Here is a 124,386-nt window from a genome sequence, read left to right on the forward strand (position 1 = left end):
CAGCCCAGTCACAGGGCTCTAGACTCTTCTAGTCCCTGTGGACACACTGACACAGCCCAGTCACAGGGCTCTAGACTCTTCTAGTCCCTGTGGACACACTGACACAGCCCAGTCACAGGGCTCTAGACTCTTCTAGTCCCTGTGGACACACTGACACAGCCCAGTCACAGGCTCTAGACTCTTCTAGTCCCTGTGGACACACTGACACAGCCCAGTCACAGGGCTCTAGACTCTTCTAGTCCCTGTGGACACTGACACAGCCCAGTCACAGGGCTCTAGACTCTTCTAGTCCCTGTGGACACTGACACAGCCCAGTCACAGGGCTCATGACTCTTCTAGTCCCTGTGGACACACTGACACAGCCCAGTCACAGACTCTTCTACTCCCTATGGACATTGTTGCAGTGAATGACATTTTTTCTCAATAATTTAAACTGGTTTTATAAACTTTGCAAAAATGAAAGTACATGTCCCAAAAGGAAGACTATGTCATCTGAATGAAGAGAAAGAGGAAAACCAAGAAGAAGTATCTGAGACACAATCCCCACAGTCTGACTGACCAAGCGCAGCTCTGACTGACCATCCACAGCTCTGTCTGACCAAGCACAGCTCTGTCTGACCAAGCGCAGCTCTGTCTGACCATCCACAGCTCTGACTGACCATCCACAGCTCTGACTGACCATCCACAGCTCTGACTGACCAAGCGCAGATCTGACTGACCATCCACAGCTCTGTCTGACCAAGCGCAGCTCTGACTGACCAAGCACAGTCTGACTGACCATCCACAGCTCTGACTGACCATCCACAGCTCTGACTGACCAAGCGCAGATCTGACTGACCATCCACAGCTCTGTCTGACCAAGCGCAGCTCTGACTGACCATCCACAGCTCTGACTGACCAAGCACAGTCTGACTGACCATCCACAGCTCTGACTGACCAAGCGCAGATCTGTCTGACCAAGCGTAGCTCTGACTGACTAAGCGCAGCTCTGTCTGACCAAGTGCAGCTCTGTCTGACCATCCACAGCTCTGACTGACCATCCACAGCTCTGTCTGACCAAGCGCACCTCTGACTGACCAAGCGCAGCTCTGGCTGACCATCCACAGCTCTGTCTGACCAAGCACACCTCTGACTGACCAAGCGCACCTCTGACTGACCAAGCGCAGCTCTGGCTGACCATCCACAGCCCTGACTGACCAAGTGCAGCTCTGTCTGACCATCCACAGCTCTGACTGACCATCCACAGCTCTGTCTGACCAAGCACACCTCTGACTGACCAAGCGGAGCTCTGACTGACCAAGCGGACCTCTGACTGACCAAGCGCAGCTCTGGCTGACCATCCACAGCTCTGTCTGACCAAGCACACCTCTGACTGACCAAGCGCACCTCTGACTGACCAAGCGCAGCTCTGGCTGACCATCCACAGCTCTGACTGACCAAGCGCAGTCTGACTGACCATCCACAGCTCTGACTGACCAAGCGCAGCTGTGTCTGACCAAGCGGAGCTCTGACCATCCACAGCTCTGTCTGACCAAGCAGAGCTCTGACTGACCATCCACAGCTCTGACTGACCAAGCACAGTCTGACTGACCATCCACAGCTCTGTCTGATCAAGCACAGCTCTGACTGATCATCCACAGCCCTGACTGACCATCCACAGCTCTGACTGACCATCCATAGCTCTGTCTGACCAAGCGCAGCTCTGTCTGACCATCCACAGCTCTGTCTGACCAAGCGCAGTCTGACTGACCATCCACAGCTCTGTCTGACCAAGCGCAGTCTGACTGACCATCCACAGCTCTGTCTGACCAAGCACAGCTCTGACTGACCAAGCACAGCTCTGGCTGACCATCCACAGCTCTGACTGACCAAGCGCAGCTCTGGCTGACCATCCACAGCTCTGTCTGACCAAGCACAGCTCTGGCTGACCATCCACAGCTCTGGCTGACCAAGTGCAGCTCTGGCTGACCATCCACAGCTCTGACTGACCATCCACAGCTCTGACTGACCAAGCACAGCTCTGACTGACCAAGTGCAGCTCTGGCTGACCATCCACAGCTCTGACTGACCATCCACAGCTCTGACTGACCATTCACAGCTCTGACTGACCAAGCACAGCTCTGGCTGACCATCCACAGCTCTGTCTGACCAAGCACAGCTCTGGCTGACCATCCACAGCTCTGGCTGACCAAGTGCAGCTCTGGCTGACCATCCACAGCTCTGACTGACCATCCACAGCTCTGACTGACCAAGCACAGCTCTGACTGACCAAGTGCAGCTCTGGCTGACCATCCACAGCTCTGACTGACCATCCACAGCTCTGACTGACCATCCACAGCTCTGTCTGACCAAGCGCAGCTCTGACTGACCAAGCACAGTCTGACTGACCATCCACAGCTCTGACTGACCATCCACAGCTCTGACTGACCAAGCGCAGATCTGACTGACCATCCACAGCTCTGTCTGACCAAGCGCAGCTCTGACTGACCATCCACAGCTCTGACTGACCAAGCACAGTCTGACTGACCATCCACAGCTCTGACTGACCAAGCGCAGATCTGTCTGACCAAGCGTAGCTCTGACTGACTAAGCGCAGCTCTGTCTGACCAAGTGCAGCTCTGTCTGACCATCCACAGCTCTGACTGACCATCCACAGCTCTGTCTGACCAAGCGCACCTCTGACTGACCAAGCGCAGCTCTGGCTGACCATCCACAGCTCTGTCTGACCAAGCACACCTCTGACTGACCAAGCGCACCTCTGACTGACCAAGCGCAGCTCTGGCTGACCATCCACAGCCCTGACTGACCAAGTGCAGCTCTGTCTGACCATCCACAGCTCTGACTGACCATCCACAGCTCTGTCTGACCAAGCACACCTCTGACTGACCAAGCGGAGCTCTGACTGACCAAGCGCACCTCTGACTGACCAAGCGCAGCTCTGGCTGACCATCCACAGCTCTGTCTGACCAAGCACACCTCTGACTGACCAAGCGCACCTCTGACTGACCAAGCGCAGCTCTGGCTGACCATCCACAGCTCTGACTGACCAAGCGCAGTCTGACTGACCATCCACAGCTCTGACTGACCAAGCGCAGCTGTGTCTGACCAAGCGGAGCTCTGACCATCCACAGCTCTGTCTGACCAAGCAGAGCTCTGACTGACCATCCACAGCTCTGACTGACCAAGCACAGTCTGACTGACCATCCACAGCTCTGTCTGATCAAGCACAGCTCTGACTGATCATCCACAGCCCTGACTGACCATCCACAGCTCTGACTGACCATCCATAGCTCTGTCTGACCAAGCGCAGCTCTGTCTGACCATCCACAGCTCTGTCTGACCAAGCGCAGTCTGACTGACCATCCACAGCTCTGTCTGACCAAGCGCAGTCTGACTGACCATCCACAGCTCTGTCTGACCAAGCACAGCTCTGACTGACCAAGCACAGCTCTGGCTGACCATCCACAGCTCTGACTGACCAAGCGCAGCTCTGGCTGACCATCCACAGCTCTGTCTGACCAAGCACAGCTCTGACTGACCAAGTGCAGCTCTGGCTGACCAAGTGCAGCTCTGGCTGACCATCCACAGCTCTGACTGACCATCCACAGCTCTGACTGACCAAGCACAGCTCTGACTGACCAAGTGCAGCTCTGGCTGACCATCCACAGCTCTGACTGACCATCCACAGCTCTGACTGACCATTCACAGCTCTGACTGACCATCCACAGCTCTGTCTGACCAAGCACAGCTCTGACTGACCAAGCACAGCTCTGGCTGACCATCCACAGCTCTGACTGACCAAGCGCAGCTCTGGCTGACCATCCACAGCTCTGTCTGACAAAGCACAGTCTGACTGACCATCCACAGCTCTGTCTGACCAAGCACAGCTCTGACTGACCAAGCGCAGCTCTGACTGACCAAGCGCAGCTCTGTCTGAAAAAGCACAGTCTGACTGACCATCCACAGCTCTGACTGACCATCCACAGCCCTGACTGACCATCCACAGCCCTGACTGACCAAGCGCAGCTCTGTCTGACCATCCACAGCTCTGACTGACCAAGCGCAGCTCTGGCTGACCATCCACAGCTCTGGCTGACCATCCACAGCTCTGTCTGACCAAGCGCAGCTCTGTCTGACCATCCACAGCTCTGACTGACCATCCACAGCTCTGACTGACCATCCACAGCCCTGACTGACCAAGCGCAGCTCTGTCTGACCAAGCGCAGCTCTGGCTGACCATCCACAGCTCTGGCTGACCATCCACAGCTCTGACTGACCATCCACAGCCCTGACTGACCAAGCGCAGCTCTGGCTGACCATCCACAGCTCTGACTGACCAAGCACAGTCTGACTGACCATCCACAGCTCTGACTGACCAAGCGCAGATCTGACTGACCATCCACAGCTCTGACTGACCATCCACAGCCCTGACTGACCAAGCGCAGCTCTGGCTGACCATCCATAGCTCTGTCTGACCATCCACAGCTCTGACTGACCATCCACAGCCCTGACTGACCAAGCGCAGCTCTGGCTGACCATCCACAGCCCTGTCTGACCAAGCGCAGCTCTGGCTGACCATCCACAGCTCTGACTGACCATCCACAGCTCTGTTTGACCATCCACAGCTCTGACTGACCATCCACAGCCCTGACTGACCAAGCGCAGCTCTGTCTGACCATCCACAGCCCTGACTGACCAAGCGCAGCTCTGACTGACCAAGCGCAGCTCTGGCTGACCATCCACAGCCCTGACTGACCATCCACAGCCCTGGCTGACCATCCACAGCTCTGACTGACCAAGCGCAGCTCTGGCTGACCAAGCGCAGCTCTGGCTGACCATCCACAGCCCTGACTGACCAAGCGCAGCTCTGGCTGACCAAGCGCAGCTCTGGCTGACCATCCACAGCTCTGACTGACCAAGCGCAGCTCTGGCTGACCAAGCGCAGCTCTGGCTGACCATCCACAGCTCTGACTGACCAAGCGCAGCTCTGGCTGACCAAGCGCAGCTCTGGCTGACCATCCACAGCTCTGACTGACCAAGCGCAGCTCTGACTGACCAAGCGCAGCTCTGGCTGACCATCCACAGCCCTGACTGACCAAGCGCAGCCCTGTCTGACCATCCATAGCTCTGACTGACCAAGCGCAGCTCTGGCTGACCATCCACAGCTCTGGCTGACCATCCACAGCTCTGGCTGACCAAGCGCAGCTCTGGCTGACCATCCACAGCTCTGACTGACCATCCACAGCCCTGACTGACCATCCACAGCCCTGACTGACCATCCACAGCTCTGGCTGACCATCCACAGCTCTGTCTGACCATCCACAGCTCTGACTGACCATCCACAGCCCTGACTGACCAAGCGCAGCTCTGGCTGACCATCCACAGCTCTGTCTGACCAAGCGCAGCTCTGACTGACCATCCACAGCTCTGACTGACCATCCACAGCTCTGTCTGACCAAGCGCAGCTCTGTCTGACCAAGCGCAGCTCTGTCTGACCATCCACAGCTCTGACTGACCATCCACAGCCCTGACTGACCAAGCGCAGCTCTGGCTGACCATCCATAGCTCTGTCTGACCATCCACAGCTCTGACTGACCATCCACAGCCCTGACTGACCAAGCGCAGCTCTGGCTGACCATCCACAGCCCTGACTGACCAAGCGCAGCTCTGTTTGACCATCCACAGCTCTGACTGACCATCCACAGCCCTGACTGACCAAGCGCAGCTCTGTCTGACCATCCACAGCCCTGACTGACCAAGCGCAGCTCTGACTGACCAAGCGCAGCTCTGGCTGACCATCCACAGCCCTGACTGACCATCCACAGCTCTGGCTGACCATCCACAGCTCTGACTGACCAAGCGCAGCTCTGACTGACCAAGCGCAGCTCTGACTGACCATCCACAGCCCTGACTGACCAAGCGCAGCTCTGACTGACCAAGCGCAGCTCTGGCTGACCATCCACAGCTCTGACTGACCAAGCGCAGCTCTGGCTGACCAAGCGCAGCTCTGGCTGACCATCCACAGCTCTGACTGACCAAGCGCAGCTCTGACTGACCAAGCGCAGCTCTGGCTGACCATCCACAGCCCTGACTGACCATCCACAGCTCTGACTGACCAAGCGCAGCTCTGACTGACCAAGCGCAGCTCTGGCTGACCATCCACAGCCCTGACTGACCAAGCGCAGCTCTGACTGACCATCCACAGCTCTGGCTGACCAAGCGCAGCTCTGACTGACCATCCACAGCCCTGACTGACCATCCACAGCTCTGACTGACCAAGCGCAGCTCTGGCTGACCGCGCACAGTGCTGTAACCCCAGTACTCCAGTACTGTGCTGCAGACCTCTGTCAGCTCTGTTTACAGCTGGGCAGCTGTGATTGAGCCTCATCGGTGCGAGGAGGCCACTGTGGGTTCCAGACAAGCCTGGCCGTCTGCTCTGACAGCCCTGCTGTTCCTCTACTTCAAACGCTGCGATGAGCGCTCAGTTTCTGACGCCCCAGCGTCCTCCTGAGGGAGCGGCTGAGCCCTGATGCAGGCGAAGGCCCAGCAGGATTCGAGCACAAGTTTCGACGAAGAGGAGGAGAGGAGGAACATACCTCACTGGCCAGCTCAGGGGAACATCTAACGCTGCGGGCACCCTGACCAAATCTGCCATCGCTTTAATGATTATCTCTATTTCTGACCTCCTCGCCGTTCCCAGCTGTTCTCGGCGTGCGCCTGGACCGCTGCGAGGAGGAGTCCAACGGCGCTGGGCGAGATCTCCAGCTTCAGAGCTGCCCAGCCAGGGCACTGTCTGCCTGCTACTGCACAATTCTCGCCGCCCAGACCGCCAGACGCGTAGCGCTGTGTACAAGCGCTGTACAGACCCCGGGCCGCTCGAGCCACTGGTGGCTTTGTGAAAGTCAGCTCACGAATCCCAGAAACAAAATAAACAATGACAAATGCAATCAGTTTGGGGTGGGTTTTCTACGAAACACAATTCTGGCACTACAGCAGCAGGGCCGAGACCCCTGCAGGCGACTCTGGAAAGGCTCGTTCTCCTCCTGCAGGGCTGTTTGTCTCTGGGGCCCCTCGAGCACCAGGAGTCGCTCAGATGGAAGGAGGCGTGCTGTGGAAGAGGATGTTTCATTCTGTCGGACGCCTCTGCGGTCTGCCCAGCTGGGTGCGGGTTCTGCCTCTGTGTTGATAGTTTGGCGCGTGAGGGGTGTGATTTCGGAAGGCATGCGTAAATGGTTGCGAGAAGCGGTCATCTATCTGCGGCGATGGGACCCTCGCTCTCTGTGCGTGCGTGGAAACTCAGGGCTGAGTTCTTGGCAATGCAAATGTGCAGGAGCCAGTGACCCGTGATGCCTCTCCGGGCTGTGATGTCTCACTGCTCGGCAGCCGGGCGAAAGCAGAAGTTCTCAGTTTCAGTTCGCAGCAGCACAGGCAGCGTGGCCTCGACTCGCCTCGACTCGCCTCACTGCTGGAAACTCCGCCAAGCAGCCGCTACAACTGCTGTCAGCCCTCAGCTGTCCAGTAGACAACATCCAGCCATCAGCCAACGAGCACGCTCCAATCAACCCCCAGTCAGGCATCAGCCAACGAGCACGCTCCAATCAACCCCCAGTCAGGCATCAGCCAACGAGCACGCTCCAATCAACCCCCAGTCAGGCATCAGCCAACGAGCACACTGCAATCAACCCCCAGTCAGGCATCAGCCAACGAGCATGCTCCAATCCACCCCCAGTCAGGCATCAGCCAACGAGCACGCTCCAATCAACCCCCAGTCAGGCATCAGCCAACGAGCACACTGCAATCAACCCCCAGTCAGGCATCAGCCAACGAGCACGCTCCAATCAACCCCCAGTCAGGCATCAGCCAACGAGCACGCTCCAATCAACCCCCAGTCAGGCATCAGCCAACGAGCACACTCCAATCAACCCCCAGTCAGGCATCAGCCAACGAGCACACTGCAATCAACCCCCAGTCAGGCATCAGCCAACGAGCACACTGCAATCAACCCCCAGTCAGGCATCAGCCAACGAGCACACTGCAATCAACCCCCAGTCAGGCATCAGCCAACGAGCACGCTCCAATCAACCCCCAGTCAGGCATCAGCCAACGAGCACACTGCAATCCACCCCCAGTCAGGCATCAGCCAACGAGCACGCTGCAATCCACCCCCAGTCAGGCATCAGCCAACGAGCACGCTGCAATCCACCCCCAGTCAGGCATCAGCCAACGAGCACACAGTCATCAACCCCCAGGCAGGCATCAGCCAACGAGCACGCTGCAATCCACCCCCAGTCAGGCATCAGCCAACGAGCACACAGTCATCAACCCCCAGGCAGGCATCAGCCAACGAGCACACAGTCATCAACGCCCAGGCAGGCATCAGCCAACGAGCACGTAGTCATCAACCCCCAGGCAGGCATCAGCCAACGAGCACGCTTCAATCAACCCCCAGTCAGGCATCAGCCAACGAGCACGCTCCAATCAACCCTCAGTCAAGCATCAGTTAATGAGCATGCTCCCATCAACCATCAGATGACAAGCACGTTTCCAGAGAGCACTTCCCAAGGAGGCAGCAGCAAGGGGTGAAGAGGGGGTACAACCAGAGGAATGGAGGTACAGCAGGGTTGAAGGGCTCTGCTCTGAACAGATGGGACAGTCTCTCCTGCTCATCCCGGGACAGGAGATGAAGAGGAAGCAGAGGAACACGCCAGCTGGAGAGAACAGCAGTTTATTTGGTGCTCAGATACACTTGGTGAGTGTGGGGTTCAGACCCATGGTGGAGAACCCCAGGAACACCCTTGAGAACACACAGGGAGAGCACATGTCAGTACAGAGGGGTACACAGGACTGGAGTGAGCTCCAGCATTACAGAGCTACAGAATGGCACTGACAGCGTGTCCAGTCACAGACCAGATCATGGTGTCCAGTCACAGACCAGGGTGTCCAGTCACAGACCAGATCATGGTGTCCAGTCACAGATCATGGAGTCCAGTCACAGACCAGGGTGTCCAGTCACAGACCAGGGTGTCCAGCCAGAGATCAGCAAGTCCCATCACAGATCACTGTGTCCAGTCACAGATTATGCAGTCCAGTCTCAGACATGTGTTTCCACTCACAGATCAGCGTGTCCAGTCATGAGAAGGACACAGAGATGAATGAAAGAGCACAGAGTGCAGAACTGAGAGAGGAGTGAAAGAGCACAGAGTACAGAACTGAGAGAGAGAAGGGAAAGAGCACAGAGTACAGAACTGAGAGAGGAGTGAAAGAGCACAGAGTACAGAACTGAGAGAGAGCACAGAGTACAGAACTGAGAGAGGAGTGAAAGAGCACAGAGTACAGAACTGAGAGAGAGAAGGGAAAGAGCACAGAGTACAGAACTGAGAGAGGAGTGAAAGAGCACAGAGTACAGAACTGAGAGAGAGAAGGGAAAGAGCACAGAGTACAGAACTGAGAGAGAGAAGGGAAAGAGCACAGAGTGCAGAACTGAGAGAGAGGAGTGAAAGAGCACAGAGTACAGAACTGAGAGAGAGAAAGAGCACAGAGTACAGAACTGAGAGAGGAGGGAAAGAGCACAGAGTGCAGAACTGAGAGAGATGAGTGAAAGAGCACAGAGTGCAGAATATGCTGAGAAAGATCAAGTAGAGGAGAGCACAGAGCAATGAGAAAAAGAACAGAATCAAAACAAAGAAGCAAAGAGCACAGAGTTTGGAATTAGGAGAGAAAGTGAAAGATCACAGATTGCAGAACGAGAAATAGTGCAGAATTGGGAAATAAAGCAAAGAGCACACAACAAAGAGATAGAGGGAACAGGGTGTAGAATTAAGATTGAGAAAAAAGAGCACAGTGCGCAGAACCTGGTGAAAAGGGGAAAAGGCAGAAAAAGTTTCGAAAGGTTAGAAAGGTTAGAGCACAGAGTACAGAATTGGTAAAGATAGGCACAGAGCGCAGAGCAAGAGAATTAAGCCAGAGAAGCAAAGAGCAGAGTGCAGAAATGGGAGAGAAATATTGAGAGCTCAGAGTACAGAAGTGAGAGAGAGGCACAGAGAACAGAGCAATTGGAGAAAAACACAGAATGCACAATTAAAACTGATAAGGAAAGAGCAGAGAGTTCACAATTCAGAGAGAAAGGTCAAGAGCACAGAGTACAGAACTGAGAGAGAGGAGTGAAAGAGCACAGAGTGCAGAACTGAGAGAGAAGGGAAACAGCACAGACTACAGAACTGAGAGAGAGGAGCGAAAGAGCACAGAGTACAGAACTGAGAGAGAGAAAGAGCACAGAGTACAGAACTGAGAGAGGAGTGAAAGAGCACAGAGTACAGAACTGAGAGAAAGGTCAAGAGCACAGAGTGCAGAACTGAGAGAGAGGAGCGAAAGAGCACAGAGTACAGAACTGAGAGAGAGAAGGGAAAGAGCACAGAGTACAGAACTGAGAGAGGAGTGAAAGAGCACAGAGTACAGAACTGAGAGAGAGAAGGGAAAGAGCACAGAGTGCAGAACTGAGAGAGAGGAGTGAAAGAGCACAGAGTGCAGAACTGAGAGACGAGTGAAAGAGCACAGAGTGCAGAACCGAGAGAGGGGAGTGAAAGAGCACAGAGTACAGAACTGAGAGAGAGAAAGAGCACAGAGTACAGAACTGAGAGAGGAGGGAAAGAGCACAGAGTGCAGAACTGAGAGAGATGAGTGAAAGAGCACAGAGTGCAGAATTTGCTGAGAAAGATCAAGTAGTGGAGAGCACAGAGCTGGGAGAGAGTGGCGCAGTGAGCCAAGCGAAAAGAGAAAGAGAAGAGAATGGAGAATGAAGACAGAGAAGTAAAGAGCACAGAGTTCAGAACTAGGAGACAAGGGTCTAGAGCACAGGGCTGGAAGAAAAATGTTAAGAGCAAAGACTGTGGAGCAGTGAGAGAAAGGAAAAGAGCACATAGTGCACATCTGGGAAATTAAGACAAAAGGCAGAGAACAAAGAGAGAAACAGAGTGCAGAATTAAAACTGAGAAGCAAAGAGCACAGAGTGCAGACCTGAGAGAGAGGAGTGAAAGAGCACAGAGTACAGAACTGAGAGAGAGGAGTGAAAGAGCACAGAGTGCAGAACTGAGAGAGGAGTGAAAGAGCACCTTGTTCAGACCCAGCAGGTAAAGGTCAAGAGCACAGAGTGCAGAACTGAGAGAGAAGTGAAAGAGCACCTTGTTCAGACCCAGCAGGTAAAGGTCAAGAGCACAGAGTGCAGAACTGAGAGAGAGAAGGGAAAGAGCACAGAGTACAGAACTGAGAGAGGAGTGAAAGAGCACCTTGTTCAGACCCAGAAGGTAAAGGTCAAGAGCACAGAGTACAGAACTGAGAGAGGAGTGAAAGAGCACCTTGTTCAGACCCAGAAGGTAAAGGTCAAGAGCACAGAGTACAGAACTGAGAGAGGAGTGAAAGAGCACAAAGCACAGAATTCAGAGAGAAATGTCAAGAGCACAGAGCGCAGAATACAGAGAGAAAGGTCAAGAGCACAGAGTGCAGAACTGAGAGAGGAGTGAAAGAGCACAAAGCACAGAATTCAGAGAGAAAGGTCAAGAGCACAGAGCGCAGAATACACAGAGAAAGGTCAAGAGCACAGAGTGCAGAACTGAGAGAGGAGTGAAAGAGCACAAAGCACAGAATTCAGAGAGAAAGGTCAAGAGCACAGAGCGCAGAATACACAGACAGAAAGGCCAAGAGCACAGAGTGCAGAACTGAGAGAGGAGTGAAAGAGCACCTTAATCAGATCCAGCAGGTAAAGGTCAAGAGCACAGACTACAGAACTGAGAGAGAAGTGAAAGAGCACCTTGCTCAGACCCAGGAGGTAAAGGTCAAGAGCACAGGGAGCTGAAGAAGGAGAGAAAGACAAAGGGCACAGACTGTAGCACCAGGAAAGACGGGCACAGAGCACAGAACACTGAGAGAAGAGAGTGCAGAATTAAGACAGAGAAGAAAACAGTACAGAGTGCAGAACTGGAAGAGCACAGAGTGCATTATCTGGAGAGAAAGTTCAAGAACACAGACTACAGAATTGATCAAGTGTAAAGAAGACAGAACAGTACAGGTGCATAGTGCTGGACTGGGAGATTAAGACAAAGAGCAGAGAGCAAGGAGAGGAAGAACAGAGTGCAGAATTAAGACCAAGAAGCAAAGAGCACAGAGTGCAGGACTGGGAAACCAATGTCAAGAGTACAAAATACAGAACTGGAAAATAGAGGCAAACAGTACAGAGTTGAAAACTATGAGAGAAAGGTGAAGAGTTCAGATTGCAGAACTGAGAGAGAAGGGAAAGAGCACAGAGTACAGAACTGAGAGAGGAATGAAAGAGCACAGAGTACAGAACTGAGAGCAGAGAGTACAGAACTCAGAGAGGAGTGAAAGAGCACAGAGTGCAGAACCAAGAGAGAGAAGGGAAAGAGCACAGAGTACAGAACTGAGAGAGAGGAGTGAAAGAGCACAGAGTGCAGAACTGAGAGAGGAGTGAAAGAGCACCTTGTTCAGACCCAGCAGGTAAAGGTCAAGAGCACAGAGTGCAGAACTGAGAGAGAAGTGAAAGAGCACCTTGTTCAGACCCAGCAGGTAAAGGTCAAGAGCACAGAGTGCAGAACTGAGAGAGAGAAGGGAAAGAGCACAGAGTACAGAACTGAGAGAGGAGTGAAAGAGCACCTTGTTCAGACCCAGAAGGTAAAGGTCAAGAGCACAGAGTACAGAACTGAGAGAGGAGTGAAAGAGCACCTTGTTCAGACCCAGAAGGTAAAGGTCAAGAGCACAGAGTACAGAACTGAGAGAGGAGTGAAAGAGCACAAAGCACAGAATTCAGAGAGAAATGTCAAGAGCACAGAGCGCAGAATACAGAGAGAAAGGTCAAGAGCACAGAGTGCAGAACTGAGAGAGGAGTGAAAGAGCACAAAGCACAGAATTCAGAGAGAAAGGTCAAGAGCACAGAGCGCAGAATACACAGAGAAAGGTCAAGAGCACAGAGTGCAGAACTGAGAGAGGAGTGAAAGAGCACAAAGCACAGAATTCAGAGAGAAAGGTCAAGAGCACAGAGCGCAGAATACACAGACAGAAAGGCCAAGAGCACAGAGTGCAGAACTGAGAGAGGAGTGAAAGAGCACCTTAATCAGATCCAGCAGGTAAAGGTCAAGAGCACAGACTACAGAACTGAGAGAGAAGTGAAAGAGCACCTTGCTCAGACCCAGGAGGTAAAGGTCAAGAGCACAGGGAGCTGAAGAAGGAGAGAAAGACAAAGGGCACAGACTGTAGCACCAGGAAAGACGGGCACAGAGCACAGAACACTGAGAGAAGAGAGTGCAGAATTAAGACAGAGAAGAAAACAGTACAGAGTGCAGAACTGGAAGAGCACAGAGTGCATTATCTGGAGAGAAAGTTCAAGAACACAGACTACAGAATTGATCAAGAGTAAAGAAGACAGAACAGTACAGGTGCATAGTGCTGGACTGGGAGATTAAGACAAAGAGCAGAGAGCAAGGAGAGGAAGAACAGAGTGCAGAATTAAGACCAAGAAGCAAAGAGCACAGAGTGCAGGACTGGGAAACCAATGTCAAGAGTACAAAATACAGAACTGGAAAATAGAGGCAAACAGTACAGAGTTGAAAACTATGAGAGAAAGGTGAAGAGTTCAGATTGCAGAACTGAGAGAGAAGGGAAAGAGCACAGAGTACAGAACTGAGAGAGGAATGAAAGAGCACAGAGTACAGAACTGAGAGCAGAGAGTACAGAACTCAGAGAGGAGTGAAAGAGCACAGAGTGCAGAACCAAGAGAGAGAAGGGAAAGAGCACAGAGTACAGAACTGAGAGAGGAGTGAAAGAGCACAGAGTGCAGACCTGAGAGCAGAGAGTACAGAACTGAGAGAGGAGTGAAAGAGCACAGAGTGCAATACCGAGAGAGAGAAGGGAAAGAGCACAGAGTACAGAACTGAGAGAGGAGTGAAAGAGCACAGAGTACAGAACTGAGAGACGAGTGAAAGAGCACAGAGTGCAGAACTGAGAGAGAGAAGAGAAAGAGCACAGAGTGCAGAACTGAGAGAAAGGAGTGAAAGAGCACAGAGTGCAGAATTTGCTGAGAAAGATCAAGTAGAGGAGAGCACAGAGCTGGGAGAGAGTGGCGCAGAGAGCCGAGCGAAGAGAGAAAGAGAAGAGAATGGAGAATGAAGACAGAGAAGTAAAGAGCACAGAGTTCAGAACTAGGCGACAAGGGTCTAGAGCACAGGGCTGGAAGAAAAATGTTAAGAGCAAAGACTGTGGAGCAGTGAGAGAAAGTAAAAGAGCACATAGTGCACACCTGGGAAATTAAGGCAAAAGGCAGAGAACAAAGAGAGAAACAGAGTGCAGAATTAAGACTGAGAAGCAAAGAGCACAGAGTGCAGACCTGAGAGAGAGGAGTGAAAGAGCACAGAGTGCAGAACTGAGAGAGGAGTGAAAGAGCACAGAGTGCAGAACTCAGAGAGCAGTGAAAGAGCACAGAGTGCAGAACTGAGAAGAATGAAAGAGCACAGAGAGCAGAACTGAGAGAGGGGTGAAAGAGCACAGAGTGCAGAACTGGAAGAGCACAGAGTGCATTATCTGGAGAGAAAGTTCAAGAACACAGACTACAGAATTGACCAAGAGTAAAGAAGACAGAACAGTACAGGTGCATAGTGCTGGACTGGGAGATTAAGACAAAGAGCAGAGAGCAAGGAGAGGAAGAACAGAGTGCAGAATTAAGACCAAGAAGCAAAGAGCACAGAGTGCAGGACTGGGAAACCAATGTCAAGAGCACAAAATACAGAACTGGAAAATAGAGGCAAACAGTACAGAGTTAACAACTATGAGAGAAAGGTGAAGAGTTCAGATTGCAGAACTGGGAGATAACGGCACAGAGCAATGAGAAAAAGAACAGAATCAAAACAAAGAAGCAAAGAGCACAGAGTTCAGAATTAGGAGAGAAAGTGAAAGATCACAGATTGCAGAATGAGAAATAGTGCAGAATTGGGAAATAAAGCAAAGAGCACACAACAAAGAGATAGAGGGAACAGGGTGTAGAATTAAGATTGAGAAAAAAGAGCACAGTGCGCAGAACCTGGTGAAAAGGGGAAAAGGCAGAAAAAGTTTCGAAAGGTTAGAGCACAGAGTGCAGAATTGGTAAAGATAGGCACAGAGCGCAGAGCAAGAGAATTAAGCCAGAGAAGCAAAGAGCACAGAGTACAGAACTGAGAGAGAGGAATTAAAGAGCACAGAGTACAGAACTGAGAGAGGAGTGAAAGAGCACAGAGTACAGAACTGAGAGAGAGAAGGGAAAGAGCACAGAGTACAGAACTGAGAGAGAAGGGAAACAGCACAGACTACAGAACTGAGAGAGAGGAGCGAAAGAGCACAGAGTACAGAACTGAGAGAGAGAAAGAGCACAGAGTGCAGAACTCAGAGAGAGAAGGGAAAGAGCACAGAGTGCAAAACTGAGAGCAAAGAGTACAGAACTGAGAGAGGAGTGAAAGAGCACAGAGTGCAGAACCGAGAGAGAGAAGGGAAAGAGCACAGAGTACAGAACTGAGAGGAGTGAAAGAGCACAGAGTACAGAACTGAGAGAGAGAAGTGAAAGAGCACAGAGTGCAGAACTGAGAGAGAAGGGAAACAGCACAGACTACAGAACTGAGAGAGAGGAGCGAAAGAGCACAGAGTACAGAACTGAGAGAGAGAAAGAGCACAGAGTGCAGAACTCAGAGAGAGAAGGGAAAGAGAACAGAGTACAGAACTGAGAGAGAGAAAGTGCACAGAGTACAGAACTGAGAGGAGTGAAAGAGCACAGAGTACAGAACTGAGAGAGAGAAGTGAAAGAGCACAGAGTGCAGAACTGAGAGAGGAGTGAAAGAGCACAGAGTGTAGCATACAGAGAGAAAGGTCAAGAGCACAGAGTGCAGAACTGAGAGAGAAGGGAAAGAGCACAGAGTACAGAACTGAGAGAGAGAAGAGAAAGAGCACAGAGTACAGAACTGAGAGAGAAGGGAAAGAGCACAGAGTATAGAACTGAGAGAGGAGTGAAAGAGCACAGAGTGCAGAATTTCCTGAGAAAGATCAAGTAGAGGAGAGCACAGAGCTGGGAGAGAGTGGCGCAGAGAGCCGAGCGAAGAGAGAAAGAGAAGAGAATGGAGAATGAAGACAGAGAAGTAAAGAGCACAGAGTTCAGAACTAGGAGACAAGGGTCTAGAGCACAGGGCTGGAAGAAAAATGTTAAGAGCAAAGACTGTGGAGCAGTGAGAGAAAGGAAAAGAGCACATAGTGCACACCTGGGAAATTAAGACAAAAGGCAGAGAACAAAGAGAGAAACAGAGTGCAGAATTAAGACTGAGAAGCAAAGAGCACAGAGTGCAGACCTGAGAGAGAGGAGTGAAAGAGCACAGAGTGCAGAATTAAGACTGAGAAGCAAAGAGCAAAAAAGAGAAGGTCCAGAGCACAGAGTACAGAACTGGTAAAGATGGGCACAGAGCACAGAACAATAAGAGAAAGAACAGAGTACAGCATTAAGACCGAGAAGCAAAGAGCACAGAGTGTAGAACTGAGAGAGAGAAGAGAAAGAGCACAGAGTGTAGAACTGAGAGAGGAGTGAAAGAGCACAGAGTACAGAACTAAGAGAGAAGAGAAAGAGCACAGAGTGCAGAACTGAGAGAGAAGGGAAAGAGCACAGAGTACAGAACTGAGAGAGAGGAGTAAAAGAGCACAGAGTACAGAACTGAGAGAGAAAGGAAACAGCACAGACTACAGAACTGAGAGAGGAGTGAAAGAGCACAGAGTGCAGAACTCAGAGAGAGAAGGGAAAGAGCACAGAGTACAGAACTGAGAGCACAGAGTACAGAACTGAGAGAGGAGTGAAAGAGCACAGAGTGCAGAACCGAGAGAGAGAAGGGAAAGAGCACAGAGTACAGAACTGAGAGAGGAGTGAAAGAGCACAGAGTACAGAACTGAGAGAGAGAAGGGAAAGAGCACAGAGTACAGAACTGAGAGAGGAGTGAAAGAGCACAGAGTACAGAACTGAGAGAGAGAAGGGAAAGAGCACAGAGTACAGAACTGAGAGAGGAGTGAAACAGCACAGAGTACAGAACTGAGAGAGAGAAGGGAAAGAGCACAGAGTACAGAACTGAGAGAGGAGTGAAAGAGCACAGAGTACAGAACTGAGAGAGAGAAGGGAAAGAGCACAGAGTACAGAACTGAGAGAGGAGTGAAAGAGCACAGAGTACAGAACTGATAGAGAGAAGGGAAAGAGCACAGAGTGCAGAACTGAGAGAGAGGAGTGAAAGAGCACAGAGTGCAGAACTGAGAGAGGAGTGAAAGAGCACAGAGTGCAGAACCGAGAGAGGGGAGTGAAAGAGCACAGAGTACAGAACTGAGAGAGAGAAAGAGCACAGAGTACAGAACTGAGAGAGGAGGGAAAGAGCACAGAGTGCAGAACTGAGAGAGATGAGTGAAAGAGCACAGAGTGCAGAATTTGCTGAGAAAGATCAAGTAGAGGAGAGCACAGAGCTGGGAGAGAGTGGCGCAGTGAGCCAAGCGAAGAGAGAAAGAGAAGAGAATGGAGAATGAAGACAGAGAAGTAAAGAGCACAGAGTTCAGAACTAGGAGACAAGGGTCTAGAGCACAGGGCTGGAAGAAAAATGTTAAGAGCAAAGACTGTGGAGCAGTGAGAGAAAGGAAAAGAGCACATAGTGCACACCTGGGAAATTAAGACAAAAGGTAGAGAACAAAGAGAGAAACAGAGTGCAGAATTAAGACTGAGAAGCAAAGAGCACAGAGTGCAGACCTGAGAGAGAGGAGTGAAAGAGCACAGAGTACAGAACTGAGAGAGAGGAGTGAAAGAGCACAGAGTGCAGAACTGAGAGAGGAGTGAAAGAGCACCTTGTTCAGACCCAGCAGGTAAAGGTCAAGAGCACAGAGTGCAGAACTGAGAGAGAAGTGAAAGAGCACCTTGTTCAGACCCAGCAGGTAAAGGTCAAGAGCACAGAGTGCAGAACTGAGAGAGAGAAGGGAAAGAGCACAGAGTACAGAACTGAGAGAGGAGTGAAAGAGCACCTTGTTCAGACCCAGAAGGTAAAGGTCAAGAGCACAGAGTGCAGAACTGAGAGAGAGAAGGGAAAGAGCACAGAGTACAGAACTGAGAGAGGAGTGAAAGAGCACCTTGTTCAGACCCAGAAGGTAAAGGTCAAGAGCACAGAGTGCAGAACTGAGAGAGAGAAGGGAAAGAGCACAGAGTACAGAACTGAGAGAGGAGTGAAAGAGCACAAAGCACAGAATTCAGAGAGAAATGTCAAGAGCACAGAGCGCAGAATATAGAGAGAAAGGTCAAGAGCACAGAGTGCAGAACTGAGAGAAGAATGAAAGAGCACAGAGTACAGAACAGAGAGGAGTGATAGAGCACCTTGTTCAGACCCAGCAGGTAAAGATCAAGAGCACAGACTACAGAACTGAGAGAGAAGTGAAAGAGCACCTTGTTCAGACCCAGAAGGTAAAGGTCAAGAGCACAGAGTACAGAACAGAGAGGAGTGAAAGAGCACCTTGCTCAGACCCAGGAGGTAAAGGTCAAGAGCAGAGGGAGCTGAAGAAGGAGAGAAAGACAAAGGGCACAGACTGTAGCACCAGGAAAGACGGGCACAGAGCACAGAACACTGAGAGAAGAGAGTGCAGAATTAAGACAGAGAAGAAAACAGTACAGAGTGCAGAACTGGAAGAGCACAGAGTGCATTATCTGGAGAGAAAGTTCAAGAACACAGACTACAGAATTGATCAAGAGTAAAGAAGACAGAACAGTACAGGTGCATAGTGCTGGACTGGGAAATTAAGACAAAGAGCAGAGAGCAAGGAGAGGAAGAACAGAGTGCAGAATTAAGACCAAGAAGCAAAGAGCACAGAGTGCAGGACTGGGAAACCAATGTCAAGAGTACAAAATACAGAACTGGAAAATAGAGGCAAACAGTACAGAGTTAACAACTATGAGAGAAAGGTGAAGAGTTCAGATTGCAGAACTGGGAGATAACGGCACAGAGCAATGAGAAAAAGAACAGAATCAAAACAAAGAAGCAAAGAGCACAGAGTTCAGAATTAGGAGAGAAAGTGAAAGATCACAGATTGCAGAACGAGAAATAGTGCAGAATTGGGAAATAAAGCAAAGAGCACACAACAAAGAGATAGAGGGAACAGGGTGTAGAATTAAGATTGAGAAAAAAGAGCACAGTGCGCAGAACCTGGTGAAAAGGGGAAAAGGCAGAAAAAGTTTCGAAAGGTTAGAAAGGTTAGAGCACAGAGTACAGAATTGGTAAAGATAGGCACAGAGCGCAGAGCAAGAGAATTAAGCCAGAGAAGCAAAGAGCAGAGTGCAGAAATGGGAGAGAAATATTGAGAGCTCAGAGTACAGAAGTGAGAGAGAGGCACAGAGAACAGAGCAATTGGAGAAAAACACAGAATGCACAATTAAAACTGATAAGGAAAGAGCAGAGAGTTCACAATTCAGAGAGAAAGGTCAAGAGCACAGAGTACAGAACTGAGAGAGAGGAGTGAAAGAGCACAGAGTGCAGAACTGAGAGAGAAGGGAAACAGCACAGAGTACAGAACTGAGAGAGGAGTGAAAGAGCACAGAGTACAGAACTGAGAGAGAAGGGAAACAGCACAGAGTACAGAACTGAGAGAAAGGTCAAGAGCACAGAGTGCAGAACTGAGAGAGAGGAGCGAAAGAGCACAGAGTACAGAACTGAGAGAGAGGAGCAAAAGAGCAGAGAGTACAGAACTGAGAGAGAGAAGAGAAAGAGCACAGAGTGCAGAACTGAGAGAGAGAAAGAGCACAGAGTACAGAACAGAGAGGAGTGAAAGAGCACAGAGTACAGAACTGAGAGAGAGAAGGGAAAGAGCACAGAGTGCAGAACTGAGAGAGAGGAATGAAAGAGCACAGAGTGTAGCATACAGAGAGAAAGGTCAAGAGCACAGAGTGCAGAACTGAGAGAGGAGTGAAAGAGCACAGAGTGCAGAACTGAGAGCACAGAGTACAGAACTGAGAGAGGAGTGAAAGAGCACAGAGTGCAGAACCGAGAGAGAGAAGGGAAAGAGCACAGAGTACAGAACAGAGAGGAGTGAAAGAGCACAGAGTGCAGAACTGAGAGAGAGAAAGAGCACAGAGTACAGAACTGAGAGAGGAGAGAAAGAGCACAGAGTATAGAACTGAGAGAGGAGTGAAAGAGCACAGAGTGCAGAATTTGCTGAGAAAGATCAAGTAGAGGAGAGCACAGATCTGGGAGAGAGTGGCGCAGAGAGCCAAGCAAAGAGAGAAAGAGAAGAGAATGGAGAATGAAGACAGAGAAGAAAAGAGCACAGAGTTCAGAACTAGGAGACAAGGGTCTAGAGCACAGGGCTGGAAGAAAAATGTTAAGAGCAAAGACTGTGGAGCAGTGAGAGAAAGGAAAAGAGCACATAGTGCACACCTGGGAAATTAAGACAAAAGGCAGAGAACAAAGAGAGAAACAGAGCGCAGAATTAAGACTGAGAAGCAAAGAGCACAGAGTGCAGACCTGAGAGAGAGGAGTGAAAGAGCACAGAGTGCAGAACTGAGAGAGGAGTGAAAGAGCACAGAGTACAGAACTGAGAGAGAGGAGTGAAAGAGCACAGAGTGCAGAACTGAGAGAGAGAAAGAGCACAGAGTACAGAACTGAGAGAGGAGTGAAAGAGCACAGAGTACAGAACTGAGAGAGAGGAGTGAAAGAGCACAGCATGTTGTGCAGAAACAGAAAAGGAAGACAAAGAGACAAAGAGCACAGAACACCAAGAGAAGGGACAGAATGCGGAATTCAGAAGCAAGGAGCCCCGAGAGACAGTGGGGTCGAGCTGAGAAGGGACTGATCTAGCGATCTATATCTGATCACGGGTCTATAAGACGCCTGTGGTCTGAACTCATGCCAGAAACCGGAGCGGCTCCACAGCCTGGAACGGCACAGGCGGAGAGTCACAGGAACAGGCCGTCCCCAGCAGGCGTGCAGAGAGGGAGAGAGAGATCGAGAGACAGCACAGAGACGGCTCGTGTGTGCAGAGGGCCGATCACCGCAGAGAAGGAGCCGCATGCAGGCTGGAGAGGAGGCTGGGGGCTCCGAGCTGACAGCACAGCAGACAGACCTGCCCCCACACAGAGCTCAGCCCAGGGCACCGGGACAGGCAGGGAGGAAGAAAAGGAGGAAGATGGAGGCAGAGAGACTCAGAGAAATCAGATTTTATTGACAGTGACAGCACAGGTTAGAGAGATTTATTTACAGCAGAGATAAAGTCAGAGTACAGCACAGTTTGAAATGAAAAGTGGGATAGTGTGGTACATACCACAGAGTACAGGAGAGTGGGATAGAGTGGTGGGATACCACAGAGTACAGGAGAGTGGGATAGAGTGGTGGGATACCACAGACTACAGGACAGTGGGATAGAGTGGTGGGATACCACAGAGTACAGGACAGTGGGATAGAGTGGTCATTACCACAGAGTACAGGAGTACAGGACAGAGTACAGGACAGTGGGATAGCTACCACAGAGCTATAGGGACAGATACCACAGAGTACAGGAGAGTGGGATAGAGTGGACTGATACCACAGAGTACAGAACGCAGAGTTAAGAGTGCAGACAGCACCACGAGGTTCTTATCAAGGCTGAGATGGGCAGGGTTTGACAACGACAGCTGGAAAACCGGAGAACTGGAGAGGAGTACGGAATAGCAGAGACATCAACAGACCGGCCAGGTGCGAGAGTCCAGAATGCAGAATCAGAGTGGTACATTACCAAAGAGTACGCAACAGAAGCACAGAGCAGTGAACACAGTGCATACATGATCACAACCCAGAGCAGCCAGACGAGATCCTGACAGCGGAGAGAAGCGTTAGCAGGGAGGAGCAGAGCATGCTGGCGTGAGGGGCGGGTCAGAGGTAGATCGTTTCACAGAGGAAAGGTGCAGGCAGACAGGCGATCACCGGAAACCGCCGCACACACCTGACTGGAGACGCTGCAGTGCCACCTGCCGCGCCGCAACCCGGCTCAAACGCTCAAAACCAAGACACCCCCGCGTCAGAGACCGCGTCAGCGTCATCGTACTTAAATTGAAGAGAGCCATCGAAAGCGCTCAGTTCTATGTACAGGTCGGAGGCCGGAGCTCAAGGTCTTCCGCTGCTCCAGGGCAAACAGGAAGCGAGCTCCTGCTCGGGGCCGGAACGCCAGGAAGTGACGTCGTGGTCCCGCCCCGCGCTGAGACTGGCGGCGCCGGAGGCTCCGGGGCTCAGTAGGGTGTGAACCGGTTGTAGCCCCCTCGGTACAGGCTGGCCTGCAATTCCAGAGCACAGGGCACGGCGTCAGCGCGGCCCCCCAGCCCCCAGCCCCCAGCCTGCGGACTCGATGGCCTCTGCCCTTACCACAGTGCCCACGCCGTAGGTCGCCGCCGGGCCCACCGAGTGGTGGTAGGGGTCAGCCGCTGCGTACACTCTGCCGTAGCTGAGCGGGAGAAACAGACAGCAGTGAGGAGCGCAGGGCACGGACCTCCAGACCGAGACCCGTCACTGTCACCGTGCTCGTGTGCGGACCGGTCACTGTGCTGACCGGTCACCGTGCTCGTGTGCTGACCGGTCACTGTGCGGACCGGTCACTGTGCTGACCGGTCACCATGCTCGTGTGCTGACCGGTCACTGTGCGGACCGGTCACTGTGCTGACCGGTCACTGTGCTCGTGTGCTGACCGGTCACTGTGCTGACCGGTCACCGTGCTCGTGTGCAGACCGGTCACTGTGCGGACCGGTCACTGTGCTGACCGGTCACCGTGCTCGTGTGCGGACCGGTCACTGTGCTGACCTGTCACTGTGCTCGTGTGCGGACCGGTCACTGTGCGGACCGGTCACTGTGCGGACCGGTCACCGTGCTCGTGTGCGGACCGGTCACTGTGCTGACCGGTCACCGTGCTCGTGTGCGGACCGGTCACTGTGCTGACCTGTCACTGTGCTCGTGTGCGGACCGGTCACTGTGCTGACCGGTCACTGTGCTCGTGTGCGGACCGGTCACTGTGCTGACCGGTCACTGTGCTCGTGTGCTGACCGGTCACTGTGCTCGTGTGCGGACCGGTCACTGTGCTGACCGGTCACTGTGCTCGTGTGCTGACCGGTCACTGTGCTGACCGGTCACCGTGCTCGTGTGCGGACCGGTCACTGTGCTGACCGGTCACCGTGCTCGTGTGCGGACCGGTCACTGTGCTGACCGGTCACTGTGCTCGTGTGCTGACCGGTCACTGTACTGACCAGTCACTGTGCTCGTGTGCTGACCGGTCACTGTGCTTGTGTGCTGACCGGTCACTGTACTGACCTGTCACTGTACTGACTGGTCACTGTGCTCCTGTGCTGACCGGTCACTGTGCTCGTGTGCTGACCGGTCACTGTACTGACCTGTCACTGTACTGACTGGTCACTGTGCTCCTGTGCTGACGTCACTGTGCTCGTGTGCTGACCGGTCACTGTACTGACCTGTCACTGTAGGCTGCAGCTGTGGTGGAGGCTGACTGTGCCACTCGGTACGCTGGGTAGCCTCCCTGTCCAGAGAGAGAGAGGGGAGGTCAATGACTCCACACGGGATCGAACCCGGGACACTCAGGGACAGCAGATCTACTCACATAGACTTCTGCTCCGTACAGCCCGTCCTGGTACACCACCCTGGGAAAGACACGGACACTCAGACTACTGCAGCCACGGCAGCCCTCTCGAGCACTGAGCCACACCCCACTCTGCCCTCTGACCTCCTACCAGGCCATGTCACAGACATGACAGACTTCCTGTCCTGCCTCCTGTGACATCACAGGGGAAGACTTCCTGTCCTGCCTCCTGTGACATCACAGGGGAAGACTTCCTGTCCTGCCTCCTGTGACATCACAGGGGAAGACTTCCTGTCCTGCCTCCCATGACTCTTGTGGCAGAAGCTCAGGGCCGAGGAAAGCTGACTGGAGCCTGGGACATTGCAGGAGGACAGTCAGGGATCAGACGGGCGCACTGGGTCATACCCTGGATAGGCGGGGACGGCGGTGGGCGTGGCCGCGGTGGCTGCTGAGCGAATGGTGTTGTAGACGGCACGGCCACGCCCCCGGAGAGCGGCGCCCCTGTAGGCCAGGGTGGGAGTGGCCACAGGATAGGGGAAGCTGGCCACTGCGAGAGAGGGAGGGAGGGAGAGAGAGAGAGAGAGAGAGAGAGAGAGGGAGGGAGGGAGGGAGAGAGGGAGAGAGAGAGAGGGAGGGAGGGAGAGAGGGTTATGGACTGCAGACCGACATGACGATGGAAAACTCCACATGCTGGACAGGCCGCGCGCTGACTGACTGACCTGTGTAGAGTTCAGGAGCGTACATCGCCCCCATCACTGGATTGATCTTCCATCCTGTAGCTGGAGAGAGAGGTGAACACAGGTGGTGATGGACACTACAGCACAGAGACACTGACTAACTGGACACTACAGCACAGAGACACTGACTGACTGGACACTACAGCACAGTGACCCTGACTGACTGGACATTACAGCACAGAGACACTGACTGACTGGACACTACAGCACAGAGACACTGACTGACTGACTGGACATTACAGCACAGTGACCCTGACTGACTGACTGGACACTACAGCACAGAGACACTGACTGACTGGACACTACAGCACAGTGACCCTGACTGAATGACTGGACACTACAGCACAGAAACACTGACTGACTGACTGGACACTACAGCACAGTGACCCTGACTGACTGACTGGACACTACAGCACAGAGACACTGACTGACTGACTGGACACTACAGCACAGTGACACTGACTGATTGACTGGACACTACAGCACAGAGACACTGACTGACTGGACACTACAGCACAGTGACCCTGACTGACTGACTGGACACTACAGCACAGAGACACTGACTGACTGACTGGACACTACAGCACAGTGACCCTGACTGACTGGACACTACAGCACAGAGACACTGACTGACTGACTGGACACTACAGCACAGTGACAGTGACTGACTGGACACTGCAGCACAGAGACACTGACTGGAGACTGACCGTTGACCAGTGGAGTCTGTGGTTTCTTGGTGACCACTCTGGCTGTGGCGTTATTGACCTGCGGACAGACAGAACAGAGAGACACACTTTCATCAAGAGTCACATCAAATCTCCTAACAGTGTCCCCCAACCCTTGTGACAGCAAGTGGTACAGAGCTCGAGGTGTGGGGTTCAGGGTTCGGGGTTCGGGGTTCAGAGCTCGAGGTGTGGGGCCCCCCGGCTCCCCCGCCCTCTCACCTCGATCTTCCTGCCCTCCACGATGGTGCCGTTCAGCTTCTCCCTCGCCCGATCCGCGTCCAGGGCACTCTCGAACGTCACGAAGCCGAACCCCTGGGGTACAGAGAGAGCAGACCGCTGTCTGAATCCGCTCAGCAGAGCTGGGGGACCGGCGCACGCACACGCACACGCACACGCACACGCACACGCACACGCACAGGCACAGGCACAGAGACACGGACACGGACACGGACACGGACACGGACACGGACACGCACAGGAACAGGCACAGGCACAGGCACAGGCACAGGGACACGGACACGGACACGGACACAGGCACAGGCACACGGACACAGGCACACGGACACGGACACGGACACGGACACGGACAGGAACAGGCACAGGCACAGGCACAGGGACACGGACACGGACACGGACACGGACACCCACAGGAACAGGCACAGGCACAGGGACACGGACACGGACACGGACACGGACACGGACACGGACACGGACAGGCACAGGCACAGGGACACGGACACGGACACGGACACGGACACGGGCACACGGACACGGACACGGACACGGACACGGACACGGACACGGACACGGACAGGCACAGGCACAGGCACAGGCACAGGCACAGGCACACGCACACGCACACGCACACGGACACGGACACGGACACGCACACGGACACGGACACGGACACGGACACGGACACGGACAGGCACAGGCACAGGCACAGGCACAGGGACAGGGACAGGGACAGGGACAGGGACAGGGACAGGGACACGGACACGGACACACACAGGCACAGGCACAGGCACACGGACACGGACACGGACACGGACACGGACACGGACACGGACACGGACACGGACACGGACAGGCACAGGCACAGGCACAGGGACAGGGACAGGGACAGGGACACGGACACGGACACGGACACGGACACGGACACGGACACACACAGGCACAGGCACAGGCACAGGCACAGGCACAGGCACACGCACACGCACAGGCACAGGCACAGGCACAGGCACACGGACACGGACAGGCACAGGCACACGGACACGGACACGGACACGGACACGGACACGGACACGGACACGGACACGGACACGCACAGGCACATGCACAAGCACACGCACACGCACACGCACACGCACACGCACACGCACCTTGGAGCCGCGCTCGTTGAAGATGATTTCCACGTCCAGGATTTTCCCGAATTGCTGAAACACAGAGACCAGGGAGCCGTGAGTCTGAGGCCAGCAGCTGCACGGCCCCCGCCAACAGCCAGGCGATACGGTACCACTGCAGTAACAGCAGTAACAGTAACCGCTTAGCAACAGTGATAATAATAGTAATTGTAATAGTCAGCATCATTATATAAGCAAACACACGTGAAAAATCGCTTGGTGTTCTAATGATTTGAAATGCCCGTCTGGTAGTGAACAGTTAAGTGATCCCAGGAGCTCACCCAGCTGTGTCTGGAGAGGAGCCAGGGTATCGGCTCCAACAACAGGGCTGGGCAGCCTGTTCCCCACCCCTGCCCCCCTCTGTGTACAGTAGAGCCTCCTGTCCTGACTGGAGGAGCTCACCCAGCTGTGTCTGGAGAGGAGCCAGGGTATCGGCTCCAACAACAGGGCTGGGCAGCCTGTTCCCCACCCCTGCCCCCCTCTGTGTACAGTAGAGCCTCCTGTCCTGACTGGAGGAGCTCACCCAGCTGTGTCTGGAGAGAAGCCAGGGTATCGGCTCCAACAACAGGGCTGGGCAGCCTGTTCCCCACCCCTGCCCCCCTCTGTGTACAGTAGAGCCTCCTGTCCTGACTGGAGGAGCTCACCCAGCTGTGTCTGGAGAGAAGCCAGGGTCTCGGCTCCAACAACAGGGCTGGGCAGCCTGTTCCCCACCCCTGCCCCCCTCTGTGTACAGTAGAGCCTCCTGTCCTGACTGGAGGAGCTCATCCAGCTGTGTCTGGAGAGAAGCCAGGGTATCGGCTTGTTCCCCACCCCTGCCCCCCTCTGTGTACAGTAGAGCCTCCTGTCCTGACTGGAGGAGCTCACCCAGCTGTGTCTGGAGAGGAGCCAGGGTATCGGCTCCAACAACAGGGCTGGGCAGCCTGTTCCCCACCCCTGCCCCCCTCTGTGTACAGTAGAGCCCCCTGTCCTGACTGGAGGAGCTCATCCAGCTGTGTCTGGAGAGAAGCCAGGGTAACGGCTCCAACAACAGGGCTGGGCAGCCTGTTCCCCACCCCTGCCCCCCTCTGTGTACAGTAGAGCCTGCTGTCCTGACTGGAGGAGCTCATCCAGCTGTGTCTGGAGAGAAGCCAGGGTCTCGGCTTGTTCCCCCCTCCCACCCCTCTCTGTGTACAGTAGAGCCTCCTGTCCTGACTGGAGGAGCTCACCCAGCTGTGTCTGGAGAGGAGCCAGGGTATCGGCTTGTTCCACACTCCCACCCCCCTCTGTGTACAGTAGAGCCTCCTGTCCTGACTGGAGGAGCTCACCCAGCTGTGTCTGGAGAGAAGCCAGGGTATCGGCTTGTTCCCCACCCCTGCCCCCCTCTGTGTACAGTAGAGCCTCCTGTCCTGACTGGAGGAGCTCACCCAGCTGTGTCTGGAGAGGAGCCAGGGTATCGGCTTGTTCCACACTCCCACCCCCCTCTGTGTACAGTAGAGCCTGCTGTCCGGGGCTGTAAGAGTGCTAGTGAAATGCCCAGAGTGAGCCGGGGGCCGAGGGCCTCACCCCGAACATCTGCCGCAGGTCGGGGTCCCGGAAGCGGAAGGGGATGTTGGACACATGGAGCCGCTTGGGCTGCGACTTGGCCCCCCCGGCGGCCCCCTCTTCCTCCCCCGCCGACACAGCAACACCGTGGGGCTGAGGGTCCGAGCCCGAGCCTGAGTCCTCCTGCAGAGCAGGACAGCGGGAGAGGAGAGGGTTAGTACAGGCTGAGTGTGTGTGTGCGTGCGTGCGTGCGTGCGTGCGTGCGTGCGTGCGTGTGTGTGTGTGTGAGAGTGAGAGGGTGTGTGTGTGTGTGAGAAAGAGTGTGTGTGTGTGTGTGTGAGAGTGAGAAAGAGTGTGTGAGTGAGAGTGAGAGGGTGTGTGTGAGTGTGAGAAAGAGTGTGTGAGTGAGAGTGAGAGGGTGTGTGTGAGTGTGAGAAAGAGTGTGTGAGTGAGAGTGAGAGCGTGTGTGTGAGTGTGTGTGTGAGAGTGTGAGTGTGTGAGTCTGTGTAAGTGAGTGTGTGTCTGTGTTAGTGTGTGAGTCTGTGTAAGTGAGTGTGTGTCTGTGTGAGTGTGTGAGTCTGTGTGAGTGTGTGAGTCTGTGTGAGTGAGTGTGTGAGTCTGTGTGAGTGTCTATCTGTGTGAGTGTGTGAGTCTGTGTAAGTGAGTGTGAGTCTGTGTGAGTGAGTGTGTCTGTGTGAGTGTGTGAGTCTGTGTGAGTGAGTGTGTGTCTGTGTGAGTGTGTGAGTGTGTGAGTCTGTGTGAGTGAGTGTGTGTCTGTGTGAGTGTGTGAGTCTGTGTGAGTGAGTGTGTGTCTGTGTGAGTGTGTGAGTCTGTGTGAGTGAGTGTGTGTCTGTGTGAGTGAGTGTGTGAGTCTGTGTGAGTGAGTGTGTGAGTCTGTGTAAGTGAGTGTGTGAGTGTGTGTGAGTCTGTGTGAGTGAGTGAGTCTCTGTGTGTCTGGGTGCACTGTAAGCTTGTGAAGCCTTCAGGAATAAAACTCACACCCATTTAAATACACCATTATCTACAGCTTTAGTTTGAGTGACAAGAGGCAATAACCAATCAGCATTCTCCATCCAGGGGTCCTTCTCAAGCACAAGTGAGGGTGCGTGACCTCTCCGTTCCATTTGATTGTTTAGTTAGGCGTCTAGTTCATGCCCGTTAGAAACTACAACACATTGTGGCGAAATTAAACGAGAAGACCATGATCGTAAAAATCCTAATGCTATTTAAAGCGTAATATGAACAACCTTTCAGCATGTCCACGCTCTGTGGTCCGTGACAGTACGAACAGAGCGACTCTGATGGCCCATCACGAATATCATCATCGTAAGGACAGGCCTGACCAAGTGAGAAACAGCGCCCTCGTCTGTGCTCAGGCACAGGGGGGAACTGCAGCTCACAGGCCCACCCCAGCAGCACAAAACACCTGGAGTCTGAGATCTGGAGGCTCTTTCCCTTAATGTTCAACTGCTTCTGCTCCAGAGCTCGTCGGGGGGAAGATTCAGGTGTTTCATACGGCTGGGGTCTGGTTAAGAAAGAAGACCTACAAAGGAGAGAGCGCAGGGGAGACGGTAACTGTCTTTAGTGTCAGGTAAATGCCCTCATGCAGGAGCAGGGCCATGTGTGTCAAGGCCATGAGTCATCCACTATCCCACGATGCACCACGATGCCACAGTGTCTGTGTGTGTCAATATACCGAGGCACACGCGCACCAGCTCTGTTATCACCCTCCAGGACATAAAAATCAGACAAAACCAAATTAAAAAACGGCCGAAAACAGGAATGGCCAGTGAGCACGAGCAGAGGGAGGTGGGGTGAGAGAGAAAAACAGGCAAAAAAAAAACCCAAAACAAGACGCTCTGCTGCCAGAAATTAAAAAAAAAAGCTTTGAGGAAAAAATGTTGCTTTAAAAATGAAACACAAAAAGGAAGAGAAAAATCGAAGCAGGCTGGAGAGAGAGAATGCGTGAGAGAAAGACAGAGGGAGAGAGCAGCCTGCGCAGAGGAAGGAAGACGGGAGAAAACGGCCGCGCAGCCAAGAGGCACAGGAAGCCAGGGGACAAAGGTGAAAGTTCGGAGGTGAGTCTGGGGTCACGGTGCTGCTTTTCTGCAGGGGTTAAAGGCCACTACCCACGATTCCCAGATCTCAATTATTAATAAGGGAGAGGACAGACTCACACTCACACACAGACACGCTGAGAAACTCCATACTGAAACACACAGACACACACTGATGTACACAGCACTCACACACAGATCAACACAGTTACACACAGACACACACTGACGTACACAGCACCCACACACACAAACACACACAGTACTCACAGACACACAGATCGACACAGTTACACACAGACACACACTGATGTACACAGCACCCACACACACACAAACACACACAGCACTCCCAGACACACAGATCGACAGTAACACACAGACACACACTGACAAACTCCATACTGAAACAGACACACCCAAACATGTACACTGACACTCACAGACATTAATACACACAAACACACACTGATACACACATGGCACTCATGCACACAAACACACATGCTGATACACGCACTCACGGACACCAATACACACCCTCACTCACAGACAGTTACACTGACAGACTCACACACGCTCACACACACACCAGGCCCGTGCCACACGGTGAGCTGTGGGGGTGTAGATGATGACGTCATGGCACGATGCAGGTGCTCTGAACCTGAGGTCACGGAGGGGTCGGCGGGTCACTCAAGACCCCCACTGGACCCGGCGGCGGGGGGCGCTGCTCAGAATTCGGACACACAGTGAAGAAATCCAGTTCGAACAGAGGCAGAGCACAGTGTCTGTCAGGGAGGGGCTACAGTTACTGTGTGTCACCAGGAAAGTCTGCTACACTGCCCTGCACTGCCCTGTGTGATACAGTAACCCTGCGCTGTGATACAGTAACCCTGTGCTGCCCTGTGTGATACAGTAACCCTGCGCTGTGATACAGTAACCCCGCGCTGCTCTGTGTGATACAGTAACCCTACGCTGCTCTGTGTGATATAGTAACCCTGTGCTGCTCTGTGTGATACAGTAACCCTGCACTACTCTGTGTGATACAGTAACCCTGCGCTATGCTGTGATACAGTAACCCTGTGCTGCTCTGTGTGATACAGTAACCCTGTGTTGCTCTGTGCGATACAGTAACCCTGTGCTGCTCTGTGTGATACAGTAACCCTGCGCTGCTCTGTGTGTAACACTAACCCTGCGCTGTGCTGTGTGACAAAGCAACAAGATTGTTTAGTTTAGCACTGAAGCTCCTTGAATGGAAAAGATACAGTATAGTACAGTACAGTATAGTATACTCACACAAAGCATGTATCAGAAAACAGTCTAGTACACTCCTGGCCTGGACAAGACACAGTGAGTAGAGTACAGGAGTCTAGTGTAGTATAGTATTCTCACACAAGGAGGTATCAGAGATCCTGGAACATTCGGACTGCAGAGAGCCCCACTACACTGTGCTGCAGCACACTAAGCATGACACTGCTTATAGCTATATGCTCTGTATACATGTACACTACACTTTACACACTACAGGTGTGTCTATATTATACTACACCTGACGAAGACTCTCAGCTGAAACGTTGTGTTTCTTTTCTTCTCTTTTCAGCCGGGAATAAACCTTTACTTGTTCCTGTATTAAACTAGACACACTAAATATACACCTCTACAGTAAGGAACTGCAGGGCACTGGGCTACACTCACTGGTACTGTCCTGTTGCTCCTGAAACATCAGGAGTTGCACATACACTCACACACACACTCACACACTGTTACTGCAGCTCTGCCTCACTCTGCCTCAGGCCCTGTGCTTCTCAGTGCCGGAGAACCTGACAGGCTGGCCTGGCCGAGTCCCGTGAGCAGGACAGCCCCCCCACTGAGAGCCCAGCTGTTCTGTCAGCTCTGTCGCCCCCCTCCCCCCCCCTGTCAGCCCAGCTGTTCTGTCAGCTCCCCCCCCCGCCCCAGCAGAGCCCCAATCGCCCTACATGGGCAGGACTGAGCCCCCTGTAGGCTAAACATAGCGCCTGGCTCTGCAGGGCTGGGGCCTGGGGGCTGTCTGTCACCTGCTCTGGCACTCCAGTCCCCGGGCCGCTGTCTGCCTCGCAGTCAGAGCGTCACCTCCTGTCTCCCACTGTGTCTCCTGTCCTGTATCCCACTGTCTGACTGACTCACTGTGTCTCCTGTCCTGTATCCCACTGTCTGACTGACTCACTGTGATCTCCTGTCTCCCACTGTGTCTCCTGTCCTGTATCCCACTGTCTGACTGACTCACTGTGTCTCCTGTCCTGTATCCCACTGTCTGACTGACTCACTGTGATCTCCTGTCTCCCACTGTGTCTCCTGTCCTGTATCCCACTGTCTGACTGACTCACTGATCTCCTGTCTCCCACTGTGTCTCCTGTCCTGTCTCCCACTGTCTGACTGACTCACTGTGTCTCCTGTCCTGTATCCCACTGTCTGACTGTGTCACTGTGATCTCCTGTCTCCCACTGTGTCTCCTGTCCTGTATCCCACTGTCTGACTGACTCACTGTGATCTCCTGTCTCCCACTGTGTCTCCTGTCCTGTCTCCCACTGTCTGACTGACTCACTGTGTCTCCTGTCCTGTATCCCACTGTCTGACTGTGTCACTGTGATCTCCTGTCTCCCACTGTGTCTCCTGTCCTGTATCCCACTGTCTGACTGACTCACTGTGTCTCCTGTCCTGTATCCCACTGTCTGACTGACTCACTGTGATCTCCTGTATCCCACTGTGTCTCCTGTCCTGTATCCCAGGGTCTGACTGACTCACTGTGTCTCCTGTCTCCCACTGTGTCTCCTGTCCTGTATCCCAGGGTCTCACCGTGCTCGGTGCTCCTATTCCCTCTGCACTGTCATGCTGGGAGCTCGGAAAGACTCTCAGCTGGTGATGGTCCTGGTAATCGGATCCAGGGTGGGCGGAGCTGAAGTCCAGAGGTGGGAGGCGGCCAGCGGGGGTGGGTGGGGCCTGTCCTGGTGGAGGGTAAGCAGGAGGCGGGGCGTAGACCTGGGGGAGGGTGGGGTCAGCAGAGCCTGGCCCTGCCTCCTGGGCCGGAGCACCCTATCAGAGAGAGGAAGAGCAGAAGTGGGTGTTTCTGTAGTGTGAGGAGACAGACAGAGAGAATGTGAATACTGACTGGACACTACAGCACAGTGACCCTGACTGACTGACTGGACACTACAGCACAGAGACCCTGACTGACTGGACACTACAGCACAGTGACACTAACTGACTGGACACTACAGCACAGTGACAGTGACTGACTGACTGGACACTACAGCACAGAGACCCTGACTGACTGACTGACTGGACACTACAGCACAGAGACACTGACTGACTGGACACTACAGCACAGTGACACTGACTGACTGGACACTACAGCACAGTGACACTGACTGACTGGACACTACAGCACAGTGACAGTGACTGACTGACTGGACACTACAGCACAGAGACCCTGACTGACTGGACACTACAGCACAGTGACAGTGACTGACTGACTGGACACTACAGCACAGTGACACTGACTGACTGACTGGACACTACAGCACAGTGACACTAACTGACTGGACACTACAGCACAGTGACACTGACTGACTGACTGGACACTACAGAACAGTGACACTGACTGACTGGACACTACAGCACAGAGACCCTGACTGACTGGACACTACAGCACAGTGACAGTGACTGACTGACTGGACACTACAGCACAGAGACCCTGACTGACTGGACACTACAGCACAGTGACAGTGACTGACTGACTGGACACTACAGCACAGAGACACTGACTGACTGGACACTACAGCACAGTGACAGTGACTGACTGACTGGACACTACAGCACAGTGACACTAACTGACTGGACACTACAGCACAGTGACACTGACTGACTGACTGGACACTACAGAACAGTGACACTGCCTGACTGACTGACTGACTGACTGGACACTACAGCACAGAGACCCTGACTGACTGGACACTACAGCACAGAGACACTGACTGACTCACTGGACACTACAGCACAGTGACCCTGACTGACTGGACACTACAGCACAGAGACACTGACTGACTGACTGGACACTACAGCACAGAGACACTGACTGACTGACTGGACACTACAGCACAGTGACACTGACTGACTGACTGGACACTACAGCACAGAGACACTGACTGACTGACTGGACACTACAGCACAGTGACCCTGACTGACTGACTGGACACTACAGCACAGAGACACTGACTGACTGACTGGACACTACAGCACAGTGACACTGACTGACTGACTGGACACTACAGCACAGAGACACTGACTGACTGACTGGACACTACAGCACAGAGACACTGACTGACTGACTGGACACTACAGCATAGAGACACTGACTGACTGACTGGACACTACAGCACAGTGACACTGACTGACTGACTGGACACTACAGCACAGAGACACTGACTGACTGACTGGACACTACAGCACAGTGACCCTGACTGACTGACTGGACACTACAGCACAGAGACACTGACTGACTGGACACTACAGCACGGTGACCCTGACTGACTGACTGGACACTACAGCACAGAGACACTGACTGACTGGACACCACAGCACAGTGACCCTGACTGACTGACTGGACACTACAGCACAGAGACACTGACTGACTGACTGGACACTACAGCACAGTGACCCTGACTGACTGGACACTACAGCACGGCGACCCTGACTGACTGACTGGACACTACAGCACAGAGACACTGACTGACTGACTGGACACCACAGCACAGTGACCCTGACTGACTGACTGGACACTACAGCACAGAGACACTGACTGACTGACTGGACACTACAGCACAGTGACCCTGACTGACTGGACACTACAGCACACTGGCCCTGACTGACTGACTGGACACTACAGCACAGTGACACTGACTGACTGACTGGACACTACAGCACAGAGACACTGACTGACTGACTGGACACTACAGCACAGTGACCCAGACTGACTGGACACTACAGCACAGTGACACTGACTGACTGACTGGACACTACAGCACAGAGACACTGACTGACTGACTGGACACTACAGCACAGTGACCCTGACTGACTGACTGGACACTACAGCACAGAGACACTGACTGACTGGACACTACAGCACAGTGACCCTGACTGACTGGACACTACAGCACAGAGACACTGACTGACTGGACACTACAGCACAGAGACACTGACTGACTCACTGGACACTACAGCACAGAGACACTGACTGACTGGACACTACAGCACAGAGACCCTGACTGACTGGACACTACAGCACAGTGACCCTGACTGACTGACTGACTGACTGGACACTACAGCACAGAGACACTGACTGACTGACTGACTGACTGACTGACTGACTGGACACTACAGCACAGAGACACTGACTGACTGACTGACTGGACACTACAGCACAGAGACCCTGACTGATTGACTGGACACTACAGCACAGTGACCCTGACTGACTGACTGGACACTACAGCACAGAGACCCTGACTGACTGACTGGACACTACAGCACAGAGACACTGACTGACTGCCTGGACACTACAGCACAGAGACACTGACTGACTGACTGGACACTACAGCACAGAGACCCTGACTGACTGACTGGACACTACAGCACAGAGACACTGACTGACTGCCTGGACACCACAGCACAGAGACACTGACTGACTGACTGGACACCACAGCACAGAGACACTGACTGACTGACTGGACACTACAGCACAGAGACACTGACAGACTCTCTCACACACAGCCGGAAGACACCAGTCTCTCTCTCACACACACCCTGGAGTCACCACAGTGATCCCCATACTGACCTGTCTCCCTGCTCTCTGCTCCGAGCCCCTGTGTGACTGATCTGCAGCAGCAGCTCTCCTCAACACACTGCCAGCCCGACCCCCGACCCCCGGCCCCTGGCCAATCACAGTGCAGTGCAGAGGCAGGGGCGGTGCCAGCCGGCAGCTGGCCAGAGGCTCCAGGGTTAACCCCTTCCTGACAGGTTTCCCTGCACAGAGCAGCACTGTACTGAACACACAAACGCCCCGTACAAGCCCTGAGCACCGCGCTGGGACAACATCCTCCATGAGCAGAGGAAAACTCCTTACGCGTGCAGGGCCGAGTTAGGCCAGTACCCACTCCTACCCGCACAAAGCCCTGCTGAGCCCAAAACAGAGCCCCTGAGCCAGCTGGTCCTGAGGCTCACTGACCTGAGCCACACCGACACTAACCAGCCTCAGGACAGCACTGCTAGAGCACCACAACCCAGACTCAAGCACATCACAGCACAATACACACAACACACAACCAGCCTCAGGACAGCACTGCTAGAGCACCACAACCCAGACTCAAGCACATCACAGCAAAATACATACAACACACAACCAGCATCAGGACAGCACTGCTAGAGCACCACAACCGAGACTCAACCACATCACAACACAACACACACAACACACAACCAGCATCAGGACAGCACTGCTAGAGCACCACAACCCAGACTCAACCACATCACAGCATAATACACACAACACACAACCAGCATCAGGACAGCACTGCTAGAGCACCACAACCCAGACTCCACCACATCACAGCACAACACACACAACACACAACCAGCCTCAGGACAGCACTGCTAGAGCACCACAACTCAGACTCAACCACATCACAGCACAACACACACAACACACAACCAGCCTCAGGACAGCAGTGCTAGAGCACCAGAACTCAGACTCAAGCACATCACAGCACAATACACACAACACACAACCAGCCTCAGGACAGCACTGCTAGAGCACCACAACTCAGACTCCACCACATCACAGCACAATACACACAGCACACAACCAGCATCAGGACAGCACTGCTAGAGCACCACAACTCAGACTCAACCACATCACAGCACAATACACACAACACACAACCAGCATCAGGACAGCACTGCTAGAGCACCACAACTCAGACTCAACCACATCATAGCACAGATCAAACAGCAATATCTCACACACTGGGACACACACACAACACACACTGGAATACTACACAACCCTAAACAGACAATACACACTAGCCGAATGTTTGACCAAGATAAGAAACAACAAACAGAAACAGACCCTGATGAAGTACAGGCTCAGTGACCACAGCCTGGCCAGAGAAACTGGACACAGGCAGACCTGACTGTCCAGAGAGGACAGGCTCAGTGACCACAGCCTGGCCAGAGAAACTGGACACAGACAGACCTGACTGTCCAGAGAGGACAGGCTCAGTGACCACAGCCTGGCCAGAGAAACTGGACACAGACAGACCTGCCTGTCCAGAGAGGACAGGCTCAGTGACCACAGCCCAGACAGAGAAACTGGACACAGACAGACCTGACTGTCAAGAGAGGACAGGCTCAGTGACCACAGCCTGGCCAGAGAAACTGGACACAGACAGACCTGACTGTCCAGAGAGGACAGGCTCAGTGACCACAGCCTGGCCAGAGAAACTGGACACAGACAGACCTGACTGTCTAGAGAGGACAGGCTCAGTGACCACAGCCCAGACAGAGAAACTGGACACAGGCAGACCTGACTGTCCAGAGAGGACAGGCTCAGTGACCACAGCCCAGACAGAGAAACTGGACACAGGCAGACCTGACTGTCCAGAGAGGACAGGCTGTGCTCCCACTGCCAGCAGGGAGAAACAGAGTCAAAGACACACTTCCTGCTACACTATTAGAAACACTCTGGAATTAGACAAATATTTGTCCCTAAAATAAACACTATCTATTCCCAGAATTCCCACACCTGTCAGGATCTGAACGACTTCCAGAGCTGGTGGGGACGAAACTTGATAGAGCTGCTGCCCAGAAACAACCCGGTCAAAAATAACACACTAACCCCCCACCCCCGTCCCCCTTCCCCCGTCCCCCGTCTCCTGTATCAGCAGCTAATTGTATTGTTCCAGGACACAAGTGTTCTGCCAGGAACGCAGAGTGACAGCTGAGAGACAGCTGAGCTCCTTCACTCTGCCTGCCTCACAGTCTGGGCTCACTGGGACTGCTCTGTGCTGTCTGCTGCCTGCCTCACAGTCTGGGCTCACTGGGACTGCTCTGTGCTGTATGAGATTTGTACACACACACAGTCTGGGCTCACTAGGACTGCTCTGTGCTGTCTGCTGCCTGCCTCACAGTCTGGGCTCACTGGGACTGCTCTGTGCTGTATGAGATCTGTACACACACACAGTCTGGGCTCACTGGGACTGCTCTGTGCTGTATGAGATCTGTACACACACACAGTCTGGGCTCACTGGGACTGCTCTGTGCTGTATGAGATTTGTACACACACACAGTCTGGGCTCACTAGGACTGCTCTGTGCTGTCTGCTGCCTGCCTCACAGTCTGGGCTCACTGGGACTGCTCTGTGCTGTATGAGATCTGTACACACAGTCTGAACTCACTGGGACTGCTCTGTGCTGTATGAGATCTGTACACACAGTCTGGGCTCACTGGGACTGCTCTGTGCTGTATGAGATCTGTACACACACACAGTCTGGGCTCACTGGGACTGCTCTGTGCTGTCTGCTGCCTGCCTCACAGTCTGGGCTCACTGGGACTGCTCTGTGCTGTATGAGATCTGTACACACACAGTCTGAGCTCACTGGGACTGCTCTGTGCTTTATGAGATCTGTACACACAGTCTGGGCTCACTGGGACTGCTCTGTGCTGTATGAGATCTGTACACACACACAGTCTGGGCTCACTGGGACTGCTCTGTGCTGTATGAGATCTTTACACACAGTCTGAGCTCACTGGGACTGCTCTGTGCTGTATGAGATCTGTACACACAGTCTGGGCTCACTGGGACTGCTCTGTGCTGTATGAGATCTGTACACACACACAGTCTGGGCTCACTGGGACTGCTCTGTGCTGTATGAGATCTGTACACACAGTCTGGGCTCACTGGGACTGCTCTGTGCTGTATGAGATCTGTACACACACACAGTCTGGGCTCACTGGGACTGCTCTGTGCTGTATGAGATCTGTACACACAGTCTGAGCTCACTGGGACTGCTCTGTGCTGTATGAGATCCGTACACACACACAGTCTGGGCTCACTGGGACTGCTCTGTGCTGTATGAGATCTGTACACACAGTCTGAGCTCACTGGGACTGCTCTGTGCTGTATGAGATCTGTACACACAGTCTGGGCTCACTGGGACTGCTCTGTGCTGTATGAGATCTGTACACACAGTCTGGGCTCACTGGGACTGCTCTGTGCTGTATGAGATTTGTACACACACACAGTCTGGGCTCACTGGGACTGCTCTGTGCTGTCTGCTGCCTGCCTCACAGTCTGGGCTCACTGGGACTGCTCTGTGCTGTATGAGATCTGTACACACAGTCTGAACTCACTGGGACTGCTCTGTGCTGTATGAGATCTGTACACACAGTCTGAGCTCACTGGGACTGCTCTGTGCTGTATGAGATCCGTACACACACACAGTCTGGGCTCACTGGGACTGCTCTGTGCTGTATGAGATCTGTACAAACAGTCTAGGCTCACTGGGACTGCTCTGTGCTGTATGAGATCTGTACACACAGTCTGGGCTCACTGGGACTGCTCTGTGCTGTATGAGATCTGTACACACAGTCTGAGCTCACTGGGACTGCTCTGTGCTGTATGAGATCTGTACACACAGTCTGAGCTCACTGGGACTGCTCTGTGCTGTATGAGATCTGTACACACACAGTCTGGGCTCACTGGGACTGCTCTGTGCTGTATGAGATCTGTACACACACACAGTCTGGGCTCACTGGGACTGCTCTGTGCTGTATGAGATCTGTACACACAGTCTGAGCTCACTGGGACTGCTCTGTGCTGTATGAGATCTGTACACACACAGTCTGGGCTCACTGGGACTGCTCTGTGCTGTATGAGATCTGTACACACACACAGTCTGGGCTCACTAGGTTTGCCTTTTCAGGATGGAGCACAGGGACAGCAACAAGGGAGAAGTCATCACGCATGAATTGTGAACCCTGAATCTGAAATCCCGAGTCCCCTGTCCCCTGTCCCCTGTCCCCTGTCTCCCTGTGCAGTTTCCGCTGGGGTCGCAGGGGGCAGCTCATTTGCTGACGACGCCGGCAAGCTGGTTTCTGACCCCTGCAGCTGCCGAGGTCGCAGGTCAAAGGTCGGGACCCCCGGGGCAGCCGGGGGGACAGCTGCAGGGACACCATGCTGTGCTCGGAGGTCCTCTCGGGAAGAAGCAGGCAGAGGCGCCGGTTCGAAAGCGAAGTCCTGCAGTCCGGCACCTCGCCCTCACTTCACAGCCTCCCAGTTGATGGGCCTGGGACCCGCACCCCCAAACTGGGCTCGTCCTGTGGCCTGCTGTCTGAATCCTGGCTCTGTGACCCCCTGTCTGAATCCAGGCTCTGTGACCCGCTGTGTGAATCCTGGCTCTGTGACCCGCTATCTGAATCCAGGCTCTGTGACCCCCTGTCTGAATCCTGGCTGTGACCCGCTGTCTGAATCCAGGTTCTGTGACCCGCTGTCTGAATCCAGGCTCTGTGACCCGCTGTCTGAATTCTGGCTCTGTGACCCGCTGTCTGAATCCAGGCTCTGTGACCCGCTGTCTGAATCCAGGCTCTGCCTGTGACCCGCTGTCTGAATCCAGGCTCTGTGACTCGCTGTCTGAATCCTGGGTCTGTGACCCGCTGTCTAAATCCAGACTCTGTGACCCGCTGTCTAAATCCAGACTCTGTGACCCGCTGTCTGAATCCTGGTTGTGACCCGCTGTCTGAATCCAGGATCTGTGACCCGCTGTCTGAATCCAGACTCTGTGACCCGCTGTCTGAATGCTGGCTCTGTGACCCGCTGTCTGAGTCCAGGCTCTGTGACCTGCTGTCTGAATCCAGGCTCTGCCTGTGACCCGCTGTCTGAATCCAGGCTCTGTGACTCGCTGTCTGAATCCTGGGTCTGTGACCCGCTGTCTAAATCCAGACTCTGTGACCCGCTGTCTGAATCCTGGTTGTGACCCGCTGTCTGAATCCAGGCTCTGTGACCTGCTGTCTGAGTCCAGGCTCTGTGACCTGCTGTCTGAATCCAGACTCTGTGACCCGCTGTCTGAATCCTGGCTCTGTGACCCGCTGTCTGAATCCTGGCTCTGTGACTCGCTGTCTGAATCCAGGCTCTGTGACCCGCTGTCTGAATGCTGGCTCTGTGACCCGCTGTCTGAATCCTGGCTCTGTGACCCGCTGTCTGAGTCCAGACTCTGTGACCCGCTGTCTGAATCCTGGCTGTGACCTTCTGTCTGAATCCAGGCTCTGTGACCTGCTGTCTGAATCCAGGCTCTGTGACCCGCTGTCTGAATCCAGACTCTGTGACCCGCTGTCTGAATCCAGACTCTGTGACACGCTGTCTGAATCCAGGCTCTGTGACCCGCTGTCTGAGTCCAGGCTCTGCCTGTGACCCGCTGTCTGAGTCCAGGCTCTGCCTGTGACCCGCTGTCTGAATCCAGGCTCTGTGACCCGCTGTCTGAGTCCAGAATCTGTGACCCGCTGTCTGAATCCTGGCTCTGTGACCCGCTGTCTGAATCCAGGCTCTGTGACCCGCTGTCTGAATCCAGGCTCTGTGACCCGCTGTGTGAATCCAGGCTCTGTGACCCGCTGTCTGAATCCAGGCTCTGTGACCCGCTGTCTGAATCCAGGCTCTGTGACCCGCTGTCTAAATCCAGACTCTGTGACCCGCTGTGTGAATCCAGGCTCTGTGACCCGCTGTCTGAATCCAGGCTCTGTGACCCGCTGTCTGAATCCTGGCTCTGTGACCCTCTGTCTGAATCCAGGCTCTGTGACCCGCTGTCTGAATCCAGGCTCTGTGACCCGCTGTCTGAATCCAGACTCTGTGACTCGCTGTCTGAATCCAGACTCTGTGACCCGCTGTCTGAATCCAGGCTCTGTGACCCGCTGTCTGAATCCAGGCTCTGTGACCCGCTGTCTGAATCCTGGCTCTGTGACCCGCTGTCTGAGTCCAGGCTCTGTGACCTGCTGTCTGAATCCAGGCTCTGCCTGTGACCCGCTGTCTGAATCCAGGCTCTGTGACTCGCTGTCTGAATCCTGGGTCTGTGACCCGCTGTCTATATCCAGACTCTGTGACCCGCTGTCTGAATCCTGGTTGTGACCCGCTGTCTGAATCCAGGCTCTGTGACCCGCTGTCTGAATCCAGGCTCTGTGACCTGCTGTTTGAGTCCAGGCTCTGTGACCTGCTGTCTGAATCCAGACTCTGTGACCCGCTGTCTGAATCCAGACTCTGTGACCCGCTGTCTGAATCCTGGCTCTGTGACTCGCTGTCTGAATCCAGGCTCTGTGACCCGCTGTCTGAATGCTGGCTCTGTGACCCGCTGTCTGAATCCTGGCTCTGTGATCCGCTGTCTGAGTCCAGACTCTGTGACCCGCTGTCTGAATCCTGGCTGTGTCCTTCTGTCTGAATCCAGGCTCTGTGACCTGCTGTCTGAATCCAGGCTCTGTGACCCGCTGTCTAAATCCAGACTCTGTGACCCGCTGTCTGAATCCTGACTCTGTGACACGCTGTCTGAATCCAGGCTCTGTGACCCGCTGTCTGAATCCAGGCTCTGTGACCCGCTGTCTGAGTCCAGGCTCCTCCTGTGACCCGCTGTCTGAATCCAGGCTCTGTGACCCGCTGTCTGAGTCCAGACTCTGTGACCCGCTGTCTGAATCCTGGCTCTGTGACCCGCTGTCTGAATCCAGGCTCTGTGACCCGCTGTCTAAATCCAGACTCTGTGACCCGCTGTGTGAATCCAGGCTCTGTGACCCGCTGTCTGAATCCAGACTCTGTGACCTGCTGTCTGAATCCAGGCTCTGTGACCCGCTGTCTGAGTCCAGACTCTGTGACCCGCTGTCTGAGTCCAGACTCTGTGACCCGCTGTCTGAATCCTGGCTCTGTGACCCTCTGTCTGAATCCAGGCTCTGTGACCCGCTGTCTGAATCCAGGCTCTGTGACCCGCTGTCTGAGTCCAGGCTCTGTGACCCGCTGTCTGAATCCAGGCTCTGTGACCCGCTGTGTGAATCCAGGCTCTGTGACCTGCTGTCTGAATCCAGGCTCTGTGACCCGCTGTCTGAATCCAGGCTCTGTGACCTGCTGTCTGAATCCAGGCTCTGTGACCTGCTGTCTGAGTCCAGGCTCTGCTCAGATCAAGACTGAGACTGTGAATCTGGCAGATTCACTCAGGCTCTGTGGCTTTATCTGTGTATTCATGGAAATAAATGTCCTGGCACCGCTGGGCACCAGGATTAAAATCTCAGCAGGGAGCATTTCCCTGGAAGAGCCCAGTTTGGGAAGATCAGATCAGGCTAAAGACTCCCCTGAATTCTTCAGATCTACCACTGCAAATCCATAACACAGACTCTAAGAGCACGGACACCGAGGCCAGTGCCATCACTCCTGCTGACACTGTGACCGCCCTGCCTCTTATCTCCGTCTATATATATCCCTGTATCTGGAGAGCAGCTGCCCGAGCTTCTGGGCTTCATCAGAGCTCTGTCTCTCCCTGTCAGAGCTGTCAGTGTGGCAAGACAATCCCAGACATAGTACAGCACCGCTCTGAGCTAAACTGGGCTCAGGAACAGCATCGCTCTGAGCTACACTGGGCTGACAGACAGCACTGCTCTGAGTTACACTGGGCTCAGGAACAGCATCGCTCTGAGCTACACTGGGCTCAGGAACAGCACCGCTCTGAGCTACACTGGGCTAACAGACAGCACTGCTCTGAGCTACACTGGGCTCAGAGACAGCACTGCTCTGAGCTACACTGGGCTCAGAGACAGCACTGCTCTGAGCTACACTGGGCTCAGAGACAGCACTGCTCTGAGCTAAACTGGGCTCAGGAACAGCATCGCTCTGAGCTAAACTGGGCTCAGGAACAGCACCGCTCTGAGCTACACTGGGCTGACAGACAGCACTGCTCTGAGCTACACTGGGCTCAGAGACAGCACCGCTCTGAGCTACACTGGGCTGACAGACAGCACCGCTCTGAGCTACACTGGGCTGACAGACAGCACTGCTCTGAGCTACACTGGGCTGACAGACAGCACTGCTCTGAGCTACACTGGGCTCAGAGACAGCACTGCTCTGAGCTACACTGGGCTCAGAGACAGCACTGCTCTGAGCTAAACTGGGCTCAGGAACAGCATCGCTCTGAGCTAAACTGGGCTCAGGAACAGCACCGCTCTGAGCTACACTGGGCTGACAGACAGCACTGCTCTGAGCTACACTGGGCTGACAGACAGCACTGCTCTGAGCTACACTGGGCTCAGAGACAGCACTGCTCTGAGCTACACTGGGCTCAGAGACAGCACCGCTCTGAGCTACACTGGGCTGACAGACAGCACTGCTCTGAGCTACACTGGGCTGACAGACAGCACTGCTCTGAGCTACACTGGGCTCAGAGACAGCACTGCTCTGAGCTACACTGGGCTCAGGAACAGCATCGCTCTGAGCTACACTGGGCTCAGGAACAGCACTGCTCTGAGCTACACTGGGCTCAGGAACAGCACTACTCTGAGCTACACTGGGCTCAGAGACAGCACTGCTCTGAGCTAAACTGGGCTGACAGACAGCACTGCTCTGAGCTACACTGGGCTGACAGACAGTACTGCTCTGAGCTACACTGGGCTCAGGAACAGCACTACTCTGAGCTACACTGGGCTGACAGACAGTACTGCTCTGAGCTACACTGGGCTGACAGACAGTACTGCTCTGAGCTAAACTGGGCTCAGGAACAGCACTACTCTGAGCTACACTGGGCTGACAGACAGCACTGCTCTGAGCTACACTGGGCTGACAGACAGTACTGCTCTGAGCTAAACTGGGCTGACAGACAGCACTACTCTGAGCTTCACTGGGCTCAGCTACACTGGTCTGAGACATCTATCTGAGGATCTGTCACAGTGAGGGAGATGCAGAGAAGTACGAGCAAATATCCATTATTAATCAGCATACAGAAGAGAGCAATCAAATACCTGAGAAACAGTGACCAGAATTTGTACCACAAGGCCCTGCTGAGCCCAGAGAAGAGCCCCCTGAGCCAGCTGGACCTGAGGCTCACTGACACCAGCCAGCCTCAGGACGGCACAGCTACAGCTACACAACACACACAACACTGGGGCACACACACAAACGCAGCATAAACTGGAATGCTACAGACAGCTAAACAGACAATACACACTAGCTAAGTATCTGACCAGGGCAAGAAACAGCAAACAGAAACAGACCCTGACGAAGTACAGGCTCAGTGACCACAGCCTGGCCAGAGAAACTGGACACAGACAGACCTGACTGTCCAGAGAGGACAGGCTCAGTGACCACAGCCTGGCCAGAGAAACTGGACACAGACAGACCTGACTGTCCAGAGAGGACAGGCTCAGTGACCACAGCCTGGCCAGAGAAACTGGACACAGACAGACCTGACTGTCCAGTGAGGACAGACTGTGCTCTTCCTAAAATAACTAATCTAATCCTGGAATTCACACTCCTGCCAGAATAGGAACAGCTTCCAATCCTACTGGTGAAAGAAGAGCTGCAGCCCAGTATCTGATCTCCTGTCCCAGCCTGAGGAACAGACAGGGAGCCTGTCTCTCAATAATAATAATACAGTGTGTGATCTCCTGTCCCAGCCTGAGGAACAGACAGTGAGCCTGTCTCTCAATAATAATAATACAGTGTGTGATCTCCTGTCCCAGCCTGAGGAACAGACAGTGAGCCTGTCTCTCAATAATAATAATACAGTGTGTGATCTCCTGTCCCAGCCTGAGGAACAGACAGTGAGCCTGTCTCTCAATAATAATAATACAGTGTGTGATCTCCTGTCCCAGCCTGAGGAACAGACAGTGAGCCTGTCTCTCAATAATAATAATACAGTGTGTGATCTCCTGTCCCAGCCTGAGGAACAGTGAGCCTGTCTCTCAGTAATAATAATACAGTGTGTGATCTCCTGTCCCAGCCTGAGGAACAGACAGTGAGCCTGTCTCTCAATATTGTTCTATGTAAACACTGTAAATGTCAACAATATTTTTGTACTGTAAATGCATCTAATTTATTTGCTCTGGCAACACTGTAATCCAACAAACATTCCAATAAATCTCTTTGCATTTGAATCTGAATGTGATAAAGAGAGTGACAACACATCACACACACAACACCTCCCCAAAAGGAGCACACTGAGAGACGCAAAGAGAGACAGGAGCAGGCTGAGAGACAGGGAGAGAGACAGGAGCAGGCTGAGAGACCAAGAGAGAGACAGGAGCAGGCTGAGAGACAGGGAGAGAGACAGGAGCAGGCTGAGAGACCAAGAGAGAGACAGGAGCAGGCTGAGAGACAGGGAGAGAGACAGGAGCAGGCTGAGAGACCAAGAGAGAGACAGGAGCAGGCTGAGAGACAGGGAGAGAGACAGGAGCAGGCTGAGAGACCGAGAGAGAGACAGGAGCAGGCTGAGAGACAGGGAGAGAGACAGGAGCATGCTGTGAGACAGGGAGAGAGACAGGAGCAGGCTGAGAGACAGGGAGAGAGACAGGAGCAGGCTGAGAGGCAGGGAGAGAGACAGGAGCAGGCTGACACACAGACAGGAGACACAGAGGGCGCCGGTACCTGAACGAGGCTGGGGTAGCAGGAGGCAGTCTGGGGGTACACAGGCAGGCCGTAGGGGTGAAGTACGACAGTCGGGGAGGAGAGCATGGCGCACACCAGGGCAGCAGGAGAGGAGTATCCCAGGAGTGTCCCGGCACAGAGTGGGATGGGGAGAGACTGAGTGCGGGCAGGCTGGAGCGGAGGGGTCACTGCTGCTCTGTCAGCGCCTGACGGGCTGCAGCAGCTGTCAGGGCTGTATTAATAACACCCTGCTACCCCCCACCCCCTGGCCAGCTGTCCCACTCGCTGTCTCCAGGGTCACTGTCTGTCCCCACACACTGCTGCCCCTGCCCCTGCCCCTGCCCTGACCACACACTGCTGTCCCTGCCCCTGCCCAGACCACACACTCCTGCCCCTGCCCAGACCACACACTCCTGCCCCTGCCCTGACCACACACTGCTGCCCCTGCCCCTGCCCTGACCACACACTGCTGCCCCTGCCCCTGCCCAGACCACACACTCCTGCCCCTGCACTGACCACACACTCCTGCCCCTGCCCCTGCCCAGACCACACACTCCTGCCCCTGCCCCTGCACTGACCACACACTGCTGCCCCTGCCCCTGCCCCTGCCCTGACCACACACTGCTGCGCCTGCCCCTGCCCTGACCACACACTGCTGCCCCTGCCCCGACCACACACTCCTGTCCCTGCCCCTGCCCCGACCACACACTGCTGCCCCTGCACTGACCACACACTCCTGTCCCTGCACTGACCACACACTGCTGCCCCTGCCCCTGCCCCTGCACTGACCACACACTCCTGCCCCTGCACTGACCACACACTGCTGCCCCTGCCCTGCCCTGACCACACACTCCTGCCCCTGCCCTGACCACACACTCCTGCCCCTGCCCCAACCACACACTGCTGCCCCTGCCCTGCCCACACACTCCTGCCCCTGCCCCTGCCCTGACCACACACTGCTACCCCTGCCCCTACACTGACCTCACACTCCTGCCCCTGCCCCTGCCCCTGCCCTGCCCACACACTCCTGCCCCTGCACTGACCACACACTGCTGCCCCTGCCCCTGCACTGACCACACACTGCTGCCCCTGCCCCTGCCCTGCCCTGACCACACACTGCTGTCCCTGCCCCTGCACTGACCACACACTCCTGCCCCTGCCCCTGCCCTGACCACACACTGCTGCCCCTGCCCTGACCACACACTCCTGCCCCTGTCCTGACCACACACTGCTGCCCCTGCCCTGCCCTGACCACACACTCCTGCCCCTGCCCTGACCACACACTGCTGCCCCTGCCCCTACACTGACCACACACTGCTGCCCCTACCCCTGCCCTGCCCTGACCACACACTGCTGCCCCTGCCCCTGCCCTGACCACACACTGCTGCCCCTGCACTGACCTCACACTCCTGCCCCTGCCCTGACCACACACTGCTGCCCCTGCCCCTACACTGACAACACACTGCTGCCCCTACCCTGACCTCACACTCCTGCCCCTGCCCTGATCACACACTGCTGCCCCTGCCCCTGCACTGACCACACACTCCTGCCCCTGCCCCTGCCCTGACCACACACTGCTGCCCCTGCCCTGACCACACACTCCTGCCCCTGTCCTGACCACACACTCCTGCCCCTGCCCTGACCACACACTGCTGCCCCTGCCCCTACACTGACCACACACTGCTGCCCCTACCCCTGCCCTGCCCTGACCACACACTGCTGCCCCTGCCCCTGCCCTGACCACACACTCCTGCCCCTGCCCTGACCACACACTGCTGCCCCTGCCCCTACACTGACAACACACTGCTGCCCCTACCCTGACCTCACACTCCTGCCCCTGCCCTGACCACACACTCCTGCCCCTGCCCTGATCACACACTGCTGCCCCTGCCCCTGCACTGACCACACACTCCTGCCCCTGCCCCTGCCCTGACCACACATTCCTGCCCCTGCCCCTGCCCTGACCACACACTGCTGCCCCTGCCCTGACCACACACTCCTGCCCCTGCCCCTGCCCTGCTCTGCCCACACACCTCCGCAGCGCTTTGACAGGCAGGGGCTCTGCGCCCCGTTGCCCTCTCCCCCGGTCAGCCCTGTGTTGTGCCCCCTGCTCTGACACCACGGTCCTCGGCACCGCCGGGCCGCGCTGGGGCTGCTCACCGCGACAGGCCGCCCGCCTGACTCGCCCTCTGCGCTGTCGGCCTGGGCAGCCCGGCTGTGGAAGGCGCTGTGTACAAGGAGAGCGAACTGGAGGAGCTGTGCCGGAGGCTCTCCGGACCGACTGGGACGCGAGTCCCTGCTGCTCTCGCCAGGGGCCGCGCTGCTGCAGGGCTCTGCGGGCCGGACCGCCAGCGCCGCAGCGTGTCCGGGGCCGGACCGCCCAGCACAGGCGGACAGCCGGCGTGTGTCTATACCCCCGGCGACCCTGCGCAGTGAATCACTCAGGAGCGGAAACGTGCTGAACCACAACATCGAGCAAAAGAGCAGTTTTCACCGCCCGACCCCCCGGACACAGAGACACGCCCCCCGGAAGGCGGTATTCACAGCTGCTGCTCTGTGAAAACCCCACACCCACGCAAGCCCACGCCGTGTGGGTGCTCTGCCTCCAGCCCCGGCTCACACTGCCTTGGCTGTCGTGTGTTTCTGTCTCCGGCGATTCCTTTCGTGTCTTGGTACCGGAGCGTCCACGCGTGTCACCGCGCTGGTGCCGAGAGCTCCGTGAAGCTGCCCCCCCTCCCCACAGACAGCACAAACACTGAAACCCACCTCAGTCGTCAGTGCCGGTGAAAGTAACTTCCCAGCTGCTTTCTTTCCCGAGATATAGCGCCTTCTTTGTCGGGGGGGTGACGTCGTAGGGGAACCGGACCGGTCTCAGTCGTTTGTGCCGGTTTGTGTCGCTGTAAGTAGCGTTTGTGCTGCTTTCGCTCCCGAAATATAGCGCCTCGTTTATCGGGTAATCACGTGGTAATCTCGAAATGTACTGCTTGTGTACTCCTTTCACTGGTGAAGAGACACCAGTTTCCACACTACCGCTGGCACAACACGAGGGCCCATATTCACATTCTTAGGTATTAATTTCAAGATCGATATAATTTAACAATAAAAAACAAAATCGAAAGCACGAGCATAATAATATAATGATCATAGACTTTACATTTCTATTCATTTTTGAAGTGCACAGCAGAAGGTGTTTCCCCTACCTTAAATATACGATTAAAAGTGTTCAAACACCATGTATTCATTACAGAAAGCACCGGAGACAGTTATACTGCAAATGAAAATGTATCTATTAAGAGGAGTACGGGAAATTGTAAATCAATAAAGACGTTAAAATAAAATAAGCCGATGTAGTTATTTTGCAAATAAGTGAAGCATTTTAAAACTAGATTCTCAGTGACCGTGAACAAGCCGGTCCACCTGGCGCTGCTGGCGTGAACAGCTCTCAGAGCCGTGATTGGCTAAACCCCCGAGCAGCTCGGGCCGCGATTGGGTGAAGAGTGAGAATCGACACTCTGATTGGGTGAAGAGTGAGACTCGACACTCTGATTGGGCAGCATGTAGACACACAGGCGACGGATGCTCTTCTTGGTCCAGATACTGTAGCCCCGGTGAACCGTGTGTGCTGTACGAGCACGATGGATCTACAGTAACACGTCCATTGGTTTCCAGTTACTGATCAATCTAAGAGAAGTCGCACTGAGGTCAAAACTGAATCGCAGACAAAGAATGTCATGGCATCCACAGCGCGTTCACGACTCCGACAGCATGTCACGATAGGAGTGCGCGCATCACGATCACATCGCGATACCCATTGGCCATACTGGCGCATCACGATCATGGAGCCACTGTCCCGACATCAAGTCCATATATCGCAATATGACGTACCCCGACAAAACGCCCCGCCCCCATGTCGCGATATGATATATGCCGACAAAAATGCCCCGCCCCCATGTCGCGACATAAAGCCCGTATATCGCGATATGATATATGCCGACAAAAATGCCTCGCCTCCATGTCGCGACATAAAGCCCGTATATCGCGATATGATATATGCCGACAAAAATGCCTCGCCTCCATGTCGCGACATGAAGCCCCTATATCGCGATATGATATACCCCGACAAAACGCCTCCACCCTATGTCGCGACATGAAGCCTGTATATCGCGATATGACACCCCGGAAAAAATCCCCATATGTCCATATGTTGCGACAGGTCCTATCTGGGTATATCATATCTGATATGAGAGCTTTGTTGCGACAGCGGGGCCCACAGACGCCCACAGGCAGCACACCCCACGCAGGAAACAGAGGTAACGGCACCTGTCAGCGCCGCCGAGACCGAGGCAGATACCCAGCACGGCCCGGGCTCTGGCTGCGTCATCGAGCCGCGACGGGCCGCCGCCACCTCCTGGACCCTCGAGCTTGTGCGACCGGCCGGCGCGTCGGCAGCTTGTAAAACACAGCTCGCTCAGAGATCGCGGGTTAAACCCTTTCTAACAATCGACACTGTACCCCTGCAAACTCACTTTGTGTTAAACGCACCTTTAAGAGAAATACTTGATCTGATCCGCGCTTTCGTCTGCCCTCGGTTTGTCAACCCGTTAGACACGTGTGTAGCGCAAAACTGCAGCGCGCATCTGTCTGCGATAGTCATTTCCACGAAACTGAAAGTAAATGAAATATTGCCAGACTGTCAATTTTTCTTTTCCTGAAGTGTCCTAGAGGTTCTCCGAGTTTTACTCCGTGAGATGCGTGTGTGAAGAAGCAGAGATCGTCTGCTGAGCATGGGTAGCATTTTTATATTTTGCTGAAAACCATGAACGGAAAATGACAGGACATACTGTACAAAAGTCAATAAAAAACATCTGCTCTCAACTGATTGAAGTACAGACTCTCTCAGTCGCAAGTCAGTTCAGTCAGCTGCAGCGTTTTGCAGCTGACGTCAGTTTGAAACAACTGCCTGTAGGTCCACGGAGGAGATGTCTCCTCCCGGCCTGCTCGCTGCCGATATTTCTTCCAATTCCTCCGCGAGTCTGGGCGCCGGGGTGAAGCAGTGTACACGTCCTCTGTGCGTCTCTGAAGGCTCAGGTAGACACTGTCCTGTGCTGCCGGCTCTCCTGAGGGGCAGAGACACAGCTGCGGATCTCCTGCTGGACATACTGTAACTAAAGAGGCAGTCCAACAGGGGACCCACACCCCCACCTCCCTCTGTGTACAGTAGAGCCTCCTGTCCTGACTGGAGGAGCTCACCCAGCTGTGTCTGGAGAGGAGCCAGGGTATGTGCTCCAACAACAGGGCTGGGCAGCCTGTTCCCCACCCCCACCTCCCTCTGTGTACAGTAGAGCCTCCTGTCCTGACTGGAGGAGCTCACCCAGCTGTGTCTGGAGAGGAGCCAGGGTCTCGGCTCCAACAACAGGGCTGGGCAGCCTGTTCCCCACCCCTGCCCCCCTCTGTGTACAGTAGAGCCCCCTGTCCTGACTGGAGGAGCTCACCCAGCTGTGTCTGGAGAGGAGCCAGGGTCTCGGCTCCAACAACAGGGCTGGGCAGCCTGTTCCCCACCCCCACCTCCCTCTGTGTACAGTAGAGCCTCCTGTCCTGACTGGAGGAGCTCACCCAGCTGTGTCTGGAGAGGAGCCAGGGTATCGGCTCCAACAACAGGGCTGGGCAGCCTGTTCCCCACCCCTGCCCCCCTCTGTGTACAGTAGAGCCTCCTGTCCTGACTGGAGGAGCTCACCCAGCTGTGTCTGGAGAGGAGCCAGGGTATCGGCTCCAACAACAGGGCTGGGCAGCCTGTTCCCCACCCCTGCCCCCCTCTGTGTACAGTAGAGCCCCCTGTCCTGACTGGAGGAGCTCACCCAGCTGTGTCTGGAGAGGAGCCAGGGTATCGGCTCCAACAACAGGGCTGGGCAGCCTGTTCCCCACCCCTGCCCCCCTCTGTGTACAGTAGAGCCTCCTGTCCTGACTGGAGGAGCTCACCCAGCTGTGTCTGGAGAGGAGCCAGGGTATCGGCTCCAACAACAGGGCTGGGCAGCCTGTTCCCCACCCCTGCCCCCCTCTGTGTACAGTAGAGCCCCCTGTCCTGACTGGAGGAGCTCACCCAGCTGTGTCTGGAGAGGAGCCAGGGTATCGGCTCCAACAACAGGGCTGGGCAGCCTGTTCCCCACCCCTGCCCCCCTCTGTGTACAGTAGAGCCTCCTGTCCTGACTGGAGGAGCTCACCCAGCTGTGTCTGGAGAGGAGCCAGGGTATCGGCTCCAACAACAGGGCTGGGCAGCCTGTTCCCCACCCCTGCCCCCCTCTGTGTACAGTAGAGCCCCCTGTCCTGACTGGAGGAGCTCACCCAGCTGTGTCTGGAGAGGAGCCAGGGTATCGGCTCCAACAACAGGGCTGGGCAGCCTGTTCCCCACCCCTGCCCCCCTCTGTGTACAGTAGAGCCCCCTGTCCTGACTGGAGGAGCTCACCCAGCTGTGTCTGGAGAGGAGCCAGGGTATCGGCTTCAACAACAGGGCTGGGCAGCCTTATTTCTGCAAAGAAGAAGTGTTCTCTGTCCTCCTGTGGTCACTGAGCTCCAACACCTTCTTCACTGATAAGCGTTTCTGAGAAGAGTCAGCAGTTGAACAGGAGGTTTCACACAGGAAGAGGCTCAGTCTGAGCTGAACTGCTCCACAAGAGCTTCTGTCCCAGAGAGGCTGTAGAGCACTGAGACTCCCTGCACCCCAGAATCTGATCTACACCAGCACTGAGACTCCCTGAGCCCCAGAATCTGATCTACACCAGCACTGAGACTCCCTGAGCCCCAGAATCTGATCTACACCAGCACTGAGACTCCCTGAGCCCCAGAATCTGAACTACACCAGCACTGAGACTCCCTGAGCCCCAGAATCTGATCTACACCAGCACTGAGACTCCCTGAGCCTCAGAATCTGATCTACACCAACACTGAGACTCCCTGCACCCCAGAATCTGAACTACACCAGCACTGAGACTCCCTGCACCCCAGAATCTGAACTACACCAGCACTGAGACTCCCTGCACCCCAGAATCTGATCTACACCAACACTGAGACCCCCTGAGCCCCAGAATCTGATCTACACCAGCACTGAGACCCCCTGAGCCCCAGAATCTGATCTACACCGGCACTGAGACCCCCTGAGCCACAGAATCTGATCTACACCGGCACTGAGACTCCCTGAGCCCCAGAATCTGATCTACACCGGCACTGAGACTCCCTGAGCCCCAGAATCTGATCTACACCGGCACTGAGACTCCCTGAGCCCCAGAATCTGATCTACACCGACACTGAGACTCCCTGAGCCCCAGAATCTGAACTACACCGGCACTGAGACTCCCTGAGCCCCAGAATCTGATCTACACCAACACTGAGACTCCCTGCGCCCCAGAATCTGAACTACACCAGCACTGAGACTCCCTGCACCCCAGAATCTGAACTACACCAGCACTGAGACTCCCTGCACCCCAGAATCTGATCTACACCAACACTGAGACCCCCTGAGCCCCAGAATCTGATCTACACCAGCACTGAGACCCCCTGAGCCCCAGAATCTGATCTACACCGGCACTGAGACCCCCTGAGCCCCAGAATCTGATCTACACCGGCACTGAGACCCCCTGAGCCCCAGAATCTGATCTACACCGGCACTGAGACCCCCTGAGCCCCAGAATCTGATCTACACCGACACTGAGACTCCCTGAGCCCCAGAATCTGATCTACACCGACACTGAGACTCCCTGAGCCCCAGAATCTGATCTACACCGACACTGAGACTCCCTGCGCCCCAGAATCTGAACTACACCAGCACTGAGACCCCCTGCACCCCAGAATCTGAACTACACCAGCACTGAGACCCCCTGCACCCCAGAATCTGATCTACACCGACACTGAGACCCCCTGAGCCCCAGAATCTGATCTACACCGGCACTGAGACCCCCTGAGCCCCAGAATCTGATCTACACCGGCACTGAGACTCCCTGAGCCCCAGAATCTGATCTACACCGGCACTGAGACTCCCTGAGCCCCAGAATCTGATCTACACCGGCACTGAGACCCCTTGAGCCCCAGAATCTGAACTACACCGGCACTGAGACTCCCTGCACCCCAGAATCTGATCTACACCAGCCGCACTGGGCCCCAGCTCCAGGACCTGCAGGGGAGTCGTGTCGCCTCTCGGGCCGGGGCCTGTGAGAGTCCGGGGGTATAGACACACGCCGGCTGTCCGCCTGTGCTGGGCGGTCCGGCCCCGGACACGCTGCGGCGCTGGTGGTCCGGCCCGCAGAGCCCTGCAGCAGCGCGGCCCCTGGCGAGAGCAGCAGGGACTCCTGTCCCAGTCGGTCCGGAGAGCCTCCGGCACAGCTCCTCCAGTTCGCTCTCCTTGTACACAGCGCCTTCCACAGCCGGGCTGCCCAGGCCGACAGCGCAGAGGGCGAGTCAGGCGGGCGGCCTGTCGCGGTGAGCAGCCCCAGCGCGGCCCGGCGGTGCCGAGGACCGTGGTGTCAGAGCAGGGGGCACAACACAGGGCTGACTGGGGGAGAGGGGAACGGGGCGCAGAGCCCCTGCCTGTCAAAGCGCTGCGGAGGCTCAGATACCTGCCGGGCAGCAGGCTCGTGTATTATTTTCACGGCACATTCATCAAGACAAGCAGCGCGAAAATGAATTAACAGAAATCGCGGTAATTAAGTAAACACAGCTACCTAGGCAACACGGCGCCTGCTCAGCCGCGCATTAAAATGACGTCACGGCCAGCGACGCCAGTTTCACAAGTGATGGAGTTGGAACAATATTTTAATTCTATAAACAATGCGAAAAGTGCAAAAGCAAGATAATATTTGATATATGTAAAAAAATATATAATTTGGTCATAGAATTTACTTCATTGTCTCTGGCAGTTAATTGTCTTTTATCTGTGTTTTTTCTTCTCTTGTATCTGTTTCTGCTGTATTTGTATTTGTAAAGTCTTTATACATTTAATACAGATTTAAACTCCTGCAGGGTGCGCCAGGGAACCTGTGCCTGTACCTGTACGTACGGAATAAACTCCTCTATCCTCACTAGGAGGAGACCAGCAGCAAACTGCAAATCCTATGTTGCACACAAGGTTGTGAAGACGAGATGACCAGCAACGTCTTCTGAATGAGCTGGACGCTACAGGCAGCACTGCTCATCAATCACACGTCTGAGTCTCGACACTACTAATCAATCACACGTCTGAGTCCCGACACTGCTCATCAATCACACGTCTGAGTCTCAACACTGCTCATCAATCACACGTCTGAGTCTCAGCACTGCTCATCAATCACACGTCTGAGTCCCGACACTGCTCATCAATCACACGTCTGAGTCTCAGCACTATAATCAATCACACGTCTGAGTCTCAGCACTATAATCAATCACACGTCTGAGTCCCGACACTGCTCATCAATCACACGTCTGAGTCTCGACACTATAATCAATCACACGTCTGAGTCTCAGCACTATAATCAATCACACGTCTGAGTCCCGACACTGCTCATCAATCACACGTCTGAGTCTCAGCACTATAATATATCACACGTCTGAGTCTCAACACTATAATCAATAACACGTCTGAGTCTCAGCACTATAATCAATCACACATCTGAGTCTCAACACTGCTCATCAATCACACATCTGAGTCTCAGCACTATAATCAATCACACGTCTGAGTCTCAACACTATAATCAATAACACGTCTGAGTCTCGACACTATAATCAATCACACGTCTGAGTCTCAGCACTATAATCAATCACACATCTGAGTCTCAACACTGCTCATCAATCACACGTCTGAGTCTCAGCACTATAATCAATCACACGTCTGAGTCTCAACACTATAATCAATAACACGTCTGAGTCTCGACACTATAATCAATCACACGTCTGAGTCTCAGCACTATAATCAATCACACGTCTGAGTCTCAACACTATAATCAATAACACGTCTGAGTCTCGACACTATAATCAATCACACGTCTGAGTCTCAGCACTCTAATCAATCACACGTCTGAGTCTCAACACTGCTCATCAATCACACGTCTGAGTCTCGACACTATAATCAATCACACGTCTGAGTCTCAACACTATAATCAATCACACGTCTGAGTCTCAGCACTGCTCATCAATAACACGTCTGAGTCTCAGCACTATAATCAATCACACGTCTGAGTCTCAACACTGCTCATCAATCACACGTCTGAGTCTCAACACAATAATCAATCACACGTCTGAGTCTCAACACTGCTCATCAATAACACGTCTGAGTCTCAGCACTATAATCAATCACACGTCTGAGTCTCCACACTGCTCATCAATCACACGTCTGAGTCTCAACACTATAATCAATCACACGTCTGAGTCTCCACACTGCTCATCAATCACACGTCTGAGTCTCAGCACTATAATCAATCACACGTCTGAGTCTCAACACTGCTCATCAATCACACGTCTGAGTCTCAGCACTATAATCAATCACACGTCTGAGTCTCCACACTGCTCATCAATCACACGTCTGAGTCTCAACACTATAATCAATCACACGTCTGAGTCTCAACACTGCTCATCAATCACACGTCTGAGTCTCAGCACTATAATCAATCACACGTCTGAGTCTCAACACTGCTCATCAATCACACGTCTGAGTCTCAGCACTGCTCATCAATCACACGTCTGAGTCTCAGCACTATAATCAATCACACGTCTGAGTCTCAGCACTGCTCATCAATCACACGTCTGAGTCTCAGCACTATAATCAATCACACGTCTGAGTCTCAGCACTATAATCAATCACACGTCTGAGTCTCAACACTGCTCATCAATCACACGTCTGAGTCTCAACACTATAATCAATCACACGTCTGAGTCTCGACACTGCTCATCAATCACACGTCTGAGTCCCGACACTGCTCATCAATAACACGTCTGAGTCTCAGCACTATAATCAATCACACGTCTGAGTCTCAACACTGCTCATCAATCACACGTCTGAGTCTCAACACTATAATCAATCACACGTCTGAGTCTCAGCACTATAATCAATCACACGTCTGAGTCTCAACACTGCTCATCAATCACACGTCTGAGTCTCAGCACTGCTCATCAATCACACGTCTGAGTCTCAGCACTGCTCATCAATCACACGTCTGAGTCTCAACACTGCTCATCAATCACACGTCTGAGTCCCGACACTGCTCATCAATAACACCTCTGAGTCTCAGCACTATAATCAATCACACGTCTGAGTCTCAACACTGCTCATCAATCACACGTCTGAGTCTCAGCACTATAATCAATCACACGTCTGAGTCTCAGCACTGCTCATCAATCACACGTCTGAGTCTCAGCACTATAATCAATCACACGTCTGAGTCTCAACACTGCTCATCAATCACACGTCTGAGTCTCAGCACTGCTCATCAATAACACGTCTGAGTCTCAACACTGCTCATCAATCACACGTCTGAGTCTCAACACTATAATCAATCACACGTCTGAGTCTCAGCACTGCTCATCAATAACACGTCTGAGTCTCAACACTGCTCATCAATCACACGTCTGAGTCTCAACACTGCTCATCAATAACACGTCTGAGTCTCAGCACTATAATCAATCACACGTCTGAGTCTCAGCACTGCTCATCAATCACACGTCTGAGTCTCAGCACTATAATCAATCACACGTCTGAGTCTCAACACTGCTCATCAATCACACGTCTGAGTCTCAGCACTGCTCATCAATAACACGTCTGAGTCTCAACACTGCTCATCAATCACACGTCTGAGTCTCAACACTATAATCAATCACACGTCTGAGTCTCAGCACTGCTCATCAATAACACGTCTGAGTCTCAACACTGCTCATCAATCACACGTCTGAGTCTCAACACTGCTCATCAATAACACGTCTGAGTCTCAGCACTATAATCAATCACACGTCTGAGTCTCAACACTGCTCATCAATCACACGTCTGAGTCCCTACACTGCTCATCAATCACACGTCTGAGTCTCAACACTGCTCATCAATCACACGTCTGAGTCTCAGCACTATAATCAATCACACGTCTGAGTCTCAACACTGCTCATCAATCACACGTCTGAGTCTCGACACTATAATCAATCACACGTCTGAGTCTCAGCACTGCTCATCAATCACACGTCTGAGTCTCAGCACTATAATCAATCACACGTCTGAGTCTCAACACTGCTCATCAATCACACGTCTGAGTCTCAGCACTATAATCAATCACACGTCTGAGTCTCAACACTGCTCATCAATCACACGTCTGAGTCTCAACACTGCTCATCAATCACACGTCTGAGTCTCAGCACTGCTCATCAATCACACGTCTGAGTCTCAGCACTATAATCAATCACACGTCTGAGTCTCAACACTGCTCATCAATCACACGTCTGAGTCCCTACACTGCTCATCAATCACACGTCTGAGTCTCAACACTGCTCATCAATAACACGTCTGAGTCTCAACACTATAATCAATCACACGTCTGAGTCTCAGCACTATAATCAATCACACGTCTGAGTCTCAACACTGCTCATCAATCACACGTCTGAGTCTCAACACTATAATCAATCACACGTCTGAGTCTCAGCACTGCTCATCAATCACACGTCTGAGTCTCAGCACTATAATCAATCACACGTCTGAGTCTCAACACTGCTCATCAATCACACGTCTGAGTCTCGACACTGCTCATCAATCACACGTCTGAGTCTCGACACTGCTCATCAATCACACGTCTGAGTCTCGACACTGCTCATCAATCACACGTCTGAGTCTCAGCACTATAATCAATCACACGTCTGAGTCTCAACACTGCTCATCAATCACACGTCTGAGTCCCTACACTGCTCATCAATCACACGTCTGAGTCTCAGCACTATAATCAATCACACGTCTGAGTCTCGACACTATAATCAATCACACGTCTGAGTCTCGACACTGCTCATCAATCACACGTCTGAGTCTCAGCACTATAATCAATCACACGTCTGAGTCTCGACACTGCTCATCAATCACACGTCTGAGTCTCAGCACTATAATCAATCACACGTCTGAGTCTCAGCACTGCTCATCAATCACACGTCTGAGTCTCAGCACTATAATCAATCACACGTCTGAGTCTCAACACTGCTCATCAATCACACGTCTGAGTCTCAGCACTATAATCAATCACACGTCTGAGTCTCAGCACTGCTCATCAATCACACGTCTGAGTCTCAGCACTATAATCAATCACACGTCTGAGTCTCGACACTGCTCATCAATCACACGTCTGAGTCTCAGCACTATAATCAATCACACGTCTGAGTCTCAACACTGCTCATCAATCACACGTCTGAGTCTCGACACTGCTCATCAATCACACGTCTGAGTCTCAGCACTATAATCAATCACACGTCTGAGTCTCAACACTGCTCATCAATAACACGTCTGAGTCTCAGCACTATAATCAATCACACGTCTGAGTCTCAACACTGCTCATCAATAACACGTCTGAGTCTCAGCACTATAATCAATCACACGTCTGAGTCTCAACACTGCTCATCAATCACATGTCTGAGTCTCAGCACTATAATCAATCACACGTCTGAGTCTCGACACTGCTCATCAATAACACGTCTGAGTCTCAGCACTATAATCAATCACACGTCTGAGTCTCAACACTGCTCATCAATCACATGTCTGAGTCTCAGCACTATAATCAATCACACGTCTGAGTCTCGACACTGCTCATCAATAACACGTCTGAGTCTCAGCACTATAATCAATCACACGTCTGAGTCTCGACACTGCTCATCAATCACACGTCTGAGTCTCAGCACTATAATCAATCACACGTCTGAGTCTCAGCACTGCTCATCAATCACACGTCTGAGTCTCAGCACTATAATCAATCACACGTCTGAGTCTCAACACTGCTCATCAATCACACGTCTGAGTCTCAGCACTATAATCAATCACACGTCTGAGTCTCAACACTATAATCAATCACACGTCTGAGTCTCAGCACTGCTCATCAATCACACGTCTGAGTCTCAGCACTATAATCAATCACACGTCTGAGTCTCGACACTGCTCATCAATCACACGTCTGAGTCTCAGCACTATAATCAATCACACGTCTGAGTCTCAACACTATAATCAATCACACGTCTGAGTCTCGACACTGCTCATCAATCACACGTCTGAGTCTCAGCACTATAATCAATCACACGTCTGAGTCTCAACACTGCTCATCAATCACACGTCTGAGTCTCAGCACTATAATCAATCACACGTCTGAGTCTCAACACTGCTCATCAATCACACGTCTGAGTCTCAACACTATAATCAATCACACGTCTGAGTCTCAGCACTATAATCAATCACACGTCTGAGTCTCAACACTGCTCATCAATAACACGTCTGAGTCTCAACACTATAATCAATCACACGTCTGAGTCTCAGCACTATAATCAATCACACGTCTGAGTCTCGACACTGCTCATCAATCACACGTCTGAGCGCGGCGCGGACTGGCGCTCGTGCTCGGTTCTCGCCCGTCAGAGCCGCTGCTCGTGCGCTGCTGGTTCCGCGCGGCGTGACGTCACACTCAGCGGGCGGGCGAGGGGGCTCGCGCGAGCCTTGAGGGCGGCGGCGGCGGCGGTTGGAGGCGCGAGATGAAAAAATTCGACCGTTTTTTTTTAAAAAAACTAAATAAAGAGAGAAAATGAAAGAGAAAAATTACAATAAAATCAAAAGAAAAGCGGCGCCGCGTCTCTAACGCGTTCAGCCCCCCCGGGAGAGTAAAGCGGAGCCGGTCCCACAGGCGCGAACCGGACCGGACCGGACCGGACCAGACCCGCGTCAGGACGCAGGTGAGTCTCACACCGCGGGTCCGGGTCCGGGTCCGGGCTCGGCTGGAGCGCTCGTACCGCAGCACGGCGTGAAGACGGGGGTCTGGACAGGCTGTCGGCCCGTGTGACCTGTGTGTGAACCTCTGCTCAAATACCCCCGAAACTGCTCAAATACCCCCGAAACCGCTCAAATACCCCCGAAACTGCTCAAATACCCCCGAAACCGCTCAAATACACCTGAAACCGCTCAAATACCCCCGAAACTGCTCAAATACCCCCGAAACCGCTCAAATACACCCGAAACTGCTCAAATACCCCCGAAACTGCTCAAATACCCCCGAAACCGCTCAAATACCCCCGAAACTGCTCAAATACCCCCGAAACCGCTCAAATACACCTGAAACCGCTCAAATACCCCCGAAACTGCTCAAATACCCCCGAAACCGCTCAAATACACCTGAAACCGCTCAAATACCCCCGAAACCGCTCAAATACACCTGAAACTGCTCAAATACCCCCGAAACCGCTCAAATACCCCCGAAACTGCTCAAATACACCCGAAACCGCTCAAATACACCCGAAACCGCTCAAATACCCCCGAAACTGCTCAAATACCCCCGAAACCGCTCAAATACACCCGAAACCGCTCAAATACCCCGGAAACCGCTCAAATACCCCCGAAACCGCTCAAATACCCCCGAAACCGCTCAAATACCCCCGAAACTGCTCAATTAAACCTGAAACCGCTCAAATACCCCCGAAACCGCTCAAATACCCCCGAAACTGCTCAAATAAACCTGAAACCGCTCAAATACCCCCGAAACCGCTCAAATACACCCGAAACTGCTCAAATACCCCCGAAACCGCTCAAATACCCCCGAAACCGCTCAAATACCCCCGAAACTGCTCAATTAAACCTGAAACCGTTCAATTACTCCCGAAACTGTTCAATTACTCCCGAAACCGCTCAAATACCCCCGAAACCGCTCAAATACACCCGAAACTGCTCAAATACCCCCGAAACCGCTCAAATACCCCCGAAACTGCTCAAATACCCCCGAAACCGCTCAAATACCCCCGAAACTGCTCAATTAAACCTGAAACTGTTCAATTACTCCCGAAACTGTTCAATTACTCCCGAAACCACTCAAATACCCCCGAAACTGCTCAAATACTCCCGAAACTGTAAGTGAGAGAAGTGTCTTCTCTCACTTACCCCAGCGGGAAGAGTCTCCGGGCATAATACTGTACCACAGTAACTCTAGACCCAGGACTGCTGTACCACAGTAACTCTAGACACAGGACTGCTGTACCACGGTAACTCTAGACCCAGGACTGCTGTACCACAGTAACTCTAGACACAGGACTGCTGTACCACGGTAACTCTAGACACAGGACTGCTGTACCACGGTAACTCTAGACCCAGGACTGCTCTACCGTGGTAACTCTAGACCCAGGACTGCTGTACCACAGTAACTCTAGACACAGGACTGCTGTACCGCGGTAACTCTAGACCCAGGACTGCTGTACCACAGTAACTCTAGACCCAGGACTGCTGTACCGCGGTAACTCTAGACCCAGGACTGCTGTACCACAGTAACTCTAGACCCAGGACTGCTGTACTGCAGTAACTCTAGACCCAGGACTGCTCTACCGTGGTAACTCTAGACCCAGGACTGCTGTACCACAGTAACTCTAGACCCAGGACTGCTGTACCGCGGTAACTCTAGACCCAGGACTGCTGTACCGCGGTAACTCTCGACACAGGACTGCTGTACCACGGTAACTCTCGACACAGGACTGCTGTACCACAGTAACTCTAGACCCAGGACTGCTGTACCACAGTAACTCTAGACCCAGGACTGCTGTACCACGGTAACTCTAGACACAGGACTGCTGTACCACAGTAACTCTAGACCCAGGACTGCTGTACCACGGTAACTCTAGACCCAGGACTGCTGTACCGCGGTAACTCTAGACCCAGGACTGCTGTACTGCAGTAACTCTAGACACAGGAGTACTGTACCACAGTAACTCTAGACCCAGGACTGCTGTACCGCAGTAACTCTAGACACAGGACTGCTGTACTGTGGTAACTCTAGACCCAGGACTGCTGTACTGCGGTAACTCTAGACACAGGACTGCTGTACCACGGTAACTCTAGACCCAGGACTGCTGTACCACAGTAACTCTAGACCCAGGACTGCTGTACCGCAGTAACTCTAGACACAGGAGTACTGTACCACAGTAACTCTAGACCCAGGACTGCTGTACCGCAGTAACTCTAGACACAGGACTGCTGTACCGCGGTAACTCTAGACCCAGGACTGCTGTACCACGGTAACTCTAGAGTGGAGCTCAGGCTGTGTGCAGTGGAGAAGTCGGGGTGTAGGGGGGTGAGGGGGGAGGGCTCAGGCTGTGTGCAGTGGAGAAGTCGGGGTGGGGGGGGGGCCTGTGGTCGGGCTGTGTGCAGTGGAGAAGTCGGGGTGGGTGGGGGGGGGCCTGTGGTCGGGCTGTGTGCAGTGGAGAAGTCGGGGTGGGTGGGGGGGGGCCTGTGGTCGGGCTGTGCTGTTCTGGGAAGAGCAGTTCCTCTTTGTGTGGGGGGAGGCCTGGCTGTGCAGCAAGAGGAAGCTGAGCTGCTCTGCAGACACTGAGAGCAGAAGAGCTCTCTGCCTTTACACTGTGCACCCCGCTACTGCACACTGTGCACCCCGCTACTGCACACTGAGCACCCCAGTACTCCACACTGAGCACCCTGCTACTGCACACTGAGCACCCCAGTACTGCACACTGAGCACCCCGCTACTGCACACTGAGCACCCCAGTACTCCACACTGAGCACCCTGCTACTGCACACTGAGCACCCCGCTACTGCACACTGAGCACCCCAGTACTCCACACTGAGCACCCCGCTACTGCACACTGAGCACCCCAGTACTCCACACTGAGCACCCCGCTACTGCACACTGAGCACCCCAGTACTCCACACTGAGCACCCTGCTACTGCACACTGAGCACCCCAGTACTGCACACTGAGCACCCCGCTACTGCACACTGAGCACCCCAGTACTCCACACTGAGCACCCTGCTACTGCACACTGAGCACCCCGCTACTGCACACTGAGCACCCCAGTACTCCACACTGAGCACCCCGCTACTGCACACTGAGCACCCCAGTACTCCACACTGAGCACCCCGCTACTGCACACTGAGCACCCCAGTACTCCACACTGAGCACCCTGCTACTGCACACTGAGCACCCCAGTACTGCACACTGAGCACCCTGCTACTCCACACTGAGCACCCCGCTACTGCACACTGAGCACCCCAGTACTTCACACTGAGCACCCTGCTACTGCACACTTAGCACCCCAGTACTCCACACTGAGCACCCCGCTACTGCACACTGAGCACCCCAGTACTCCACACTGAGCACCCCGCTACTGCACACTGAGCACCCCAGTACTGCACACTGTGCACCCCGCTACTGCACACTGAGCACCCCAGTACTCCACACTGAGCACCCCGCTACTGCACACTGAGCACCCCAGTACTCCACACTGAGCACCCCAGTACTGAACAGCTGTCTTTGACTTCTTGTAAGCCAGAGGTGGAGCATTGGTTATCTGTGAAAACGGTTTTATTTGAACATTGAGTGTTTCTGACAGTACTGTGGAGGAGCTGGAGTGTGACTGACGCTGCCACCTAGTGTCCGTCAGGGTCCGACAGGCTCGGTGCGGTGGCTGTGCTCAGCGGTCCGTCACACGAGAACGCGCAGGGAGCTCAGGTGCGTGAGGACAGATGTGCTCTGCTGGTCGGCAGCCATCATGCTGGTGTGCTGTGTTGAGTTAGTGACGCGTTGCTCCTGGGTGCCTGTGACTGGAGTCGCCGCACTGTTCCAGAGCTGTGCGAAGGCAGTGTGACAAAGAACAGTTCAAACACTTCTGACCGGTTACAGGTTCCTGAGAAGTAGGAGTTGGAATATTCCTGTTCTGATTATTGAAGACTTTGAAAGTTCAATCAGCCCAGATAAATACCAGTTGGAAAACGAGGCACCACTTTACACCGAGAGGGGTGGGAGAGTGGAACAAGCAGGTGCAGCTGGACCTCTCGCTGTTCTGGATCAGATCGGGTCGGACCGGGCCTCTCTCAGGCCTCAGGGAGAACCGAGCAGACAGTGTGCTCAGCGATACTGTGTCACAGACACCTCGTTCTCCTTCACCTGCAGAGGCTCCTTACAGCCTCTCACACTTGTACAGACACGTTCAGTAACGTGCAGAATAATGCGTCCTGTTATAAGAGCAGCCGTCAGCCTGCTGGGCCAGAAGATCTGTACTGTCTGTCAGCCGGTGAGACACTCACTGCCTTTAGTAAACAGGTATTCAGCTCCACACACAGCTGTGGGTTACTTGCAGGGGCTCAGCTTGTGTGTTTCTTTGTGTTTCAGTGTTCGCTGCAGTGATCAGCCCTGCCAGCTGTCAAGGTAAGAGCCCAGAGTCTGGACATCTTATACACACCCACTCTAGACACACACACACACCCACTGACAGGACAGACTCTAGACTCACACACACACACCCCACTGACAGGACAGACTCTAGACTCACACACACACACACACCCACTGACAGGACAGACTCTAGACTCACACACACACACACACACCCACTGACAGGACAGACTCTAGACTCACACACACACACACACACCCACTGACAGGACAGACTCTAGACTCACACACACACACACACACACACACACACCCCACCCCACTGACAGGACAGACTCTAGACTCACACACACACACACACACACACACCCACTGACAGGACAGACTCTAGACTCACTCACACACACACACACACACCCACTGACAGGACAGACTCTAGACTCACACACACACACACACACCCACTGACAGGACAGACTCTAGACTCACACACACACACACACCCACTGACAGGACAGACTCTAGACTCACACACACACACACACACCCACTGACAGGACAGACTCTAGACTCACACACACACACACACCCACTGACAGGACAGACTCTAGACTCACACACACACACACACCCACTGACAGGACAGACTCTAGACTCACACACACACACACCCACTGACAGGACAGACTCTAGACTCACACACACACACACACACACTGACAGGACAGACTCTAGACTCACACACACACACACACACACACACCCACTGACAGGACAGACTCTAGACTCACACACACACACACACACCCACTGACAGGACAGACTCTAGACTCACACACACACACCCACTGACAGGACAGACTCTAGACTCACACACACACACACACCCACTGACAGGACAGACTCTAGACTCACACACACACACCCCACTGACAGGACAGACTCTAGACTCACACACACACACACACCCACTGACAGGACAGACTCTAGACTCACACACACACACACACCCACTGACAGGACAGACTCTAGACTCACACACACACACCCCACTGACAGGACAGACTCTAGACTCACACACACCCACTGACAGGACAGACTCTAGACTCACACACACACACCCACCCACTGACAGGACAGACTCTAGACTCACACACACACACACACACACACCCACTGACAGGACAGACTCTAGACTCACACACACACACACACCCACTGACAGGACAGACTCTAGACTCACACACACACGCACACACCCACTGACAGGACAGACTCTAGACTCACACACACCCACTGACAGGACATACTCTAGACTCACACACACACACACACACACACACACACACACACACACACACCCCACCCCACTGACAGGACAGACTCTAGACTCACACACACACACACACACACACACACACACACCCCCACCCCACTGACAGGACAGACTCTAGACTCACACACACACACACACACACACATACACACACACACACACACACACACCCACTGACAGGACAGACTCTAGACTCACTCACACACACACACACACACACACCCACTGACAGGACAGACTCTAGACTCACACACACACACACACACCCACTGACAGGACAGACTCTAGACTCACACACACACACACACCCACTGACAGGACAGACTCTAGACTCACACACACACACACACACCCACTGACAGGACAGACTCTAGACTCACACACACACACACACCCACTGACAGGACAGACTCTAGACTCACACACACACACACACACACACACACACAGAGCTGTGTGCTGAGTACAACTGAGTGTGAATCTCTGTTCCTACAGCTCTGCCCAGTGCTGCACTGAGAGTAGATCCTCACTGGAGTCGCTTCTACACTGGAGAGAAAGTCTCTCTAAGCTGCGAGATTGACAGGGAGACCACAGGCTGGAAATATCTCTGGTACAAAAACACCCCCGACACTGCAGTGTCCCAGACTGCTGGACGCACGCTGACCATCACTGCAGCTGCTGAGTCTGACCGGGGACAGTACTGGTGTCGGGGACAGAGAGAAGAGAGAGTTCAGTCACAGCTCAGTGACTCTGTCTCTCTGACTGTGTCAGGTCAGTGTCTCAGCACGATAATCCTCTCAGCACTTCTGAATGGTTTTCTTGCTAAAGCTTGAGAGCTCAGCAGCTTGTTCTCTGAAATTAAACAGAAAATTACTGAAAGGAAATAGATTCGTGTCAGTAGTGAGAGGCGACTTTTTCTAGAATATTGTGAGTTTATAAGGGATGACATGAGGATGAATGATTAGTGAAGATTTGGTTTTGTGGTCACCAGGTATGTTTATTCTCATTCCCTGGTGTGGTTCAGTGGTGTTGAGGTTCATTCTCCGCCGAGGACACGGGCACTGGAGACCCTCAGCAGGTCCCAGTTCCTGAAGGCCTGTCTGGTCTCTTCCTCAGCGCCGCCCACACCTGTCCTGAGCCTGGAGCCCCCCTGGACTCAGGTCTTCCTCCTGGAGACCATCTCTCTGAGCTGCGAGATTGACGGGGAGACCACAGGCTGGAAATATCTCTGGTACAAAGACACCCCTGACACTGCAGTGTCCCAGACTGCTGGACGCACGCTGACCATCACTGCAGCTGCTGAGTCTGGTCGGGGACAGAGAGGAGTTCAATCACAGCTCAGTGAACCTGTCATCCTCAACATCACAGGTCAGACCATCTCTCTCAGCTCAGGGGTCTGTCCTCACTGTCTGTGTGGACTCTGACCCTGCTGTGTCTGTGTGTCTCAGCGCTGCCTCAGGTCACTCTGACCGTGAGCCCGTCCAGCACTCAGCACTTCACCGGACAGACGGTCACTCTGCGCTGTGAGGTCCAGGGGGGCTCTGCTGGGTGGACAGTGAAGTACTGGACAGGGCGAGGACAGGTGTCCGGGTGTCCGAGTCGAGGGAGCAGAACAGCTGGAGTCGTCTGCAGCACCAGTTCCACCTCTGAGTCGGACAGTGGGGTTTACTGGTGTGAGTCCACAGCCGGACAGCGCAGCAACTCTGTCACCCTGACAGTCTCACGTGAGTCACTTCTGTTCCTGATTCAGCTGCCTTGCTGCGTGGTTGTGCCCTGTTAGCTGTACCTCTCTGCCCTCCTGCCCCGTTCCCTGTGCCCCCAGACAGGTGTGGGTGGACCTTGTGCTCTAGTATCGCATGAAGACTCTTGTGGCTGTGGGTCACTGACAGAGCGAGGCCTCCCTGCACTGGGAGAGACTCTGACTGGTGTCCTGGAGTCTCTCCAGTGTCTGACGCAAGGACAGGCTGAGAGTGTGACTCTACACACCCCAGTGTGTGTCTGTGCTGTGTGTGACTCTACACACTCCAGTGTATGTGTCTGTGCTGTGTGTGACTCTACACACTCCAGTGTATGTGTCTGTGCTGTGTGTGCTGTGTGTGACTCTACACACTCCTGTGTGTGTCTGTGCTGTGTGACTGTACACACTCCAGTGTGTGTGTCTGTGCTGTGTGTGACTCTACACACTCCATTGTGTGTGTCTGTGCTGTGTGTGACTCTACACACTCCTGTGTGTGTCTGTGCTGTGTGTGACTCTACACACTCCATTGTGTGTGTCTGTGCTGTGTGTGACTCTACACACTCTAGTGTGTGTCTGTGCTGTGTGTGACTCTACACACTCCAGTGTGTGTGTCTGTGACTCTACACACTCCAGTGTGTGTGTCTGTGCTGTGTGTGACTCTACACACTGTAGTGTGTGTCTGTGCTGTGTGTGACTCTACACACTCTAGTGTGTGTCTGTGCTGTGTGTGACTCTACACACTCTAGTGTGTTGATGTTGTGTCTTTGCTGTGTTGTGCAGGTGGTCCTGTGATCCTGCAGATCCCACCCCAGCCTGTGACTGAAGGAGACTCTCTGACTCTGCGCTGTCAAGTCTGGCAGTATGATTATTATTATTATTATTATTATTACAGAATATATCAGACTGCTGGTGTCTTTTATAAAGACGGTGAGAAGGTCCAGCCCCAGAGAGATGGACAGATGACTATTGACAGAGTGTCTCAGGCAGACCAGGGCTCCTACAGGTGTGAACGGCACTCCAGTGTGTCTCCAGAGAGTAGAGTGTCTGTGAGAGGTAAGACACCACTAGCCCTGCACTGACACTGACACTGTGTGGACTGGACTGCTCTGTCTCTGTTACTGGGGTGAAGAGGAGGAGGAGGAGGAGGAAGACGCACAGGATGGGCAGTAAAACTCTTGAGTATCCTGCTGCGCTGTACCCCTGTACCCTCTCTGGACAGAGGCTCTGCAGCACTGTGTGCTGAGGGTGTTAAGCACAGCTTTCAAACGTTTCTGCACCTCAGGGTCACTGCAGCTCTGTGGGCAGCGTGGGGACTGACGGCTCCTGTTTCTGTACCTCAGGGTCACTGCAGCTCTGTGGGCAGCGTGGGGACTGACGGCTCCTGTTTCTGTACCTCAGGGTCACTGCAGCTCTGTGGGCAGCGTGGGGACTGACGGCTCCTGTTTCTGTACCTCAGGGTCACTGCAGCTCTGTGGGCAGCGTGGGGACTGACGGCTCCTGTTCCTGTACCTCAGGGTCACTGCAGCTCTGTGGGCAGCGTGGGGACTGACGGCTCCTGTTTCTGTACCTCAGGGTCACTGCAGCTCTGTGGGCAGCGTGGGGACTGACGGCTCCTGTTTCTGTACCTCAGGGTCACTGCAGCTCTGTGGGCAGCGTGGGGACTGACGGCTCCTGTTTCTGTACCTCAGGGTCACTGCAGCTCTGTGGGCAGCGTGGGGACTGACGGCTCCTGTTTCTGTACCTCAGGGTCACTGCAGCTCTGTGGGCAGCGTGGGGACTGACGGCTCCTGTTTCTGTACCTCAGGGTCACTGCAGCTCTGTGGGCAGCGTGGGGACTGACGGCTCCTGTTTCTGTTTCTGTACCTCAGGGTCACTGCAGCTCTGTGGGCAGCGTGGGGACTGACGGCTCCTGTTTCTGTACCTCAGGGTCACTGCAGCTCTGTGGGCAGCGTGGGGACTGACGGCTCCTGTTTCTGTACCTCAGGGTCACTGCAGCTCTGTGGGCAGCGTGGGGACTGACGGCTCCTGTTTCTGCACCTCAGGGTCACTGCAGCTCTGTGGGCAGCGTGGGGACTGACGGCTCCTGTTTCTGTACCTCAGGGTCACTGCAGCTCTGTGGGCAGCGTGGGGACTGACGGCTCCTGTTTCTGTACCTCAGGGTCACTGCAGCTCTGTGGGCAGCGTGGGGACTGACGGCTCCTGTTTCTGTACCTCAGGGTCACTGCAGCTCTGTGGGCAGCGTGGGGACTGACGGCTCCTGTTTCTGTACCTCAGGGTCACTGCAGCTCTGTGGGCAGCGTGGGGACTGACGGCTCCTGTTTCTGTACCTCAGGGTCACTGCAGCTCTGTGGGCAGCGTGGGGACTGACGGCTCCTGTTTCTGTACCTCAGGGTCACTGCAGCTCTGTGGGCAGCGTGGGGACTGACGGCTCCTGTTTCTGTACCTCAGGGTCACTGCAGCTCTGTGGGCAGCGTGGGGACTGACGGCTCCTGTTTCTGCACCTCAGGGTCACTGCAGCTCTGTGGGCAGCGTGGGGACTGACGGCTCCTGTTTCTGCACCTCAGGGTCACTGCAGCTCTGTGGGCAGCGTGGGGACTGACGGCTCCTGTTTCTGTACCTCAGGGTCACTGCAGCTCTGTGGGCAGCGTGGGGACTGACGGCTCCTGTTTCTGTTTCTGTACCTCAGGGTCACTGCAGCTCTGTGGGCAGCGTGGGGACTGACGGCTCCTGTTTCTGTACCTCAGGGTCACTGCAGCTCTGTGGGCAGCGTGGGGACTGACGGCTCCTGTTTCTGCACCTCAGGGTCACTGCAGCTCTGTGGGCAGCGTGGGGACTGACGGCTCCTGTTTCTGCACCTCAGGGTCACTGCAGCTCTGTGGGCAGCGTGGGGACTGACGGCTCCTGTTTCTGTACCTCAGGGTCACTGCAGCTCTGTGGGCAGCGTGGGGACTGACGGCTCCTGTTTCTGTTTCTGTACCTCAGGGTCACTGCAGCTCTGTGGGCAGCGTGGGGACTGACGGCTCCTGTTTCTGTACCTCAGGGTCACTGCAGCTCTGTGGGCAGCGTTCTGTGGGCAGCGTGGGGACTGACGGCTCCTGTTTCTGTACCTCAGGGTCACTGCAGCTCTGTGGGCAGCGTGGGGACTGACGGCTCCTGTTTCTGTACCTCAGGGTCACTGCAGCTCTGTGGGCAGCGTGGGGACTGACGGCTCCTGTTTCTGCACCTCAGGGTCACTGCAGCTCTGTGGGCAGCGTGGGGACTGACGGCTCCTGTTTCTGTACCTCAGGGTCACTGCAGCTCTGTGGGCAGCGTGGGGACTGACGGCTCCTGTTTCTGTACCTCAGGGTCACTGCAGCTCTGTGGGCAGCGTGGGGACTGACGGCTCCTGTTTCTGTACCTCAGGGTCACTGCAGCTCTGTGGGCAGCGTGGGGACTGACGGCTCCTGTTTCTGCACCTCAGGGTCACTGCAGCTCTGTGGGCAGCGTGGGGACTGACGGCTCCTGTTTCTGTACCTCAGGGTCACTGCAGCTCTGTGGGCAGCGTGGGGACTGACGGCTCCTGTTCCTGTACCTCAGGGTCACTGCAGCTCTGTGGGCAGCGTGGGGACTGACGGCTCCTGTTTCTGTACCTCAGGGTCACTGCAGCTCTGTGGGCAGCGTGGGGACTGACGGCTCCTGTTTCTGTACCTCAGGGTCACTGCAGCTCTGTGGGCAGCGTGGGGACTGACGGCTCCTGTTTCTGTACCTCAGGGTCACTGCAGCTCTGTGGGCAGCGTGGGGACTGACGGCTCCTGTTCCTGTTTCTGCACCTCAGGGTCACTGCAGCTCTGTGGGCAGCGTGGGGACTGACGGCTCCTGTTTCTGTACCTCAGGGTCACTGCAGCTCTGTGGGCAGCGTGGGGACTGACGGCTCCTGTTTCTGCACCTCAGGGTCACTGCAGCTCTGTGGGCAGCGTGGGGACTGACGGCTCCTGTTTCTGTACCTCAGGGTCACTGCAGCTCTGTGGGCAGCGTGGGGACTGACGGCTCCTGTTTCTGCACCTCAGGGTCACTGCAGCTCTGTGGGCAGCGTGGGGACTGACGGCTCCTGTTCCTGTTTCTGTACCTCAGGGTCACTGCAGCTCTGTGGGCAGCGTGGGGACTGACGGCTCCTGTTTCTGTACCTCAGGGTCACTGCAGCTCTGTGGGCAGCGTGGGGACTGACGGCTCCTGTTTCTGCACCTCAGGGTCACTGCAGCTCTGTGGGCAGCGTGGGGACTGACGGCTCCTGTTTCTGTACCTCAGGGTCACTGCAGCTCTGTGGGCAGCGTGGGGACTGACGGCTCCTGTTTCTGCACCTCAGGGTCACTGCAGCTCTGTGGGCAGCGTGGGGACTGACGGCTCCTGTTTCTGTACCTCAGGGTCACTGCAGCTCTGTGGGCAGCGTGGGGACTGACGGCTCCTGTTTCTGTACCTCAGGGTCACTGCAGCTCTGTGGGCAGCGTGGGGACTGACGGCTCCTGTTTCTGCACCTCAGGGTCACTGCAGCTCTGTGGGCAGCGTGGGGACTGACGGCTCCTGTTTCTGTACCTCAGGGTCACTGCAGCTCTGTGGGCAGCGTGGGGACTGACGGCTCCTGTTTCTGTACCTCAGGGTCACTGCAGCTCTGTGGGCAGCGTGGGGACTGACGGCTCCTGTTTCTGTACCTCAGGGTCACTGCAGCTCTGTGGGCAGCGTGGGGACTGACGGCTCCTGTTTCTGTACCTCAGGGTCACTGCAGCTCTGTGGGCAGCGTGGGGACTGACGGCTCCTGTTTCTGCACCTCAGGGTCACTGCAGCTCTGTGGGCAGCGTGGGGACTGACGGCTCCTGTTTCTGTACCTCAGGGTCACTGCAGCTCTGTGGGCAGCGTGGGGACTGACGGCTCCTGTTTCTGTTTCTGTACCTCAGGGTCACTGCAGCTCTGTGGGCAGCGTGGGGACTGACGGCTCCTGTTTCTGTACCTCAGGGTCACTGCAGCTCTGTGGGCAGCGTGGGGACTGACGGCTCCTGTTTCTGTACCTCAGGGTCACTGCAGCTCTGTGGGCAGCGTGGGGACTGACGGCTCCTGTTTCTGCACCTCAGGGTCACTGCAGCTCTGTGGGCAGCGTGGGGACTGACGGCTCCTGTTTCTGTACCTCAGGGTCACTGCAGCTCTGTGGGCAGCGTGGGGACTGACGGCTCCTGTTTCTGTACCTCAGGGTCACTGCAGCTCTGTGGGCAGCGTGGGGACTGACGGCTCCTGTTTCTGTACCTCAGGGTCACTGCAGCTCTGTGGGCAGCGTGGGGACTGACGGCTCCTGTTTCTGTACCTCAGGGTCACTGCAGCTCTGTGGGCAGCGTGGGGACTGACGGCTCCTGTTTCTGTACCTCAGGGTCACTGCAGCTCTGTGGGCAGCGTGGGGACTGACGGCTCCTGTTCCTGTTTCTGCACCTCAGGGTCACTGCAGCTCTGTGGGCAGCGTGGGGACTGACGGCTCCTGTTTCTGTACCTCAGGGTCACTGCAGCTCTGTGGGCAGCGTGGGGACTGACGGCTCCTGTTTCTGTACCTCAGGGTCACTGCAGCTCTGTGGGCAGCGTGGGGACTGACGGCTCCTGTTTCTGTACCTCAGGGTCACTGCAGCTCTGTGGGCAGCGTGGGGACTGACGGCTCCTGTTTCTGTACCTCAGGGTCACTGCAGCTCTGTGGGCAGCGTGGGGACTGACGGCTCCTGTTTCTGTACCTCAGGGTCACTGCAGCTCTGTGGGCAGCGTGGGGACTGACGGCTCCTGTTTCTGTACCTCAGGGTCACTGCAGCTCTGTGGGCAGCGTGGGGACTGACGGCTCCTGTTTCTGTACCTCAGGGTCACTGCAGCTCTGTGGGCAGCGTGGGGACTGACGGCTCCTGTTTCTGTACCTCAGGGTCACTGCAGCTCTGTGGGCAGCGTGGGGACTGACGGCTCCTGTTTCTGGACCTCAGGGTCACTGCAGCTCTGTGGGCAGCGTGGGGACTGACGGCTCCTGTTTCTGGACCTCAGGGTCACTGCAGCTCTGTGGGCAGCGTGGGGACTGACGGCTCCTGTTTCTGGACCTCAGGGTCACTGCAGCTCTGTGGGCAGCGTGGGGACTGACGGCTCCTGTTTCTGCACCTCAGGGTCACTGCAGCTCTGTGGGCAGCGTGGGGACTGACGGCTCCTGTTTCTGTACCTCAGGGTCACTGCAGCTCTGTGGGCAGCGTGGGGACTGACGGCTCCTGTTTCTGCACCTCAGGGTCACTGCAGCTCTGTGGGCAGCGTGGGGACTGACGGCTCCTGTTTCTGTACCTCAGGGTCACTGCAGCTCTGTGGGCAGCGTGGGGACTGACGGCTCCTGTTTCTGGACCTCAGGGTCACTGCAGCTCTGTGGGCAGCGTGGGGACTGACGGCTCCTGTTTCTGTACCTCAGGGTCACTGCAGCTCTGTGGGCAGCGTGGGGACTGACGGCTCCTGTTTCTGTACCTCAGGGTCACTGCAGCTCTGTGGGCAGCGTGGGGACTGACGGCTCCTGTTTCTGCACCTCAGGGTCACTGCAGCTCTGTGGGCAGCGTGGGGACTGACGGCTCCTGTTTCTGTACCTCAGGGTCACTGCAGCTCTGTGGGCAGCGTGGGGACTGACGGCTCCTGTTTCTGCACCTCAGGGTCACTGCAGCTCTGTGGGCAGCGTGGGGACTGACGGCTCCTGTTTCTGTACCTCAGGGTCACTGCAGCTCTGTGGGCAGCGTGGGGACTGACGGCTCCTGTTTCTGTACCTCAGGGTCACTGCAGCTCTGTGGGCAGCGTGGGGACTGACGGCTCCTGTTTCTGTACCTCAGGGTCACTGCAGCTCTGTGGGCAGCGTGGGGACTGACGGCTCCTGTTTCTGGACCTCAGGGTCACTGCAGCTCTGTGGGCAGCGTGGGGACTGACGGCTCCTGTTTCTGGACCTCAGGGTCACTGCAGCTCTGTGGGCAGCGTGGGGACTGACGGCTCCTGTTTCTGGACCTCAGGGTCACTGCAGCTCTGTGGGCAGCGTGGGGACTGACGGCTCCTGTTTCTGCACCTCAGGGTCACTGCAGCTCTGTGGGCAGCGTGGGGACTGACGGCTCCTGTTTCTGTACCTCAGGGTCACTGCAGCTCTGTGGGCAGCGTGGGGACTGACGGCTCCTGTTTCTGGACCTCAGGGTCACTGCAGCTCTGTGGGCAGCGTGGGGACTGACGGCTCCTGTTTCTGGACCTCAGGGTCACTGCAGCTCTGTGGGCAGCGTGGGGACTGACGGCTCCTGTTTCTGCACCTCAGGGTCACTGCAGCTCTGTGGGCAGCGTGGGGACTGACGGCTCCTGTTTCTGTACCTCAGGGTCACTGCAGCTCTGTGGGCAGCGTGGGGACTGACGGCTCCTGTTTCTGTACCTCAGGGTCACTGCAGCTCTGTGGGCAGCGTGGGGACTGACGGCTCCTGTTTCTGTACCTCAGGGTCACTGCAGCTCTGTGGGCAGCGTGGGGACTGACGGCTCCTGTTTCTGTACCTCAGGGTCACTGCAGCTCTGTGGGCAGCGTGGGGACTGACGGCTCCTGTTTCTGCACCTCAGGGTCACTGCAGCTCTGTGGGCAGCGTGGGGACTGACGGCTCCTGTTTCTGTACCTCAGGGTCACTGCAGCTCTGTGGGCAGCGTGGGGACTGACGGCTCCTGTTTCTGTACCTCAGGGTCACTGCAGCTCTGTGGGCAGCGTGGGGACTGACGGCTCCTGTTTCTGTACCTCAGGGTCACTGCAGCTCTGTGGGCAGCGTGGGGACTGACGGCTCCTGTTTCTGTACCTCAGGGTCACTGCAGCTCTGTGGGCAGCGTGGGGACTGACGGCTCCTGTTTCTGTACCTCAGGGTCACTGCAGCTCTGTGGGCAGCGTGGGGACTGACGGCTCCTGTTTCTGTACCTCAGGGTCACTGCAGCTCTGTGGGCAGCGTGGGGACTGACGGCTCCTGTTTCTGTACCTCAGGGTCACTGCAGCTCTGTGGGCAGCGTGGGGACTGACGGCTCCTGTTTCTGCACCTCAGGGTCACTGCAGCTCTGTGGGCAGCGTGGGGACTGACGGCTCCTGTTTCTGCACCTCAGGGTCACTGCAGCTCTGTGGGCAGCGTGGGGACTGACGGCTCCTGTTTCTGTACCTCAGGGTCACTGCAGCTCTGTGTTATGAATTAGTGTTATTAATTTTACCAGATTATTGTTAATTGTTATTACTCGTTTGTTTTCTTTGGCTGATGTTATTGAAGCCGGTGTTTCAGTAGGTTCACCACAACTCAAGGCAGGTTGCTTCTGTGTTTCAGCCACACACACACTTGCTGTAGTAGTTGTGCGACAGTCTGGGATGGGCTTGCTTGTGTGTGAGCTTGGCTCTCTGAACCTCACCTGCCAGGCCGAGCTCACGAAACTCCCCCCGCCTGCGCTGAGCTTCGTCCTGCTGAGAGACAACAGCACTGTCCAGAACACCTCCCTCGGACCCCCCAGCACCGGGCCTGTCCAGATGTCCGCGGTCAGGCGCAGCAGCTCGGGGTCTGAGCTCTACAGTCTGCTGGTCCGCAGTGCTGACCGCTCCTTCTCTGGGACATATCGGTGTGTGGTCAGCTCTCACACCGGGGTGAGCAGAGAGAGTGCGCTCCTTCACGTCCGTGTCGCAGGTGAGAACAGGCTACTTTACTGACCAGCTTCTCCCTCTGTGGTCATTTCTTTCTTTCAGCTCGTGTTTGTCTCTGTGATTGTCTTTCTCTGCACTTGTGTGTTTCTGCCCGTCTCTGCTTCCCAGGAGAGTCTGGTCAGTGAGGGGGAGTCTGGTCAGTGTGGGAGAGTCTGGTCAGTGAGGAGAGTCTGGTCAGTGAGGGGGAGTCTGGTCAGTGTGGAGAGTCTGGTCAGTGTGGAGAGTCTGGTCAGTGTGGGAGAGTCTGGTCAGTGTGGGAGAGTCTGGTCAGTGTGGAGAGTCTGGTCAGTGAGGAGAGTCTGGTCAGTGAGGGGGAGTCTGGTCAGTGAGGGGGAGTCTGGTCAGTGAGGAGAGTCTGGTCAGTGAGGGGAGTCTGGTCAGTGTGGAGAGTCTGGTCAGTGAGGGAGAGTCTGGTCAGTGAGGGGGAGTCTGGTCAGTGAGGGGGAGTCTGGTCAGTGAGGGAGAGTCTGGTCAGTGAGGGGAGTCTGGTCAGTGAGGGGGAGTCTGGTCAGTGAGGAGAGTCTGGTCAGTGAGGGGGAGTCTGGTCAGTGAGGAGAGTCTGGTCAGTGAGAAGGGTTTTTCGCCTCTGTGACCTGTGTGTCTCACCCTTGTGCAAACAGCCTCCAAGCTGCCCTTGTCTGCCCACATCTCTGTGGTCCTGCTGGTGCTGGTTCTGGCCGTGCTGATCACTGGGCTGCTGTACCACAGGACCACAGGTGAGACTCTACACTGACCCCTCCAGGACCAGGACTGGACAGCCCTGCTGCAGACACACACTGACCCCTCCAGGACCAGGACTGGACAGCCCTGCTGCAGACACACACTGACCCCTCCAGGACTGGACAGCCCTGCTGCAGACACACACACTGACCCCTCCAGGACCGGGACTGGACAGCCCTGCTGCAGACACACACTGACCCCTCCAGGACTGGGACTGGACAGCCCTGCTGCAGACACACACTGACCCCTCCAGGACCGGGACTGGACAGCCCTGCTGCAGACACACTCTGACCCCTCCAGGACCAGGACTGGACAGCCCTGCTGCAGACACACACTGACCCCTCCAGGACCGGGACTGGACAGCCCTGCTGCAGACACACACTGACCCCTCCAGGACCGGACTGGACAGCCCTGCTGCAGACACACACACTGACCCCTCCAGGACCGGGACTGGACAGCCCTGCTGCAGACACACACTGACCCCTCCAGGACTGGGACTGGACAGCCCTGCTGCAGACACACACTGACCCCTCCAGGACCGGGACTGGACAGCCCTGCTGCAGACACACACTGACCCCTCCAGGACCGGGACTGGACAGCCCTGCTGCAGACACACACTGACCCCTCCAGGACCGGGACTGGACAGCCCTGCTGCAGACACACACACTGACCCCTCCAGGACCGGGACTGGACAGCCCTGCTGCAGACACACACACTGACCCCTCCAGGACCGGACTGGACAGCGCTATCTGACAGGAGGCCAGGGCTCTGGACTCTAACGCAGGTGTTTCTGTGCGCCGCTGGGAAACAGGTGAGTGTCACAGCAGCCCACAGGGGAGAGGGGAGCCCCAGGATCGCACCCTCACTGGCGCCCCCTGTCAGCAGGGTAGTGTTGGGACACACTGAGAAAGATAGCGGTCAGCCTGGGTCTCAGGGTCTCAGGGTCAATCAGGGTCTCTGGGTCAGAGTCTCAGGGTCGGTCAGGGTCTCTGGGTCAGTCAGAGTCTCAGGGTCTCAGAGTCTCAGGGTCAGTCAGGGTCATCAGAGTCGCAGGGTCAGTCAGGGTCTCAGAGTCTCAGGGTCTCAGGGTCAGTCAGAGTCTCGGTCAATCAGGGTTTCAGGGTCAGTCAGGGCCAATCAGGGTCAGTCAGGGTCTCAGGGTCGGTCAGGGTCTCAGGGTCAGTCAGAGTCTCGGGGTCAGTCAGGGTTGGTCAGAGTCTCAGGGTCAGTCAGGGTTGGTCAGAGTCTCAGGGTCAGTCAGAGTCTCGGGGTCAGTCAGGGTTGGTCAGAGTCTCAGGGTCAGTCAGGATCTCAGGGTCAGTCAGGGTCTCAGGGTGAACCCCTCTCTCTCTCAGTGCAGTGTTAATGTACTGGAGTGTCCAGTCAGTGTGTGTGTATGAACCCCTCTCTCTCTCAGTGCAGTGTTCATGTACTGGAGTGTCCAGTCAGTGTGTCTGTATGAACCCCTCTCTCTCTCAGTGCAGTGTTAATGTACTGGAGTGTCCAGTCAGTGTGTCTGTATGAACCCCTCTCTCTCTCAGTGCAGTGTTCATGTACTGGGGTGTCCAGTCAGTGTGTCTGTATGAACCCCTCTCTCTCTCAGTGCAGTGTTCATGTACTGGAGTGTCCAGTCAGTGTGTCTGTATTAACCCCTCTCTCTCTCAGTGCAGTGTTCATGTACTGGAGTGTCCAGTCAGTGTCTGTATTAACCCCTCTCTCTCAGTGCAGTGTTCATGTACTGGAGTGTCCAGTCAGTGTGTCTGTATGAACCCCTCTCTCTCTCAGTGCAGTGTTCATGTACTGGTGTCCAGTCGGTGTTAATGGTGTTTTCTCTCTGCAGTGCCCCCGGGTGGTGAAGCTGTGTACTGCAGTGTCTCTCAGAAGGAGACAGTGAAGAGTGAGGCCTGTCTCACACTGTGCTGGGGTCAGCTGGCCCCGAGTCTCAGTGTAGCTGCTGCTAACTGCTAAGCTTTGTTTTGATTTGTGAGCAGTACTGTGGTGTGTGTGTCTGTACTGCAGTGCTGTGTAGCTGTGGGGTGTGTGTTTGTGTGTGTGTGTGAGAGAGAAGGCCAGTAACACTGCTGCTTCCTCAGATGCTGATGTCAGACCGGAGGGGGACGTCCTGTACGCCGAGGTCAGCCTGCCTGCCAGCACAGGTGAGGGCTCCAGCACCTCCAGAGACACAACTACACACACTGAGCTCTACTACACACTCTCTCACACACTCGGCTCTGCTACACTATTCGGCTCTGCTGTAGTAGAGCTGAGTGTGTGTGTATGTGAGAGTGTAGTAGAACCGAGTGTGTGTGTGAGTGTGTAGTAGAGCTGTGACAGTGTGTAGTAGAGCTGAGTGTGTGAGTGTAGTAGAGCCGAGTGTGTAGTAGAGCTGTGTGTGTGAGTGTAGTAGAGCTCACTCTCACACACACTGAGCTCTACTACACACACACTCACATACAGCTCTACTACACACTCTCACACACACACTGAGCTCTACTACACACTCTCACAGCTCTACTACACACTCTCACACACACACTGAGCTCTACTACACAATCTCACAGCTCTACTACACACACACACTCGGCTCTACTACACACTCTCACACTCGGCTCTACCACACACACACACACTCGGCTCTACTACACTCTCACACACACTCGGCTCTACTACACACTCTCACACTCGGCTCTACTACACACTCTCACACACACACTGAGCTCTACTACACACTCACACACACACTGAGCTCTACTACATACTCACACACAGCTCTACTACACACTCACACACACTGAGCTCTACTACACTCTCACACACACTCGGCTCTACTACACACTCTCACACAGCTCTACTACACACACACACACTCGGCTCTACCACACACACACACACACACGGCTCTACTACACACTACCACACACACTCGGCTCTACCACACACACACACTCGGCTCTACTACACACTCACACACACACTGAGCTCTACTAAACACTCTCACACACACACTGAGCTCTGCTACATACAGACACACAGCTCCACTACACACTCTCTCACACTCAGCTCTACTACACACTCTCACACACTCGGCTCTACTACACACTCTCTCACACACACACTGAGCTCTACTACACACTCTCACACACTCGGCTCTACTACACATTCTCACACACATACAGCTCTACTACACACTCCCACACACACACTGAGCTCTACTACATATACACACACACACAGCTCTACTACACACTCAGCTCTACTACACACTCACACACACACACTGAGCTCTACTACACTCTCACACTCGGCTCTACTACACACTCACACACTCAGCTCTACTACACACTCACACACAGCTCTACTACACTATCACACACACTGAGCTCTACTACACACTCTCACACAGTCCTGGCAGCTCTGCTGGGAGCAGTGTCAGTGTCAGTGACAGTGTGTCAGTGACAGTGTGACAGTGTCAGTCTGTCAGTGTGTCAGTGTGTCAGTGTGACAGTGTCAGTGACAGTGTGACAGTGTCAGTGTCACTGTGTCAGTGTCAGTGTGTCAGTGTGACAGTGTGTCAGTGTCAGTGACAGTGTGACAGTGTCAGTCTGTCAGTGTCAGTGTGTCAGTGTCAGTGACAGTGTGACAGTGTCAGTGTGTCAGTGTGACAGTGTCAGTGTGACAGTGTGTCAGTGACAGTGTGACAGTGTCAGTGTCACTGTGTCAGTGTCAGTGTGTCAGTGTGTCAGTGTGACAGTGTCAGTCTGTCAGTGTCAGTGTGTCAGTGTCAGTGACAGTGTGACAGTGTCAGTGTCACTGTGTCAGTGTCAGTGACAGTGTGACAGTGTCAGTCTGTCAGTGTCAGTGTGTCAGTGTGACAGTGTGACAGTGTCAGTGTCAGTGTCAGTGTGTCAGTGTGTCAGTGTGACAGTGTCAGTGACAGTGTGTCAGTGTGTCAGTGTCAGTGTGACAGTGTCAGTGTGTCAGTGACAGTGTGTCAGTGTGACAGTGTCAGTGTCAGTCTGTCAGTGTCAGTGTGACAGTGTGTCAGTGTCAGTGTGTCAGTGTCAGTGACAGTGTGTCAGTGTGACAGTGTCAGTGACAGTGTCAGTGTGTCAGTGACAGTGTGACAGTGTCAGTCTGTCAGTGTCAGTGACAGTGTGACAGTGTCAGTGTGTCAGTGTCAGTCTGTCAGTGTGTCAGTGACAGTGTGTCAGTGTGACAGTGTCAGTGTCAGTCTGTCAGTGTGTCAGTGACAGTCTGTCAGTGACAGTGTGTCAGTGTCAGTGTGTCAGTGACAGTGTGTCAGTGTGACAATGTCAGTGTGTCAGTGTCAGTCTGTCAGTGACAGTGTGTCAGTGTGACAGTGTCAGTGTGTCAGTGTCAGTCTGTCAGTGTGACAGTGTCAGTGTCAGTGTGTCAGTGTGACAGTGTGTCAGTGTCAGTGTGACAGTGTCAGTGACAGTGTGTCAGTGTGACAGTGTCAGTGACAGTGTGACAGTGTCAGTCTGTCAGTGACAGTGTGTCAGTGTCAGTCTGTCAGTGTCAGTGTGTCAGTGACAGTGTGACAGTGTCAGTCTGTCAGTGTCAGTGTGACAGTGTCAGTGTGTCAGTGTCAGTCTGTCAGTGTGTCAGTGACAGTGTGTCAGTGTGACAGTGTCAGTGTGTCAGTGTCAGTCTGTCAGTGTGTCAGTGACAGTCTGTCAGTGACAGTGTGTCAGTGTCAGTGTGTCAGTGTCAGTGTGTCAGTGTGACAATGTCAGTGTGTCAGTGTCAGTGTGTCAGTGACAGTGTGACAGTGTCAGTGTGTCAGTGACAGTGTCAGTCTGTCAGTGACAGTGTGTCAGTGTGACAGTGTCAGTGTGTCAGTGTCAGTCTGTCAGTGTCAGTGACAGTGTCAGTGACAGTGTGACAGTGTCAGTCTGTCAGTGTCAGTGTGTCAGTGTCAGTGTGTCAGTGACAGTGTGACAGTGTCAGTGTGTCAGTGTCAGTCTGTCAGTGTGTCAGTGACAGTCTGTCAGTGACAGTGTGACAGTGTCAGTGTGTCAGTGTCAGTCTGTCAGTGTGTCAGTGACAGTCTGTCAGTGACAGTGTGTCAGTGTCAGTGTGTCAGTGACAGTGTGTCAGTGTGACAGTGTCAGTGTGTCAGTGACAGTGTGTCAGTGACAGTGTCAGTCTGTCAGTGACAGTGTGTCAGTGTGTCAGTGTCAGTCTGTCAGTGTGTCAGTGACAGTGTCAGTCTGTCAGTGTCAGTCTGTCAGTGACAGTGTGTCAGTGTGACAGTGTCAGTGTGTCAGTGTCAGTCTGTCAGTGACAGTCTGTCAGTGTCAGTGTGTCAGTGACAGTGTGTCAGTGTGACAGTGTCAGTGTCAGTGACAGTGTCAGTCAGTGACAGTGTGTCAGTGTGACAGTGTCAGTGTGTCAGTGTCAGTCTGTCAGTGTGTCAGTGACAGTCTGTCAGTGTGACAGTGTCAGTGTGACAGTGTGTCAGTGACAGTGTGTCAGTGTCAGTCTGTCAGTGTCAGTGTGTCAGTGACAGTGTGACAGTGTCAGTCTGTCAGTGTCAGTGTGTCAGTGACAGTGTGTCAGTGTCAGTCTGTCAGTGTCAGTGTGTCAGTGACAGTGTGACAGTGTCAGTCTGTCAGTGTCAGTGACAGTGTGACAGTGTCAGTGTGTCAGTGACAGTGTGTCAGTGACAGTGTGTCAGTGTGACAATGTCAGTGTGTCAGTGTCAGTGTGTCAGTGACAGTGTGAGTGTCAGTGTGTCAGTGAAAGTGTGTCAGTGACAGTGTCAGTCTGTCAGTGACAGTGTGTCAGTGTGACAGTGTCAGTGTGTCAGTGTCAGTCTGTCAGTGTCAGTGTGTCAGTGACAGTGTCAGTGTGACAGTGTCAGTGTGTCAGTGTCAGTGACAGTGTGACAGTGTCAGTCTGTCAGTGTCAGTGTGTCAGTGACAGTGTGTCAGTGTCAATCTGTCAGTGTCAGTGTGTCAGTGACAGTGTGACAGTGTCAGTCTGTCAGTGTCAGTGACAGTGTGACAGTGTCAGTGTGTCAGTGTCAGTCTGTCAGTGTGACAGTGTCAGTGTGTCAGTGACAGTCTGTCAGTGACAGTGTGTCAGTGACAGTGTGTCAGTGTGACAGTGTCAGTGTGTCAGTGACAGTGTCAGTCTGTCAGTGACAGTGTGTCAGTGTCAGTCTGTCAGTGTGTCAGTGTGTCAGTGTGACAGTGTCAGTGACAGTGTGACAGTGTCAGTGTCACTGTGTCAGTGTGTCAGTGTGTCAGTGTGACAGTGTGTCAGTGTCAGTGACAGTGTGACAGTGTCAGTCTGTCAGTGTCAGTGTGTCAGTGTCAGTGACAGTGTGACAGTGTCAGTGTGTCAGTGTGACAGTGTCAGTGTGACAGTGTGTCAGTGACAGTGTGACAGTGTCAGTGTCACTGTGTCAGTGTCAGTGTGTCAGTGTGACAGTGTGTCAGTGTGACAGTGTCAGTGTGTCAGTGTGTCAGTGTGACAGTGTCAGTCTGTCAGTGTCAGTGTGTCAGTGTCAGTGACAGTGTGACAGTGTCAGTGTGTCAGTGTGACAGTGTCAGTGTGACAGTGTCAGTGTGTCAGTGACAGTGTGACAGTGTCAGTGTCACTGTGTCAGTGTGTCAGTGTCAGTGACAGTGTCAGTCTGTCAGTGTCAGTGTGTCAGTGTGTCAGTGTGACAGTGTGACAGTGTCAGTGTCAGTGTGTCAGTGTGACAGTGTCAGTGACAGTGTCAGTCTGTCAGTGTCAGTGTGTCAGTGTGACAGTGTCAGTGACAGTGTGTCAGTGTCAGTGACAGTTTGTCAGTGTGTCAGTGTCAGTGTGACAGTGTCAGTGTGTCAGTGACAGTGTGTCAGTGTGACAGTGTCAGTGTCAGTCTGTCAGTGTCAGTGTGACAGTGTGTCAGTGTGTCAGTGTCAGTGACAGTGTGTCAGTGTGACAGTGTCAGTGACAGTGTCAGTGTGTCAGTGACAGTGTGACAGTGTCAGTCTGTCAGTGTCAGTGACAGTGTGACAGTGTCAGTGTGTCAGTGTCAGTCTGTCAGTGTGTCAGTGACAGTGTGTCAGTGTGACAGTGTCAGTGTGTCAGTGTCAGTCTGTCAGTGTGTCAGTGACAGTCTGTCAGTGACAGTGTGTCAGTGTCAGTGTGTCAGTGACAGTGTGTCAGTGTGACAATGTCAGTGTGTCAGTGTCAGTCTGTCAGTGACAGTGTGTCAGTGTGACAGTGTCAGTGTGTCAGTGTCAGTCTGTCAGTGTGACAGTGTCAGTGTCAGTCTGTCAGTGTCAGTGTGTCAGTGTGACAGTGTGTCAGTGTCAGTGTGACAGTGTCAGTGTCAGTGACAGTGTGTCAGTGTGACAGTGTCAGTGACAGTGTGACAGTGTCAGTCTGTCAGTGTGTCAGTGACAGTGTGTCAGTGTCAGTCTGTCAGTGTCAGTGTGTCAGTGACAGTGTGACAGTGTCAGTCTGTCAGTGTCAGTGTGACAGTGTCAGTGTGTCAGTGTCAGTCTGTCAGTGTGTCAGTGACAGTGTGTCAGTGTGACAGTGTCAGTGTGTCAGTGTGTCAGTGACAGTCTGTCAGTGACAGTGTGTCAGTGTCAGTGTGTCAGTGACAGTGTGTCAGTGTGACAATGTCAGTGTGTCAGTGTCAGTGACAGTGTGACAGTGTCAGTGTGTCAGTGACAGTGTGTCAGTGACAGTGTCAGTCTGTCAGTGACAGTGTGTCAGTGTGACAGTGTCAGTGTGTCAGTGTCAGTCTGTCAGTGTCAGTGACAGTGTCAGTGTGTCAGTGTCAGTGTGACAGTGTCAGTCTGTCAGTGTCAGTGTGTCAGTGTCAGTGTGTCAGTGAGTGTGTCAGTGACAGTGTGTCAGTGTCAGTCTGTCAGTGTGTCAGTGACAGTCTGTCAGTGACAGTGTGACAGTGTCAGTGTGTCAGTGTGTCAGTGACAGTCTGTCAGTGACAGTGTGTCAGTGTCAGTGTGTCAGTGACAGTGTGTCAGTGTGACAGTGTCAGTGTGTCAGTGACAGTGTGTCAGTGACAGTGTCAGTCTGTCAGTGACAGTGTGTCAGTGTGTCAGTGTCAGTCTGTCAGTGTGTCAGTGACAGTGTCAGTCTGTCAGTGTCAGTCTGTCAGTGACAGTGTGTCAGTGTGACAGTGTCAGTGTGTCAGTGTCAGTCTGTCAGTGACAGTCTGTCAGTGTCAGTGTGTCAGTGACAGTGTGTCAGTGTGACAGTGTCAGTGTGTCAGTGACAGTGTCAGTCAGTGACAGTGTGTCAGTGTGACAGTGTCAGTGTGTCAGTGTCAGTCTGTCAGTGTGTCAGTGACAGTCTGTCAGTGTGACAGTGTCAGTGTGACAGTGTGTCAGTGACAGTGTGTCAGTGTCAGTCTGTCAGTGTCAGTGTGTCAGTGACAGTGTGTCAGTGTCAGTGTGTCAGTGTCAGTCTGTCAGTGACAGTGTGTCAGTGACAGTGTGACAGTGTCAGTCTGTCAGTGTCAGTGTGTCAGTGACAGTGTGACAGTGTCAGTCTGTCAGTGTCAGTGACAGTGTGACAGTGTCAGTGTGTCAGTGACAGTGTGTCAGTGACAGTGTGTCAGTGTGACAATGTCAGTGTGTCAGTGTCAGTGTGTCAGTGACAGTGTGACAGTGTCAGTGTGTCAGTGACAGTGTGTCAGTGACAGTGTCAGTCTGTCAGTGACAGTGTGTCAGTGTGACAGTGTCAGTGTGTCAGTGTCAGTCTGTCAGTGTCAGTGTGTCAGTGACAGTGTCAGTGTGACAGTGTCAGTGTCAGTGACAGTGTGACAGTGTCAGTCTGTCAGTGTCAGTGTGTCAGTGACAGTGTGTCAGTGTCAATCTGTCAGTGTCAGTGTGTCAGTGACAGTGTGACAGTGTCAGTCTGTCAGTGTCAGTGACAGTGTGACAGTGTCAGTGTCAGTCTGTCAGTGTGACAGTGTCAGTGTGACAGTGTCAGTGTGTCAGTGACAGTCTGTCAGTGACAGTGTGTCAGTGTGACAGTGTCAGTGTGTCAGTGACAGTGTCAGTCTGTCAGTGACAGTGTGTCAGTGTCAGTCTGTCAGTGTCAGTCTGTCAGTGACAGTGTGTCAGTGTGACAGTGTCAGTGTGTCAGTGTCAGTCTGTCAGTGACAGTCTGTCAGTGTCAGTGTGTCAGTGTCAGTGTGTCAGTGACAGTGTCAGTCAGTGACAGTGTGTCAGTGTGACAGTGTCAGTGTGTCAGTGTCAGTCTGTCAGTGACAGTCTGTCAGTGTGACAGTGTCAGTGTGACAGTGTGTCAGTGACAGTCTGTCAGTGTCAGTGTGTCAGTGACAGTGTGACAGTGTCAGTGTGTCAGTGACAGTGTCAGTCTGTCAGTGACAGTGTGTCAGTGTGACAGTGTCAGTGTGTCAGTGTCAGTGTGACAGTGTCAGTGTGTCAGTGTGACAGTGTCAGTCTGTCAGTGTGACAGTGTCAGTGTGTCAGTGTGAGTGTGTCAGTGACAGTGTGTCAGTGTGACAGTGTCAGTGTGTCAGTGTCAGTGTGACAGTGTCAGTGTGACAGTGTCAGTGTCAGTCTGTCAGTGTGACAGTGTCAGTGTGTCAGTGTCAGTGTGACAGTGTCAGTGACAGTGTGTCAGTGTCAGTGTGACAGTGTCAGTGTGTCAGTGTCAGTGTGTCAGTCTGTCAGTGTCAGTGTGTCAGTGACAGTGTGTCAGTGACAGTGTCAGTCTGTCAGTGACAGTGTGTCAGTGTCAGTCTGTCAGTGTGACAGTGTCAGTGTGTCAGTGACAGTGTGTCAGTGTGACAGTGTCAGTGTGACAGTGTCAGTGTGTCAGTGTGAGTGTCAGTGTGTCAGTGACAGTGTCAGTCTGTCAGTGACAGTGTGTCAGTGTCAGTGTGTCAGTGTCAGTCTGTCAGTGACAGTCTGTCAGTGTCAGTGTGTCAGTGTGACAGTGTCAGTGTGTCAGTGACAGTGTCAGTCAGTGACAGTGTGTCAGTGTGACAGTGTCAGTGTGTCAGTGTCAGTGTGTCAGTGACAGTCTGTCAGTGTGACAGTGTCAGTGTGACAGTGTGTCAGTGACAGTCTGTCAGTGTCAGTGTGTCAGTGACAGTGTGACAGTGTCAGTGTGTCAGTGACAGTGTCAGTCTGTCAGTCACAGTGTGTCAGTGTGTCAGTGTCAGTGTGTCAGTGTCAGTGTCAGTGTGTCAGTGTCAGTGTGTCAGTGACAGTGTGTCAGTGTGTCAGTGTGACAGTGTCAGTGTGACAGTGTCAGTGTGTCAGTGACAGTGTGTCAGTGACAGTGTCAGTCTGTCAGTGTGACAGTGTCAGTGTGACAGTGTCAGTGTGTCAGTGACAGTCTGTCAGTGACAGTGTGTCAGTGACAGTGTGTCAGTGTGACAGTGTCAGTGTGTCAGTGTGACAGTGTCAGTGTGACAGTGACAGTCTGTCAGTGACAGTGTGTCAGTGACAGTGTGACAGTGTCAGTCTGTCAGTGTCAGTGTGACAGTGTCAGTGTGTCAGTGTCAGTCTGTCAGTGTGTCAGTGACAGTGTGTCAGTGTGACAGTGTCAGTGTGTCAGTGTCAGTCTGTCAGTGTGTCAGTGACAGTCTGTCAGTGACAGTGTGTCAGTGTCAGTGTGTCAGTGTCAGTGTGTCAGTGTGACAATGTCAGTGTGTCAGTGTCAGTGTGTCAGTGACAGTGTGACAGTGTCAGTGTGTCAGTGACAGTGTCAGTCTGTCAGTGACAGTGTGTCAGTGTGACAGTGTCAGTGTGTCAGTGTCAGTCTGTCAGTGTCAGTGACAGTGTCAGTGACAGTGTGACAGTGTCAGTCTGTCAGTGTCAGTGTGTCAGTGTCAGTGTGTCAGTGACAGTGTGACAGTGTCAGTGTGTCAGTGTCAGTCTGTCAGTGTGTCAGTGACAGTCTGTCAGTGACAGTGTGACAGTGTCAGTGTGTCAGTGTCAGTCTGTCAGTGTGTCAGTGACAGTCTGTCAGTGACAGTGTGTCAGTGTCAGTGTGTCAGTGACAGTGTGTCAGTGTGACAGTGTCAGTGTGTCAGTGACAGTGTGTCAGTGACAGTGTCAGTCTGTCAGTGACAGTGTGTCAGTGTGTCAGTGTCAGTCTGTCAGTGTGTCAGTGACAGTGTCAGTCTGTCAGTGTCAGTCTGTCAGTGACAGTGTGTCAGTGTGACAGTGTCAGTGTGTCAGTGTCAGTCTGTCAGTGACAGTCTGTCAGTGTCAGTGTGTCAGTGACAGTGTGTCAGTGTGACAGTGTCAGTGTCAGTGACAGTGTCAGTCAGTGACAGTGTGTCAGTGTGACAGTGTCAGTGTGTCAGTGTCAGTCTGTCAGTGTGTCAGTGACAGTCTGTCAGTGTGACAGTGTCAGTGTGACAGTGTGTCAGTGACAGTGTGTCAGTGTCAGTCTGTCAGTGTCAGTGTGTCAGTGACAGTGTGACAGTGTCAGTCTGTCAGTGTCAGTGTGTCAGTGACAGTGTGTCAGTGTCAGTCTGTCAGTGTCAGTGTGTCAGTGACAGTGTGACAGTGTCAGTCTGTCAGTGTCAGTGACAGTGTGACAGTGTCAGTGTGTCAGTGACAGTGTGTCAGTGACAGTGTGTCAGTGTGACAATGTCAGTGTGTCAGTGTCAGTGTGTCAGTGACAGTGTGAGTGTCAGTGTGTCAGTGAAAGTGTGTCAGTGACAGTGTCAGTCTGTCAGTGACAGTGTGTCAGTGTGACAGTGTCAGTGTGTCAGTGTCAGTCTGTCAGTGTCAGTGTGTCAGTGACAGTGTCAGTGTGACAGTGTCAGTGTGTCAGTGTCAGTGACAGTGTGACAGTGTCAGTCTGTCAGTGTCAGTGTGTCAGTGACAGTGTGTCAGTGTCAATCTGTCAGTGTCAGTGTGTCAGTGACAGTGTGACAGTGTCAGTCTGTCAGTGTCAGTGACAGTGTGACAGTGTCAGTGTGTCAGTGTCAGTCTGTCAGTGTGACAGTGTCAGTGTGTCAGTGACAGTCTGTCAGTGACAGTGTGTCAGTGACAGTGTGTCAGTGTGACAGTGTCAGTGTGTCAGTGACAGTGTCAGTCTGTCAGTGACAGTGTGTCAGTGTCAGTCTGTCAGTGTGTCAGTGTGTCAGTGTGACAGTGTCAGTGACAGTGTGACAGTGTCAGTGTCACTGTGTCAGTGTGTCAGTGTGTCAGTGTGACAGTGTGTCAGTGTCAGTGACAGTGTGACAGTGTCAGTCTGTCAGTGTCAGTGTGTCAGTGTCAGTGACAGTGTGACAGTGTCAGTGTGTCAGTGTGACAGTGTCAGTGTGACAGTGTGTCAGTGACAGTGTGACAGTGTCAGTGTCACTGTGTCAGTGTCAGTGTGTCAGTGTGACAGTGTGTCAGTGTGACAGTGTCAGTGTGTCAGTGTGTCAGTGTGACAGTGTCAGTCTGTCAGTGTCAGTGTGTCAGTGTCAGTGACAGTGTGACAGTGTCAGTGTGTCAGTGTGACAGTGTCAGTGTGACAGTGTCAGTGTGTCAGTGACAGTGTGACAGTGTCAGTGTCACTGTGTCAGTGTGTCAGTGTCAGTGACAGTGTCAGTCTGTCAGTGTCAGTGTGTCAGTGTGTCAGTGTGACAGTGTGACAGTGTCAGTGTCAGTGTGTCAGTGTGACAGTGTCAGTGACAGTGTCAGTCTGTCAGTGTCAGTGTGTCAGTGTGACAGTGTCAGTGACAGTGTGTCAGTGTCAGTGACAGTTTGTCAGTGTGTCAGTGTCAGTGTGACAGTGTCAGTGTGTCAGTGACAGTGTGTCAGTGTGACAGTGTCAGTGTCAGTCTGTCAGTGTCAGTGTGACAGTGTGTCAGTGTGTCAGTGTCAGTGACAGTGTGTCAGTGTGACAGTGTCAGTGACAGTGTCAGTGTGTCAGTGACAGTGTGACAGTGTCAGTCTGTCAGTGTGTCAGTGACAGTCTGTCAGTGACAGTGTGTCAGTGTGACAATGTCAGTGTGTCAGTGTCAGTCTGTCAGTGACAGTGTGTCAGTGTGACAGTGTGTCAGTGTCAGTGACAGTGTGTCAGTGTGACAGTGTCAGTGACAGTGTCAGTGTGTCAGTGACAGTGTGACAGTGTCAGTCTGTCAGTGTCAGTGACAGTGTGACAGTGTCAGTGTGTCAGTGTCAGTCTGTCAGTGTGTCAGTGACAGTGTGTCAGTGTGACAGTGTCAGTGTGTCAGTGTCAGTGTGTCAGTGTCAGTCTGTCAGTGTGTCAGTGACAGTCTGTCAGTGACAGTGTGTCAGTGTCAGTGTGTCAGTGACAGTGTGTCAGTGTGACAATGTCAGTGTGTCAGTGTCAGTCTGTCAGTGACAGTGTGTCAGTGTGACAGTGTCAGTGTGTCAGTGTCAGTCTGTCAGTGTGACAGTGTCAGTGTCAGTCTGTCAGTGTCAGTGTGTCAGTGTGACAGTGTGTCAGTGTCAGTGTGACAGTGTCAGTGTCAGTGACAGTGTGTCAGTGTGACAGTGTCAGTGACAGTGTCAGTCTGTCAGTGTGTCAGTGACAGTGTGTCAGTGTCAGTCTGTCAGTGTCAGTGTGTCAGTGACAGTGTGACAGTGTCAGTCTGTCAGTGTCAGTGTGACAGTGTCAGTGTGTCAGTGTCAGTCTGTCAGTGTGTCAGTGACAGTGTGTCAGTGTGACAGTGTCAGTGTGTCAGTGTGTCAGTGACAGTCTGTCAGTGACAGTGTGTCAGTGTCAGTGTGTCAGTGACAGTGTGTCAGTGTGACAATGTCAGTGTGTCAGTGTCAGTGACAGTGTGACAGTGTCAGTGTGTCAGTGACAGTGTGTCAGTGACAGTGTCAGTCTGTCAGTGACAGTGTGTCAGTGTGACAGTGTCAGTGTGTCAGTGTCAGTCTGTCAGTGTCAGTGACAGTGTCAGTGTGTCAGTGTCAGTGTGACAGTGTCAGTCTGTCAGTGTCAGTGTGTCAGTGTCAGTGTGTCAGTGAGTGTGTCAGTGACAGTGTGTCAGTGTCAGTCTGTCAGTGTGTCAGTGACAGTCTGTCAGTGACAGTGTGACAGTGTCAGTGTGTCAGTGTGTCAGTGACAGTCTGTCAGTGACAGTGTGTCAGTGTCAGTGTGTCAGTGACAGTGTGTCAGTGTGACAGTGTCAGTGTGTCAGTGACAGTGTGTCAGTGACAGTGTCAGTCTGTCAGTGACAGTGTGTCAGTGTGTCAGTGTCAGTCTGTCAGTGTGTCAGTGACAGTGTCAGTCTGTCAGTGTCAGTCTGTCAGTGACAGTGTGTCAGTGTGACAGTGTCAGTGTGTCAGTGTCAGTCTGTCAGTGACAGTCTGTCAGTGTCAGTGTGTCAGTGACAGTGTGTCAGTGTGACAGTGTCAGTGTGTCAGTGACAGTGTCAGTCAGTGACAGTGTGTCAGTGTGACAGTGTCAGTGTGTCAGTGTCAGTCTGTCAGTGTGTCAGTGACAGTCTGTCAGTGTGACAGTGTCAGTGTGACAGTGTGTCAGTGACAGTGTGTCAGTGTCAGTCTGTCAGTGTCAGTGTGTCAGTGACAGTGTGTCAGTGTCAGTGTGTCAGTGTCAGTCTGTCAGTGACAGTGTGTCAGTGACAGTGTGACAGTGTCAGTCTGTCAGTGTCAGTGTGTCAGTGACAGTGTGACAGTGTCAGTCTGTCAGTGTCAGTGACAGTGTGACAGTGTCAGTGTGTCAGTGACAGTGTGTCAGTGACAGTGTGTCAGTGTGACAATGTCAGTGTGTCAGTGTCAGTGTGTCAGTGACAGTGTGACAGTGTCAGTGTGTCAGTGACAGTGTGTCAGTGACAGTGTCAGTCTGTCAGTGACAGTGTGTCAGTGTGACAGTGTCAGTGTGTCAGTGTCAGTCTGTCAGTGTCAGTGTGTCAGTGACAGTGTCAGTGTGACAGTGTCAGTGTCAGTGACAGTGTGACAGTGTCAGTCTGTCAGTGTCAGTGTGTCAGTGACAGTGTGTCAGTGTCAATCTGTCAGTGTCAGTGTGTCAGTGACAGTGTGACAGTGTCAGTCTGTCAGTGTCAGTGACAGTGTGACAGTGTCAGTGTCAGTCTGTCAGTGTGACAGTGTCAGTGTGACAGTGTCAGTGTGTCAGTGACAGTCTGTCAGTGACAGTGTGTCAGTGTGACAGTGTCAGTGTGTCAGTGACAGTGTCAGTCTGTCAGTGACAGTGTGTCAGTGTCAGTCTGTCAGTGTCAGTCTGTCAGTGATAGTGTGTCAGTGTGACAGTGTCAGTGTGTCAGTGTCAGTCTGTCAGTGACAGTCTGTCAGTGTCAGTGTGTCAGTGTCAGTGTGTCAGTGACAGTGTCAGTCAGTGACAGTGTGTCAGTGTGACAGTGTCAGTGTGTCAGTGTCAGTCTGTCAGTGACAGTCTGTCAGTGTGACAGTGTCAGTGTGACAGTGTGTCAGTGACAGTCTGTCAGTGTCAGTGTGTCAGTGACAGTGTGACAGTGTCAGTGTGTCAGTGACAGTGTCAGTCTGTCAGTGACAGTGTGTCAGTGTGACAGTGTCAGTGTGTCAGTGTCAGTGTGACAGTGTCAGTGTGTCAGTGTGACAGTGTCAGTCTGTCAGTGTGACAGTGTCAGTGTGTCAGTGTGAGTGTGTCAGTGACAGTGTGTCAGTGTGACAGTGTCAGTGTGTCAGTGTCAGTGTGACAGTGTCAGTGTGACAGTGTCAGTGTCAGTCTGTCAGTGTGACAGTGTCAGTGTGTCAGTGTCAGTGTGACAGTGTCAGTGACAGTGTGTCAGTGTCAGTGTGACAGTGTCAGTGTGTCAGTGTCAGTGTGTCAGTCTGTCAGTGTCAGTGTGTCAGTGACAGTGTGTCAGTGACAGTGTCAGTCTGTCAGTGACAGTGTGTCAGTGTCAGTCTGTCAGTGTGACAGTGTCAGTGTGTCAGTGACAGTGTGTCAGTGTGACAGTGTCAGTGTGACAGTGTCAGTGTGTCAGTGTGAGTGTCAGTGTGTCAGTGACAGTGTCAGTCTGTCAGTGACAGTGTGTCAGTGTCAGTGTGTCAGTGTCAGTCTGTCAGTGACAGTCTGTCAGTGTCAGTGTGTCAGTGTGACAGTGTCAGTGTGTCAGTGACAGTGTCAGTCAGTGACAGTGTGTCAGTGTGACAGTGTCAGTGTGTCAGTGTCAGTGTGTCAGTGACAGTCTGTCAGTGTGACAGTGTCAGTGTGACAGTGTGTCAGTGACAGTCTGTCAGTGTCAGTGTGTCAGTGACAGTGTGACAGTGTCAGTGTGTCAGTGACAGTGTCAGTCTGTCAGTCACAGTGTGTCAGTGTGTCAGTGTCAGTGTGTCAGTGTCAGTGTCAGTGTGTCAGTGTCAGTGTGTCAGTGACAGTGTGTCAGTGTGTCAGTGTGACAGTGTCAGTGTGACAGTGTCAGTGTGTCAGTGACAGTGTGTCAGTGACAGTGTCAGTCTGTCAGTGTGACAGTGTCAGTGTGACAGTGTCAGTGTGTCAGTGACAGTCTGTCAGTGACAGTGTGTCAGTGACAGTGTGTCAGTGTGACAGTGTCAGTGTGTCAGTGTGACAGTGTCAGTGTGACAGTGACAGTCTGTCAGTGACAGTGTGTCAGTGACAGTGTGTCAGTGTGACAGTGTCAGTGTGTCAGTGACAGTGTCAGTCTGTCAGTGACAGTGTGTCAGTGTCAGTCTGTCAGTGTCAGTCTGTCAGTGACAGTGTGTCAGTGTCAGTGTGTCAGTGTGACAGTGTCAGTGTGTCAGTGACAGTGTCAGTCAGTGACAGTGTGTCAGTGTGACAGTGTCAGTGTGTCAGTGTCAGTCTGTCAGTGTGTCAGTGACAGTCTGTCAGTGTGACAGTGTCAGTGTGACAGTGTGTCAGTGACAGTCTGTCAGTGTCAGTGTGTCAGTGACAGTGTGACAGTGTCAGTCTGTCAGTGACAGTGTCAGTCTGTCAGTGACAGTGTGTCAGTGTGTCAGTGTCAGTGTGACAGTGTCAGTGTGTCAGTGTGACAGTGTCAGTCTGTCAGTGTGACAGTGTCAGTGTGAGTGTGTCAGTGACAGTGTGTCAGTGACAGTGTGTCAGTCTGTCAGTGTCAGTGTGACAGTGTCAGTCTGTCAGTGTGACAGTGTCAGTCTGTCAGTGACAGTGTGTCAGTGACAGTGTGTCAGTGTGACAGTGTCAGTGTGTCAGTGACAGTGTCAGTCTGTCAGTGACAGTGTGTCAGTGTCAGTCTGTCAGTGTCAGTCTGTCAGTGACAGTGTGTCAGTCTGTCAGTGTCAGTGTGTCAGTGACAGTGTGTCAGTGTCAGTGTGTCAGTGTCAGTCTGTCAGTGTCAGTGTGTCAGTGACAGTGTGACAGTGTCAGTCTGTCAGTGTCAGTGTGTCAGTGTGTCAGTGTCAGTCTGTCAGTGTCAGTGTGTCAGTGACAGTGTGACAGTGTCAGTCTGTCAGTGTCAGTGACAGTGTGTCAGTGTGACAATGTCAGTGTGTCAGTGTCAGTGTGTCAGTGACAGTGTGACAGTGTCAGTGTGTCAGTGACAGTGTGTCAGTGACAGTGTGTCAGTGACAGTGTCAGTCTGTCAGTGACAGTGTGTCAGTGTGACAGTGTCAGTGTGTCAGTGTCAGTCTGTCAGTGTCAGTGTGTCAGTGACAGTGTCAGTGTGTCACTGTCAGTGACAGTGTGACAGTGTCAGTCTGTCAGTGTCAGTGTGTCAGTGACAGTGTGTCAGTGTCAATCTGTCAGTGTCAGTGTGTCAGTGACAGTGTGACAGTGTCAGTCTGTCAGTGTGACAGTGTCAGTGTGACAGTGACAGTCTGTCAGTGACAGTGTGTCAGTGACAGTGTGTCAGTGTGACAGTGTCAGTGTGTCAGTGACAGTGTCAGTCTGTCAGTGACAGTGTGTCAGTGTCAGTCTGTCAGTGTGTCAGTGTGTCAGTGTGACAGTGTCAGTGACAGTGTGACAGTGTCAGTGTCACTGTGTCAGTGTGTCAGTGTGTCAGTGTGACAGTGTGTCAGTGTCAGTGACAGTGTGACAGTGTCAGTGTCAGTGTGTCAGTGTCAGTGACAGTGTCAGTGTGTCAGTGTCAGTGTGACAGTGTGTCAGTGTCAGTGTGTCAGTGTGACAGTGTGTCAGTGTGACAGTGTCAGTCTGTCAGTGTCAGTGTGTCAGTGTCAGTGTGTCAGTGTGACAGTGTCAGTGTGACAGTGTCAGTGTGTCAGTGACAGTGTGACAGTGTCAGTGTCACTGTGTCAGTGTCAGTGTGTCAGTGTCAGTGTGACAGTGTCAGTCTGTCAGTGTCAGTGTGTCAGTGTGTCAGTGTGACAGTGTGACAGTGTCAGTGTCAGTGTGTCAGTGTCAGTGTGTCAGTGTGACAGTGTCAGTGACAGTGTCAGTCTGTCAGTGTCAGTGTGTCAGTGTGACAGTGTCAGTGACAGTGTGTCAGTGTCAGTGTGTCAGTGTCAGTGTCAGTCTGTCAGTGTCAGTGTGACAGTGTGTCAGTGTGTCAGTGTCAGTGACAGTGTGTCAGTGTGACAGTGTCAGTGACAGTGTCAGTGTGTCAGTGACAGTGTGACAGTGTCAGTCTGTCAGTGTCAGTGACAGTGTGACAGTGTCAGTGTGTCAGTGTCAGTCTGTCAGTGTGTCAGTGACAGTGTGTCAGTGTGACAGTGTCAGTGTGTCAGTGTCAGTCTGTCAGTGTGTCAGTGACAGTCTGTCAGTGACAGTGTGTCAGTGTCAGTGTGTCAGTGACAGTGTGTCAGTGTGACAATGTCAGTGTGTCAGTCTCAGTCTGTCAGTGACAGTGTGTCAGTGTGACAGTGTCAGTGTGTCAGTGTCAGTCTGTCAGTCTGTCAGTGTCAGTGTCAGTCTGTCAGTGTCAGTGTGTCAGTGTGACAGTGTGTCAGTGTCAGTGTGACAGTGTCAGTGTCAGTGACAGTGTGTCAGTGTGACAGTGTCAGTGACAGTGTGACAGTGTCAGTCTGTCAGTGTGTCAGTGACAGTGTGTCAGTGTCAGTCTGTCAGTGTCAGTGTGTCAGTGACAGTGTGACAGTGTCAGTCTGTCAGTGTCAGTGTGACAGTGTCAGTGTGTCAGTGTCAGTCTGTCAGTGTGTCAGTGACAGTGTGTCAGTGTGACAGTGTCAGTGTGTCAGTGTCAGTCTGTCAGTGTGTCAGTGACAGTCTGTCAGTGACAGTGTGTCAGTGTCAGTGTGTCAGTGACAGTGTGTCAGTGTGACAATGTCAGTGTGTCAGTGTCAGTGTGTCAGTGACAGTGTGACAGTGTCAGTGTGTCAGTGACAGTGTGTCAGTGACAGTGTCAGTCTGTCAGTGACAGTGTGTCAGTGTGACAGTGTCAGTGTGTCAGTGTCAGTCTGTCAGTGTCAGTGACAGTGTCAGTGTGTCAGTGTCAGTGACAGTGTGACAGTGTCAGTGACAGTGTGACAGTGTCAGTGTGTCAGTGACAGTGTGACAGTGTCAGTGTGTCAGTGTCAGTGTGTCAGTGTCAGTCTGTCAGTGTGTCAGTGACAGTCTGTCAGTGACAGTGTGACAGTGTCAGTGTGTCAGTGTCAGTCTGTCAGTGTGTCAGTGACAGTCTGTCAGTGACAGTGTGTCAGTGTCAGTGTGTCAGTGACAGTGTGTCAGTGTGACAGTGTCAGTGTGTCAGTGACAGTGTGTCAGTGACAGTGTCAGTCTGTCAGTGACAGTGTGTCAGTGTGTCAGTGTCAGTCTGTCAGTGTGTCAGTGACAGTGTCAGTCTGTCAGTGTCAGTCTGTCAGTGACAGTGTGTCAGTGTGACAGTGTCAGTGTGTCAGTGTCAGTCTGTCAGTGACAGTCTGTCAGTGTCAGTGTGTCAGTGACAGTGTGTCAGTGTGACAGTGTCAGTGTGTCAGTGACAGTGTCAGTCAGTGACAGTGTGTCAGTGTGACAGTGTCAGTGTGTCAGTGACAGTCTGTCAGTGTGACAGTGTCAGTGTGACAGTGTGTCAGTGACAGTGTGTCAGTGTCAGTCTGTCAGTGTCAGTGTGTCAGTGACAGTGTGTCAGTGTCAGTGTGTCAGTGTCAGTGTGTCAGTGACAGTGTGACAGTGTCAGTCTGTCAGTGTCAGTGTGTCAGTGACAGTGTGACAGTGTCAGTCTGTCAGTGTCAGTGACAGTGTGACAGTGTCAGTGTGTCAGTGACAGTGTGTCAGTGACAGTGTGTCAGTGTGACAATGTCAGTGTGTCAGTGTCAGTGTGTCAGTGACAGTGTGACAGTGTCAGTGTGTCAGTGACAGTGTGTCAGTGACAGTGTCAGTCTGTCAGTGACAGTGTGTCAGTGTGACAGTGTCAGTGTGTCAGTGTCAGTCTGTCAGTGTCAGTGTGTCAGTGACAGTGTCAGTGTGACAGTGTCAGTGTGTCAGTGTCAGTGTCAGTCTGTCAGTGTCAGTGTGTCAGTGACAGTGTGTCAGTGTCAATCTGTCAGTGTCAGTGTGTCAGTGACAGTGTGACAGTGTCAGTCTGTCAGTGTCAGTGACAGTGTGACAGTGTCAGTGTGTCAGTGTCAGTCTGTCAGTGTGACAGTGTCAGTGTGACAGTGTCAGTGTGTCAGTGACAGTCTGTCAGTGACAGTGTGTCAGTGTGACAGTGTCAGTGTGTCAGTGACAGTGTCAGTCTGTCAGTGACAGTGTGTCAGTGTCAGTCTGTCAGTGTCAGTCTGTCAGTGACAGTGTGTCAGTGTGACAGTGTCAGTCTGTCAGTGTCAGTCTGTCAGTGTCAGTGTGTCAGTGTCAGTGTGTCAGTGACAGTGTCAGTCAGTGACAGTGTGTCAGTGTCAGTGTGTCAGTGTCAGTCTGTCAGTGTGTCAGTGACAGTCTGTCAGTGTGACAGTGTCAGTGTGACAGTGTGTCAGTGACAGTCTGTCAGTGTCAGTGTGTCAGTGACAGTGTGACAGTGTCAGTGTGTCAGTGACAGTGTCAGTCTGTCAGTGACAGTGTGTCAGTGTCAGTGTGTCAGTGACAGTGTGACAGTGTCAGTGTGTCAGTGACAGTGTCAGTCTGTCAGTGACAGTGTGTCAGTGTGACAGTGTCAGTGTGTCAGTGTCAGTGTGTCAGTGACAGTGTCAGTGTGACAGTGTCAGTCTGTCAGTGTGACAGTGTCAGTGTGTCAGTGTGAGTGTGTCAGTGACAGTGTGTCAGTGTGACAGTGTCAGTGTGTCAGTGTCAGTGTGACAGTGTCAGTGTCAGTGTCAGTCTGTCAGTGTGACAGTGTCAGTGTGTCAGTGTCAGTGTGTCAGTGTCAGTGTGACAGTGTCAGTGACAGTGTGTCAGTGTCAGTGTGACAGTGTCAGTGTGTCAGTGTCAGTGTGTCAGTCTGTCAGTGTCAGTGTGTCAGTGACAGTGTCAGTCTGTCAGTGACAGTGTGTCAGTGTCAGTCTGTCAGTGTGACAGTGTCAGTGTGTCAGTGACAGTGTGTCAGTGTGACAGTGTCAGTGTGACAGTGTCAGTCTGTCAGTGACAGTGTGTCAGTGACAGTGTGTCAGTGTGAGTGTCAGTGTGTCAGTGACAGTGTCAGTCTGTCAGTGACAGTGTGTCAGTGTCAGTCTGTCAGTGTCAGTCTGTCAGTGACAGTGTGTCAGTGTCAGTGTGTCAGTGTCAGTCTGTCAGTGACAGTCTGTCAGTGTCAGTGTGTCAGTGTGACAGTGTCAGTGTGTCAGTGACAGTGTCAGTCAGTGACAGTGTGTCAGTGTGACAGTGTCAGTGTGTCAGTGTCAGTGTGTCAGTGACAGTCTGTCAGTGTGACAGTGTCAGTGTGACAGTGTGTCAGTGACAGTCTGTCAGTGTCAGTGTGTCAGTGACAGTGTGACAGTGTCAGTGTGTCAGTGACAGTGTCAGTCTGTCAGTGACAGTGTGTCAGTGTGTCAGTGTCAGTGTGTCAGTGTGACAGTGTCAGTGTGTCAGTGTCAGTGTGTCAGTCTGTCAGTGTCAGTGTGTCAGTGACAGTGTGTCAGTGTGTCAGTGTCAGTGTGACAGTGTCAGTGTGTCAGTGACAGTGTGTCAGTGACAGTGTCAGTCTGTCAGTGTGACAGTGTCAGTGTGACAGTGTCAGTGTGTCAGTGACAGTGTGTCAGTGACAGTGTGTCAGTGTGTCAGTGTCAGTGTGACAGTGTCAGTGTGACAGTGACAGTCTGTCAGTGACAGTGTGTCAGTGACAGTGTGTCAGTGTGACAGTGTCAGTGTGTCAGTGACAGTGTCAGTCTGTCAGTGACAGTGTGTCAGTGTCAGTCTGTCAGTGTCAGTCTCAGTGACAGTGTGTCAGTGTCAGTGTGTCAGTGTCAGTCTGTCAGTGACAGTCTGTCAGTGTCAGTGTGTCAGTGTGACAGTGTCAGTGTGTCAGTGACAGTGTCAGTCAGTGACAGTGTGTCAGTGTGACAGTGTCAGTGTGTCAGTGTCAGTGTGACAGTGTCAGTGTGACAGTGTGTCAGTGACAGTCTGTCAGTGTCAGTGTGTCAGTGACAGTGTGACAGTGTCAGTGTGTCAGTGACAGTGTCAGTCTGTCAGTGACAGTGTGTCAGTGTGTCAGTGTCAGTGTGACAGTGTCAGTGTGTCAGTGTGTCAGTGTGACAGTGTCAGTCTGTCAGTGTGACAGTGTCAGTGTGAGTGTGTCAGTGACAGTGTGTCAGTGACAGTGTGTCAGTCTGTCAGTGTCAGTGTGACAGTGTCAGTGTGTCAGTGTCAGTGTGACAGTGTCAGTCTGTCAGTGTGACAGTGTCAGTGTGTCAGTGTCAGTGTGACAGTGTCAGTGTGTCAGTCTGTCAGTGTCAGTGTGACAGTGTCAGTGTGTTAGTGTCAGTGTCAGTGTGACAGTGTCAGTCTGTCAGTGACAGTGTGTCAGTGTGACAGTGTCAGTGTGTCAGTGTCAGTCTGTCAGTGTCAGTGTGTCAGTGACAGTGTCAGTGTGACAGTGTCAGTGTGTCAGTGTCAGTGACAGTGTGACAGTGTGTCAGTGTCAGTGTGACAGTGTCAGTGTGTCAGTGACAGTGTCAGTCTGTCAGTGTCAGTGTGTCAGTGACAGTGTGTCAGTGTCAATCTGTCAGTGTCAGTGTGTCAGTGAGTGTGACAGTGTCAGTCTGTCAGTGTCAGTGTGTCAGTGACAGTGTCAGTGTGTCAGTGTCAGTCTGTCAGTCTGTCAGTGTGTCAGTGACAGTCTGTCAGTGACAGTGTGTCAGTGTGTCAGTGACAGTGTGTCAGTGTGACAGTGTCAGTCTGTCAGTGACAGTGTGTCAGTGTCAGTCTGTCAGTGTCAGTCTGTCAGTGACAGTGTGTCAGTGTCAGTGTGTCAGTGACAGTCTGTCAGTGTCAGTGACAGTGTGTCAGTGTGACAGTGTCAGTGACAGTGTCAGTCAGTGACAGTGTGTCAGTGTGACAGTGTCAGTGTGTCAGTGTCAGTCTGTCAGTGTGACAGTGTCAGTGTGACAGTGTGTCAGTGACAGTCTGTCAGTGTCAGTGTGTCAGTGACAGTGTGACAGTGTCAGTGTGTCAGTGACAGTGTCAGTGTGTCAGTGACAGTGTGTCAGTGTGACAGTGTCAGTGTGTCAGTGTCAGTGTGTCAGTGACAGTGTCAGTCTGTCAGTGTCAGTGTGACAGTGTCAGTGTGACAGTGTCAGTCTGTCAGTGTGTCAGTGTCAGTGTGTCAGTGACAGTGTCAGTCTGTCAGTGTCAGTGTGACAGTGTCAGTGTGACAGTGTCAGTCTGTCAGTGTCAGTGTGACAGTGTCAGTGTGTCAGTGTCAGTCTGTCAGTGTGACAGTGTCAGTGTGTCAGTGTGAGTGTGTCAGTGACAGTGTGTCAGTCTGTCAGTGTCAGTGTGACAGTGTCAGTGTGTCAGTGTGACAGTGTCAGTGTGACAGTGTCAGTCTGTCAGTGTGACAGTGTCAGTGTGACAGTGTCAGTCTGTCAGTGTCAGTGACAGTGTGACAGTGTCAGTGTGACAGTGTCAGTGTGACAGTGACAGTGTGTCAGTGACAGTGTGTCAGTGTGACAGTGTCAGTGTGTCAGTGACAGTGTCAGTCTGTCAGTGACAGTGTGTCAGTGTCAGTCTGTCAGTGTCAGTCTGTCAGTGACAGTGTGTCAGTGTCAGTGTGTCAGTGTCAGTCTGTCAGTGACAGTCTGTCAGTGTCAGTGTGTCAGTGTGACAGTGTCAGTGTGTCAGTGACAGTGTCAGTCAGTGACAGTGTGTCAGTGTGACAGTGTCAGTGTGTCAGTGTCAGTCTGTCAGTGTGTCAGTGACAGTCTGTCAGTGTGACAGTGTCAGTGTGACAGTGTGTCAGTGACAGTCTGTCAGTGTCAGTGTGTCAGTGACAGTGTGACAGTGTCAGTGTGTCAGTGACAGTGTCAGTCTGTCAGTGACAGTGTGTCAGTGTGTCAGTGTCAGTGTGTCAGTGTCAGTCTGTCAGTGTCAGTGTGTCAGTGACAGTGTCAGTCTGTCAGTGTCAGTGACAGTGTGACAGTGTCAGTGTGACAGTGTCAGTCTGTCAGTGTGACAGTGTCAGTGTGACAGTGTCAGTGTGTCAGTGTCAGTGTGTCAGTGTGACAGTGTCAGTCTGTCAGTGTGACAGTGTCAGTGTGTCAGTGTGTGTCAGTGACAGTGTGTCAGTCTGTCAGTGTCAGTGTGACAGTGTCAGTCTGTCAGTGTGACAGTGTCAGTGTGTCAGTGTGAGTGTGTCAGTGACAGTGTCAGTCTGTCAGTGACAGTGTGTCAGTGTGACAGTGTCAGTGTGTCAGTGTCAGTCTGTCAGTGACAGTCTGTCAGTGTCAGTGACAGTGTGTCAGTGTGACAGTGTCAGTGTGTCAGTGACAGTGTCAGTCAGTGACAGTGTGTCAGTGTGACAGTGTCAGTGTGTCAGTGTCAGTCTGTCAGTGTGACAGTGTCAGTGTGACAGTGTGTCAGTGACAGTCTGTCAGTGTCAGTGTGTCAGTGACAGTGTGACAGTGTCAGTGTGTCAGTGACAGTGTGTCAGTGTGACAGTGTCAGTGTGTCAGTGTCAGTGTGTCAGTGACAGTGTCAGTCTGTCAGTGTCAGTGTGACAGTGTCAGTGTGTCAGTGTCAGTCTGTCAGTGTGACAGTGTCAGTGTGACAGTGTGTCAGTGACAGTCTGTCAGTGTCAGTGTGTCAGTGACAGTGTGACAGTGTCAGTGTGTCAGTGTCAGTGTGTCAGTGTGACAGTGTCAGTGTGACAGTGTCAGTGTGTCAGTGTGACAGTGTCAGTGTGTCAGTGTGAGTGTGTCAGTGACAGTGTGTCAGTGTGACAGTGTCAGTGTGACAGTGTCAGTGTGTCAGTGTGACAGTGTCAGTGTGACAGTGTCAGTGTCAGTCTGTCAGTGTGTCAGTGTGACAGTGTCACAGTGTCAGTGTCAGTGACAGTGTGTCAGTCTGTCAGTGTCAGTGTGTCAGTGACAGTGTGACAGTGTCAGTCTGTCAGTGTCAGTGTGACAGTGTCAGTGTGTCAGTGACAGTGTGTCAGTGTGACAGTGTCAGTCTGTCAGTGTGACAGTGTCAGTGTGAGTGTGTCAGTGACAGTGTGTCAGTGACAGTGTGTCAGTCTGTCAGTGTCAGTGTGACAGTGTCAGTCTGTCAGTGTGACAGTGTCAGTCTGTCAGTGACAGTGTGTCAGTGACAGTGTGTCAGTGTGACAGTGTCAGTGTGTCAGTGACAGTGTCAGTCTGTCAGTGACAGTGTGTCAGTGTCAGTCTGTCAGTGTCAGTCTGTCAGTGACAGTGTGTCAGTCTGTCAGTGTCAGTGTGTCAGTGACAGTGTGTCAGTGTCAGTGTGTCAGTGTCAGTGTGTCAGTGTCAGTCTGTCAGTGTCAGTGTGTCAGTGACAGTGTGACAGTGTCAGTCTGTCAGTGTCAGTGTGTCAGTGTCAGTCTGTCAGTGTCAGTGTGTCAGTGACAGTGTGACAGTGTCAGTCTGTCAGTGTCAGTGACAGTGTGTCAGTGTGACAATGTCAGTGTGTCAGTGTCAGTGTGTCAGTGACAGTGTGACAGTGTCAGTGTGTCAGTGACAGTGTGTCAGTGACAGTGTCAGTCTGTCAGTGACAGTGTGTCAGTGTGACAGTGTCAGTGTGTCAGTGTCAGTCTGTCAGTGTCAGTGTGTCAGTGACAGTGTCAGTGTGTCACTGTCAGTGACAGTGTGACAGTGTCAGTCTGTCAGTGTCAGTGTGTCAGTGACAGTGTGTCAGTGTCAATCTGTCAGTGTCAGTGTGTCAGTGACAGTGTGACAGTGTCAGTCTGTCAGTGTGACAGTGTCAGTGTGACAGTGACAGTCTGTCAGTGACAGTGTGTCAGTGACAGTGTGTCAGTGTGACAGTGTCAGTGTGTCAGTGACAGTGTCAGTCTGTCAGTGACAGTGTGTCAGTGTCAGTCTGTCAGTGTGTCAGTGTGTCAGTGTGACAGTGTCAGTGACAGTGTGACAGTGTCAGTGTCACTGTGTCAGTGTGTCAGTGTGTCAGTGTGACAGTGTGTCAGTGTCAGTGACAGTGTGACAGTGTCAGTGTCAGTGTGTCAGTGTCAGTGACAGTGTCAGTGTGTCAGTGTCAGTGTGACAGTGTGTCAGTGACAGTGTGACAGTGTCAGTGTCACTGTGTCAGTGTCAGTGTGTCAGTGTGACAGTGTGTCAGTGTGACAGTGTCAGTCTGTCAGTGTCAGTGTGTCAGTGTCAGTGTGTCAGTGTGACAGTGTCAGTGTGACAGTGTCAGTGTGTCAGTGACAGTGTGACAGTGTCAGTGTCACTGTGTCAGTGTCAGTGTGTCAGTGTCAGTGTGACAGTGTCAGTCTGTCAGTGTCAGTGTGTCAGTGTGTCAGTGTGACAGTGTGACAGTGTCAGTGTCAGTGTGTCAGTGTCAGTGTGTCAGTGTGACAGTGTCAGTGACAGTGTCAGTCTGTCAGTGTCAGTGTGTCAGTGTGACAGTGTCAGTGACAGTGTGTCAGTGTCAGTGTGTCAGTGTCAGTGTCAGTCTGTCAGTGTCAGTGTGACAGTGTGTCAGTGTGTCAGTGTCAGTGACAGTGTGTCAGTGTGACAGTGTCAGTGACAGTGTCAGTGTGTCAGTGACAGTGTGACAGTGTCAGTCTGTCAGTGTCAGTGACAGTGTGACAGTGTCAGTGTGTCAGTGTCAGTCTGTCAGTGTGTCAGTGACAGTGTGTCAGTGTGACAGTGTCAGTGTGTCAGTGTCAGTCTGTCAGTGTGTCAGTGACAGTCTGTCAGTGACAGTGTGTCAGTGTCAGTGTGTCAGTGACAGTGTGTCAGTGTGACAATGTCAGTGTGTCAGTCTCAGTCTGTCAGTGACAGTGTGTCAGTGTGACAGTGTCAGTGTGTCAGTGTCAGTCTGTCAGTCTGTCAGTGTCAGTGTCAGTGTCAGTCTGTCAGTGTCAGTGTGTCAGTGTGACAGTGTGTCAGTGTCAGTGTGACAGTGTCAGTGTCAGTGACAGTGTGTCAGTGTGACAGTGTCAGTGACAGTGTGACAGTGTCAGTCTGTCAGTGTGTCAGTGACAGTGTGTCAGTGTCAGTCTGTCAGTGTCAGTGTGTCAGTGACAGTGTGACAGTGTCAGTCTGTCAGTGTCAGTGTGACAGTGTCAGTGTGTCAGTGTCAGTCTGTCAGTGTGTCAGTGACAGTGTGTCAGTGTGACAGTGTCAGTGTGTCAGTGTCAGTCTGTCAGTGTGTCAGTGACAGTCTGTCAGTGACAGTGTGTCAGTGTCAGTGTGTCAGTGACAGTGTGTCAGTGTGACAATGTCAGTGTGTCAGTGTCAGTGTGTCAGTGACAGTGTGACAGTGTCAGTGTGTCAGTGACAGTGTGTCAGTGACAGTGTCAGTCTGTCAGTGACAGTGTGTCAGTGTGACAGTGTCAGTGTGTCAGTGTCAGTCTGTCAGTGTCAGTGACAGTGTCAGTGTGTCAGTGTCAGTGACAGTGTGACAGTGTCAGTGACAGTGTGACAGTGTCAGTGTGTCAGTGACAGTGTGACAGTGTCAGTGTGTCAGTGTCAGTGTGTCAGTGTCAGTCTGTCAGTGTGTCAGTGACAGTCTGTCAGTGACAGTGTGACAGTGTCAGTGTGTCAGTGTCAGTCTGTCAGTGTGTCAGTGACAGTCTGTCAGTGACAGTGTGTCAGTGTCAGTGTGTCAGTGACAGTGTGTCAGTGTGACAGTGTCAGTGTGTCAGTGACAGTGTGTCAGTGACAGTGTCAGTCTGTCAGTGACAGTGTGTCAGTGTGTCAGTGTCAGTCTGTCAGTGTGTCAGTGACAGTGTCAGTCTGTCAGTGTCAGTCTGTCAGTGACAGTGTGTCAGTGTGACAGTGTCAGTGTGTCAGTGTCAGTCTGTCAGTGACAGTCTGTCAGTGTCAGTGTGTCAGTGACAGTGTGTCAGTGTGACAGTGTCAGTGTGTCAGTGACAGTGTCAGTCAGTGACAGTGTGTCAGTGTGACAGTGTCAGTGTGTCAGTGACAGTCTGTCAGTGTGACAGTGTCAGTGTGACAGTGTGTCAGTGACAGTGTGTCAGTGTCAGTCTGTCAGTGTCAGTGTGTCAGTGACAGTGTGTCAGTGTCAGTGTGTCAGTGTCAGTGTGTCAGTGACAGTGTGACAGTGTCAGTCTGTCAGTGTCAGTGTGTCAGTGACAGTGTGACAGTGTCAGTCTGTCAGTGTCAGTGACAGTGTGACAGTGTCAGTGTGTCAGTGACAGTGTGTCAGTGACAGTGTGTCAGTGTGACAATGTCAGTGTGTCAGTGTCAGTGTGTCAGTGACAGTGTGACAGTGTCAGTGTGTCAGTGACAGTGTGTCAGTGACAGTGTCAGTCTGTCAGTGACAGTGTGTCAGTGTGACAGTGTCAGTGTGTCAGTGTCAGTCTGTCAGTGTCAGTGTGTCAGTGACAGTGTCAGTGTGACAGTGTCAGTGTGTCAGTGTCAGTGTCAGTCTGTCAGTGTCAGTGTGTCAGTGACAGTGTGTCAGTGTCAATCTGTCAGTGTCAGTGTGTCAGTGACAGTGTGACAGTGTCAGTCTGTCAGTGTCAGTGACAGTGTGACAGTGTCAGTGTGTCAGTGTCAGTCTGTCAGTGTGACAGTGTCAGTGTGACAGTGTCAGTGTGTCAGTGACAGTCTGTCAGTGACAGTGTGTCAGTGTGACAGTGTCAGTGTCAGTGTCAGTCTGTCAGTGTGACAGTGTCAGTGTGTCAGTGTCAGTGTGTCAGTGTCAGTGTGACAGTGTCAGTGACAGTGTGTCAGTGTCAGTGTGACAGTGTCAGTGTGTCAGTGTCAGTGTGTCAGTCTGTCAGTGTCAGTGTGTCAGTGACAGTGTCAGTCTGTCAGTGACAGTGTGTCAGTGTCAGTCTGTCAGTGTGACAGTGTCAGTGTGTCAGTGACAGTGTGTCAGTGTGACAGTGTCAGTGTGACAGTGTCAGTCTGTCAGTGACAGTGTGTCAGTGACAGTGTGTCAGTGTGAGTGTCAGTGTGTCAGTGACAGTGTCAGTCTGTCAGTGACAGTGTGTCAGTGTCAGTCTGTCAGTGTCAGTCTGTCAGTGACAGTGTGTCAGTGTCAGTGTGTCAGTGTCAGTCTGTCAGTGACAGTCTGTCAGTGTCAGTGTGTCAGTGTGACAGTGTCAGTGTGTCAGTGACAGTGTCAGTCAGTGACAGTGTGTCAGTGTGACAGTGTCAGTGTGTCAGTGTCAGTGTGTCAGTGACAGTCTGTCAGTGTGACAGTGTCAGTGTGACAGTGTGTCAGTGACAGTCTGTCAGTGTCAGTGTGTCAGTGACAGTGTGACAGTGTCAGTGTGTCAGTGACAGTGTCAGTCTGTCAGTGACAGTGTGTCAGTGTGTCAGTGTCAGTGTGTCAGTGTGACAGTGTCAGTGTGTCAGTGTCAGTGTGTCAGTCTGTCAGTGTCAGTGTGTCAGTGACAGTGTGTCAGTGTCAGTGTGACAGTGTCAGTGTGTCAGTGACAGTGTGTCAGTGACAGTGTCAGTCTGTCAGTGTGACAGTGTCAGTGTGACAGTGTCAGTGTGTCAGTGACAGTGTGTCAGTGACAGTGTGTCAGTGTGTCAGTGTCAGTGTGACAGTGTCAGTGTGACAGTGACAGTCTGTCAGTGACAGTGTGTCAGTGACAGTGTGTCAGTGTGACAGTGTCAGTGTGTCAGTGACAGTGTCAGTCTGTCAGTGACAGTGTGTCAGTGTCAGTCTGTCAGTGTCAGTCTCAGTGACAGTGTGTCAGTGTCAGTGTGTCAGTGTCAGTCTGTCAGTGACAGTCTGTCAGTGTCAGTGTGTCAGTGTGACAGTGTCAGTGTGTCAGTGACAGTGTCAGTCAGTGACAGTGTGTCAGTGTGACAGTGTCAGTGTGTCAGTGTCAGTGTGACAGTGTCAGTGTGACAGTGTGTCAGTGACAGTCTGTCAGTGTCAGTGTGTCAGTGACAGTGTGACAGTGTCAGTGTGTCAGTGACAGTGTCAGTCTGTCAGTGACAGTGTGTCAGTGTGTCAGTGTCAGTGTGACAGTGTCAGTGTGTCAGTGTGTCAGTGTGACAGTGTCAGTCTGTCAGTGTGACAGTGTCAGTGTGAGTGTGTCAGTGACAGTGTGTCAGTGACAGTGTGTCAGTCTGTCAGTGTCAGTGTGACAGTGTCAGTGTGTCAGTGTCAGTGTGACAGTGTCAGTCTGTCAGTGTGACAGTGTCAGTGTGTCAGTGTCAGTGTGTCAGTGTCAGTGTGTCAGTCTGTCAGTGTCAGTGTGACAGTGTCAGTGTGTTAGTGTCAGTGTCAGTGTGACAGTGTCAGTCTGTCAGTGACAGTGTGTCAGTGTGACAGTGTCAGTGTGTCAGTGTCAGTCTGTCAGTGTCAGTGTGTCAGTGACAGTGTCAGTGTGACAGTGTCAGTGTGTCAGTGTCAGTGACAGTGTGACAGTGTGTCAGTGTCAGTGTGACAGTGTCAGTGTGTCAGTGACAGTGTCAGTCTGTCAGTGTCAGTGTGTCAGTGACAGTGTGTCAGTGTCAATCTGTCAGTGTCAGTGTGTCAGTGAGTGTGACAGTGTCAGTCTGTCAGTGTCAGTGTGTCAGTGACAGTGTCAGTGTGTCAGTGTCAGTCTGTCAGTCTGTCAGTGTGTCAGTGACAGTCTGTCAGTGACAGTGTGTCAGTGTGTCAGTGACAGTGTGTCAGTGTGACAGTGTCAGTCTGTCAGTGACAGTGTGTCAGTGTCAGTCTGTCAGTGTCAGTCTGTCAGTGACAGTGTGTCAGTGTCAGTGTGTCAGTGACAGTCTGTCAGTGTCAGTGACAGTGTGTCAGTGTGACAGTGTCAGTGACAGTGTCAGTCAGTGACAGTGTGTCAGTGTGACAGTGTCAGTGTGTCAGTGTGAGTGTGTCAGTGACAGTGTGTCAGTGTGACAGTGTCAGTGTGACAGTGTCAGTGTGTCAGTGTGACAGTGTCAGTGTGACAGTGTCAGTGTCAGTCTGTCAGTGTGTCAGTGTGACAGTGTCACAGTGTCAGTGTCAGTGACAGTGTGTCAGTCTGTCAGTGTCAGTGTGTCAGTGACAGTGTGACAGTGTCAGTCTGTCAGTGTCAGTGTGACAGTGTCAGTGTGTCAGTGACAGTGTGTCAGTGTGACAGTGTCAGTCTGTCAGTGTGACAGTGTCAGTGTGAGTGTGTCAGTGACAGTGTGTCAGTGACAGTGTGTCAGTCTGTCAGTGTCAGTGTGACAGTGTCAGTCTGTCAGTGTGACAGTGTCAGTCTGTCAGTGACAGTGTGTCAGTGACAGTGTGTCAGTGTGACAGTGTCAGTGTGTCAGTGACAGTGTCAGTCTGTCAGTGACAGTGTGTCAGTGTCAGTCTGTCAGTGTCAGTCTGTCAGTGACAGTGTGTCAGTCTGTCAGTGTCAGTGTGTCAGTGACAGTGTGTCAGTGTCAGTGTGTCAGTGTCAGTCTGTCAGTGTCAGTGTGTCAGTGACAGTGTGACAGTGTCAGTCTGTCAGTGTCAGTGTGTCAGTGTCAGTCTGTCAGTGTCAGTGTGTCAGTGACAGTGTGACAGTGTCAGTCTGTCAGTGTCAGTGACAGTGTGTCAGTGTGACAATGTCAGTGTGTCAGTGTCAGTGTGTCAGTGACAGTGTGACAGTGTCAGTGTGTCAGTGACAGTGTGTCAGTGACAGTGTCAGTCTGTCAGTGACAGTGTGTCAGTGTGACAGTGTCAGTGTGTCAGTGTCAGTCTGTCAGTGTCAGTGTGTCAGTGACAGTGTCAGTGTGTCACTGTCAGTGACAGTGTGACAGTGTCAGTCTGTCAGTGTCAGTGTGTCAGTGACAGTGTGTCAGTGTCAATCTGTCAGTGTCAGTGTGTCAGTGACAGTGTGACAGTGTCAGTCTGTCAGTGTGACAGTGTCAGTGTGACAGTGACAGTCTGTCAGTGACAGTGTGTCAGTGACAGTGTGTCAGTGTGACAGTGTCAGTGTGTCAGTGACAGTGTCAGTCTGTCAGTGACAGTGTGTCAGTGTCAGTCTGTCAGTGTGTCAGTGTGTCAGTGTGACAGTGTCAGTGACAGTGTGACAGTGTCAGTGTCACTGTGTCAGTGTGTCAGTGTGTCAGTGTGACAGTGTGTCAGTGTCAGTGACAGTGTGACAGTGTCAGTGTCAGTGTGTCAGTGTCAGTGACAGTGTCAGTGTGTCAGTGTCAGTGTGACAGTGTGTCAGTGACAGTGTGACAGTGTCAGTGTCACTGTGTCAGTGTCAGTGTGTCAGTGTGACAGTGTGTCAGTGTGACAGTGTCAGTCTGTCAGTGTCAGTGTGTCAGTGTCAGTGTGTCAGTGTGACAGTGTCAGTGTGACAGTGTCAGTGTGTCAGTGACAGTGTGACAGTGTCAGTGTCACTGTGTCAGTGTCAGTGTGTCAGTGTCAGTGTGACAGTGTCAGTCTGTCAGTGTCAGTGTGTCAGTGTGTCAGTGTGACAGTGTGACAGTGTCAGTGTCAGTGTGTCAGTGTCAGTGTGTCAGTGTGACAGTGTCAGTGACAGTGTCAGTCTGTCAGTGTCAGTGTGTCAGTGTGACAGTGTCAGTGACAGTGTGTCAGTGTCAGTGTGTCAGTGTCAGTGTCAGTCTGTCAGTGTCAGTGTGACAGTGTGTCAGTGTGTCAGTGTCAGTGACAGTGTGTCAGTGTGACAGTGTCAGTGACAGTGTCAGTGTGTCAGTGACAGTGTGACAGTGTCAGTCTGTCAGTGTCAGTGACAGTGTGACAGTGTCAGTGTGTCAGTGTCAGTCTGTCAGTGTGTCAGTGACAGTGTGTCAGTGTGACAGTGTCAGTGTGTCAGTGTCAGTCTGTCAGTGTGTCAGTGACAGTCTGTCAGTGACAGTGTGTCAGTGTCAGTGTGTCAGTGACAGTGTGTCAGTGTGACAATGTCAGTGTGTCAGTCTCAGTCTGTCAGTGACAGTGTGTCAGTGTGACAGTGTCAGTGTGTCAGTGTCAGTCTGTCAGTCTGTCAGTGTCAGTGTCAGTCTGTCAGTGTCAGTGTGTCAGTGTGACAGTGTGTCAGTGTCAGTGTGACAGTGTCAGTGTCAGTGACAGTGTGTCAGTGTGACAGTGTCAGTGACAGTGTGACAGTGTCAGTCTGTCAGTGTGTCAGTGACAGTGTGTCAGTGTCAGTCTGTCAGTGTCAGTGTGTCAGTGACAGTGTGACAGTGTCAGTCTGTCAGTGTCAGTGTGACAGTGTCAGTGTGTCAGTGTCAGTCTGTCAGTGTGTCAGTGACAGTGTGTCAGTGTGACAGTGTCAGTGTGTCAGTGTCAGTCTGTCAGTGTGTCAGTGACAGTCTGTCAGTGACAGTGTGTCAGTGTCAGTGTGTCAGTGACAGTGTGTCAGTGTGACAATGTCAGTGTGTCAGTGTCAGTGTGTCAGTGACAGTGTGACAGTGTCAGTGTGTCAGTGACAGTGTGTCAGTGACAGTGTCAGTCTGTCAGTGACAGTGTGTCAGTGTGACAGTGTCAGTGTGTCAGTGTCAGTCTGTCAGTGTCAGTGACAGTGTCAGTGTGTCAGTGTCAGTGACAGTGTGACAGTGTCAGTGACAGTGTGACAGTGTCAGTGTGTCAGTGACAGTGTGACAGTGTCAGTGTGTCAGTGTCAGTGTGTCAGTGTCAGTCTGTCAGTGTGTCAGTGACAGTCTGTCAGTGACAGTGTGACAGTGTCAGTGTGTCAGTGTCAGTCTGTCAGTGTGTCAGTGACAGTCTGTCAGTGACAGTGTGTCAGTGTCAGTGTGTCAGTGACAGTGTGTCAGTGTGACAGTGTCAGTGTGTCAGTGACAGTGTGTCAGTGACAGTGTCAGTCTGTCAGTGACAGTGTGTCAGTGTGTCAGTGTCAGTCTGTCAGTGTGTCAGTGACAGTGTCAGTCTGTCAGTGTCAGTCTGTCAGTGACAGTGTGTCAGTGTGACAGTGTCAGTGTGTCAGTGTCAGTCTGTCAGTGACAGTCTGTCAGTGTCAGTGTGTCAGTGACAGTGTGTCAGTGTGACAGTGTCAGTGTGTCAGTGACAGTGTCAGTCAGTGACAGTGTGTCAGTGTGACAGTGTCAGTGTGTCAGTGACAGTCTGTCAGTGTGACAGTGTCAGTGTGACAGTGTGTCAGTGACAGTGTGTCAGTGTCAGTCTGTCAGTGTCAGTGTGTCAGTGACAGTGTGACAGTGTCAGTCTGTCAGTGTCAGTGTGTCAGTGACAGTGTGACAGTGTCAGTCTGTCAGTGTCAGTGACAGTGTGACAGTGTCAGTGTGTCAGTGACAGTGTGTCAGTGACAGTGTGTCAGTGTGACAATGTCAGTGTGTCAGTGTCAGTGTGTCAGTGACAGTGTGACAGTGTCAGTGTGTCAGTGACAGTGTGTCAGTGACAGTGTCAGTCTGTCAGTGACAGTGTGTCAGTGTGACAGTGTCAGTGTGTCAGTGTCAGTCTGTCAGTGTCAGTGTGTCAGTGACAGTGTCAGTGTGACAGTGTCAGTGTGTCAGTGTCAGTGTCAGTCTGTCAGTGTCAGTGTGTCAGTGACAGTGTGTCAGTGTCAATCTGTCAGTGTCAGTGTGTCAGTGACAGTGTGACAGTGTCAGTCTGTCAGTGTCAGTGACAGTGTGACAGTGTCAGTGTGTCAGTGTCAGTCTGTCAGTGTGACAGTGTCAGTGTGACAGTGTCAGTGTGTCAGTGACAGTCTGTCAGTGACAGTGTGTCAGTGTGACAGTGTCAGTGTCAGTGTCAGTCTGTCAGTGTGACAGTGTCAGTGTGTCAGTGTCAGTGTGTCAGTGTCAGTGTGACAGTGTCAGTGACAGTGTGTCAGTGTCAGTGTGACAGTGTCAGTGTGTCAGTGTCAGTGTGTCAGTCTGTCAGTGTCAGTGTGTCAGTGACAGTGTCAGTCTGTCAGTGACAGTGTGTCAGTGTCAGTCTGTCAGTGTGACAGTGTCAGTGTGTCAGTGACAGTGTGTCAGTGTGACAGTGTCAGTGTGACAGTGTCAGTCTGTCAGTGACAGTGTGTCAGTGACAGTGTGTCAGTGTGAGTGTCAGTGTGTCAGTGACAGTGTCAGTCTGTCAGTGACAGTGTGTCAGTGTCAGTCTGTCAGTGTCAGTCTGTCAGTGACAGTGTGTCAGTGTCAGTGTGTCAGTGTCAGTCTGTCAGTGACAGTCTGTCAGTGTCAGTGTGTCAGTGTGACAGTGTCAGTGTGTCAGTGACAGTGTCAGTCAGTGACAGTGTGTCAGTGTGACAGTGTCAGTGTGTCAGTGTCAGTGTGTCAGTGACAGTCTGTCAGTGTGACAGTGTCAGTGTGACAGTGTGTCAGTGACAGTCTGTCAGTGTCAGTGTGTCAGTGACAGTGTGACAGTGTCAGTGTGTCAGTGACAGTGTCAGTCTGTCAGTGACAGTGTGTCAGTGTGTCAGTGTCAGTGTGTCAGTGTGACAGTGTCAGTGTGTCAGTGTCAGTGTGTCAGTCTGTCAGTGTCAGTGTGTCAGTGACAGTGTGTCAGTGTGTCAGTGTCAGTGTGACAGTGTCAGTGTGTCAGTGACAGTGTGTCAGTGACAGTGTCAGTCTGTCAGTGTGACAGTGTCAGTGTGACAGTGTCAGTGTGTCAGTGACAGTGTGTCAGTGACAGTGTGTCAGTGTGTCAGTGTCAGTGTGACAGTGTCAGTGTGACAGTGACAGTCTGTCAGTGACAGTGTGTCAGTGACAGTGTGTCAGTGTGACAGTGTCAGTGTGTCAGTGACAGTGTCAGTCTGTCAGTGACAGTGTGTCAGTGTCAGTCTGTCAGTGTCAGTCTCAGTGACAGTGTGTCAGTGTCAGTGTGTCAGTGTCAGTCTGTCAGTGACAGTCTGTCAGTGTCAGTGTGTCAGTGTGACAGTGTCAGTGTGTCAGTGACAGTGTCAGTCAGTGACAGTGTGTCAGTGTGACAGTGTCAGTGTGTCAGTGTCAGTGTGACAGTGTCAGTGTGACAGTGTGTCAGTGACAGTCTGTCAGTGTCAGTGTGTCAGTGACAGTGTGACAGTGTCAGTGTGTCAGTGACAGTGTCAGTCTGTCAGTGACAGTGTGTCAGTGTGTCAGTGTCAGTGTGACAGTGTCAGTGTGTCAGTGTGTCAGTGTGACAGTGTCAGTCTGTCAGTGTGACAGTGTCAGTGTGAGTGTGTCAGTGACAGTGTGTCAGTGACAGTGTGTCAGTCTGTCAGTGTCAGTGTGACAGTGTCAGTGTGTCAGTGTCAGTGTGACAGTGTCAGTCTGTCAGTGTGACAGTGTCAGTGTGTCAGTGTCAGTGTGTCAGTGTCAGTGTGTCAGTCTGTCAGTGTCAGTGTGACAGTGTCAGTGTGTTAGTGTCAGTGTCAGTGTGACAGTGTCAGTCTGTCAGTGACAGTGTGTCAGTGTGACAGTGTCAGTGTGTCAGTGTCAGTCTGTCAGTGTCAGTGTGTCAGTGACAGTGTCAGTGTGACAGTGTCAGTGTGTCAGTGTCAGTGACAGTGTGACAGTGTGTCAGTGTCAGTGTGACAGTGTCAGTGTGTCAGTGACAGTGTCAGTCTGTCAGTGTCAGTGTGTCAGTGACAGTGTGTCAGTGTCAATCTGTCAGTGTCAGTGTGTCAGTGAGTGTGACAGTGTCAGTCTGTCAGTGTCAGTGTGTCAGTGACAGTGTCAGTGTGTCAGTGTCAGTCTGTCAGTCTGTCAGTGTGTCAGTGACAGTCTGTCAGTGACAGTGTGTCAGTGTGTCAGTGACAGTGTGTCAGTGTGACAGTGTCAGTCTGTCAGTGACAGTGTGTCAGTGTCAGTCTGTCAGTGTCAGTCTGTCAGTGACAGTGTGTCAGTGTCAGTGTGTCAGTGACAGTCTGTCAGTGTCAGTGACAGTGTGTCAGTGTGACAGTGTCAGTGACAGTGTCAGTCAGTGACAGTGTGTCAGTGTGACAGTGTCAGTGTGTCAGTGTCAGTCTGTCAGTGTGACAGTGTCAGTGTGACAGTGTGTCAGTGACAGTCTGTCAGTGTCAGTGTGTCAGTGACAGTGTGACAGTGTCAGTGTGTCAGTGACAGTGTCAGTGTGTCAGTGACAGTGTGTCAGTGTGACAGTGTCAGTGTGTCAGTGTCAGTGTGTCAGTGACAGTGTCAGTCTGTCAGTGTCAGTGTGACAGTGTCAGTGTGACAGTGTCAGTCTGTCAGTGTGTCAGTGTCAGTGTGTCAGTGACAGTGTCAGTCTGTCAGTGTCAGTGTGACAGTGTCAGTCTGTCAGTGTCAGTGTGACAGTGTCAGTGTGTCAGTGTCAGTCTGTCAGTGTGACAGTGTCAGTGTGTCAGTGTGAGTGTGTCAGTGACAGTGTGTCAGTCTGTCAGTGTCAGTGTGACAGTGTCAGTGTGTCAGTGTGACAGTGTCAGTGTGACAGTGTCAGTCTGTCAGTGTGACAGTGTCAGTGTGACAGTGTCAGTCTGTCAGTGTCAGTGACAGTGTGACAGTGTCAGTGTGACAGTGTCAGTGTGACAGTGACAGTGTGTCAGTGACAGTGTGTCAGTGTGACAGTGTCAGTGTGTCAGTGACAGTGTCAGTCTGTCAGTGACAGTGTGTCAGTGTCAGTCTGTCAGTGTCAGTCTGTCAGTGACAGTGTGTCAGTGTCAGTGTGTCAGTGTCAGTCTGTCAGTGACAGTCTGTCAGTGTCAGTGTGTCAGTGTGACAGTGTCAGTGTGTCAGTGACAGTGTCAGTCAGTGACAGTGTGTCAGTGTGACAGTGTCAGTGTGTCAGTGTCAGTCTGTCAGTGTGTCAGTGACAGTCTGTCAGTGACAGTGTCAGTCAGTGACAGTGTGTCAGTGTGACAGTGTCAGTGTGTCAGTGTCAGTCTGTCAGTGTGTCAGTGACAGTCTGTCAGTGTGACAGTGTCAGTGTGACAGTGTGTCAGTGACAGTCTGTCAGTGTCAGTGTGTCAGTGACAGTGTGACAGTGTCAGTGTGTCAGTGACAGTGTCAGTCTGTCAGTGACAGTGTGTCAGTGTGTCAGTGTCAGTGTGTCAGTGACAGTGTCAGTGTGACAGTGTCAGTGTGTCAGTGTCAGTGTGTCAGTGTGACAGTGTCAGTCTGTCAGTGTGTGTCAGTGACAGTGTGTCAGTCTGTCAGTGTCAGTGTGACAGTGTCAGTCTGTCAGTGTGACAGTGTCAGTGTGTCAGTGTGAGTGTGTCAGTGACAGTGTCAGTCTGTCAGTGACAGTGTGTCAGTGTGACAGTGTCAGTGTGTCAGTGTCAGTCTGTCAGTGACAGTCTGTCAGTGTCAGTGACAGTGTGTCAGTGTGACAGTGTCAGTGTGTCAGTGACAGTGTCAGTCAGTGACAGTGTGTCAGTGTGACAGTGTCAGTGTGTCAGTGTCAGTCTGTCAGTGTGACAGTGTCAGTGTGACAGTGTGTCAGTGACAGTCTGTCAGTGTCAGTGTGTCAGTGACAGTGTGACAGTGTCAGTGTGTCAGTGACAGTGTGTCAGTGTGACAGTGTCAGTGTGTCAGTGTCAGTGTGTCAGTGACAGTGTCAGTCTGTCAGTGTCAGTGTGACAGTGTCAGTGTGTCAGTGTCAGTCTGTCAGTGTGACAGTGTCAGTGTGACAGTGTGTCAGTGACAGTCTGTCAGTGTCAGTGTGTCAGTGACAGTGTGACAGTGTCAGTGTGTCAGTGTCAGTGTGTCAGTGTGACAGTGTCAGTGTGACAGTGTCAGTGTGTCAGTGTCAGTCTGTCAGTGTGACAGTGTCAGTGTGTCAGTGTGAGTGTGTCAGTGACAGTGTGTCAGTGTGACAGTGTCAGTGTGACAGTGTCAGTGTGTCAGTGTGACAGTGTCAGTGTGACAGTGTCAGTGTCAGTCTGTCAGTGTGTCAGTGTGACAGTGTCACAGTGTCAGTGTCAGTGACAGTGTGTCAGTCTGTCAGTGTCAGTGTGTCAGTGACAGTGTGACAGTGTCAGTCTGTCAGTGTCAGTGTCAGTGTGACAGTGTCAGTGTGTCAGTGACAGTGTGTCAGTGTGACAGTGTCAGTGTGTCAGTGTCAGTGTGACAGTGTGACAGTGTCAGTGTGTCAGTGACTGTGTCAGTGTGTCAGTGTGACAGTGTCAGTGTGTCAGTGTGACAGTGTCAGTGTGTCAGTGTGACAGTGTCAGTGACAGTGTGTCAGTCTGTCAGTGTCAGTGTGACAGTGTCAGTGTGTCAGTGTGACAGTGTCAGTGTGTCAGTGTGTCAGTCTGTCAGTGTCAGTGTGACAGTGTCAGTGTGTCAGTGAGTGTGTCAGTGTCAGTGTGTCAGTGTCAGTGTGACAGTGTGTCAGTGACAGTGTGTCAGTCTGTCAGTGTCAGTGTGACAGTGTCAGTGTGACAGTGTCAGTGTGTCAGTGTGACAGTGTCAGTGTGTCAGTGTCAGTCTGTCAGTGTGACAGTGTCAGTGTCAGTGTGACAGTGTCAGTGTGTCAGTGTGACAGTGTCAGTCTGTCAGTGTGACAGTGTCAGTGTGTCAGTGTGACAGTGTCAGTGTGTCAGTGTCAGTGTGTCAGTGTGTCAGTGACAGTGTCAGTGTCAGTGTGTCAGTGTGTCAGTGACAGGGGTTCCAGGCGTCTGACAGCTGTGTGTCCTTTCTCAGATGCAGTCCAGAGAGAGAGCTCCAGGGAGGTCTGCTACTCCGCTCTCAATCTCAGGACACCTGCAGGTATGAGACACCGAGAGAGAGACAGGAGACACCGAGAGAGACAGGAGACACCGAGAGAGAGACAGGATACATTGAGAGAGACAGGAGACACCGAGAGAGACTTGAGACACAGAGAGAGAAACAGGAGACATTGAGAGAGACAGGAGACACCAAGAGAGACAGGAGACACCAAGAGAGACAGGAGACACCGAGAGAGAGACAGGAGACACCGAGAGAGAGACAGGAGACACCAAGAGAGACAGGAGACACTGAGAGAGAGACAGGAGACACCGAGAGAGAGACAGGAGACACCGAGAGAGACTTGAGACACCGAGAGAGAGACAGGAGACACAGAGAGAGAGACAGGAGACATTGAGAGAGACAGAGGTGCACTTCCTACTGCACTGTGACAGATACTCTGGGATTACAGAAACATTCTTCCCTAAACTCAGAAATCTAGTCCCAGAGTTCCCACACCTGCCAGAATCACAACGGGTCCCAATCCTACTGGGAGAGGGAGGAGGGAACTCAGCTGAACTGGCAGCCCAGTGTGTGATCTCCTGTCCCAGCCTGAGGAACAGTCAGTCTGTCTCCCAGTAATGCTCCATCTGTCTACAGTATAGGTAAATATTTTATAATATGTCTCTGTTGTAAATGTCTGTAACATGTCTGTAGATTTTATTTTACTTTTATTTTGTTTTCTTTCGTGTGAATCTCATTATTTTATTTGCTTTGGCAACACTGATTGTACCCATCGGTCCTGCTAATAAAGCACCTGGAATTGAGTTGAACTGAATTGACTTGAGACACTGAGAGAGAGACAGGAGACATTGAGAGACAGAAGACACTGAGAGAGAGACATGAGACATTGAGAGACAGGAGACACCGAGAGAGAGAGACAGGAGACACTGAGAAAGAGACGAGAGACAGTGGACAGAGAGAACAGAGCAGCTGCTCCTCTTCCACCTGGAGACACAGGCAGAGCCGGGAGGAGAGGAGCTGAGCGAGGGGGCTGTGGGGTCAGCGTCACTGTGTCCCCCTTACAGCCAGGGGCCTGGCTCTGTTCGTCTTCTGCTCCCATTCGTAATTCCTGAACGAGCGAGGAGGCGTCAACTCCTGTCCTGTGTCCCCAGCCGGACCCTGGGAGCCCCCCGCCCCCAGCAGCCTGTACAGCCAGGTGAAGTCGAAGAAGAAGAAAGGTGAGGCACAGCGTCTGGGTCCCTTCTCTCTGCGACCCCTCGCCCCCAGGCTGGACCAGTGGATGGGAGGAGCAGAGAGTGTCCTGTGTATGTCTGCCCTGCTCCTCCCTGTCCTCACTGTCCCTCTGCCTTCACAGCTCCTCCCTCTGACCAGAGCGCTGCCAGCCTCTACGCCACCGTGCACTTCTGAACGCAGGTCCGTGTTCACTCTGATGTACTGTCTTCTGTCCCTGTCTCTGCAGTCCTGTGTGTCCCTGTCCTGACCTCTCCCTGTCTGCAGTCCTGTCTGTCCCTGTCCTGACCTCTCCCTGTGTGTCCCTGTCCTGACCTCTCCCTGTCTCTGCAGTCCTGTGTGTCCCTGTCCTGACCTCTCCCTGTCTCTGCAGTCGTGTCTGTCCCTGTCCTGACCTCTCCCTGTCCTGACCTCTCCCTGTGTGTCCCTGTCCTGACCTCTCCCTGTCTCTGCAGTCCTCTGTCCCTGCAAAGGCTGACAGGACTTGGCTTTTCCTCTTTGTTGCCAGTGAGAACCAGTGTTGTTCATGCAAGAGCCCACAGGTGCTGAAACTGAAAGGACTGAGAAACGGCACCTTTCAAGAAAACCCAGAGCTCTTCCCGTACTGGGGGGACCAACTTCATACAGCCACAGCGGTCATTCTGCACCAGTACCCCCCACTGGGAGACACGGTGGAGCGTCCTCTGAAGCAGGCAGGAATGGGAAGCTGCAGCGTCTGGCCGCTCTCACTGGCACCTCCCTCGCTCACGCCTGTGTCAGGCACCAGGGAGCTGAGCTGCCTCACAGACTTCACTGACTGTTCTGCCCTGAACTGTACTGCCCTCCCCTGCACTGCACTGTACTGTACTGCCCTCCCCTGCACTATACTGTTCTGCCCTGTACTGTACTGCCCTCCCCTGCACTATACTGTACTGTACTGCCCTTCCCTGCACTATACTGTTCTGTCCTGTACTGTACTGCCCTGCCCTGCACTATACTGTTCTGCCCTGTACTGTACTGCCCTGCCCTGCCCTGAACTGTACTGCCCTGCCCTGCCCTGCACTATACTGTACTGCCCTGTACTGTACTGCCCTCCCCTGCACTATACTGTTCTGCCCTGTACTGTACTGCCCTCCCCTGCACTATACTGTTCTGCCCTGTACTGTACTGCCCTGCCCTGCCCTGAACTGTACTGCCCTCCCCTGCACTATACTGTTCTGCCCTGAACTGTACTGCCCTCCCCTGCACTATACTGTTCTGCCCTGTACTGTACTGCCCTCCCCTGCACTATACTGTTCTGCCCTGTACTGTACTGCCCTTCCCTGTACTGTTCTGTCCTGTACTGTACTGCCCTGCCCTGCCCTGCACTATACTGTACTGCCCTGTACTGTACTGCCCTTCCCTGCACTATACTGTTCTGTACTGCCCTGCCCTGAACTGTACTGCCCTGCCCTGCCCTGCACTATACTGTACTGCCCTGTACTGTACTGCCCTTCCCTGCACTATACTGTTCTGTACTGCCCTGCCCTGAACTGTACTGCCCTGCCCTGCCCTGCACTATACTGTACTGCCCTGTACTGTACTGCCCTTCCCTGCACTATACTGTTCTGCCCTGTACTGTACTGCCCTGTACTGTACTGCCCTTCCCTGCACTATACTGTTCTGCCCTGTACTGTACTGCCCTGCCCTGCACTAAACTGTTCTGCCCTGTACTGTACTGTTCTGCCCTGTACTGTACTGCCCTGCCCTGAACTGTACTGCCCTGCCCTGCACTATACTGTACTGCCCTTCCCTGCACTATACTGTTCTGCCCTGTACTGTACTGCCCTGTACTATAATGTGCTGTCCTGCCCTACCCTGCCCTGAACTGTACTGCCCTGCCCTGCCCTGTACTGTACTGCCCTGCCCTGCACTATACTGTAATGTACTGCCCTGCCCTGCACTATACTGTACTATAATGTACTGCCCTGCCCTGAACTGTACTGCCCTGCCCTGAACTGTACTGCCCTGTACTGTAGTGCCCTGCCCTATACTGTACTATACTGTACTGCCCTGCCCTGCACTATACCGTAGTGCCCTGCCCTATACTGCACTATACTGTACTGCCCTGCCCTGTACTATACTATAGTGCCCTGCCCTGTACTGTACTGCCCTGTACTGTACTGTAGTGCCCTGCCCTATACTGTACTATACTGTAGTGCCCTGCCCTGTACTGCCCTATACTGTAGTGCCCTGTACCGTAGTGCCCTGCCCTATACTGTACTATATTGTAGTGCCCTGCCATGCCCTATACTGTACTGCCCTGCCCTGTACTATACTGTAGTGCCCTGCCCTATACTGTACTGCCCTGCCCTATACTGCCCTGTACTGTACTGTAGTGCCCTGCCCTATACTGTACTATACTGTACTGCCCTGTACTGCACAGCCCTGCCCTGTACTGCCCTATAATGTACTGTACTGCACTGCCCTGCCCTGTGCTGTAATGTTAATGTTAATTAATGTTAATGTTACTGTTAAGTGTACTGCCCTGCACTATACTGCACAGCCCTGCCCTGTACTGTACTGCCCTATAATGTACTGTATTGCCCTGCCCTGTACTGCAGTGCCCTGCCCTGTGCTGTGCTACCCTGCCCTGTACTGTACTGCCCTGCCCTGTGCTGTACTGCCCTGCACTATACTGTAGTGCCCTGCCCTATACTGTACTGCCCTACCCTGCACTATACAGTAGTGCCCTGCCCTATACTGCACTATACTGTACTGCCCTGCCCTGTACTGTACTGCCCTGTACTGTACTGTAGTGCCCTGCCCTATACTGTACTATACTGTAGTGCCCTGCCCTGTACTACCCTATACTGTAGTGCCCTGTACTGTACTGCCCTGCCCTATACCGTAGTGCCCTGCCCTATACTGTACTGTAGTGCCCTGCCCTATACTGTACTATACTGTAGTGCCCTGCCCTATACTGTACTATACTGTACTTCCCTGCCCTATACTGTACTACCCTGCCCTATACTGCCCTGTACTGTACTGCCCTGCCCTATACTGTACTGCCCTGTACTGCACAGCCCTGCCCTGTACGGTACTGCCCTATAATGTACTGTACTGCACAGCCCTGCCCTGTACTGCCCTGCCCTATAATGTGCTGTACTACCCTGCCCAGTACTGTACTGCCCTGCCCTATAATGTACTGTACTGCCCTGCCCTGCCCTGTGCTGTACTGCCCTGTACTGCCCTGTCCTGTACTGTACTGCCCTGCCTTGCCCTGCCCTGTACTGCACTGCCCTCCCCTGTACAGTCCTGCCCTGTACTGTACCTCCCTCTCAAGTTCTAAAGGTGCAGGGAGAGCAGATTCTGGGGCTCAGGGAGTCCCAGTGCTGGTATAGATCAGATTCTGGGGCTCAGGGGGTCCCAGTGCCGGTGTAGATCAGATTCTGGGGTGCAGGGAGTCCCAGTGCCGGTGTAGATCAGATTCTGGGGCTCAGGGAGTCTCAGTGTCGGTGTAGATCAGATTCTGGGGCTCAGGGGGTCTCAGTGCTGGTGTAGATCAGATTCTGGGGCTCAGGGGGTCTCAGTGCTGGTGTAGATCAGATTCTGCGGCTCAGGGAGTCTCAGTGCTGGTGTAGATCAGATTCTGGGGCTCAGGGAGTCTCAGTGCCGGTGTAGATCAGATTCTGGGGCTCAGGGGGTCTCAGTGCCGGTGTAGATCAGATTCTGCGGCTCAGGGAGTCTCAGTGCTGGTGTAGTTCAGATTCTGGGGTGCAGGGAGTCTCAGTGTTGGTGTAGATCAGATTCTGGGGTGCAGGGAGTCCCAGTGCCGGTGTAGATCAGATTCTGGGGCTCAGGGAGTCTCAGTGCTGGTGTAGATCAGATTCTGGGGCTCAGGGAGTCTCAGTGCTGGTGTAGATCAGATTCTGGGGCTCAGGGGGTCTCAGTGCCGGTGTAGATCAGATTCTGGGGCTCAGGGGGTCTCAGTGCCGGTATAGATCAGATTCTGGGGCTCAGGGGGTCTCAGTGCTGGTGTAGTTCAGATTCTGGGGCTCAGGGAGTCTCAGTGCTGGTGTAGATCAGATTCTGGGGCTCAGGGAGTCTCAGTGCTGGTGTAGATCAGATTCTGGGGTGCAGGGAGTCCCAGTGCCGGTGTAGATCAGATTCTGGGGCGCAGGGAGTCTCAGTGTCGGTGTAGATCAGATTCTGGGGCTCAGGGAGTCTCAGTGCCGGTGTAGATCAGATTCTGGGGCTCAGGGGGTCTCAGTGCCGGTGTAGATCAGATTCTGCGGCTCAGGGAGTCTCAGTGCTGGTGTAGATCAGATTCTGGGGTGCAGAATGGATCTTAAAATAACTAAAACCAGGGTTCTTGTCCTGTGAGATATGTTAGTGATAAAAATCCTCTTCAATTAAATGTATTCATCCGCAAGTGTGCAAATAAAACTGGTTAAAAAAAAACCTGGTGTCACAATGTTCCTAATAAAAATAAAAAAATGATTATGAAAGTCACCAATTTCCTGTGCATTGTAAGGCTTTTGTGCTGTATTACAAAATGAAATA

The 124,386-nt window shown here is 53.1% G+C and overlaps 2 protein-coding genes across 4 annotated transcripts; one reads left to right on the top strand and one right to left on the bottom strand.

The window, feature by feature from the left end:
* Window positions 1–21,216: 21,216 nt before the first annotated feature.
* On the bottom strand, window positions 21,217–47,044 carry rbfox1l (RNA binding fox-1 homolog 1, like). 3 transcript variants are annotated; one of them, XM_088939666.1, is made up of 12 exons: window positions 46,759–47,044; window positions 32,904–33,140; window positions 28,036–28,197; window positions 26,473–26,526; window positions 25,310–25,402; window positions 25,073–25,130; window positions 24,348–24,407; window positions 24,034–24,175; window positions 23,650–23,689; window positions 23,504–23,568; window positions 22,410–22,488; window positions 21,217–22,321 (listed from the first exon to the last, which is right to left on the bottom strand). In XM_088939666.1, exons 1-12 carry the CDS (start codon window positions 46,843–46,845, stop codon window positions 22,277–22,279), a joined length of 1,122 nt encoding a protein of 373 aa, XP_088795792.1. In that variant the 5' UTR covers window positions 46,846–47,044; the 3' UTR covers window positions 21,217–22,276. The 3 variants fall into 3 exon arrangements, with proteins under 3 accessions (XP_088795792.1, XP_088795791.1, XP_088795793.1); XM_088939665.1 differs by lacking the exon at window positions 46,759–47,044 and adding an exon at window positions 35,938–36,717; XM_088939667.1 differs by lacking the exon at window positions 32,904–33,140 and having other exon boundaries at window positions 46,759–47,039.
* An 18,427-nt stretch (window positions 47,045–65,471) lies between these two features.
* Window positions 65,472–120,082, top strand: LOC148816368 (basement membrane-specific heparan sulfate proteoglycan core protein-like). Its single transcript, XM_088940108.1, has 14 exons — window positions 65,472–65,550; window positions 66,092–66,127; window positions 67,926–68,201; window positions 68,547–68,798; window positions 68,879–69,154; window positions 69,949–70,221; window positions 77,505–77,855; window positions 78,493–78,588; window positions 79,404–79,478; window positions 80,433–80,489; window positions 80,686–80,748; window positions 118,606–118,671; window positions 119,784–119,849; window positions 119,987–120,082. Exons 1-14 carry the CDS (start codon window positions 65,472–65,474, stop codon window positions 120,037–120,039), a joined length of 2,019 nt encoding a protein of 672 aa, XP_088796234.1. The 3' UTR covers window positions 120,040–120,082.
* Window positions 120,083–124,386: the final 4,304 nt, after the last annotated feature.

This window comes from Atractosteus spatula, chromosome 22 (genome assembly GCF_055471065.1).
Source record: "Atractosteus spatula isolate fAtrSpa1 chromosome 22, fAtrSpa1.hap1, whole genome shotgun sequence".
Taxonomy (NCBI): Eukaryota; Metazoa; Chordata; class Actinopteri; order Semionotiformes; family Lepisosteidae; genus Atractosteus; species Atractosteus spatula.

What these genes read in the sequence shown, in the direction of transcription:
- rbfox1l (XM_088939665.1), bottom strand. Translation starts at nt 36,204, where the DNA reads ATGGAGGATGTTGTCCCAGCGCGGTGCTCAGGGCTTGTACGGGGCGTT. An exon ending in GCCGTCCCCGCCTATCCAGG is followed by an intron (nt 23,690 to 24,033) that starts GTATGACCCAGT and finishes TGTCTTTCCCAG; the next exon opens with GGTGGTGTACCAGGACGGGC. An exon ending in GCTGCAGCCTACAGTGACAG is followed by an intron (nt 22,489 to 23,503) that starts GTCAGTACAGTG and finishes TCTCCCGCTCAG; the next exon opens with CTACGGCAGAGTGTACGCAG.
- LOC148816368 (XM_088940108.1), top strand. Translation starts at nt 65,472, where the DNA reads ATGCTGGTGTGCTGTGTTGAGTTAGTGACGCGTTGCTCCTGGGTGCCT. An exon ending in TGTCATCCTCAACATCACAG is followed by an intron (nt 68,799 to 68,878) that starts GTCAGACCATCT and finishes TGTGTGTCTCAG; the next exon opens with CGCTGCCTCAGGTCACTCTG. An exon ending in TGGCGCCCCCTGTCAGCAGG is followed by an intron (nt 79,479 to 80,432) that starts GTAGTGTTGGGA and finishes TTCTCTCTGCAG; the next exon opens with TGCCCCCGGGTGGTGAAGCT.